General features: G+C 43.7%; 3 protein-coding genes across 6 annotated transcripts; all 3 read right to left on the reverse strand.

The window, feature by feature from the left end:
• Window positions 1-2,921: 2,921 nt before the first annotated feature.
• Window positions 2,922-15,769, reverse strand: TAGLN3 (transgelin 3). The gene is made up of 5 exons (XM_080377693.1): window positions 14,596-15,769; window positions 13,983-14,164; window positions 12,965-13,139; window positions 7,703-7,805; window positions 2,922-3,486 (listed from the first exon to the last, which is right to left on the reverse strand). Exons 2-5 carry the CDS (start codon window positions 14,160-14,162, stop codon window positions 3,345-3,347), a joined length of 600 nt encoding a protein of 199 aa, XP_080233819.1. The 5' UTR covers window positions 14,163-14,164; window positions 14,596-15,769; the 3' UTR covers window positions 2,922-3,344.
• Window positions 15,770-20,914: 5,145 nt separating this feature from the next.
• On the reverse strand, window positions 20,915-32,505 carry ABHD10 (abhydrolase domain containing 10, depalmitoylase). The gene is made up of 5 exons (XM_080377692.1): window positions 32,343-32,505; window positions 28,494-28,677; window positions 27,580-27,691; window positions 26,618-26,755; window positions 20,915-25,524 (listed from the first exon to the last, which is right to left on the reverse strand). Exons 1-5 carry the CDS (start codon window positions 32,470-32,472, stop codon window positions 25,183-25,185), a joined length of 906 nt encoding a protein of 301 aa, XP_080233818.1. The 5' UTR covers window positions 32,473-32,505; the 3' UTR covers window positions 20,915-25,182.
• Window positions 32,506-35,040: 2,535 nt separating this feature from the next.
• Window positions 35,041-105,569, reverse strand: PHLDB2 (pleckstrin homology like domain family B member 2). Of its 4 annotated transcripts, none has more exons than XM_080377688.1 (19): window positions 105,325-105,569; window positions 95,397-95,501; window positions 90,686-92,034; window positions 81,352-81,735; window positions 78,965-79,108; window positions 77,957-78,094; window positions 67,627-67,755; window positions 63,234-63,389; window positions 62,357-62,467; window positions 61,494-61,583; window positions 58,175-58,318; window positions 56,333-56,473; window positions 55,621-55,720; window positions 48,019-48,226; window positions 44,663-44,753; window positions 44,068-44,214; window positions 40,891-41,110; window positions 37,710-37,795; window positions 35,041-37,000 (listed from the first exon to the last, which is right to left on the reverse strand). In XM_080377688.1, exons 2-19 carry the CDS (start codon window positions 95,443-95,445, stop codon window positions 36,860-36,862), a joined length of 3,828 nt encoding a protein of 1,275 aa, XP_080233814.1. In that variant the 5' UTR covers window positions 95,446-95,501; window positions 105,325-105,569; the 3' UTR covers window positions 35,041-36,859. The 4 variants fall into 4 exon arrangements, with proteins under 4 accessions (XP_080233814.1, XP_080233815.1, XP_080233816.1 ...); XM_080377689.1 differs by lacking the exon at window positions 105,325-105,569 and adding an exon at window positions 96,865-98,538; XM_080377690.1 differs by lacking the exon at window positions 67,627-67,755.
• Between the last annotated feature and the right edge of the window lie 34,910 nt (window positions 105,570-140,479).

Consider the following 140,479-nt stretch of genomic DNA (forward strand, 5'->3'; position numbering starts at 1 on the left):
TAGGCCAGAGTGTTAATGTTTAATTAAAAATAACATTAATATTTCTATACCAATCCTACGGGAACAGGGAAGGGTAAGGTTAACCCACAGAATAAAGTATACTTTGCAGCATCTACTGCCAGATATGAACAGTTAGATTAGTTTGATGGTTTAAGGTAATGAAACAATGTGTTGTGAGCTTGGAAGAGGTTACCCAGAACAAGATCCTGGGGAATCGGTCTGTTTTGCTGTTGTTCCCACGCTGTGTGGAACCAGGTCCTGTGTCTGCAGCCACAGGGCATAGATTTTTCTTTCCTGGAGCACTTAGCTGTTGTGAATCCAGTTTGTTAAAATTATCATTTATTTTCTTTTTTGTTTGTTTGGGTTTTTTTCTGTGCAAGCACACAATGTTTTCTAGAACTTCAGTGAGGCTGTGAGTCAAACCTAATGAAAGCACATTTAATTAGGGAATTCTTCAATGAAAGAACACTTCACTGGGGCATGGGCTTTCTTCTGCTGGGACATACCCTATTGCCACAGTCACAGATGCTGATGGAGAAGGAAGGGCAGGGGCTGCAGAAAGCGGCTGGGCTCAAGGGGTCTCAGTAAAGTGGCCTCTTCTGCCGCTGCTGGAGGCCGAGTGCTGGGCTGGATGGAGCCCTGCTCCGACCGGCAGCTCTGCCTGCTCTCCCGCGTCCGCCGTGCGAATGGCTGGGACCTGAATTTTTCCCGGTCCCCACCACTGGCTGCAAGGTCAGGGAGAAAATTTGGCAGAGAAGGGGGGCAGGTGATGCCACCACATGGCATCAGGGATACAGAAAGTAACATACCCTGGGAACAAAATTGGCAGATGGCTCTTCAAAATGGTGTTTCCAGCGAGAAGGACATACAGAACGGGAATTCTGCAGCCAAAGGGATGGGGAGACCCAGGTGGCCAGGCTGAGGTCTGGCTCCTGCAGACTGTGTCCCCGTGCAGGGGGTGTGGGGTGACCTCTCAGACCTCTTACCTGCAAGGCAGCGCCTCCAGCTCCGCTCAGCCCACCGTGCTATCTGCTGGGGCTGGAGCTGTCTAATTTCTGTTGGGGAAGGCGTCTGCTGTTCACACTCACCACGGTGAAATTTCTGCTGGCAGTCATCTGTCTTCTCATCAGCCCTAATTGTCTTCATCAGCTTCTTTGCTTTTGGTAAGAAAAACTGCTGTTCTCTTCACATTGCACCTCGTGTAATATCTAGGGGGAAGTTATGTGTTATACTTTGCGCTGAGCTAACACCCCACCACGGCTGAAAGGTGAGCTCCTACCCCCGTGCGCCACCTGGGTGGTCGTCTGATCCTTTGCTAATTCACCTAAGTAATAGAAAAATAGCCCTGAACAGGTAGTAAACACCAAAAAAAGTGCTTGACAAGAGCCCAGTGGAGGAGCCAAGATGCCCTGGCAGGTAGAGGAGGAGGTACAAGTGGGGGCAGGACCTTGGCAGTGGCAGCTGCTATAGATCCCCTCAGCCCCAACCATGTGAAGTCACCTTGATGTCACTCCTCGCTTGCTGTGCTCCACGGTGTTTCAGCAGAGGCAGGGAGGTGTTCTTCCCATCCTTCCCCTGACAGGGAGGATGGAGCTTCATCCCAGCTGGGGGAACCAGCCCTCCTTCCATTTATTTACTGGAACTTAGAAACTTTTGAAGCCACATCAGTGTTTTGCTGTCTCCAGGGCTACTTAGTGGACAACTAGCTGCCACCATGTGTCACTGGGCTCCAATCTAGATAGAAGTCACCCCTACCTGCCCAGATATTACATTTTCAGGTCTTCTCTGGAGCCTGGCCTGAGTTGAAGACACCCCCCCACCCCCCACCCTGAGATCAATCACTGCGTTTCTCTTCCCACTTGCCCGTGGGGAAGAAGCGACTGGGCTTTGGGGGTGAAGCCGGCAGAGATACTTAACAGCATGAAAACCCTGCAAAGAAAACGGCACAAATCCCTCGAGCGTGCATGCCATGCAGCTGCAAGGCAACCTGCGCTCGGCTCTTCCACCGACCCTCCAGCGAAGCGTCCCAAAACTACCAGCCGCATTTACAGCCCGTCACAGGTGAGCATAACGCTATTTGAACCTGAACTGTGGGCGTTTCTCAGGTCAGAAGCAGCATTCTGGCCCTTCTCTAGTTCTTCTTTTGCATTTAAAACACACCTTGGTTGGCATTTCGTTTGATACAGCGTCGACGCTGACAAGGTAAAGCCTGTTCTCAGGTCTGTCTGACAGATTGTCCTTTTGCAGTGAGACACTCCCCGGGTCTGGAGACTTGAGTTTGGGATTTGTGACTGACAGTTGCCAAACGGTGCCCGCGCAGCGTCAGGCTCTTCCCCTTTCCTCCTTCTGCCCCCACAGCTGGGACAGCTGACCCCAAGGATATCCCAGACCATATGGCGACATGGGCAACAACAAAAGCTCAGAGAAAAGGAGGAGGAAGGGGATATGCCTGGGGCAACAAGTAACCACCACAGTGCTGAGGCCCCCGCTTTCTAGGAAGTGGCTAAACGGCTGCCTGCCACTGGGAAATAGGGAATTAATTCCTTATTTTCCTTTGTTTTTCACACACAGGTTCTGCTTTCCCTATTAAACTGATTTTAGCTCGATCCAAAAGTTTGCTGGCTGCAATCAAGCCAGCACACCAGGCCAAGGGAAATCTGAGCTAAATCGGGTGGGACTCCATGGATCAGTCAGCGGATAATATATCTTTTCTTGTTGGGAAAATACACTGGGCGTGCCTTTAGACAAACACTAAACTGGACACATAACACAGACTGTAAACACCACAGCAAGGAGCCACTCGGAGAGGGCTCTGGGCTAGAGACAGATCGACCTTTCAAAACATTTAACTCCTTGGCACTGTACCACGTGGTCGCTGGTTTTAATTGCTTTTACCTCTTTTAAATAACGAGTCTAAGAGGTGTCTTTTATTTCTCTTTATTCTTAGGTCAAACGATATCATCACTGAATCGAAGAACGAGGTTACTGGTTGAAATACAAGTGCAGCGTGAGACAAATACAGAAGATAACACTCTGCAAATAAATTAATACAGAATAATTGTCTTTGCATAGTTCAGAAGTGAAAAGTAGGAGGCAGCAGTGCGCACGTGCTGTGAACTGACACACACCACCACGAAAACCCAAGTTTCTAGATGAACTCTGGCAGCTGCAAATAAAACAAACCAAACCAAAAATACCCCAAAACCTTAGAGAGCGCTAACTATTAAAAACCAGGCAGAAAGGGAACTAATGAGCTTTTTTTTTTCTTTTTCTTTTTCTTATTTTTTCTTTTTTTAACAGACCATGCTGCAGAAGGAGTGCTTTCTCTACAGACAGAGATGCTTTTAGATAATCTGCCTTGGCATCCCATAGCCTGTCATACCCGACTGTGATGCTCCTTTGTTGCTGCCCATCTGAAGGCCTATTACGTTCTGTCCCTGACGAAGCTGCTCTTCTGAAAATCCTCGTCGATTCTGCTGTGCTTTCCTGTCCAGATGCACACAAAAAAAGCAATGTACACACATCCCATCATTCTGCGTACGCCCAGAAGATCATGAAAAGCAATCTGAAACTGGCTTATGTTAACAGACGTGCCCCCTGTAATGGAATATTTCATTTGCACCATCCCACAGGCTGGACAATACTGGCTGGGGTAATTCTTTCCTGCAGTTAGTTAGAAGTCACGCTTTAGTCAAACCTACAACACTTCAGGTTTTCACCGTACCGCTTCTTCCAGAACCCCAGGGGGCTTCCCCAGCAGCCCTAACAGGTAAAATATTTATGTAGTGCTGCATATGACACACATGATAGGGTTAATTTGTGTTAAGCCCTGTATCTCTTAATAGCTGTAGTTCATGGGATCTTATCAATGAGACACTTACCTGGGCTGTAATGCAAGTTGATGCCCATCTAGAGCAACAGTACAAATTGGTATAATTTAACTCAGTGGAGCAAATAAGAGCTGAAGGTACCCAGAGGAACAATGGGTCAGAGAAGTGACTTGCTCATTTTCCCAGGGCGAATGATGGTTGCCCGCAGCAAACAATTGCTCTGTTGCCACTTCTAGATGTCTCTCCTCTAAGCAATAGACTTTCCCTTTGCACCTGTGTCTTAACTGTCGGACAGTCCTTTATCTTCTGTCAAAACATACTGACCACTTTTGTTCGGTGTCCCTGGTCTCAAAAGCCCTTTGAATCAATGAACCTTTGTTGGAGTTTAAAAGGAGCCTCTTTTCCCTGAGAACAGCACTGAGGGCCAAAGCGGCGGTTAAGAAGCAGCACAAAAGTTTGTACCCTGCTGCCTTGCAAGAAACTGTTCACCCTGGATTAATCTTCACTTACACAAGGTGGGAAACCCAAGTAATTTACAAGGGAGAAGGATCAGCCTGTGGCCACCAAATAAGCTGTAAGAGCTGGCGGAGCCCCTTACTGGGGGAGGCTTTCAGTCCACCGGACTCAGCTCCCACCCAGTGCCCATCTTTCTCCCTGCTGCATCTGTTTGTCCTGGGATCAGGTTTCCCTGCGATATGGCATCAGTTTCAGTTCCCCTTTTTCTCCCCACCCCACCGCTAGATGAGAATGCTAGATTAGGTGCCTGCTGTGATTGAAAACCATCAACACGATCCTCTCGGTGAGGGTCTGATCCTGTACTGTGCTGAGCATCCTGGCTCAAGTCCAAAAGAGCACTTCAACTCTTCGCTAGGCTCAGGGTGTCCAGGACATCACAGAAGAACCCATGTTGGTATGAAAGCCCAGAAAAGCAGAAAAGTGAGAAAAATCCGCAGGAAACCAGTACCGACCTGTCATTTTTTTGGACGGGTCTCCAGGGTTAGTGTACAGACGAGCCGGGGGCTTACAGGAGCCCGTGGCAGCCTCTGAGGTGCCCCAGCGCTTGCCAGAAAGCACGAGGTTGGGAGGGGGCACGCAGAACCGGCGGGGGCTCAGACAGCAGCCCCCTCACACCGCTGCTTAATTTCTTCTCCAGAACACATACACAGGCACCCAACTACTGCCAGGATCTCCATCAGAGGATGTTTTCAGAACTACTCCTATTACCTAATTGAATCTCAGGTTCACTGTCTGCCTTTATTTTAATTAAAATCCCAGGAACACGGTCTATTATTTTGTTCTGTTTCCTGCTAGAATTTTCAGCTGTGTTGTGGAGTAATTCCACAGAAAGTTGAAAAGTAACTGAACAAAGGAAAAGGAAAAAAAAAGAGAGAGAGAGGGAAAAAAAAAGAAAGAAAAAAAGAGAACTGCAAAGAAGAAATAAAAAGAGAGACTAAAGGAAAGCCTGGGTATGCTAATACAAGTTGATTACATATACGGTTTGGATCACATGGTGTAATTTTTATCATTCTAAGGATGACATTTAGTACATGATGGTCAGACAGGCAGCACGCACTTACGTTTTGCTTTTAGACAGATGGAAATGGCCTTAACTGAGACTGCAGAAAAAGAGGTGAGGGCAAGTCTGTTCTCAGTATTCTCACTACATCAGGTTCTGTCTGGCCTGTCCGCCACCACCTGGCATCCCCCTGCCCACAAATCGAGCCCACCAGAGCTGTTAATTTTTTGTGCCGACTTTACAGCAGTGCTCACGGTTGCCAGCCCGCAAGGTAACAGCCATGGCCCCAGGAACCTCACCAGGGTGTGCAAGGAGCAGGGGGTCGGGCCTGGTGGGACCGGGCATGGGAGACACTGGCAATGGGAAGGTAAACATTTTGGCTCGAGTGTGGGGGTATCTCAAGCACTGTAGGTCCCTCCATGGACATCCCTGTTCCCTTTAACTTTGCCTTCTTTCAGGAATCAGCCTGAAAGCCCTGACTCATTAACACTGGGTGGCAATGAGAGGGCTTGGTCTGCCTGGAGGGATGGGTAAGCTACTGAGAAAACAGCTCCTGGTACACAAGATGGTATTTCCTTATAGAAATAACCGCAGTTTTCCTTAAGGCGTTGGCTATAAAATGGTATTTCAGGGGCTGCAATAATATGGACTGGCTATCCAAGCAGTACGGGCAGGACAAACAGCGAGAAAGGAGGTGATCACATCTTCATTTATGCCAACAAAAACTGTTCCCACCACAATTAAGGGTCCAGATGAAAATTAATTTTTCCATGTAGGCCTTTGTTTTCATTACATAAAACAAATAAGCCTGTCTGGGTCATAGTGACTTCATGTCTGGTTTAGATTAAAGCATGTAACTAGATTTGAACCCAACTTTAAACCCAATTGTATTCTGCAAATACAAATCTATTTGTGCACTATATTAAGTTAATTTAAATTAATTCTGTATAAAGAATGCATAGGAGTTTGCACTTATTCACCTAAAATTCAAGTCTCCCTTAGCCTCACTTAAACCAGCTCAAGGTTTAAGACAACCCAAGCAAAGTTGGCTTTACTTCTGCTGAGCCCCACCTAGAGCTCAGACAATTCAAGGAAAGCAAAGACAAGCAGCAGCACTCTCTTCGTTAACATGCCTCAGACATTTTGGCAGACGGATGGCAGAATCCATGTCAGATGGATGGCAGAATCTCATGTCAATAATATGCCTGTGGGGCAGGAGGGCTAACTTAGGAGGATTTCCCTTTCTTCCTGTCCCTGCTTCTCAGCCTCCCTAGCCAAAATAAATGGAGTTTTAGAGCACATAAACAGCTTTGCCAGGACAGAAAATTCTTCACAGATAACTGGTACTCCCCAAGAAAAAAGATGACTAGGAAATGAAATCATTTTTTGTTTGATGAACAATGGAAAGAGGCTCATGCCTCCTCTTTGCTCAGTAAAGGGGTCACTGTGCGGGGTTTTGCAGACACCCACGACGGGCTTGTCTTCATTAGTCTTTCTCTCTGTTATCTGACGTGAGGCAAAAGTACACTTCTCCTGCCAGCCACTCTTAGGACACACAAATCTGCATGGCTGCTGCCATTTTCGTTCCCTTTTCTTCATAAATGGATATAGAGGATTAGCCGAAGCTGCTAAACAGATCACTGTCATCAGAACTGAATTTCCTAAGTATTGTTGCTCTCCTTCTAGTGAATAAAAGTCAGGGATAACATCAGTGGGCAAGCAAATCATGCCTTTTCTTCGGTGATCAGCGTGGGCCCCTCACACAGCAAGACGGATATAGCACAAAGGTGCCTGGAGCAGGACGCTGCAGTCCTCCCTGGGTGCTCTGCTGAAAGCCACCCACCCAGCAGGGTGCCCCCACACAGACGTCCACACCAACAGAACCTCTAAGAGCCTTGTTCAAAAGGGATGCCTCCAGGAGGCAGTCAGGGCTGGAGCCAGGGGCAACGTGCTCCTTCGTCCTGGTACCAGCAGTGCTGTCCTGGCGCTGGGGCAGGCGGGACACGTAAGGGTGGTGTGATGGGGCTACATAAGGAAAGGCTGCGCTGCGCAGCTCCCACGGGGCTCCTCCCCAGCAGCCCGGGGGCTGTAACTTTAGGCTGACAGGATATCATAAGACGTGCGCCTAGCAGTAATGCTGGTAACTGGGAACCAGCGAAGGGTAGAAAATGTTGCTGCCTGATTAGGTCTTTGCTTCCCTGCTCTAGACTCTGTAGAGAAACCCCCTCCGTTACAAGGAAACTTTGGAAAGACTCTTCCCTTCCTTTTCCAATAAATTTCCTTAAAGCATAAAAGGCAGACGATATTACCAGTTTCCCGGGAAGACAGCTCTGAGCAGCTGTGCTTTGGACTTTACCTGTGAAACCAGGATGGGTCCCCTTTGTAGCAGCCATCATCCTTGGTGACTGCCAAACTGCCTAGAGCCATTAAGGTTCTCTGCACTGCTGCCATGTCCTTCCCTAGAAAGCCAGACAGTGAAATTAATATAAGAAATCCTTGCACAACAAATTGCTTGGCACATTGATAAACAGTCTTATCCAACGTATTAATAAAATCCCTCAGCTGCTCTGCAAAAGTGCATTAATAACATTATAAACACTATTTTACTGTTGCTGAAGTGGAGTTAACTGACATGCAAGATCTTATTAAAAGTCATCAAAGGGACAGCTTCAAATCAAAACTTAACAATTCAGACATTTCCAGGTTTCCAGGCCTCTGGCTATTTTAATGCCTTCCCCCGTACTATTTTAAATCCTTCTAGATAATCCTTTTGGCAAAATCCTCTCCTAAGAAGAGACGCTTTTTGTGTACAAAGAAGGGTAATATACTCAGTAAAACGTGGCTGGAGAAGAACGGTGTGTTAAATAACAGTGCTGTGTCTCTAGTTTCTTCAGCTGTAAACTGGTAAAAATGATCCCATCATTTAACTCCTGGCAATTCCAGACAGTCCGTGTGCTAACAGAGCTCACAGCAGTCCTGGAGAGCTCCTGTGCAGGTAACTCGTATCAGTCCTTCCCAGTTTAACCATCAAACCACCTCCCAGATCCTTCCTACCGGCTTCCTTTCTCAGGCTGCCAAAAATGGATGCTCTGCAGCTTCGTACCTTCAGTTCCTGCCATCCAGGCCAATGTTCTTCCACTTCTCCCCTATGCTACCTCGCTTCATCTCGCGTTTCAAAAAGTTAGGGCTCATCTCATCTTTGGCTAAGTCAAAGTTACATGTTCGGCCATCACTAATTGTTTAGGTTCCCTCCATAAACAACTGTGAGAGAAAAGCTTCTGAGGGGATGATTTATCCCACCTGCACTTGGTGAGGTCGCCTGTCACTTGCTCAGAGACACGCCTTCCACACTGCTGAAACCTCACCAGGTTTGCAAGAGTGCACCTTACACCTTCAAAATATAAGGCTCATTTTCAGTACTGCTTTGCATTTAAAAAATGGCATCCCCTCCTTCTGAAAGGAGGACAATAAATAAATTTTCCTTTTTGGACAATGTCTTTTGCTGCTTCCTTCAGTGAATTAAAAAAAAAAATAAAAAGAACCAAGCAACACACACCCATGAAAAAAAACTAACAAAGAAAACCCCATCAAAAAACCAAACAAGGAAGACATGGAGATTTTTAAAAAATTAAGGTAGCTCCTTTTTTTCTTGGTTCTTCCCTTGGCATTTTGTCACCTGGTGTAAAAAGGGCAGGGAACATAAAGACATCACAGTCAGACAGACTAACCCATTACCCAATCCAGACATATCAATTTTCGGAAAACTTTCTAGCAAAAATTAGTTGCAGCACGTATTTCCAATTGTGTAAGGTGGTAAGTTGCTGGAAATCTCTTTTTGCCTCTCCCTTTGTCTGAAATCCTTCCGTGTTTCTATGACTCCCCTCCTTTTCATTCTCTTCCAGTTCCTCCTCTTTCCTAAAATAATTTATCTAGTTAACAGATCTGATTTTGACTGTAAGTTTTTCACATGGGAAAATAAGTAATTCATAAAAACATGAGATACTAGAGACACGATGATGATGATAACAGATTTCAAAAATACCTCCAGTGGACCAATACTAATGAAAATCGCTGTAGGCCAGCTGAGTGTCGAGGGGAGCGAGCACCGCACATTCGGTGTTTATGTTTATGCATCACCCTGATTACAGGCAGATGCAGTTCAGGACTTTTGGTTCATACGAACCTAAACGTGTAACGCACCGGCCGAGGTGAGGAAGACACCCTAAAACTGAAAACATTTAGCAGCTTCCAACTGTAGCTGTCATACAGCCTATTAAAGCTTCTAGCAACCCTATCTGCAGGGGACCGTTTGCTCCGAAAACCAATTGTCAGCCATCCGGAATCCTCGTTTTCCTGTATTTGGTAACACAAACTGCATTAGATGGGGTCCTCGCTTAAGAGGGCAGCTGAAGACCCGACATCCCACACGCGCACGTACACAGGGGCACATGGAAGAGCGCGAGGCAGCAGCACTCCGAGCTCCCCAAAGCAGCAGATGTACCATATGCTGTAACAGATGCCACATACAACGTCCTTGGGATGCCTCCCATATAACGAGGAGCGCGGTGACTGCCTGGGATGAAGAGGGATGTGAAGAAGGATTTAAAAGCGAATGAGCTGAATAATGATGGCAAGCACAGAAAAAAAAAAAAAAAAAAAAAAGAAAAACGAAACAAAGGATGGGTAGCAAACTATGACGATCAGCCTCGCGGAGCCATCTGGCAGCTCCCCCCGCTCTGCACTCGGCTCTGCTTTATTTGTCAGTGGTGAGTGGGAGACGCTGGAGGGGAAAAACAGACCGAGTGGGAGCCAAGTGCCACGTGACAAAACAGCCACGGCTACGGCCCTGTGTCGCACAGCCTCCTCGCTGCGTATGAGGGGTGCTGCGGGTGGGAGAAGACCCCAAAGCCATGTGGTCTTATGGCATCTGCCCCCTCCCAGAGAAGGGTGCGAGGGGCTCGATGGTCAGCATAAAAAGGGCTGTGGAAAAATTTTACATTTCCAGGGAGAAAGTCACCTAACGCTGCGGCCAGGTGACAGAAGGGATCATACACACTCCCTGAAGCCAGGCTTGACTCTGGCATTGCAGAAAATTGCGGTCAGTGCCTCTCCTCAGCTCCTTCATTGACAGCTACGTGGGCTGCCTGCCCGGCCCCCAGCCTCAGCCTCCCTGAATCACGCTGCAGGGACCCACGCCGACAGCGCTTCTCCTGCATCTTCAGTATCCTCTGCAGCGTGCTTTGAATAGCACAGCCTCGTAGAGGATCTTGGCACTGCCTGACCAAGGAGGAAGGGACCTCTGCTCGCTCCTTGTGCTAAGCCTTTCTCTTTGGGGGAAACCTGGCTGGAAGGCTGCCTTCTCCAGGTCAAGAAAGGGGAAGGTTCAAACCCAAAGATGGAGAATTGATCTGCGTCATATTCCTGAAATGCCTTTCTGTAAAGGTTGAACAAGTACCCAGAGGTACAGCTGCCTCTTGCCTGCCTGGAAATATACAGGGGAGAGATTTGTAAAAACCACAGTGAACACAGTATCTTAGGCATGGATTAGGGAAAGCTGCTCAGCATTTATGTAAGAAAGGACCAAAAGAGAGGTGATACTTCTCCTGGACCAAGAAGTCACAGAGATGCAGAAAAATGCACCAGATGGACTGAGTGAGTTTGAAACAGCCAACAGCAGATTGCATCCTAAAACATTTTCATTAATCATTACTAAGAATTACAAAGCAAAAGCTCTCGGAAAACAATTAGTGGCAGAGAAAAGCTGTTTTTCAGTCACACATACTTTTCTTTCCCTATAAACATAGGTTGACATCTCTTTCTAAAGAGGTGACGGTGTGAAGTATAGGAGTGCTGTAATTAGGAAACAGTGAAAAAGAGACTGTCCTTTCTGTCCAGCTAATGCATCCAGGTTCAGACAATTCAGCCCTGAAGCAGCACGGACGCCAGAGGTCAGAGCTATGGTTAGACATAAAAAGCTTGCAGTGACTCACTGCTGGAGAGACATACTGTTTCATCTCAGCACTGAAATGAGCAGCAGGACGGATGAAAAGGGAGTGGGAAAGTGAGGAGACACAGATTAGTTTCGGGAAGTCCTAAAATAACAGCGGAGAAGAGTCTTGTATGTCTCCTTCCTAGGTTCTCGTCTTCTGGAAGTTACCAGCTTTTTTTCCTTACATCTGTTGAAAGAAAGTGATGAGTGAAAGGAAATGAGGAGAGAGCCACCATCATTAGGAGCTTTTTGTCTTCAAAGCAAGGCCTTTTCATCGTAAGGATCGTTGTACCATACTTGCATTTGCATGGTGTGAAGCCATTATGAAATGCAAAAGACTGCAAAGAACAGCATCTGCAACGAGCTATTACCATCCCTTACAAGATAGATGGAGCTTCTCTTTCAACAATCTGCTAGGCTGCCGGCGGGAGGGTGTTACTCCAGGGAAGCAAAAATCCCTTAAATTTAAGACATTTAAAGGGAGAGTGGATGAAACACTAAAGACTGGATGGGAAGAAAAAATCCTGCCCTTGTGCCCAAAGGCAGGACTTGTCAAGCAAATCCTGAAAACCCTCAGAACATTACAGATCCCAGCAACTCTGGCAGTCAGCGTACCCTTCCCTTCTAACCCACGCATGAAGAGCTCCCCAGTCTCCCCCTCCTCGAGCTGTCCTCCAAAGCAGTAAGCTCTTCCACGTATCCTGACGAACAGACGCCACTATTTTTGCTCCGTGTGTGGTCCCACACAAACTACGCTGACCAGTTTTCCCAGTGGCTTGTTCTCTTCTCTCCACTGTTTCATGCTCACGGCAGATTCTGACCCTTTCACTACCCTGCAGCTGTCCCCGCTCTGAGCCTCCACACAAAGCGTTCTGCATCACCTTGCCCGGAGAGACGCAGGGTATACAGTGCCTTTGGTTAGAGCACCGGGAAGGGGTGCATCACCACAGAAGTGGGCAAAACCAGCCACTCGAACGCACAAATGACTCAGCTCTTCAGGAACTAGAACGCTCAGTTTCCATTTTGAGCACGGGATGGAGATGGCCTTCACCCGGCTTAGTGCAAAACCCCAGGGGTACTCTGGATTTTTTTGCTGTTGCCATAGTGACCTTTCCTAAAAGACTGTATCCTTAGAGAGAGATGCTCAGCTAACATGGTGTTAGCAGTGAGTTTTGCTTCTTGCTAGTCATAAATGAGTCCTCATAAGCTTCACAGAGGCATAGATGCTCCTGGGAATGCATTTTATAGCTCTAATTTAAGCTTTGCTTATAATTTGAAAACAGCAATAAAATCTCCTCATCAGAAAATAAAGGGTTTCTATATTTGCTATTAGAAGCCATTTACTTGGAAATCATTAGCATTTCTTTTATTAGGTCTGTGGATTTCTATCAGAATGATGGGCTTTGGGGTAACACATGAGCCTGGAAAGGGCTCCGGCTGCCCTCAGGGTAGTATAAATCCCTCAGAGGAGATAACGCATCACCGGAAGAACATGGTAATGAGGTAAGGCAAACAGAAACAAAAGATGATTACATTAAGGAATATGCCATAGACAAAATGCACCGTTGCAATACGTCAAAGCAAAATAAAATGAAGACTGCAAGCTGTCTTCCAGTTTATTATTTTTACCTTCCCATAAATCCACTGTCTGGAAAATATCTGTTGTTCGTACTCCGTAGATTTCAGCAGCTTTTAAGAACTGAGAAATTTGCTCCATCTGCTTGAAAGCCATTTTTGATTCGGAGATCTTTGCAATGGGCTCATTTCCCTTTGGATGCAAACTGTTTATTAACTTGCATAACAGCTGAGAGAGAAATTAGAGAGAGAAACAAAATTACAAAGCAGTTACCAAACTGGAAGTCAATTTCCACACGTGAAATGATGCTGCAAAATGCTTTTGACCAGGTCAGTTTCTGTCAGGGACATAATTTCTTCAATTAAAAACAAAGAAGTGAACTGATAATAATAAAAGTGTATTATAAATGCATTAAAGCTTTCATTAACTGATGGCAATAGCCTGACCAGATAAATCCTAATCTGCTAGAAACAACAAAGCAATCACTGGTAAAGGTTATATAACAACTGACAGAGAAGAAGCCACATGCCTGAGCCAAAAAAATAAGCAATGTCAATTGAAATATTGTTAAAGTCACTTTGGCAGAGATTCAATGATTAGCGTATTCTTACAGCCCACTGCAAACAGCAGCATCTGCCTGTTGTTCAATAAACCAATGGAATATAATGTTTTAGCTACAGGATTATTCCCAAGAAGAAAACCGTTATGACATAATCCAACCCTTCAGATTTTCTGTCTCTCTTCGCCTTTCCCTGTAAAGACTGTTTGTTTCTTAAAGAGAAACGTATACTTCTGATTTTTAAACAGATCTCATTTAACTGTATCAGATGCTGAAGGAATGAGTCATACTCATATGTAACATGCATGACTCATAAGAATCAGAAGTACCGTGCACTCGTAAAATAATTATCTTCTGAGATTAGGACTCCTGGTCAAAGGGAAATAAATCAGATGCTGATATCTATTTCTGCACTGGCTATGAGTTCTGACCAGTTTAGCTGCATCAAGACAGAAAATAAGGACACTGTGCATATAGACACATGCAAGTATGTAACTGGACAAAACACTTACCGTTCCGTCCATCAACCAAGTCTGAAAATGTTGCCTTCCAGGAGGAGGGTGCTCTATCTGTTCTCCACACTGTACAACAATCCAGTTCACCAGCCTAGACTCTAATTCCGGGTCATATTTCTGTTCAATCTTTTCCTGAACTTCTCGGCTTAAGCCATAGCTTGGTCCTCTGTTAGCCATCTCTGGAACGAAAGCAGAACTTACTTGGTGGGTAGAGTCCTGATCTGCGGCTTTGAAGTACGCACCAGAGAATTAAATATTAAAAGAGTGAGCAGCCTGCCCTATACGTTAGGCAGTTGAACAGATGTTCATCAACACTGAAAGTAACTGTATGGCACCGGTTATAACTGTTATGCAGAACAGGGGAGGGATCAGCGAGGGAATATCCTTTTCCAAAAGCACAAATCAGCTACAACATTCTTTTTTTAAAAAAAAAGAAGGTAAAAAACAGCAGCCCCCCCCCCCAAAAAAAAACAAAAGCAGCAAAGCAAGATTTAAAACACAGCAGGTTTTAAAGAGAAGCTTCTGCTATGATGACAGAGAATACAATTAAGAGTTCTCAGATCAATGTTAAAGCTGCCTGCAAATCCAAAAGCACTTTAAATTTGCCTACCTAATACTTGCTAGTAAGGAGGAGGTTGTACATGGGCACTCGAGCAATCCGATTAAAGATGCAGTCAGGGTCTTCCTCAGCTGAGATGCAGGGATGGATATCCAGCGACCAGCAAACCGAAAAGCCTTGATGAATTTAAGAGACGGAGGCTGCCACAATGCCCTGCCGCTGCTGCAGCATCGTGGTTTGAAGAACAGTGTATTGATTTGATTTTCCTCACATATGAGGAGGGTCAAAGCAGGGGCGTTGCTAAGAGCCATTCAAGGGGCCTGCCTACTCAGTCACAGCCTGGGGATCCTGTTTATGTCACCCATCTGCAGTCTGTTTTCATGCATGTTTCCTCAGCCCCGTGCTGTTCACACTACAGCCTCAGTTTTACTCCACCTAGTCTGCATCAACCCAAACTGCAGCAAGCATCCCAGTGCCAGATAGTTAGAAACACAAACAGAGGCACTTCACCAGCTCTGTTAAAGGAAGGTAACAGAAATTACTACACGTCATTTATTTTTAATCACAAAGCAGGAGCAAAACCTTTTTCTCCCTGTTCTGCATCACAATGCTAACAGGCTTAGAGCGTGAAAAACAACGTCTCCTCTTCCCTGTTCAAGAGCTGATAAAAAGTTTCAACAAGGGGGCAACAGGAGAAAAAGTCAAGGAAGAGAAGGCCGGTAGCAGGATATTATTATCACCCTATCATTAGTATATATTAGGCTATCAAATAGCGCAACAGCGTCCCAGGAAAGCCACTCGCACCACTAAAACCAAGGGGAAATCACCAAAAACTAGCAAACCTACAATAAAAGCACAAGGATCGTATTTTCTGCTGGGATGAGTCAGCATACCTTCAGTGACAGCAAGGGAGCTATGCCCATGTACGGCAGCTTAAATTTTGATTATACCACTGCAGTGGTGGGAGGGGAGAGAAGGCAAGTTAAGACAAGAGACTCTTCTTCTGGTCTGACTTGTACAGATTTCTCCTTTATGAAATAAAATCATTTTGCTCCTCTCTGAGTTGCACCAGACTTTCTCAAACGTCTTTTGTCCGTGCTGTATTATCCACCCTGCTACGAAACAGTTGCCTTTTGGCAAATGATTCATGTTCAGCTTAATATGAAAGGAGGTTAATAAACCTGAGGTGGATTCACAATCAGCTTTGCCAGCAAAAGGCCTTCTGCTGCATTTAAAAGGAAAAGGAAGAGGGAAAGGAATACAGCTCCTTGTGTATTTACCTGGTAATGGTCTCTTCATCCATTACTTTCCCATTTTAAGACCATGAATTCTCAGATTTCTATTGCTTTGGATGCTGCTGGGCTTGAGCAGACTCAAGAGATGAAAAATTTAATAGATGACCTCATTTATTGTTGTCCTCCACAGACATTTCATTTAGTGCTTTCTCTTCTCTGCACTGGTAGTTTAAAAACCCTATGAAACATCAGATTACATAACTCGGAGCATGCTACGTGACAGGGCCACCACTCGAGCACTTTCCGTCCCAGCGAACGCGCTGTTGAAGGCACAGCAAACGCACAAGGCACCGAGACTGCGAGCCAGGCCTAGGGGTCAGGGGAGGACTACACTGCAGCTGCAACAGGGAAAGGCAGTACATGAGCTGGACGTCCTTTCCATTCAAGCAACTGTTACGGGCCAGGCCTTACACTCTTTGGCCAGTGCCACAAAGAATAAGAAGCTTTATTTTGCACTTTCAGATCTTTTTGCGTTCTTCTGTTTGGAAGGGAGCTACCTGGGTTGCTTGGCTGTTTCTGGTCACACCAGGGTGTGCAGTGCTCACCGGCGATGAGATTTCATGAAAGCCACTTACCTTTGCATCAGCCTCTGACCCCGTTTCCTAACTTGGGGGCAGGAACAGGTAATTTAACTCCCCTAAACCGCAGAGCAGAGGTCTTACCCTTCACAGATGTTGCCTACATGACCTGTTCTCCAGGGACCATTCCATACTGTGAAAGCTGAAAGGCAAAGCCTGTCCAATGGTATCAATTTTTAATAAGTCTTCGAAAACCAGGAAAGCTGCAGAGGATTGGAAAGATGCCAGCTCCCCACCAATATTTCCAAAGTACCCGTAATCAAATCATAAGCCTGCCTCTGTGCCATCAATCCTGGGAAAAACAATGGAATGATTTTTTTTTTTTTTAAAGTGATAGTGTTGATGCAATTTGCTAAAAGCTCTGTAATACTTAGAGTAGGCTACTGCACGACACGTTAACCAGGGAACGAAACTGATTCTGAAACAACATGACATATTAAAGAGAATAAAGCTGGCTAACTAGTAGGTCCTACAGCATGACTGTAACTGAAAAAAATCATTAATGATTGTACATATTTTTATTGTTTGTACACAAATGTGTTCCCAGCCCCAAACCATTTAATATGTTATTAGGAGTTACAAAGGAGATGTTCAGACTCCTAAGAAGACTCCAGCTCATGCAAGCTGTGATGAGTAAACAACAAAGAAAACTCCTTGAAAGCAGGCAAAAACGTGTCTCATGGCAGCCAAAGCTAGCCACAAACAGAAAAGTGCTTTTTAGAACGTAGCACTCTGTCCTACAGAAAAGCAGATGTTAAAAAAAACCCGAGAGTGTGATGGAAGATAAGCAGGTGGGCACAGATGCTGGGTAAAACACTGCGACTGGAAGGCTAGGCTAAGTAAAACGTGGGAGGTACAACAGCACTGGGACTATCATACCCAGTTCTGACAATCAGTCTCCAGAAAAAGTGGTGAAAGAATGATGGAAATTCAGATAGTTGCTCCAGTAACCGGAGGATTGAAAATGAGCCTTTACAGTAATCAATTCAGAAGAATTATCTGTTTAGCTCACCAAAACCAGAAGTTAAGAAATGGCAAGCCCGTGTGGCTACAAAGCCAAGAAGAACTGAAGAAACTCAAGCTTCTTCTGCTGGACACAAGCATATTAAAGCCTGATGGCTAGAAACGTGATGTGGGAGAAAGGGGCAGGTTTTCAGCAGCAAAGGTACTACCATTAGAACACTTTATCTACTTGCTTCCGAGGGGTTTTGTGCTCTTACTTTTCTTGATAACGCAAGATTGGAACTTATGACTAAAAATAAGAGATGAAGCTTGAATTCTTGAGGTAGGATTTCACGCTCGCAAGCACTATGGCTCATCTTAAGCTTTCAGATAACCACAACATTACCCTACAAATATAAAATTTTTGTAAATCTATAAACAAGTGCTGCTTACAACAACAAAACCGGTATTAATTACCTCACTACCCATTTAGAGCCAGGGTAACTCGACAGCTTTCAATGTCTTCCAACTGGAACAGAGAGGGAAAAGTAAAACTTATCCTGCTACGGAGCAACCCTTAACCTTTTCATTCGCTGTTTGGCAATTCACTCCTTAGAAAGAGCCTGGCGATTCAGCCACCCCAAAGCACCATTTTTCAAAGTACGCTGCGTCAACTCCCATCAGACAAAGCCATCCAGCAATTAGAATAACTGGGAAGTCCAGGCCCCATTTCCACGGTCCACCACAGGGCAATAATGGACCTTTCATAATTAAATTTTTAAAAAATTACAACATTTTCTAAAGCCATAAAACTGTTCACAGCACCTCCCTTCACAAGGAAACTTCCGAAGGGCTCCTGAAAGGTACTCCCTGCACACAGGCCTGTGTCATGATGTCACATTTTCTAGAGCTGCACAGAGGACGCCAAGGTTCAACACAAGCTCAGCGCAAGCACAGGGCCTTTTTCAGGGAGCGGCAAGGCCATGTCAGTGCTCTGCAGACCCTTGTTTTATTCACAGCCTTGCTCTGTCGTAAGATCCCTGGAGATGTTCTACGCAAGAGAACCAGTCAGACTAGGGGGAAAAAAGCACCCAGTGGAATACTGCCATCTTTTAACTCTGCAAACCAGAGATATCAGAACCAGGAGACAACATGCATTTGAAAAATTCTAACTTCCCCATCGATTTGAAATCTAAAATCTAAAAAGACAGAAAGTGCTAACTGAAGCAGGTATCTTCTCTTCAACCTGCAAAAGGGTTTCTTTGCCAGCTCTGAAGATGTTAAACCCCAAGCAAGCACGTGGTTTGAACACCTCAAAATTAGGATTAAAAGCAAAGTAATTCATGAAGGACCTTCCCATTTGTGGGACTGAACAGAATGCGCTGACACTGCGGTCTGCAGACCAAGGCAGCTCCTAAGGCTGCCATGACCAGAAGTGTTCCTGAGATGCCGAAGTCATTGACCACCTTCCAGGCAACCTGCCAGCAGAAACAGTTACCACTCACCACTGGAAACCAATTCCTGTGGATATAATTGCCAGCATTCCTGATATTCAAGATGACCTTTGAGGTAAATTGTGCATTTTAATTCTCAGGTTCTTTTAAGCCTTGCGCTGAATTGACAGACTCATTGAAAGCAAACCAATGCATGTCATCGTATCAGGTTTTTTTATCTGTCCCCAACAAAAACAATACCTTTTGAGAATTACTTTGGTTTGAAAACTATGCATTGCAATAGACATTTACCAGCAGAACAGAAAAGTAGTAACACCATTATTTCACCGAAACATACGTCAAAACAGATGGCAAGATTTACAAACAAACAAACAAGATCAAACCCCCTAACTAAATGCTGCTTCTTATGATTAGGAAATTAGTTTTGCTGTCAGGGACTTTTTTCAATAGCTACTGTCCTTCGGGACTAGCACACTCCGGCACACTTTCTGCCAGTAAACCATATTCAACACAGAACAAAATCTTCAACCGGGAAGATTCTCCTAAGGCCCAGACCCGATGCCAGGCAGCCCGTGTCCTTCAGGGATTGCTTTTCTAGGACCAAAGTCCAGGCAGGCCATTAACATCGCTCCAACCTTTAAGTGTGCTACTGTCGGCATACCTTTGCCACAGCTACGAGCACCTGCTTCCACCCTGACAGGCTGCAGTGACCTTCTCATGTTGCCACGTGGGAGGCAAGCGGACAACGTGGTACAGGTCAGAAGGCCCAAAAAGAACGCAACCTTTCACGTGCTAGCCTAAAAACATTTTAATTCTGTATTTCAGTTTCAGGACCAAGTCACTGGAAGTTTTAGCAGCTGTCATGTGCTTTTCATTCCAAATATAAATGCAGAGTGAGTTGCAGCTTCTTGCCAAAAACAAATCAAGACACTGCAGCCGGCTAAGAACATGTCCATTCCTCACCCGTGAGCAGATCACAAACTACAATTACTGTGTCATATGGAGGATGCCCATTTCTCTGTAATGGAATAGAAGCACTGGACCATACAGCGTACATACGCAGGACGTGAAAGACAGAGTACAAGGTCAAGTCTGCAACTAGACTGCAGCAGGTCCTGTAATTTCGATTTATGCGTAAGACGGCCAAGGCTGTAACTAACATTCTTCCGTTCAGGGCATATACATAATGAAGGGAGATGAGGTCCTACAGTTACAAAGTAAATCTGAGCTATAAAAACTGACCTACGAGCAGTGAATCTGTGCAGTGTATTTTTTGACTGTCATCTCTGTCTCCTCTTCCCAACCATTACAGTAATCTCTTCCCCCAGAAAACACCTGCCAGGAGAAAAGCAACAGTGGCATTAAAACCATGTGTGTAGCAAGTTGCCTGCTACCAAACAGAATAGCTGAGCAGCCCCTGCCTTTCCTGTTCCTGCTTGGCAAGGGTGGAAGGGCAAGCATGTGCAATCATTTTGGTATTTCTGTATGCATTCCTTATGCAGCTGTTGAATTTTCACCAAGCTTTAGTGAAATTCTACATTCTCACACATCTGACTGAATTTGCACATCAGCTCAAAGCAGAGATCGCTGATTTTAGAGACAGGTGAAACATGTAACTCTTCTAATTCCAGGGGAGCCTTTAACATAATTTTTTAGCATTATAAAAAAAGAAATAATATCTGAACGGGCCTCTCTAAAACAGCACAGCTGAGTAACTTAAAACCCAAGGAAGTTCAAATCTCATTATTCCCCAGGACATGATTTTCTCTGCCACCTCCCCCCACCCCCCAGAGAAGGGGATAGCAGTCAAGAAGAAACAAGCACAGACCTAATGCAGCGCTCTGACCAAGGCACTGCTTCAGAAAATGTTGTCACTTTGTACTGCAGTACTGACACACAGCTGCTTGAAAGTCTCTCTCTAAGCACGTTTTAATTTGGTATGAAAATATGGCACCATAAATCTTGTAGCCCCATTGAATAACAGTTTGTCCAAGAGAGCACGTAATCAAAATTAACATAAAAATGAAACAGCAGGAGGCAGTTCTTGTAAGGCCTCTCCAGCTACTTTTCTTTGTGAACACTGCTTTGTTTGCATGTAGTGTTGAGGCAAGACAAAATAAGTTAGCTAAACTGAACCTACATGAAACACTTAATAGCATTTAACAAAAAAAAAACCCAAAAAACCCAAAGCCACCCAATCCAGCTGAAATGTGTAATATAAAGCCAAACGAGAAGAGACAGAACAAATAGAATACTTGGCAAGATAAAAATACCTGCCTATAAAACCATCTATAAAGTACAGCTTAATATACACAGAATAAGAGCACTTGTTTGTTAGGAAACAAGTTGAATAAACTTTAGAGACTCTTTCAGCATATACTGGTCTATTGCAGAATTCAATCCCAAACACAGGAAAACATGCCTCATCATTTGCTTCCTTTTGAGAAGGCAAAATAGTTTGTTTCACAAGTTAAATCTCAAGTAGTTTGATTTCACAACAGATCTGAAATGAAAATGTTGGTAAGGACTAGTGACAGTCAAGGTCAGCTGGTAATGCTTTTGTTTCTTTTTAATGAAGACTATTATCTGCTTCTTTGGTATTATATGCTAATTAAGCTTCTTGCCTAGCTATAAACGTTTTTTGTTATTTACTTATGAAACTTGAATGACTAAAACTCCCCAGCAGGACGTTATGTATTTTAAGCATTACATGTAAGACAAATACCTTGAGGTGCTTATTCAACTAGTATTGTTTGATCAAAAATCAACAACGCAAGGAGCAGAGTTGCTTGGTTAGCATCCAGAACTTACTTGCCAGCCCCAACACGTCCCTACTACACTCAGTGACAGATGAGCCCAGAGGTGATTTGCAGACCTGCCAAAAGTGAAAGACAATGAGAACGCTAACAACTTAAGAGCTAAGGGTGCTACTGAAAATAATTAACTGTAAATTAAGGTATTCCGACAAAACCAACCCCCATAAGCAGCACAAGTAGAGCTGGTAAATTTGAAAGCATAAGAACACCAATCATTTCGTGTGAATCACGCTTACTGCTGAAGAAATGTACGTTATATATTCACAAAATACTTTGTATTTGGCAGCAAATTAGAAGTCCATAAAAAAAGGGGAAAAAAATCCAGAACATGAGAATTCATTACAAAGGATTTTAAGAATTTGCACCATGCAGACCTTTCCAAATGTGTCATACCCTAGTTTATTAATACAGTATTTCTAGAGAGGAAAGAAATACTTGGTTTTAATCACGACTAATACTGACATTAATTCACTACTTGGTTTTAATCATGACTAATACTGACATTAATTCACTATAAGGCATCTACTGGCAAAGATGAAAGAGATGCCACAGGCATTAACTCGGGGGACAAAACATAGTACCGAATCGAATGGCACCATAATATGTATTACATTATTCAAGACTGTCAAAACTTCCTGAGAGGTCAAGAGCTAGTCACGGGTAGGATGTAAATCTCTCCGGTTATCATCTATCCCTTCTTGCAGGCAACTGAACTTGCAGAGTTGACAGTAATCAAAATGTTGCTGATTTCCAGCATGGACATAAGGAAAAAGCTATGCTTGCAAAGAGAACTACCAATGGAAGTACTGGGGCAAAGTTAGAGGAAAAAGTCTGACTACATAATGCCTACCTCAGAGCCACCTCTTCATATTTAAGGAATATAGACTGAATTTAGAAAATGGTAAGCAAACACAGAGAGAAGGGCACTAGGATTCACTGAATCTCAAAACACTACCTGGAATACCGCTTCTATGAAGAAAGCATCATCTCTGCCTTTGCATTGACACTTTATGTAGCACATTTTGGGTACACCTGTAACATAAATGCCACCATTAATCTCCATTTACCAAGCAGAGAAGGAAAACAGAACTACAAAACAAGTGGCAAAAAACACCAAACCTCCCTGGGACAAAGTTTCAGTATGCTGTGGTAGGAGCAACTGACGATGCAGCTTTATATCCTCAACAATTGCATCAACCCTGCTGTGCTGCCTTTTCCCACCTAATGTTATTACAGTAGAATAATGGGGCGGGGGGGAAGCTCCCTCCCACGATAAAAAAAACAAACCACAACCCTGAAAACTACTTGCACAGCTGCTCCCCTTCACATTTATTTTCAGCTATCTTGCTCTACGGCATTGTAACAAAAAGACCTTACCCATAAAATATCAATTATCTAATAAAAGCTAAGGTGAAGCTCGCTAGTTTATGCAGGCATATAAAGACTTCTCCCTGTCTGAAGTATTACAGGTAAATCGAATGTTTATCAGTATAACTCCCAATTAAAAACAAAATAGCTCAAATCTTCTCCACTACTGAAATAACTTGAATAACCGTGAACAAAAAGTCTATCTATCGCAAGTGGTAGCTTTGGGCCTTAATTAAAATTAATGACTTTGGAATTACTGCAGCCTGCTGTTTTCAACTTTTCCTTCCATTAAAAGACAAAGCAATCTAAGACATGACAAAGGTGGATTAAAAAAAAATAATCACAGGTAAGCTAAGAGCAAAAAGTTTTGAAGTAACCTAATTTTGATTTGACTGTGTCTTTAAAAATCACAAAGTGTATTTTTTGGGTTTTATCAGATGTAAGTCACATGAATACGTAGAAAGATAACTGTTTAACATTACATAAACATGAACACAGCTCAACCTTCAAGAAGTGGCTGAGTAATTTCCATAAATTATCTGAACTAATTTTTCTCAAAAGGAAAAGCTTTAGGAAGTAGTGAGTTGCATATTCATAGACAGAGAAGAGTCTACTCCATAAACAGAAATACTTTGGAAACAAGATTTCATGGAATGTTGCAATTCCTCGAACAAGTATCCTGAGCAAGGCCGAGTTAGGGAACTGGTACACTTGAATTAGATGGTTTGCATTTAAACTAGAGCCACCTTTCTTTACTCTCATACCAGAATTCAAATTTTTGTGCATCACAGCTGCTTCTTTTTTTTGCTGTATCGAAGCCTAAATAAAATTGTACTTCACAGGAACTCATCTGAAATTTAAGGGCTTTTTGGTTTGTTGCTGGTTTTCGGGGGGGTTTTTTGGGTAGTAGTTCGTGTTGGGTTTTTTTTAATTAAAAAAACACTACCTCAGAGAAGCTCTATACAAGGTACTTCTACTGACAATGGTAACACTGAAAATTACAAACTCTGTAAATACTTTACCCCCAGGAGCTTTAGTCTTTTAAGGCAACACTCGTGATGCCATTTACTACTTAAAACAGTAAAGCCAGAAACAACTTTTGACTGATGCTTTCTATTAAGGCCAGCCTGAACTAATTCTAGCCTCTCCCCTAACTTCCACTCTCTCTTTCAACTGTATGAATGGCACCATAATTCTGGACAAACCCTAGGTAATTTTGCAATTAAATCATTTTACTATTAAATTCAATAGATCTACATTACAAGAATTATCCAACTATCAAGTTTCATTCACAAATTTTCAGAAATTTGTTCTTCAGTTACTAGGAACCGGAAGACACCGTTCCTAGTAATCTACAGTTCTCAAGCCATAGAAAAGAGGCCGTGACGCCCTGTGCTGCTGTAGTCCTCTCAATTTAAAGAAGTTCCTATAAAAGAGAGTCACTGTATTGATTCAGTTTCAGTTTCCACCAAGATTATATATTGTTCTCTAAATTGTACGCCCACAACTTATCTGTTACAAAAAGGTATCCTGCAGAAGAGGACATAAACCCTACGGATAAACATAGAAGAGCTCCCCTGCATCCTTCGAGGTTAAGTTCTTCTTTATGTAGTAACCCAAGCACACCATCAGGGTGTGCCTTTCACTTTTCAATTTTAACAGTACTTAGGAACAGTATAATAATTTATCTGAAATCTGTTTATTATGCTTCATGGTATTCACTATTTCTAAGAACAATAACTTCAGTAAACATTTGAGTTGTACTTTGCCTTGCACAGATTGTTTCAGACATAAGATACAAGAATGTTACAGCAAAATGACAATACTGAAAAGTTGTCAAAGACACGGGAAATTGAAGGTTTACTGTACAGGCCGATAGTAACGAAAACGAATCAACGTTTCAGTACAAAAGTGTAGGAAGCTTTGAAAAAAAGGTTTAAATGAGGAAGGAGAGGTTCTGAACACAACAGCAGCACTCCTTCACATTTTGGATCATCTGGGCAAATGCAGCATTAATAAAATACCTGTATTTACAAAACAGAGGTAAGGAAACAGTAGATAAAGCTCAGTTCCTACTGTGATAGTCACAGGCCTGGCATCTTGCTATTTCTGCTACTCATTGGTTTCTACTACTCATGGAAAAGAGTCAGGTGTAGAGTTCAAGCACTTAATGCTACTCTGCAGCTTATGTTAGTGTTGCCAGCTTGTCAATTAAATCATCAACAGTATTCACAAGAAGTTTTGTATCCTCCTTCTCACTCATCCGATGTTGTCCAGTTTTGCGGAGGATGACATCCACATCTTTGCTCAAAACACGCTCTGCAACTTGCATAGAGATCTGCCAAGGGACAACATCGTCCTTCATGCCATGAATAAGTCGTACAGGACAGGTTATAGGAATAGGACTATTTAGCACACAGTGATTTTCTGCTTCTCTGATAAAGTCATATGTCAAGGAGTAATATCCTTCCTCATTATGCTTGGTTGGAAACTTCCATTCACCTTTTTCTTCAATTTCTTTTTGTGCCTGTAAAAAAAAAAAAAAAAAAAAAAAAAGAGCAAAGAATAGACATGACCGATGTTAAAGAGTTTAGAATACCTCAACTTATTCCTGTTATAAATGCAGTAAAATTTCCCCAGGTGTAAAATTTCACTTTTTTCATTTTTATTAGCAGACAAGGTATATTCCGGTTTGCCTTCCAGCAGCTGAGAAGACAAATCCCCTACCATGTCACAAAAGCTATTCTGCACATCTCTCCTGCATATTAATCCAGTTACGATTCATCAGTGAAATTAAGTTTCTGAGCCAGAATCTATCAGAAAGAAAAAGATGTACAGCCACCAAGAACAGCAGGCCTTTTTGGCTTCAATCAGTTCACTGAACCTCAAACAAGGAGAATCCTAGGAAAAAGGAATTGTCCAGTGATCGGTCTTTTCTGACTTTGCCACAACAACTGCCTAAATGCTGTACTTCCAGAATCTTACCTTAGCCTTAAGTAGTAACTACTGACACTACGAAATGCTTTAGAAAAAAACACCAAAACAAACAAAAAGCAGGAAAATATTTTAATTATTCTAAAGTATGAGTTATTTATTGCCATATTCTTTTGTCACATTACAACACCTGATTTACTTTCCTGAAGACTGGATATTATCATCAAGGAAGTAACTCGGGAGAATTCCCACCACCTAAACCTTACAGTCTTTAAAATACACTGATCTTAGAATTCCCTTTCTTCTACACACACAACCTGCCTCAGATTCATCTCATCCAATGTCATCTCAATTACTTTAGCAGCTACTTCTCTGTTCTTGAAAGTGCAAGGACCCAATCTGAATGCAAATACAAGGTATTCAACACTGAAATCTAAGGGACTGCCAACAGCAGGGATCTGACTTCACATCCTATGTGCCACTAATATAAACACATTCTAGTTAGTGTGCACCCTAGCTTCACACTAGAAGCAGAGTATTTTGCAGAACTTTTAGACTGAGCTTACCTTCACCACAAACACAGAAAACTTACTAGAAGACGTGCAGGAAAAGTACAGCTTGAACAACAGTTTCTTAAACACTTGAGAGGTTTTCAGATGGCACAAAAGCCAGGCATCAACATTTACCTCAATGGAAAGCTTCTTAAAAGTTGCTACAAGATGGTCTGCTGCTACAGCTACTCCAACTAGAGCAGCTACTTTATCTGGGCGTGCTATTGCAGCGTGAAGCATCAGCCATCCACCCAAGCTAGAGCCAACCAGAATCTGAAAAGGACAGAAAATAAGATATTATTTTACAGGAAATGGCTACTTTTTTTTTTTTTTTTTTTTTTACAAAGTATCAGTTTTCATTTTGTTTAACTAAAACCTTGGGCATAATCCTGCTGTCCTTACCCAGGCAGAACTGCTGTCACCTCCAGTAGAAATTTTGCCTGAGTAAGCACCATAGGATCTGGTATTTTATTATTCTTTTTGTTTGGCATGGCTGGTTATTGCTGTCTGAGACTGAAACACTGTAAACAAAATGAGAGTTGAAACAATTCAGTATCATGTGTGTATTTTATGTTTCCTTCTTAAAATAAACGCACATGGTAGATGCTCAGTGCAGTCAGAGGTCAATACAAGCAATTCATAACGATTTTTTTTTTTTAAAGCCATTTTATCATCTAGAGTATCTTAACTTGTAACATTCCTGCAAATCCTTTAACTAATGCATCAGCACAGAACAGTGACACACTTTTTCAGGAAGATGGCTATGCTGCCCTCTAACAGTTCCCTGTTCCCTGTCAGGTGGACCCTCCACCATGAGGCTTTCTCAGATTCCCTGGGACGACAGACTTGCTCCGAGCAGGACACACTAACAAATGACCTCCAGGAGGTCCTATCAACCCATGTTTCCCAGATTTTGTGATCTACCAGCTTGCAAAAGTGGTCCTACGAATACAACCTCTCAAATGATTCAGTGCGAAAGTCAGCAGGTGTCAATTGTGAAATAAAAGCTACTGTTGGCCAGAGGTATTACGGCATACTTTTGATTAATGTTCTACCTTGAGACAAAAAGCATTCTATATGTAAAAATAAAATATAACCTGTGGTCCATCGGTAAGTTCATCCAGTATAGACAGAACATCTTTTCTCCACTTCCCAACTGTACACTCCTCAAATTTACCATCTGAACTTCCACATCCTGTATAGTCAAATCTGAAAAAGTAACCATCAGAATGAAAGTCACAGTACTGTCTACAGCAACACAGATGCTAACCACACAGTACCATTTAACTGAATTAAACAGGGGACAAGATAGCGTCCTGAGTAATTTCTTACTTGGTCCTGCACCAGAAATCACACGAGAAGAGGTTTAAGCACAACATATACAATTAAGTGATGCAGCCTTCTCTTATTATTTGATATAACAACGTCCAAATTTATCACCTTATTTCCCAGAAAAAGAATTTCCCTTACAGACAAAAAAAAAAATAAAATATCCAAATACTTTGGTTTTAAAGGTATTTTTCAAATGTACAAACACTCTTTCAAACACTAAACCCAAATACAAAGACTTAGAAAACTCAGCATTCAACCTAGTCTATCAAAGGAGATGATCACTAAGCATGCGCATGCTTTCCTAAAACCACAGAAGGCACTGGGTAACTTAAAAAGATTTGACAGTTAAGAAGCGCGCTTACAGTGGTAACTTAAAAAATTATAACTCCAGGTCCTTTCTTTCCTATTTTTGTGCCTGTTGCCTTAATGTGGCACTGGCTAGACTATAGCAATTTATTGGAGAATTTCCTGAATTACTTTCAGAATACCTTCTCCTCATTCACCTCAGTCTCGCCACAGACTGAAATCCTGCATCTGAAATGGAAGGACACTTCTTTGCTTGTGTACAGCACAGCATACATTCCAATCCAAATCTAAAGTTTACGTATTTCTGTTAAAGCCCCTCCCCCCAACCCCTGCCACTAGTTTCATTTTCTGAAGCATAATGCCCTGAATGTACCTGACGAAGGCATGACCTAGAGAGTTGCAGAAATCTTCAAGGGCAGTTGCTTTCTGACCATTCATATTTGAATTCAAGCCTGGAAGGAAAATAACCCCTGGATTCCTGCCTTTTAGCTTATGATAAGCAAGACTTGGTCGATCTGGTCGAGCAAGAAAGCTGACTGATGATTTCAGCCTGCAAACTAATAAAAAGAGCTATTTAGTATAATTATCACGATAAACTTGGCAGAAATACTAATATATTATAAAACTAGGATTCAGGAAACACGGGTATATTATGTGAAAAGAAGATACTCTGGCTCAAGAGAACAGATAAAAGTATCTCCTATATTCTTTACTTCTTTAACTAGTATTGATCAATCTAAAAGAGAAAGCTGATTGTGATTCATTCTCAAATCATTAAATGCCAACCTTGTAAGGAGTTCACTGAGCAGTTAGCAAAGTGGTTGACCGAAGCCAAATGCTAGCATTTCCTACACTTCATTTGATTTCACGTGTTACACCATCGTGAATATATGTGTACTCATTTCACAGAAATAGTTAAGATGTTTTTTTATCTGCTTAGTTTAACTTTTAATTCGTCCTTTTTGGGTTTTTTTCCAGACTGAATTGCAAAAAAATATGATTTGGGGACTAAAATACTCTGTGCAATGGTAAGTTTACAAGTATATAGGGTGACAAATTTTTGATGGAAATCAAAACCAAAGGAAAAACCCACATCTGCATCAAAACGCCAGATCCACAAGATCTATGATGATGTACAATGGGGAAGTTCAAAGTAGGAACAGAGAAAGAATCTTGTGACTATCTTTTTCAACATAATGAACATAAAACATTTGCATTGTTTAAACCCAAATGAAATAAATAACATCTAGCCTTTCTCATCATATTATCAACAGCTATTTCTGTTTAAGTTAAAGATTATTGCCAGGAACACTGAAAAAGAGGCTGATTTTAATACTGTGCAATCTTAACGTCTGTCTTTTTCTCGGGTATGAAGCACAGAAGGTAAAACACAAAATAAAGCTACATTTTCTGTAAAAACTGAGCAATACATTAAACACATCCCATTAGAAGAAACAGAGCTGACCACTGCAGAACTATGATTTTCTTACGCATCTTCAAAAAAGGCACAGATATGCCATTACATGGTTTGGTGTATTCTTGCTGCAGAGGTTACATTATTCCAGTACTCAGATGGTTTTGTTTATCTAGAATGAAAGAGCACTTAGCAAACCTAAATGTTCTACAAATACTGAAAAAATGAAAGATCATTTAGTGCAACACCTGTGAAAGTGACCTGCAACATACTACATGACAGAGAAGCTTCCCTACCAGCATAAAAAAATAATTTTTGTTTTGTTTTCATTCAAAATAACAAACCAGACATCTTTGGAAAGCAAAACTAGGTTGGAGTGTTATTCATATTAATAGCCTTAAAAAAATAAATCAGTTGGCTTCAAACAAGGGAAAAAGATTAACAAAGGAAATTCTAACTAATTAATAGCTATGCTGCATCTCAACAGCTGCTACAGAATTTCATCTAAGTTTAGCAACCAATTGTACCTCTGCTGTGGGTGAGGGCAAGTGATTTGTGGAGAAGTGTTAGGGAGACTTTAATCGACTCTATTATCCCACTCAGCAAGATAATCTGTTACATGAAAGCTTGGTTGAGACGACTAAGACTTTGATACTCTTAATTCTTAAATTAGAAGATGACTGTTCCTCAACAGAAGGGTACAAAACCTATGCAACCCTAAATAATACATCAGGGCCTCCTAGTGATGTAATAACTGGATCAACGCTGCAAGAACAGGCCATGACAGTATCACAGTACTTAACCGATCTGCTGCTATGAGTTCTCTCGAAGCTTTCTCGCTATCAGAGAGATTACATTAAAGGGGTTTGTTTGTTTTTACACTTGTATGTACATGAGTAAATACGGATGTGTAACAGATGCAGGATGCAGCCAGTATCCAGCACTTTCCTACAGTCCAACATAAATGACACCATTTAAACTACAGATTAAAACTATTAAATCTTTCCTGAAATAATGGGACAGTTCTTTTTCCTATTGATGCATCAATTATTATAAAGGAGAATAAGTGCCGCAGTAAAGATATATTTACTCAGATGTATCCACACGATGGCTTTTGGTTTGTGTGTGTCTCTCAGTAAGGCAGTCACTTCTTCACCTGCCAGTAACAGAGGACACGCACCAAGAAGTGCTATGCTTGACAGAAAAAGAATTAGGAGGATTATTCTTCCCCTTAGCCCTGATAACCATCTCCGAAGTCACTAGTTTTCCATCCTTCAGCACTCTAGAAGTGCCCTCAACTGGTTTGACACTGGGCAGGGTTTAAACTCCAGCTACTAGACACAAACATTAAGCTATTTCACAAATTAGCATTCCGCTTTTAACAAGTTACTGTAAGTGCACCAGCAGGAATCCTAACCCGAATCATGCAAAACCCTACAGCAGCCACGCCAGCCAAGCCAAAAACAAGCTTCACTGGAATCACGCTCGCAGGCTTCCCTTTAGGCAGACAAGATCAATAACTAAGCAGCTACCTCGTAACTTGTCATCTTTTTCTTTCAGTGAAAGACCTTGGCAAGAGCAGGGAAGCACTTCTGAAAGGTGTGAGCTGGTACTCAGTATTTATAAAAGTTACAGACAGAAGGAACTAGCTATAGGAAGACCACAGGACCCATGCTTGGTGCTATGGAATTCTCTTCATATCAGAATCACTGTGCAATTTTAATTGTGTTATGACCAAGCGAAACCGTGACTGAGCCCAGTGCTACATGTCAAAGCCAAAGAAATCAGCCAGCCAGCTTCGGGAATGCTCCCGCACTGTGACCTACCCGCTGTCAACAGTGGCAGATGAATGCAGCTCTGTTAGATCGTGGACTCAGTATTGTCCAAACCCCGTTTGACGCAGTCACCTACACTACAGCAGTAAGAAGGCCACCAGCTCCGCTGGGCTGGCTGCTTAGCCCAGTCTCACAGCACCTACCAGCACACTCAGTAACCAGCTATTCTGAGCGGAATATCACTCTAAACATAGAGAAAGAAAGAAAAAACATCAACAAACCCCCCCACTGTATTCATGGGTTTATGAAGACAAAAACCATGCACCCTTAACGGCAAGTTTTACTCACATCTACACCGAGCAGCCTCAGACAGAAGTTCATTACCTCAACAAGAACAGCTGTCTGGCAAATTTAATGCCATGAAAAACTCAACGAGTCAGACAAGCACTGCGTCTGAAATAGCAAGGGGGGGGACACGCTGTTTGGGCAGAGGATCATCTCACACAAAGGTGGATGCCAGCAAAGCTTCTCAGGTGCCTGGTGACGGAGCCTCCCACGCAGGCATGTCCCACACCGGGCCCGCCGCCTCCCGTTCCCTACGGCTCCTCCGAGAGCAGCGGCGGCGGCGGGAGCTTCCGGCGAGCCGGACACAGGCGGGCAGGCCGCTGCCCTGCGGACGGCACGGGCCTGGGCTGCCCCGGCACCGTGCCCAGGCGCCGCACCCCCGCCTGGCAGGGGAGGCAAAGCCTGTCACAAACCGCGTCCCCCGGGAGCAGCGTGGCGTAACACCCCCACCCCCGCCCCAGGGGACGCGCCCCGGCCCTGCCCCGCCGAGGCGGCGCTGAGGGGCGCCGCGGGGTGTCCCCCCGGGCGGCCGGCCCCGCCGACGGCAAACACGCGCCCCCACGGCCAGGACGCGCAGGGGTGTCCCGTGTCCCCTGCCCCCTGCCTGCCACCCCCTCATCCCCCGGGCTCGGCAGAGGAGGCGCGACGCCGAAGCGCCAGCAGACGTGACCCAGAACCATTCCCTTACCCGGCGGCCCCACAGCCGCCCTCAGCGGCGACAGCAATATCACCGTGGCCGAGGCGCGGCGGCGGCCGCCCCGCACCGAGCCCCGCACCGAGCCCCGCACCAAGCCCCGCAGCGCGCCCGCCGCCGCCATGGCCGCTGCCCCGCGCGCCCCCGCGGCGGCCGCTCTACCCGCGCACGCGCCGCGCGGCTTCCCGCCCCCGGCCGGGCGCGCAGGCGCCGCTGAGGGCGCGGCGGGAGGGGGCGGCGGGCGGCGGCGGCGGGCGGGGGGCGCTGGGGCCGCGCCCTGGGGGCGTTCGGTGGTGCGAGAAAATTCGGTGAAAACCCTAACACGCTGTAGGCAGGAGTTACACAGGTAACAGGGACCATCAACACAGGCGCGAGCCCCACGGTCCGCTGGAGCTGGCCCGCTCGGCACTCCAAAAGGGACAGTTGGTACAGATGGAGATGAGCTCCCCGAGAACGTAAATCAGTAGCTGATAGAAAGCTTAGAAATAACTAGATTAATAGAATATGGAAAAAGTAGAATAATTAAAACTCTCATTGTATGTACAAAGAGGAGCTTCACCGTGTAACTTTGTAAATGAGGCCGGGTCCTGGGGCCCTTGGCACTGCTAAGGTGAACCTGGGATGCTCTGTGCGCTGATCAGAAGACATCGGTATGCGAACGTCTGTGCCTTGAGATAGGAAAACTGGATCTGTCCTGTTTTTCGGTTTGGAAGAAACTCCAGACACGACTGAGTCTGCATGAAGAGTGAAGGTGAAAAGTTCAGAGCAAGGGAGACTACTAAGCCTTCATCCCCACATCCCCCATGACCACCACCAGGAGACAGTGGCCAAGCGGGAGGGAACTTATGTTAACGACTTCTCGGTAGACTAGTTATCCTAACCCAACCTATTCTCAGGCAGCTACTGAATATGTATGAATGTATACTTTAAATCACACATGCAGAAAGAAGTTGGGGCAGCAAGTGCTTTTGGAATTATCCACCCTGATGCCCACCAGTGAATTAAATATACCTGCTTTATAACCTATCCTGAGTTACAAAGTTTTAATTCCACACGTCATTGTGAGGTAGAAAACTAAAATTTTGTGAAAAACACTTAATGAGCTTTCCCTAGGTATGTGTATTCTGGGGAGGCCCTTCCTTGGAGGCTTCTTTGCCAGTCAAAAACCCCGTTCCTCAGGTTGCCTGTATGTATATGGGTATAAACTGCTGTGAAGCATACATTTTGTAATATATGTATTACCTAATATAATGCATGTAATTACCTGGCCCTTACAGACGGCCAGAAGGGACGTTTCAAAATGCACTGTCCTTCCTTCAGTCACCTCCCCAGCAGCGTCAGGCCTTGGCTGTTTGTGGCCTGCAGGCCCTTTGAACCGGCTCGCACCTCCTCCCCACCGCTGCTCGGCCTTGCTGTGGGTGCTGCAGCCCAAGCACGGCCATGGGCTGTGCCTTCTACGTACAGGCCGTGGCAGCCACCCAGAAAGGAAGGAAATAATGCTAAGAAAGGTCAGTGCCTGCAAAGGTTTTCCTTGGCAAGCGCCAGGCCAGCACCTCTGGGAGCTGTTGGTCAAGGGGCACAGTGGCTGAGGTTTTTAAGACACAGCTTGCGTGGTTTGCAGGTGCCCGAGATCCTCCAGGGTAAGCGGGTTCTTGACTCCCATGGGGATAAGCTTGGAGATGGTGATGTGAGAAAATATAGTGAAAAACCTAGAACTGCTGCAGACAGGAGCTGCACAGATAACAGAAACATCACCATGGGAGCAAAAGCCTCACTGTCTGCGAGAGAAGGTCGGGAGCTCGGCCACTCGGCACTGCAAGAAAGGACAGTTAGTACAGGTGTAGATGAGCTCAATGAGAATGTAAATAAGGAGCCTTCTGACAGCGATGTGCTAACTGCTAAAAGAAAACAAACTACTGAAGTGGTAAGACTCAAGGATACTTGGGTAAAGTAACTGTGGATCCCCCGCTTGGGGAGCGTGCGTAGTGAATTTAAAATGAACTGTAACTTTAAATTGAGGCGAGAAAGCAACTAACCAGTAATTAGTAGGTGTAGACTTTGGGCGGAACTAACCAACTTCATTGTATAAATACGTATTACGAGTAAAATTAAGTGTGTAAGTTAGGAGGAACGATCCCCCTTGCACCCAGCACAGCAATAAACATACCTGCTTTGTAACTCTCCTCAAGCCGTAGAGTACGATTCTGCACATCAACAGATTGTACAAGATGGGGCACACTGCCATGCTTCGTGATGATGACAGCAAACTTAGTGAAAAAAAAATCATAAAACTGCATGAGCTTCTACAATGAGCTAATGCTTCCTGCAGTTTAAGTCATGTCTAAGTCAACATTTGGGAAAACTGGGAAACCCTTAAACTTCAGCAATTTCTGTTTTGTAGGTAAACAAAAAACCTGTCTATATCCAAGGATGGTGATAGATTTTTCAAACAAGGTCATAAAAAATGAGAAACATGTTACATTACGTACATGCAGCAAACAGACTATGCTCCTAATTTCACTGCCATCTGAAAGATGATTTTCCATAGCTCTTTTATGCGGGAACACATGGAATGGTTAGATTAAGCGTTCCTAAGAAATACAAAATTGCTTGTACAACTGGATACGACTTGTTTAAAAGACAAGCAGAAACGTCTCAAGATGGAAGCAGCAAGTGAATATTTAAGCAAGTGTATTTTTAAAAATGTTTATTGAAATGCCTTCATTGCATCATGCAGGATACAAAAATCATTATTAGAAAACCTTTATAACCATACTTAGGAGTAAAATCAAGATACATCAGGGAAAGGTAATAATTATATAAACCAAAGCAATTTATTTCTGATAGTGTTTTAAATCATTAGATTACAAGCCGTGATCTGCACAGATGATAACAATTATCTTGCAATAACAGTCCGTTCTTTCATGCTTCAAGTTGAAACTGATGTTCATCATGCTGGAGCAACCGTATCATCTGTGCATACCACAAAAAAATTCAACCTGTTCATTACAGACACTGGGTTTCAAATGTATAACAAAAATATTCTGTCAGCATACTTCTGTTCTGCTTTCTGGTTTTTTATTTGTTCCACAAAAGCCGTTTCCATCAAGAAAAAAAAAATAAAGGCTAATGTGCCCTCTTCTATTACATGAACCACATAGCACATAAGTTTTGATTACTGTAGTAGAGCCTCTTTAAAGTCATCTTATAATAGACTTCCTTGAAGTTCAGTTCAATTAAATAATTTATTTTTTTGCAAGATTACTCAAGGACTTGGAAGTGATTTTAAAATGGGAGAATACCACACCCTCAGTATTTTTGTTGTTTTAGGAATCTCAATCTAACTTGAAATTTTTAGGGGGTTTTATTCATACACTTCTTTAGTGTAAACTCTGAGAACTTGCCTCTGTCTCTTTAGTCTATCTGACAGCATTATTCCGAGCAGATATGCATTTTGAAAAATAAACAACTCTGGGGCTGAAAACTTAGCTCCAAAGAATTTAGATAGGTAGAAATTTTGATGCTGGCTTCAAGGGGACCAGTGTTTGAGAGGTTTCAGTAGAGTGTTCACTTGGCACAGAGGAAGGTTAGAACCATGCTGGGATCTTACTATGTAGAAAAAAATTGCTGTAGGGTCTAGAATCAGCTCATCTTATTCAACGGGGAAGATTAAAAAAACCCTCCTTATGAGGAAGTTAATTTGTGTGTTTCCATTTGACATCCTTGTGGAAAAATGCTTCTTTATAAAGCTATCCTCTTTTTTTGTTGAGCTCCATAGATGCAGGCTTCAAACATAACAGCTGGTGTCACTGAGTGTTTGAACACACAGAATATCATAACAATTTAATTACACTAAAAGTCATCAAGAGTTTTGGCACTGTCCCCTTACAGAAGGTTAGGTATCAGTAACAATTATGAAAACATTATGATAAGGGAGTTGTGTAACTCTTTGGCTCTGTTGTAATAGTTAACAACTAAGGCAGAACTGCATGTACCTTAGGGTTGCTTTTTTTTTTTCTTCATATTTTTATAAAATACTTGACTAAAAGTTTTACAAAGTCGCCTAATCATCTACAAGTGTCAAATGCTGCATATTAAAATATATGCTTATTACTCCTTTTTGTTCCATTACTAGAATTCTTGCATACTGATGAGAAGACACACATTTGTAAACTGTTTAGTATGAGTTTATGAAGACATTCTCCATAGAAGAGAATTTGTAGGAAATTGTCATCGAGTCAAGATGCTGTAATTAAAATTGCCTGATTACCCATTTTGGAGCACTACGATTCTCTCAACAGCTTTAGCTCTTTCATTCCTATTAAGATGAACTAAAACAAGTAACAACTCCCCCCCCTTTTCAATGCATGTGTAAACCCCTCTCATTCTGAGGTTTCGGGTGCACATCATAAGGAGGATATTTCAGAGTATTCACTGGCTTTTCGGCTTTCACTACATATGGCTAACTTCATATGTTACGTTATTGCAGTATGCCCTATTGCCCTCTTTTACTATAACATGAAGTGGGTGTAGCCTTCTGCGCCGGTAACAATAACATCCATCCATATCCTCATGGCTTCTGGTGAAGGAGCAACCATATAGTATATCCGGTCATGTGTCTTAACACTGAAAGTGAGCAACGGGTTGGGACTCTACAATAAAACAGAAAGAAGGGTAGCAAACAATGAAATCCAAGCCATTTATTTATTTATTGGTGCCAGAAGTGAAATTACTTACAGGGGGATTTACAGGAGGGTTAAGGAGAAAGATAAAATGCAAAATGCTGTACCCACTGCATCCTACATTGCAAGTAGAGATGTGTTTAAAGAGTTTCTACCCACCATAAACATGTTTTACAACATCATTTCCACTAGACTATTACTCAGCAGTACAGGGGTCCGAACTGTTGTTTCACGACCAAATAACCAACTCCCCTCTCCAGCGGTCAAAGCTACCTTAGCTTTCACACGTCCAGGTGCCGAGGATATATTCAGCTTGTTCCCGGCTCATTTAAATTACAGGTGAGCGGCAGGGGCTGCCGGCACCGGTTCACTCCCTCCCCGTGGCATTCAGCCATCCCTTCGTTTGCCGAAGCCACTGATTTCGGTGGGCTCGTCACAAGACTAAGGAATTCCTCACAGACATCCCACCTGGCAGGTAGGCACTCTTACCTCTGCTGTCATCAGCATGAAAACAACCCCCAGTGCTAATTGCTGGTCTGGCTTCATCTTCCTTTCCCTCCACTTCAGTTTTTTTTCTTTCTTTCTTTCTAATAACATCAGCTCTCCCTTTGACTTTACAGCAGCTGCCACGCTTTGGGTGCTGCTATATGATATGCAAAAAAACAACATCAGAGTTTACCTTATATGCGTTCTTTAGGTGATCGTAATAGACTTCTTCAATAGCTTGAAAATATATTACACCTTTTAATTTAGTTTCGTGTTTGTCTAAAATGGAAAAGAGAGAATGACTTGAGAACTGAAACGAACACTACTTTGAGAAGGAAAAGCTTCATTTGCTCTTGCATACACGCTCAGCTGATAAGTAAATGGATTAACACTTCTGCTTGTCAAATCCCACAGAAACCTTCAAACTTCCTTACTAGTTGGTTTGTCTTCTCACTTAAGTTTTGGTCTGTCCAATGAAGACACAGCTAACGTAATCTCCCTTTCAAGGCAATGGTAAGAAGCAGACACTCGCAGAGGGTCAATTCTAAACTATTTTAGACATCTGTCTATATTATTCTATATATATATGTGTCTATATATATGTGTCATATATATATGTCTATTCAGTATTAGCTACTGAATCATCAGGGCAAGGAGGATACAGACTGTGAACTTAACATCTTAACAGTCACAACCATAATGTTTCGTAAGAAAAAGGAACAGGGCAGGTAGGTATCTACAGTACCTTCTGTTTTCCTGCAATGGAAGAGGAATGGGTCAATAATCCCGGAGGGTGTTAAGAAGCATCTGTCCTCATTTCAGCTGGGACAGAGTTAATTTTCTTCTTATTAGCTGGTGCAGTGCTGTGGTTTGGATTTAGTACGAGAACAATGTTGGTAACACGCTGATGTTTTAGTTGTTGCTAGGTAGGGCTTACTCTAAACCAAGGACTTTTCACATTTCCCAGCTCTGCCAGCGAGCAGGGGCACAAGAAGCTGGAGGGGACACAGCCAAGACAGCTGACATGAACCAGCCAAAGCGATGTTCCATACCATGGGACGGCATGGTCAGTGTGTAAACTGGGGGGTGACAGCCATGAGGGGCTGACTGCTGCTGGGGGGCTGGTTGGGTGGTGAGTGATTGTATTGTGCATCACTTGTTCCTTTTGGGTTTTATTCCTTTTTTGTTATCTGCCTTTTCATTACTATTATTATTTATTACGATTATTTATTATTATCCTTTATTTCAATTATTAAACTGTTCTTATCTCCACTCATGGCTTTTACCTTTTTCTGACTCTCCTCCTCATCCCACTAGCAGGGAGCAAGCAAGCGGCTGCGTGGTACTTAGTTGCTGGCTGGAGTTAAACCAGGAGAGCATCACGACTGCATGTGACACTGAAGGGCAAACTTCCTTCCACTCCCAGTACTTTTATTAGGGGAATATAATTCCTTTTGATGCCAAGTTAGTATCACCTTAATGTTGAACGGTCATGTGGAACATCTTCATCAGCCCCATCAGAGATCCTGCTATCATGTCGAACACTCACGAAACTTGGCTTACATCCTGTCAGTAGCTGCAGGCAGTTTAAAAAGCTTCATATGACGGCAAAAAGAAATCCCAGAGACCAAACAACACGGCACTGGGAATCTCCCTACCAGCCCTCAGGGGACCAGTAGAAGTACTGAGGTATAACATTACGACATTATAGCACGCATTATATGAAGCTAAATGCAATCTGCGAGGTGTACAGTCTGTGCAGTCCAAGCAAACAGGGATCCAGTCTCCTTTCAAGCCCCACCTGGGATCTTGGTTACTAGAGCATTTCAGGTACCCGCAAGCTCCCACCGCAATAGTCTTTGTAGAGTTCCCTGTATGCTTCAGGTCAGAAAGCGCAGATGCCTCACTTAAGTGCACTGCACTAAACTGTCAGACTTCAGGGTAAGTTCTTTGTTCAGTACACTTGCAGTGTATATACAATATACACATGTATTCACTTAAGAGTTCAATTACTCTGGATTTACAACATCAATATTTATTTTGGAAGTCTACTATATATTTAAAGATCTAGATGGATCCTTACTCATACAAGCAGCTGCATTTTTGTGCAGCTGGTACAAAATTCTCATCAAACTGTTTGTTGGCCAAACTTCTTGAGACATTATGAAAAGTTTTCTTTGGTAATTAAAATTGCATTACGGCAACTATGCTACACTCAAACCCAAAACTGTTAACTATTAACATAACTTCTAAAAAAACCCCAAAACCAACCAAGCCCCAAACCCAAAAAAATCAGTACCAGATGGGAACACTACTGTTTTCTACAGGCCTTGCTAACCAATAAGCCAGATGTGACAAACTTTTTTATTTTGTTCTTAACATCCTTCATAGTATTACTGCAAACGGGTGAGAAATATTCAGTGGGTCTGTAATGAATTAAAATATGTTTTTAAAAAAGATGGACTCAGCAATGTATAACCCTACCATCAATTTTAAGTTCCTTACAAGATGCTGGAAAGCAGTAGTGTCATAAAAAGAAATGGAACTGTTTGGGTGTTTTTTGTCCTTGATGTTTTCCTCTGCTTCTCAGCAACGACCATCCCACATATGCCCCTGTCTAGCCTCTCCTGACAATAAATATTCAGGACAGAAAGCCATTTTTCTGGCTTCCTCTGAAACTTTAAAGTCAAACCAGGCACAGCCACCAGAGAGACATACATGTTCCTAAATTCCAAATTTCTGGGTTTACTCCAAGATAACAAATTAGCATAATGCTTATAATGGATCCAGACATTGTATAACACAACTTAGGGTACAGAAACCTCTTTAGAGTATTGCATGTTGTTCATTTGAAATTCCTTAAGACTCTCAAAATATGGCAAACTCAAAAAGTCTACTGCTGCATATTTAATTTCCTGAAAGACTTTTCAGCACATCAAGCAACAGGACTGCAGAAGCATTCCATTTAATTTTCATGGTAAGTATACAATTTATATAAATAATTATATAATAAATCATATCCTTGTATGAAGGGTACACAAAATCATTCTGTCATTGGGTGAAGTGTATAATATTTAAATATAAATCATGTGGAGCCATTACTCTGTGTACCAGGAGCCTGGTCATCTTCCATTTTTTTCCTCCTGCCTATCCACATCTCTCCCTTTGTCTGTTACGCTCATTTCTCTCTTACCTGGCATTAGGACTGAACACAATAGGGAAGGGCCTGCACAAGCTCTAAGTGTACATGTAAAACACCTGATGAAATGGAAATATAAGTTTTATTCGGGACTCCCTACATGTTCATAACTCAGCTGAGGTTGACTGGGTAAACAGAGGGACAGATATAACCTAGTAGTGATCTTGCAACCTACCTGCATAATAAGTAAAAGTTCTCTTGTTTCTGTCAAAAACAAACCATCGTTTTTTCCATGTTTTAATTTTTCCTCCCATTTTAATCAGAAAGCCCCGGCAGGTCTTCTCCGTGAGGGAGACATGGTAACAGGTCTCGATGTTGTGACCAGCTGTTTCAATGTGGCTCCGTAGGTCAAAGTCTTCCTTTCTAATGGGCAAGTAGCGAGTCAAGGGGCGGGCCTGAAGTAAAGAAAAGAAAATCAGATTATTTTTAACACAAGTCTTAAACTTTTTCTTCAGTCTTGCCACTGCAAGGACCTAACTGCAAACTGCCCATACATTCTAAGAACGAATGTGAGAAAAATAAGAGCTTTTGCTGCAGCCCTGATTTTCTTTAAAAGAAAAACCCTTAAAACTTGTAACTTTACAAAGTGTTGAATAACTTTATAAAAGCCAGATTAGAGCATAGGAGTTTCTTGAAATCATCACTTGATAAGCTGGTAAAACAGGGGCCACAGCACAGAAAGGTTGTTTGAGAATTAAAATATTAATTAAATGTAACTGTGTGTTGCTGCTTTAGATGAAGTGTAAAAACTTCATTTGCCTGATGTTGCAAGGACATGGACCTGTTGGAGCGAGTCCAGAGGAGGCCACGAAGATGCTGAGGGGGCTGGAGCCCCCCTGCTGTGGGGACAGGCTGGGAGAGCTGGGGTTGCTCAGCCTGGAGAAGGCTCCGGGGAGACCTTAGAGCAGCTTCCAGCACCCAACGGGGCCGGCAGGAAAGCTGGGGAGAGGCTTATACAAGGGCATGTCGTGACAGGACAAAGGGGAATGGCTTTAAACTGACAGAGGGTACATTTACATTTGATATTAGGTAAAAATTCTTTACTTTGAGGGTGACAGGACACTGGCACAGGCTGCCCGGAGCAGCTGTGGGTGCCCCATCCCTGGCAGTGCCCAAGGCCAGGCTGGACGGGGCTGGAAGCAGCCGGGGCTGGGGGAAGGGGTCCCTGCCCCTGGCAGGGGTTGGAATGAGATGGGGTTTAAGGTCCCTCCCAACCCAAACCATTCTGTGACCCTATGTTAAGCAAACCCTTCACTTCTCTGGGCTACTCGCTACACATATCTCACCCATTAAGATTTTACTGCTACTGTTATTTTCATGCAAAGTATAATATAAATAGTAAAAGCATGCTACACAGACAGAGCTAATCATGAGAGTGAACTATAACTGCTAGTTAGCTTCATAGGAACTGCTCTGAACAGAACAGAATTCTAGTCTTCTGACCAAATCAAACGTGGTACCCAGCCCGCAGCCAGCCGCACAGCGCGCTGCAGCACACCCTCTGCACGGGGCAGCGAAGCGGCACAGCCAACAGCCCCTCGCCCCTGGGTGCGGAACCAGACTGCATCGAGCCTGGGTAGTGTCAGCTGGGAGACGGAGCAGGAGGCAGCGACTGGGGGCCTCTGCCAGCCGAGCGAGTGAGTATGCTTGTTCTCTGTGCCGGAGGGATCCACGCACATCCCTCACCCCCTCGTTTGAAGCACAGAAGACGAGTCTCCCAAGGCTCCTGCTGCAGTCGAAGGCTGCATCGCCGGGTGATTCAGAACAGCTGAATTTAGGTGCTTTGAATGACCCAGGAAAGGAGCATCTCCCTCTCCCCCTGCTGACTCCAGAGAAGTCAGTGACACGGAGAACCTCATCAACCCCTGCTCCATGCCTAAAGTTAGCCTGTGAAATCCCACTGGGAGTCACAAATCGAAGGGACTTTCCCTCACTGCATTCTCAGGAACCTCTTGGCACAGTGGGAGCTGTATTGCTCGCAAGAACTCTTAGCACCCTTCTAAAATTACGCAGTCCTGTATGATACAAGCTGGCACCAGCTTTGCCAAGTGCAGCTGTAGTTCCTTCCCCCAGTTTACATTTCTAAATGTCAGGAAGTGCTACAAACCAATTAAAAATTAGGTCTCACTATACAAAGGAAAGAAAAAAGTTCACCAAAAATTCATTATTTTTGACAGATACGTTTTGTCTTCTTGCCAATTCCATCTCTCTGCCAAATTTGCCAATTAGCAGTAACTGATAGGGCATTCTATTACAACACATGCAGCTCCAGTTTGTGATAAAGATATGAGCATTGTATCATTGCTTACAGCGTACTTGAGTTGTTATTAAAATTTCTTAGAAAAAATGAAAGCATTCAGGTAAAATACATGTAAAGTTTAACATTTGGTAATTACATTGTATATGTAAAAACAAAGGAATGGATACGTTTAACCAGAAACAGTTCAAACTTCCTCTGGCGTTGCCCTATTGTTCTGATTTGGTGTTATCAATTAGAAAGGTAAGTTTTTTAGGAATGTTCATAAAAACATATAATAGTAGCTCATGAAAAACTAGCAAAGGTAGCACAGATAAAAGCAGAAAGATATTCAAATATGATATGGAATCTTCTGCACTCAGATACATACATGAAGATGGAGACACTGTCTTGCTATACTATACTAACGATAAAATGACTGCCTAGTCTGTTTGCTGTACCATATAGATCTTACCTATTTATTCCACCACAAATACTAAGACCTCTAAGCCTAAAGAAAGCTCAAGATACATTTAAAACCTAACAAGAAGCAAGATGTAGTAGGTAACACTTTTAAATAAATCATGTTTCTCGTGTTGTCTAGTCCCAGTAACATTAGAAAAAATACTATTTCCTCTCTGCAGTAGACGTGGAAAAAAAACCTGGAAAAGCTTCTTAATCTGTTTGTTTTCAGTCAGATATTTGGAAGAGACAATTCACATTCCAAGATGTTTTATGTATTAAAAGAAAGAAAAAACCACAAACCACCAATGGTGTACAAAATTAACACACTTAGAAATTTCTGTTGTTTGGGCTAAAACATTCTGCTCTGCCCATACTAACAAACCTTTTAGGATTAATATTTGTAGCTGAGATATAAGATGTTAAATAGATACCTATGCTATTATTTAACTTTAAATGAATACCTGGGCATCTATCTAAGGCTCCAGGAGCCCAAACATACCTTTAGCAGCACAGTTACACCTCAGAAATATTAACTCCATCTATTCAACCAAAAGCAGGTCTGTTTACCATTGGCAGAAACACACTTAGTTGCTTCTGTATATCAAGGGAAAGTCTTGCACTTAAAAAACATTTCACATCAACATATCTCACCTGTGCTCTTTGTTTCTCACGTATTTTGACTTCCTTTTCAATTAATTTTTGCCTCTGGCTAGTTTCTTCTTCCAATCTTTTCTCCAGTTGCTCTCTGCGGCGCTTCTCTTCTTCCAGAGCTCGTTTTTTAGCTTCCATCTCCCGTTCCTAAATACCACAGCACATGCAGAACTTCAATTATATGTGAAACTAGAGTTGGTAATGTCATTTCTAAGCTAGTATTAAATCCCTTTTTGCCTCTTAAGCAGTCAGAAATATGTATCCAGCAAAGGGGACTGAGAATTGGAATCAGAATTGCAAACACTACCGCTCTACAACTAAAGAAGGTTCTTCCTAAGCAGCTCTCCCAGCAGGTGTAGGAGCAATGCTGACCTAGCTGCTGGTGGCAATTTGCTACCAGCTCACCCAGAGACAGCAGCTACTGCCTAGGGGGTCAAAGATACAGTGTGAGGGTGAAACCAGACTAAACTAAGGGGGCAGAGGTAATTTTTTAAGTGTCTACTAGGTGTAAACTATTTAGGGTCCAGAGTTGTGTTTAGGAGGGTATTACCTAACTAACAAGCCCACTCAATTTTACTCATAAGATTATGCTCACCCTGGTCTCGAGCAGCCTAGTCTTTTCAGCATGTGCTTGTTTCAGAAGTCTCTCCATCTCTTCTATTCTTGCAACATTTGAAGTGCTAGCACTGCACAAAAAAGGTCAAGAGTTATTTAAAAGAATATTTAGTATTTAAAGACGTATTTTACAGTCCAACATTAGACAGCTTAAGAATGGAGTTGATACTGTTCTATCCAATTCAGTACAGTAGGCACTAACAAAAAATGATGTATGAAGTATATGGTACACCCCCATGGTACACATTCCCCATGCATACTTAGGAAAAAATCCAGACTCAAGTGCCTAATAATGCATCTCATCAGCTCCCTGTGATCTGTCGTCATCTCCCAGATAACAAACGATGGATGGAGGTGGTCACCATGTCCCAACAACACACCATGGACCCTCAGAGCTGGCATTAGCAGCTATCTGAATATACCAGTGTTTCTGGCTGTAGACTGTCTCTAGTTTGTGTCGCACTGAGCTCACCATCAAAAAATGCTCGAAAAAAATAAGGAGGACTAAGAGATATGCATAAAGGCCATTCAGTGACGGTGTCAGGAAGGATCTACTATTTCAAGTAACCAGCATGCCAAAGAAACAAGGGTAATCACAAAGAGCACTAGCTCCTGGCCCAGCACAACGCAGCTGTCACCTCTGCCTGTCCTTTTTTCTGTTGTTCCTTTTCTCCAATACAATGTCTTTGTCACATCTCAATTTAACAGCCATTTCAACTGTGGCATTTCCACGGCATGCTCTCCATTTTATTTTTCATCTTATGCTGTTCGAGAAAAACAGCTGGCGTTAAATATTACTGCATTACCATTACTAAGGCCGTTAGACTAAAGCACAACACGAGGAAACAGAATGGATTTGGCTGTTTAGGGCAGAGAGAAACTTGACTTGGGATTGCACTGAAAACGCTACCTGACCACTCAAGTGGACGTGGGTGTCAAGCAGCAGATTTGTTCGTGCTACTTAACAGCATACAGACCAGTGTGAAGGGACACGGGTAGAATGGAATTAGGCCAGATATGAGTCATGGACAAGGAAAAGAAAAAAAGTAAGAACAACATCCTTTACTTTCTGAGCATACCTCTAACGCTCATGCCTGTAAGATGAGGGGGTTTGTCAGAAGTGTGACAGTCTTCAGAAGACATTTCTCTGATACTGGGGATATGTTTCATGACAGGATACAAGACAATATAAAAATAACGTATGTCATTTAACCCGAGCTTGCAGAAAAGGTATAATCCATCTGGAATTTGTTTGAGCTCTAAAAGCTTACTGGCTCTGAAAAAAATGAGGCCACTGACTTAGATGCCCAAGTCTAGTTTGGCCAAAGTTTGTTTGCTGGGCCAAAAGAATGTACATCAAATAACTTCAATAAAAGCAATGGGGCCATAAATTAAGTCATTTGAGCAACCTGGAAGACATTTAATTGCAGTAGGTTTTCCCACATTAAACTGGTTAACGCTTCAGCTTAGTTAAATTATTTCATCCTTCATTTGCTTATCCTGCTCCCAGAAATTAATGCACAGCAGGAGATCACAATCTCTGAAACCTCAGCCATGAAAAATAAGTTGGTAATGAACCTTGGAGCAGCTACTGTTTGGTGAATTGATGAATGACTACAGCAGTTCAGTCTCTTCTGTACTTTGAGCACAGACAGATTTTATGCATTTCCAGCAAACAAAAGTCTCTCTCACCTTATAAGAGGTAAAATATATATTTTAAATATGTCAGAACAAAGCATCATAAAATGTTTTCCTTTCAAGTCTGACATGGCTAGAAAAGATTCTCAAACATCTAAATCAACATGAATTTGTTTTGCCTAAGGAAAGTTTTATCAAGGAAAATTAACTGCCTATCTTCCAAGTTTTATCAACAAGATCAGTCGACACTTTTCTTCCCTCACTAAAGTTTGCCTTGTGAGAAACTGAAAGAGCTGTTGAAATGGGTCCTTTTCTGGTTTTTAGATTGGTTTGGGGTTTTTGTGTGTGGGTTGTGGGTTTTTTTTTTTTTCTTCCAGCATTGGCTGGAAGCTACAGAAGAGCCAGAGGGAGGCAGAAGGGCAAACAGCATCAGTGAAATTCAACAGCTGTCCTGGGCTGAAGACTCCACTTACTGGATAGCCCCAAGGTAGCTCAGACACTTGCCATCTTCCTCCAAAATCATCAGAGCAGCACGCCAAAGAGAAACAGATTTCATACCACTGCAATGTTAGATCACTGCACAGATAAAGTTAATTCACAGCCTGATGCCAGCTATCAGAAACTTGCCAACCGTGCATGTATTTAAAACAGAAATCCCCCAAAACCTGAGCCCTAATGTTTTTACTTCAAAAAAACAAAACTCAACCAACCAAAGGAAAAAAAAACAACCCAACACCCAAACAAAAACCAGCAAAAAAACCAGTCAGCAGAATGAGTGCCACTGGTATTTTCTGAAACCCCTAACACTGCAGTGATAACGACTACAAGAGACAAATCAGTGGGCTGGTACCCTGTTACAGGAATCAGATGCTTAATAAAGCACGACATGCTAGCCAAAAAAGCTGTCCTTGTGTTCACAAGGGATTCTTAATGCTGTGACAACGTTGTACTTAATTATCAGCCTCCACTTACGCTTGTGAAACTGCTGGGGCAGGGCTGCAAGGAGAAATGAAAGCGCTATCATTAAAACCAGGCTGTTGGAAGAAAATTGTTCGCACATGATTTTGAGCCTCTGCTGGACTTTTAACACAGATCACCGACGTTCCTTTTATCTGAGGAGTGGTGCATGAGCTGACAGCCTCTGAGGATGAGGAAAACATCCGAGGGATCGAAGCCCTTCGGTGTCATCTCTCTATTTTTACTGACCCAGAACAGGGAGAGGAAAAAAAGACTGCCAGAGGAACCCGAAGTGTTTCAACATAAGGCTCCGGTAAGTTAACACGCTGGACTTGCAGAGCAAGTGTACTTCATTGCTGGCAGATGTCTTCTGAGACATTTCCTATCACAGGAAATTCCTTCCCCAGAGCGACCAGGGAAGGAAGCTCAGGTATTACCCACTCTGAAAAGAGCATCGACGATGCATCATCATTTCAGTTCAGGACTGACACCGATTTCTCTGTGGCCTTCAAGCATTACCACTCAGCCTCTCCGTATTTTTATTTTCCATTTTTAAATAAACAGGCGAGACGATAGTGAAACCTGATCCCAAAGGGCTACACAAATATGCCTGTCTAATGATTTCAGATTTTTCTTAACCAGTTAGCAGCACCCATATTACCATAGCATCAACACGTACATATTCTCTTTTTTCATCATAACCCTGTGACCGTTACTACATCAAAAAGAAAGATGACTTACCTGGAAATGTTATCTGGTGAGCATGCCGATATGCTTGTCTCCATACTGTCAGAACTGTCTAAGCTTAATGTATCAAAGGCGTGGTCCTTGTAACTGCGGTCTGGGTAATGGAAACTATTCAGATACACATTTGATTCGGACGCTGTTCTGCTGTAGAACTCAGGGGACTTCTGCCTTTGGTTTTCGCAGATACGCTGATGGTTATACCCTACAGAGTACAGAGGAAACATTTGTTTTACACAGAACTTTTGTGACCCGAACATAACCTGTTAGCAGCACCAGCATGTTGAACATCACCACAGTCTTAACTGTGCTGTGACCAAGGTACTGCAATGTTATGGTTAATTTCACATGTTAATCATAACTGAAATGAAACCTTTAAATACTTGGTTTACCTTTGGCGGACACAAATAAATGCTGAACAGTATGGCTGATTTTTCAATATATATTCTTGTACGTGTATATATACTTAAATATGTTAAAAATTAATTTGCATTAGTGAAATTTTCATTTGAAAATGAAAATTAAGCCTAATCTGGAAAGTAATACAGCTAAACTCAGGGATCTAGAAAAACTAATAGTGATTAAAGAGGAAAAAAAAAAAAAAAGGTCCTGATATTTGACGGTCTTGAGTACTTGTTTGGTTGATGTTACTGAATGTGTATTTAATACACATTAAGGAACTTTGCTTTCTGGTAACTGCAAGTTGGGCTTTTAGTTTCAGCTGAAATTACACAGGCTACTTGTTGCATCATCAAAGTTACTAGTGTAGAGGTACTTTGCTGGAGCTCTGAAGCTGCAGTTCGCCCTACATGATTGAAACAGACCCCTATAGTGCAATTACTGTAAAGAAAAATATGGTTGATGCAACATTTAAGGTCTTCGCGCTGTTATTTTTCCACAAAATTATCCTTTCTGAAAGGTCATCCTTGAACACAGGGAACGTTGTTTGGCTACGTCTCCTTTAAAAATATTTCTTCAGAATTATTTTTATTTCATGTCTCCATTGCTCTTTATCAATAATGCAGCAGTATTTACACAGGCTTCCAGAGGTTGTTGAGCTTGCCTGATGAAGAGGAGAGTATAATGACAGTTGTCATTTCAGCTGCTGAAGTTATTTTACAGCGCCCTTTTATGGTTTGTTTAATCTATGTGATTACAAATGCAAGTGGACTGCTCGTCCTTTCCTTCAATGAATGCGAGAAGCGAGACTTTCTTACAGTTCTGATACTCACTGGCGTTTACAATGCTCTCTCTGCACATTCCTGACCCAAAATCTGAGCTGGTGGCAGAGCTGGGAGATTAGGAAGGGCTGTTAGACTACACAAAAACCTCCCATCCATACGGGAAGGCAGCCACAGACATCCCGCACATTTAAGGTAAACAGACATAGGAAAAATGCAGACAACCGGACAAATTGCTGCAAAGTCAAGATAAAAATTTTATACTAGACACCATTAAGACACTGATGGTTAGGGGAAACATGCTTAAAGTGGGAATATCTTCCTGCCTTATTCTTATCATGTAGCTGCACATACGAGGTTACTGCCTGGTACTTTTTGCCATGCTGGAGTGGGGAGAGTCCCAGTTCAGGGAGCCAACAACCACAGCTCTACCTTGGAAAGGCCAGAATATTCGCCAAAAGGTATCCGAAAAGCATGACTGAAGCAGAATAAATAAAGCCTATTATTAAGGTAATCATGCCCTACAAGCATTTCCAAGGTACATATGTTTCCTCCTCCCACCTCGCTTCCCTCTGTACTATACAAAGGTTTCTGGTAGACAATTAAAGCTGGTTTCCAAGGAACTAATAGGACTTTAATTGCCATTTGAAAGAACACTAAGTTTCAATAAAAGTTCAATTCCACTGATTAGTAAATGAGACAAAAGGGACACAAATCCACCCCGGCAGTCACAGGTAATAGCGTCACACAACACAGGTGTTACTGATTCACATGTGCAGTTTGGTTTATTCCCGTTGCTATGGCAAATGCTGCTGTTACTGCGGATAAGCAATTACCTTTCATACTCGAACCTTTGGAATGACTAATTGCTCCTGTGAAATGGTTATCAATTATTCATTATGGAAAGAGAGAAAAAAAACCAAACAAAAAAAAGCAAATTACTGAAAGAACTTTATTTAAATGCATGTTCTTCTATTGAGCCCTTGGCAAAAACCTTGCCTGCTCAGAAGTCTCAACTCCACCTCTTATATTTCACTGAAAAATCAACTCATCTAAAAGGCACAGAGAAACACAGCAATATTACAAATACTCTCCTAAAGGAAAGTCAACGTTCCATGAAAATAAAGAACCCATTTTCACCTAAAGCATATTATCAGTTACATTTACATAATCATGCAAACGTAACTAAACACTGCAAGAAATACACATCCGTTAGATGGCAAAATGAGACGCACTCACATGAACAGAGCAGAACTCGACATTCTCTTGTTCTCCTCATGCCATAAGCAACAGGCAGTTCAAAGCTCAGGATCAGCTGCATCCCGACACGGAGCAGCCTCGCCACCAGCCCCACGGACACTGCGCAGGCACAATCTGTTGCTTAGGAATTTTTAGCTGCTCAGGTGCCTATTTACAGAACATGCACTTAAAAAAATCGGACTCCTTGTAAGACCCAGCACTCCACTACAAGTTTCCCACAAGCCAAGACTTGTATCAGCCAAGTCTAAGCTGATACAAAAGCTAAAATGTTTCTTGTTGCGTTGCTTGCATTTTCTGTAGTAAAACAGTTGTTAACAGCCATACTGTTGAGTAAAATATTGCAAATATCCATAAAGCCGTATCATTAAAAAGATATCTCTATATATATTCCAAAGGAGTTATTGCAGAATCAGAAAAACCAGATATACCACCACAAGATTATGGTGAGGTCAGAACTATAGGTGAAAGCTGTTATTGAAAGCGGCACTGTCAAGTATGTTAAAAAAAAACCTCAGTATTTCAGATCACAGTATGGTTTGGGGTTGTTTTTTTTGTTGTTGTTGTTGTGTTGTTTTTTTGTTTTTTTCCCCCCTTCCCAAAGATCGACATTAACATGACATGAGACACTTTTTGTATGGAAACATGCCAAGGTAGGAAGCCCACGTCTGTCTACCTTGTCATTGTCACCCACAGATCTGCAAAAATTTCTGTATTTTCTGTTCTACTTGTGCGGCTATAAGCAAAGAAGCAAAAAATTAGGCCTGCACAAAGCTGTAGCTCTGCAGATATTAGCATTAATCAGAAGTTTTGTTGTGACAGGTTATTTGACAGCGTGAAAAAAAGAATTTTTGAAGTGCTATCATTATTTAGCAATTATTTAAAATTTGTCCAAGATTTTGGGAAATACTTGACAGTGCTAATGCAACCGGTACATTTGCCAGAACACGACAGTGATAGATACAGCCAGGTAAAGGGATGTTTTCATACCTTTTCTGGCTTTTCCTGAGTTTGATAAGAGAAAGAATATAAAAAATAAAGAAAAAATAAAGCAAACTGCTTTGAAAAGCTTATCATTTGTACATATATATATACACCTTGTCTTCAGTATATTGTTTTTCTGTAGATCTTAGAAAGAATACAAATAATCATCTTGCTGGTACCTAACTTCTCTGTCCCAACAGTTTGTTCTCAGTGCTGTGTCTGGTCCTACATCTTAAGCATTCCCTCTTCCCTTCTGGATTCCATCCTGCTCTCACAGGGACTGAGTTGACAACCCCCCGCTCCTCGCTCCTGCCTCTCCTTGTGCAGGTTTTTGGTCCCCAGCACCCCACGGGAGGTTCTGGGGTGCAGTTTCACATCTCTAGACTGTGCCAAATAGCAGCTTCTTCATTCTTTTTGGTTTTTTGCACATGGTTTGCTTGCAAAGGCATGTGCACGGGAGGTGAATTTATACAGTCCTTCAAAAAGACTTCATGAACGGCTGCTAAGAAATAGCTTTTTTCATTAATGATTTATATCAAAGATGCATCCTCTTAAACATTTTATAAGTTGTTCTTAACTCAGGCTATGCTTACTGACTGACTGTTTATTTCAAGAACAATTCTTGAACTACATGACTGACTAAACACAATTTTGGTAATCCTGGAATAAAGACTATTTAGTACTTTAAAATCTACAAAAATTTTCCTACTGAATCCAGACATTACTTGCTCCTGCACAAAAAAAATGAGATTGAAATCCATGTTCAAACTCAAGTGCCTGTTCTTCATTTCCTGACTGAATTTTCAACTTTTTCATCTCAAATTTTTACATTTGCCTTCTTGGACTGCAAGAAGAAAAGCTGGAAAAAGCTTATTAGAGAAAACTCATTTTAGACCATTAGTAGTTTAGTGATAATTGTCAGGTATTATCTTTAAACTACCTGAGCTGCCACTTCCTCCAGGCACCACTGAACGTACTTGTTCTCACATCTATACATACACGCTGAAACATCTGGTCTGGAAGTTTGCTCAATGTTTTTAAGCCCTAATGAACGCAGCAAGCTACTAATACCGCTTCAGAACCGCATCATCCTTTTTGCGTAGCAGTTTGTGGGACAGTGCATGACAGCCAGCGCTCCGAAGCGCGCAGATGAAGTGACGTTTATCATGTGAGACCCTAGCTTGCCACTGAGCTGGGCTACATCCAGCATCACCGCGCTCGGTGCAGGTGTATGCAAACCCCAGACCCCCGCACCATTTGCAATACATCACCTCGAACACAGAAAACTGGTGGAGTGAAAAACCTGCCAAGTGGGAAAAGAAACGCAAGGAAAGCAAGCAGTGGCTCAATACACTTGACAAGTCCAGAACATTTTTTATCTATACATCACCTATTTTAAATGAACAACTAATTTTTGGAGCAGGAAGAGAAGCAAGAGCATATTTGTCAGTATAAGCCATTATCTATACATTTGCAGAGTTCCACTCCTTTGGTAGAAAATCTTACCAAAGAAAATCTCCAAAATACTCGCTTAGGTCCAAGAAGGCAAACCTGATCTACCTCAAGAATGTTTTTTCTAAGAAATAAGTGTATTTATTATATAATAAACATTTATCACAGAGCGATGGAAAAAAAGATCATCACCAAGGATGTCCACTGACATGACATATGCCTTGGTTTTGGCTTGGTTCTCAATGATGTACTTCAAGATGCCTGCTGAAATCAGTCTTAGTTACACAGACTGAAGCCCCACTGATTTTAGTGGAAGTCACATAAGGTTTCAGAATTTTAATTGACAATAGTATTCCATTTCACTTGTACTGGGTGGTACGTTTAAATACTACGTCATGTTCAAAACATTTCCCAAATCTCACTGTCCCACAGAAACGAACTTTCTTTACTCGTGACTTTGAAGAAAAGCTTGGGTTTCCTCCGCGTGCTGCATGGGGGTAGGAGGTGCTAGGGGAAACCAGAAATCACACCGAGTGGAACTCGGTCCCTTCCCTGCTCATACGATGACATTCACTAAGGCTGCGGCTATAAGGCTGAATGAAAGGTGCCTGAAGACTGTTGCCCTGGCCCTTCTGTAGAGCTGGATAGAAATACCCCAGGATCTGACTCTAGCCACCTGACTCGGACGTCTCCATCCTTGCCGAGTTCTGCAGTGCAGCGCAGAAAGAGCCCTTGACAAATTTTTTAGTGTTGACAAGACAAAGGAGCCTTCCCCAACCTAGGAACACGGCACTTCAGAGCAAGAGAAAGCAGTTATACCCCTGAAGCTCCTCCAACAGCCATAAATTCAGGGAGCTTCACGTCAGACAACCCTTCGTTAACTACTAGGAGAGGCAGTCAAGCCACAAACAGTCCCTGCATTCCTGTATCCTTTGTGGTTTGACTCTGTCTCCTACTGTGCAAATCCTGTGACGGTTCAAGCAAAGCACCTGTCAGCAGCATTATTTCCCTTCGGCAGAGCTGATGCTTCAGAAAAGGACACGTAGAACCGTCCTCTTTCCCAGTAGAAATTAATCCCTTAAGACTCTCTTCGTAAGTTAGCATTTCCATTCAAACCAGCTCTTTCAAACAATAACGGTCAACTCGCATGGCAGGCAGTACAGCACACGATTCCTCGTGACATATGCCAAGTGCTGTGCCAAGTGCCTTAATGAATACATCTCTCTCACACTCTCCTACCTCTCTTCTTCGTCAGGCCACTGTTCGGTTTTGGTTTGTGAGCTTTCTTTCTTTCTCACCCTTCGGACAAGAAATCTGACACTACTCTTAAAATGATCTTCGTTGCATGGTGAGAAAAAAAAGAAGTGTTAAAACTGGTTGATTTATTTTTAAAACTCTTATCTTTGCCTGTATTAGGTTTGGTAACACTTCGTAATTGTGCTTTAGGTCACACACAAATTCCCTTTTGCAACCATTTTGCAGAAATATTTCTAATTTTAAACACTTGACCTCTTGTCAAAGTTTAGTCAAAACATCCTTAACTGATTTTCAAGCTGAAACAAAGTGTTTTCTGCACAACGGCACAAGGCCTGAACGTACTCGCAAGCCACTCCGCCCTTGCACACGCACTACATCGAAGCAGCTTTCCAAGCCGAGCACGAAGTGCCTTTTGTATCGCATCTGAAATACTTCAAGGTAAGTTAGCCAGACACGGCAGGCTCATGGAAGGCTCGCCGCAGATCTGAGGCTCAAAACCAACAAATCCCAACAGGATCAGCTTTATAAAGCAAATGTAGTAAGTCACGATCCCTCCTGTCTTTGTGTTGTGGCTCTGTCTTTGTGTTGAGCCACCTCGGTGCGTGTGGCTGACCTCAGCCGCCCTCTCTGGCCTTTCCCAGCTGGAAGCGCTGGAAGTCCCAGGGCAGCAGGATGGAGCCCACCTCAGCTCGGGCTTAGCGCAGCCCTGGGGAAGGGCCTCTGGCACTTCTACTGGTAACAATGATGCAGATGCTGGAAAGCAAATAAACTGACAGATGGCACTGAAGAGCAACTCCATCTGAAGATAGGACACATGAATAATGCATCTTGATAAAGCAGAAATTATGTGTATGGACTCAAGCTGACAAACAACAGACACCGAATCCCATAGCCTACAACACCACGTTTCAAAGATGTAACTTTCTTTTGGATCCAGAATTGCCGTGTCCCTATTACAAAAATGCAGCTATCTAGCCACGATAGAACACACCTTTCCTATTTTGTAGCCCAAATATTTAAAACCACTTAAAATACCGCAGCTACAGATTCTCAAAAGGTATCTTTGTCCAGGCAAAAACATATGCCCATGAAAAACAGTTTTTAAGATTACAACATGAAAAGATTTATAAAAGGAATAAAAAAAGAAAGCAATGCATAATATATTGCCCCAAAATCACTCACAGAAATTACCCAGTTAACCCAGTGTGTATTTTTTAATATGCTTTTCTTGTTTACTGGATTATATTTGGTGACCACATGCTTCAAAACTACATGTGCACCTACCTCATAAACTTAATATCTTATTTTGCCAGCATCTGAAAATTACATTTAAAGCTTGCTTTTTTCACCAAGAAGGGAACTTTTATTTTACAGCCCTGTTGATTACAGCAACACTGGTTTCAGGCTTAGTTCCTGCAAAACTGAACACTGACTTTGACCAGAAATGAACCAAATAAAAAGGTCTTACCTTTGTGCATTCTTCTTGACTCCGACTCTTTGGTCATGGTTGCCAGGCAGTGAGGAAGTACACTGCCACAGCTGTTGCTCTGTCCTAACGGTAAGTGCCCCTGCCGGAAATTTTGTAAATACATGCTTAAAACTACGCTTCAAGACGTTCTTTTGTATCAGCGACTAATGGCAAAATAAACTCGCTTTGTCATGGGTATTAGCATCACGTCAGATCAGTCAGCCACGGCTGTTTCTGTTGTGTGCAGCCTCTGTTAGGCCAAGATGTTCTCAAAGTAGTACCTCCACCCCCCTGCTGTTTGCTGATGTACCACATCACCAACAGAGAGTTATTTTCACTTCATACACAACCTTATCCTTACCATTTAGAGGTCTTAGGTAGGAAGGAAACCAACCTGTTGTGTCTCTAGAACCGATTTAAACTAGCTTGAAAATAAAGTCCTTGAAAGAATAATCGTGCATTTATGATTCATGTACTACAGCCCAGCATTTCCAGAGGTCAGAATAAAGGCTGGAAGTGCAGAGGGCTCCACATATATATATATATATATATATTCCCATATGTCAATAAACCTGAAGTCCTTTCACAGCCAATTTCAGATATGAATTTGCGGGATTACACATAGCTGACAGTGCTACCCATCCTCACCTCTAACATCATACAGGTTTTTGTATAGACACTGGAAAGCTGTTAGTAACATGCAACTACGTACTTTAGATGCGACACTTCGCCCAAGCGTAGAGCTGTTGAAGTGCGGTGATACAGATGGAGTCGTTTTCTTGCGAGGTAAAGTATCGCTCATGTACATGCATTCCCTGTGCTGCTTCTTGCGCTCTTCCAGATTTCTGAAATGCTTCAAATGTAATTTGTTACAGTTTTGACAAAATGAATTGACCTACTTGCTCAGTTATGCTCTACATGGCATATACTGCAGGTGGTAAGCTGGGAACTTCACTGGAAAGAACGAAATCTAAAATACAGAGTACCTCCTGCTTCCCAGTGCTTTCAAGGATTTCTACATTAAAATCATGCTGATTAAGAAAGCACCTTAAATGCATGTGCACATTTTGTGTACATGTCCTTGTACCTTGTATTTTTTTTATAAAACTCTAGTCTAGTGTACAAGTGGAACCCAATTACAAAGGAAAACATTTATTTACAAGTTACTGTAATGAATTGGTGGCTTAAAACCAATACAGCTTTTGAGAGGCATTGTTCAAATGTATATGCAAAATTCATTTAGGATTTCAAATGTAGCCACTTGTACTTTATTGCTGCAAATCTTCTAGCAGTTACAAAGGCTCCTAAGTATTAGTATTTGCCTCTGGACTGTTTATATAAGGAGAAATTTCGTTCAGTAACATTCAATAAATACATTGTGTTGATTTTTAAGTAGCAGTGCCTTTAAGTGCAACTTTCTACCAGCACAATCAACTTATGGTCTATCCTATCACTCTAAAAACTTCACACACAGATCAACTTCATGGCCACCATAACAAAACCAACCAACCAAAATAATCCCAAGTGATCAGCTTTGAATCTGTTACCTGTTGTTGTCTGCGGTGTTTCTTAGCTGGCAGAGGTGGAGGTGTATCAGTTAAAGGAATAGGATCTACATGAGTAGCCATGACCTCAGGCCAATGGACTGATGGAAGTTGAGCAATAGAGCGAGGAGAAAGAGAGTGAGGAAACACAAATCCAGAACAGAGAGGTGATCTTAGCTTTATAGAAAAAAGAGAAATTACACACAGAGTTTTCTTTTTGGAATTGCTCAAAAGATATGGCACATACAAGCTGCAGTTTTAGCACTGTGTTTGTTGGAGCATTTAGCAGGAAAGGAGACGAGTTGTATTGCAACTCTCAAGGCATATAGAACTACCAGAAGCAGCACAGAAACACCAAATTCTAAACCAGTTGCTGCCTTATTGCAACACAAAGGCATTACATTCATGAAGTTATTCCATTCCCTTAAAAGGGGATTTATTCAAAACTTGCTATGGTCACCACCAAAGGTAAAAAACATCACAAACAATGAGAAAAAGAGAGAGTAAGCTAGAAGACAGACTGGACAGACTCCGTGGAATAGCTAAGATAAGTAGAAGCTACCCATCTCCCACAAATAATCAAGACACATTTCTACCACTTCACAGGAAAAAAACCCAAAAGAGCAGCTACAGAACACATGAAATGAACACCTAAGCACCACTGATCAAGTCATCATTAATCATGTCCGCAGACCCTTCACCAAAGGTGCATTACACTGCAGTGTTTAACAGGCAAAGATTATCACTAATTGCTGCTTGGGTCATAAGCATTCGGGTTTTTTAGCCTTCAAAGTCCCACCTACATCATCAAAGACACTTTACAGCTGGAGCAGTCCTCCAGCTCTACTATTAAACTGTTACCTGACTCGGTAACTGGCAGGCAGCAGCTTGCCTTAGGGTCCATTTGTTACAGGTTGAATTATGAAAAGAAAAAAAACAATAATAAAAAAAAAAAAAAGGCAGCCATGAAAAGAACAGTGCAAACAAAGGGAAATGTCTCTCAAACAAACCTCTTTATTTTGTGGCTGGCTCGTCAGCACAGCCGTGGTAGGCTCAGTGGCAACTGCTTCAGCATCTGTGGGGGGCTGAGTGGAAGGGGATATATTCGTGGAATTGCCATACAGCTCACTAATTTCACTTACACTGATATAGCCCTAAAAGGAGGAATTCAGAAGTTAAAAGGAGCAAAAGCCAAAAGACGTGCAAGAGTATTAATGTATCCAGTACGATGAAAGTTAGTTTAGAGTGATACAGCCAAATATGTTATCATTGAAATACTTCATCATAAATAAAATTATCATCAAGCTTTTTCAAATATTGAGTATTTGGATTCCGAAAATTTTCTTCATTTGTTTAATCAAAAAGCAAATGTACATTAAGTGACCAAAAGACTTTACTAAAATGTAAATACCCTTTAGAAATTATGTGGTGCTTGCTCGGGAAAGCAGATTGGGGAAAAGGAAGAACAAATCTTATTCACCCATCTTTTTTTTTTTTTTTTTCCCACCCCATGTTTAAATAAAGTAACTTACACTAATTTATTGCTTGCCTAACTGTTAAGCTAGTTTGAGTAAACCAAATGACTATCAGAACTGGGAAGAACTTAGAAGCCACTGCTACTCTATAAATTATGCAGACACAACACCTTCCATTTGCATTTTCTAGAAGTTGTTTTTAACTTTTAGGTGTTACCAGGAGATCAGGTAAGATGCCGTTAGTGTTAGCCCCATATCTATTATAATTTGCCTTTATTATTATTATTATTATTATTAAACAATCATACAGGACATTACGGTCTGAGGAAGGGCACGGACATCAGTGCGCTTCTGCCTGCAGAGAAGATTCATGCAGGCAGATTTGAGATATAATGGCAGACCATAATTATTGCATGGTTTTGGTGTTAACTGAACAAATGTGGTTTAAAAACTAAAATACAGATTCTAATCCATGGTGTATAGGATGCCAGACTGTAAAAAGTCTAATGCCCTAACTTCTTATCCACAGAAAACAAAACTATGCAAAAGGAAGAATAAATCACTGTTGAAGCAATGTCATAAAAATGAGATAGAAATACGCTTATTTTTTAAATCAAGATGCTAAGCTGCTTTTAAATTAAGAAGGTTCGAAGGGGCTAGGTTTCTATTACATTCCAGCATGCAGACATGCCAGTATGTATACTTCAGCAATTCAGTAAAAGAAGCCACAGATGGCTATAGTATTTCTTCTTTTGAAAAAAGCATGAATTTAGCCATGATCATAGAAGACACATTGAAAAATATACCAACTCTACTATCTATTAGCATAATTTTCTATGCATTTTTTCAGTTATTTCAAGCAGATACACAGTAATGGAAAATTAAGTATCACACTGCAAACACAGCACTCTAGAAATAGTAGGCAAACCTTAACTGATATTATTTGATGAACTATTAAATGATTAGGAGACTGAGTAAGATACTAAAATTTACCTCTTGAAACATGTGGCCATACTACAGTAAAATAGATTCCAGTATGAACAAACAAAAAGCTTGCTTAAGCATCTTGTAGTGGCAGTGTATCAGTAACTGAAACTTGCCACGTCTATATTCAATAGAGGATAAAAGCACTTTCACCATTACATGGAAAACATCCAGTTCAGACTCAACACCCCAGTGGGGATTCACCATGGGGTTAAAAAAAAAAAAAGAAGCAAATAACAAATGACTGTGCTGAGCACGAGCTCATGCCCTTATTAAACTAAATAAATGGTTTCAAGTCAGGTTAGGCATCCAAGTCATTTTGTCAACACTGAATTTTTTTTAGGCATTGATTTTCCTCACTTAATTAAGTACTGGGGTAAGCATCTTGCCTCTTGATGTGAGGTCACGTCACGCTGTTACTGTGCATGCAGGGAGTGAGCTTCACGATGGATGGAAGCGAGTTAGAAATGTGTGCTCTGTGAAGGGGGGCTGGGAAACGCTGGACCACAGACGTGACTGATACATGAGCGACCGCAGGGTGAAATTAACTTCTGCGTGCAGGCAGCCTGCTTAAGCCTGGGTACCATTTGGTGCCTGGTTTTTAAAGGTGCCGGAACAGTCGGAGAAAAATTAAACTGGACTGAGACGAACATAACATCTGGCAAGGAAAGGCATTTCTTCTATAGGACAGAACCTATGGGGGCACGGAGCATGAAACAGGTAACCCATGCTGCTCCATCTCTCCTTTGCCGTGAAGGAAGTCCTGACTTCGCTGCAGCGAACAGAATGACACCGCTGAATAATCCATTTCAATAAAAAAAAAAAGTGTCAGGCTCACTTAATGTAGTTGCATTTTGAAACATCTGTGATTAAGCAAACCATTACACGGATACAAAGACAAAAATCAGCGACAGCACCCACTCTCTAGCGAGTGAATTAAACAGATCCATCTCAAGATGAAACAATGAAGCTTAGACTGGCCAGATATCTTGGTGGGAGGTCAGATGTCCAGGTCAGAACGCAGCCTAGGACACTGAAAGCCTAAGCAACTGCAACACGGCTCACGGTGAGGATGGGTGCTCAACCCCGCTGGCATGTGGGGCATCAGGAACTGGGGGGCCAAATAAGCAAAATCTCATTTCCCCGGTGCTGCAAGGACACGTGGTTGCTTTAGTCTTCAAAAGCCCAACTTCCCACGTCATTAGATGCAGCAGTCCTTTTTCAGGGCTTCGATATAAGCAGATCTAGCAAGTCCATCAGACCTCCTAAGCAGAAGTTACTGAAGTAGCCATAGATGCCTGTCGGTGTATTTTAAATGCTAGATTTTCTGCTTACTCTAGCTATTCAAAACAGTGAAATAAATAGCTCAATAGGTATCTTACGACCACAATATTGTGAAGTCTTCAATTCAATGTTGGTTTTTTTTTAAAAAAAAAAAAAAATCAACATGTACACTTGTCATGCTTTACTGCAGAGCCTTAGAATAAAGGGTGGGGATGCAATGATAAAATCTACAGTGCAAAAATAAGACCGAACTGTATTTGTACTTGAACAGAGTTATTCCTGGACCTCATTCTTCTTCCCTTCAATGAAGTTTAATTGTCTATTTTGAGAAAATTAGACACACACACACATTAAAACGTTCGTTTTTCCAGAGCGAGAGATTAAGGCTATACCAGTCACATCTGGGAAAATGTCAGAGAAGCTATTTTTGCTCACCCATGCATTTGGACTTTCATGAATAGCTTTACAAAGTAATTTCATCACATCTCAAAAAACCCCGTATGAATAGGACCTCACTAAAGTGCTTTTGTATGAATTGTCATTAAAAGTTACTTACGGCAAAGTCGAAAGCAGTGAATCTCCTTACCTCTTTTAGACTATTGGGACTGACAGGAAACCCCTTTCCTCCAGAAAGTGCGGAATATTTTTTTTCCAGATTACAGAGATTCTCTTTTTCCTGTTAAAAACAGACTTTTTATATTAAACAACAAAACAGTCAGGTAGTGAAAATAAATGCTAGCCATTTTCTTAACCGTGTAAAGAAACATGCTGGGGTAGAAGGCTAGAAACTGCACAGCAGTGCTTCGACTTCATCCCTTTACAGCAGAACTGAACAAAAGAAAATGGGGGTACAGAATGAAAAGCCAGTGAAAGATTTTATTTAATAAATATTAACAGCCAAAACCAAGTAGGTCTTACTGCAGCATTTTGAAAATGCTGATTCAGCTTAGTGAGTTAACTATGATTTCTCTCATGATTAAAAGCAAAACATGAAATGGATGCGAAGGGTTCACGCCAGCTGCTTATTAACCAGACGTTAGCTCATGTTCAGTAGCTCATCTCCTGGGCTAGTATGAGCCACCACAAGCCAAAAATCTGAGCCCTCTCTGCACAGTTCCAGCAGCCACACAGGGAGCATGGGCTTCGAGCCTCAGCACCCGGCTGGGTGCCTCTGGTTAAGTCCTCTGGAAGGGGGACACCTCTAAAACCCTCTCGATTACCAAATACCACTAGCATTTTCTCTTAGGAAATCTGATTAATTACAAAAGATCTCTTTTTTTTAAAAGAAAAAAAAAAAAGGTTTTAAGATACAAACAATGCCTATCACGTTATCACTTACTTGCTAGCTTCTGCAAAACTGGTGCTTTACTTGTGCTCTACGTTCTTTTATTCTGTGAAATGCTCTTCTATCACACACTAAAGCTATCTGAAAGACAATAAAATACTTACCCTTTGCAGCATCATTATTAAGTTGTTTTTCTCTTTTACAAAATGATCTTGTTCTCTTTGTGCTTGTTGGACAATATGATTGGCTTGTTTTTTGAGAGCAGAAATCTTTTCCTAATACAAAAAGAAAATAATCACAATTTACATGTTTTATTTTCATAGCACAAGACAACCTGCAACAATGATCCTATTCATGAGAGTTCACCCATTCACACGAGTGAAGCAGTAGGAAAAGAAGTTTTTACAAGACGGCTCACTGCTTAGAACCAGATAATTACATGAGATTTAGACAGTAAAGAGACAATTTGTTTAAGAGACAAAGCAAAAGAACAACTGCACATGTTCTTTGATGATATGGTGATTAGCATCCATGTACTGAACAGAACTGGTGTAGAGATGCAACTTCTGATCTCTGAAAAACTGGTATTTAATTGGATAAGACAGAACCTTTAGAACAGATTTTAAAAATTAAGGGATTTTATTAATTTGGTGCTCTGTTATTATTTTAACAGGATCGTTTCATATCAACATCAATTACAAGAACAAAATAACTATACTTTTCTCCAGAGCGTACAAATCTCCTTTCTTAAAGAAGAAAAAACAACATCTTGGTACTTTCTGTAGCAAAATTAAAGGATTTAATTTTCATATGCAAATATACAACGAGGACGCGGAATTTCATTGATTTGTTTCCTTCTGGAGAAGTGCATGATTCGATCTTTGTGAGATGTGACTGGGCCATCATCATTGCTCTTCCTCAAAAGCTTTTTCAAAGAGGAAAGTTGCATTACTTCTTACAGATGGGGCAGGCTGTAGATCCGTTTCATCTATTTTATGCTCAACAACAAAGGACAAATGAATCGCGTGTTGGTGGTTTTACCTTTCTACTGACAATGCTGCGCTGATATTCAGCTACTTCATGCAGGAGCTGTTGTGTCAGATTTTCTTTCTCCTCATCTAACCTGCTTTCGTGTTCAAGCTGCTGAAATTCCAAATCTTCAAAGTGTTTGCTTTCTATGTCCAAAAGATCAGCATCCTTAAATAGAATAAAAGGAGGGGGGGAATAAAAAAAAGCAATTATGCTTTCACTGACACCAGAGTAGAGATACAAACACGCACAAAAATCAGTCCAAAATGGTATTTCATACATTCAAACAGAAATCGATGCTTTTAATGACCTACCGTCATAATCGGAGAGCAAACAGGGCTAATCATTATTTTTATGTTGCTTTCTCCATGGGGAGGAAGCTGTTTCGCAGTGTTTGGAGCAAGCTGGAGCTTCCTAAGCACCGAGCACACCCTGGCTGGGCAGATCGCTCTGCTGTAGCCAAGCTGTGACACCACCAAAGCCTGAACCCATTTGGTGAGGTGAGATGCCAAACTGGGACAGCATCTGCTGACCAACCCAAAAGGAGAGAAGGTATTGTCCCTGTAGCATCGCATTAACGAACTATGGGAATACACACTCAAACGGAGGAGTCTGAACTGCAGTTGGAATTTCTTCAGGTCTAGCCCAAGTACCAGCACCGGTTTTATTAAGCAAACGTACAGTCAGACCGGACCAAAGACATTGGAGCTGCAACCAGCACGTTGCCATCACCTCAGCAGCGATGCCCAACCATGACGTGGCTCAGCCAGCAGCTGACCGTGGGCCACCGGACTGGAGGTGGCAACTGCTCCCTGCACAAACACAGAATTAAGGACTCTAGTCATCCACCCTAGCCAGCAGATGCCTTACTTCAGAAAAGCTTATCAGCCCACTTTTACACATTCCCCTGGGCCAGCAGCAGGTGTTGGCAGGAAAAAGAGGTTGAATGCTGCAGAAAAGGCTCAAGAAGTAAGAGCACGCCTGCCTTCCGCTGAGGGATGACAAGATACAACTGGTGGTGCCTTTCAGCACAAGGACTGAATGCTAATCTTTCTCCTGCAGCATCTGTGTATTCATAATACCAATTCCTACTTACAAGTTCCACAGTTCTGAAGAAAAGGGTGTTTTTACTAATCTCAGTATTATTAAACGCTAAGGATCTCTAAAACAGGCACATCGTGCATAACTTGGTAAGCAAGAAAACATACATCCTGTAAGCAATTTGTCATTCTAGGGGAATGCAAACTTACTCCTTTTCTTATTTTGACCTGAGGCAAAGGTCAGTGACTGGGAGAAGCAGGTAAGTCTCTATAAAGTCATTCAAAACCAGCCTCAATGTACCAGGGAAAGACATGGGATGCAGAAACTGAAGAATCCAAGTTGCTATATGAAATACCAGCATCTTCCCAATATTCTCCAAGGATGAGCCTTTCACTTGTAGCAGACAGTAAAGAGGTCAAAGGCAAAGGTGCAGGCTAAAAATTACAAGAACGCGGTTACCTGCGATACAGAAACACTTCATGCAAACCAGTCAGCCACCTTCAGCATTCCAAACAAACAGCAGGGCTTTGCCTGGGCCATGAAAGTCAGCAAATTCAGCCTATTTCAGACCACATTAATTGTGACTGAGGCAAAAGAACAGACTTCAGAGAAGGCAACCAATAGCCAGAAAGGCAACCGGTAGCCAGCTGAGCTCACAACGTGCTGTATCGTTTGTGAAACGTGCTATGGAACAAGAATTTACCCACATTCCACACCACTGTGTCCACTGGGGAAAAATAAACATACCTAATTTGAAACCAAGTCCATTTTCTAATTAAAGACCCGCCCAAGGGTAAGCGGCAGTAGCTTAGCTCTACCAGCGGTTGCAAGCACGCTGCAGTGAGAGCAGCAGCCATGCAGGCACATGGGGACCGAGACCCTGAGCAGCCCACACACAGCAGCAGGGCCACGAGATCTGGCTCCGAGATGTGTCCCCACAGTCCTTGCCACAACCTTCACAGGGATCCTCCTCGGCAGCGCAGGATTTGTAGGAGGAGAACTGTTCTTGCTGTAGGTAATGGCCTCCTGAGCCAAGCAGCAAATGTACTCTCTCTCTTTTATTAAAACAGTTGACATCAAAACATTGTAATTTATAATTATTAACAAATAACAGGCACAACATTTCCATCTTGGATTTCCAAACCATAAAATTTCTCCTGCATCTCTATTACTTCAGTAATGGCACTGGAGAAAATTCACTGGGAGGGAACCTGGCCCTTATTTCAGGATGTGGTGGGAGCTCCATGGGCCCAAATCTGTAAAAATTCGGAGAATTTTACCTGAAGAGTAAGGTATTTCCCAGCAACAGACACTGTCTTTTCAGACCTTTTCAGGTATCCAGGCTTATATTCCCATTCCCCATTTATGCATCTCTCTACAAACCCAGACACGTGAGAACAAATAAGCGTTGGTGCCTTCATACTAACAGTGAAGGATGAAGCATACCAATTAACATTAAATAAGCCATCAGGAAGATCGACGCTTTCCCTCAGTGCCTTCCACAAGCCCTCAGGTTTCACCGGTCTCTGATGGAAGTGTCCTACCTGCCCAACGGGGAGAGCATGTATGCATTACGGACACCGGGAAGCGTGCAGAGTGTGCCAGGTACCCACTGCCAACCCCAACCCCAACCCCAACCCCAGACCACGCTGCAGCCAGGTGACCCTGGGAAACTGGCTGCCTGCTCCTCTGGGCGCAGGTTATGAAGTTACTGAAGTCCCAGAGATGAAGCAAGAAGGGAATTCACCACCTTCACACCTTCCGCGTGGGCAGTAAAGCAGCACATCACCTGCTGCACTCTGATATTTAATCCTGTACCGGGCTTATTTTGTGGGAAGATGGTATTTTCTCTCTTTTGGGTATGATACTTACAGTAATTCTGTAACTGCTGTCATGCCCCACACCTGTTTGAGCGCTACCATGAACTAACTCAGTGATAACTGCTACTGCTTCGACCACAGGCAACTTCCCATACAGTTGGCCTGGAATAACGTGCAATAGGACTAACTGGACATTTAACCGAACCCCGCGTTTCAAGGATTGTCCCACCTGCAAATCTAAAATAGCTATTTAAGCCAACTTGGAAGGAAGAAAAAAAAAAAATTACAAAAATTTAACCAGCTTTCTAGAAGCCTCTTGGTGGTCCATAGTAAAAAAGGTTTTACTACCATCCCACAGCAACAACACCGCGACTTCTCATGAATTAATAACTTCAAGTATGTGACTGCATAGGAGAGGCTGCCTTTTCTTTTAATATGTATGAGATATTATATAATACTACCTTTTCTTTGGTTGTTTTAAAGGTAACTTACAATAAGCCTTAAGTGTCTCAAAACCAGCAAACCTCTCATTTACTACAGAAGAATTTAACATCTTTATCTCCAAAGATGGACTTTTTTACTTTTTGCTCTTTGAAAAAACAAAATAGAATTCTGCAAATAAACCATAACCTAAGGATTTTTGCCTACAAAGCAGAAAAACCCTTTTTGGTCACTGCTGTTACAGCCCTTATTTCTGATAGAAACGCTCAAGCCAGAAAAAAACCCAAAACCATTAAAAAAATCAAGTTTGACTTTCAGATGGCCTCTTGAGTTTGCCATACTGATGCTTTTAAAATTATTCCCCTCTCAAAAAAAGCTCTAGTTATATGTGCTGTAGAACCCACTTAAGATTAATGAATGCTAAAATCTTTCCACAGAAAATAACTGTACCTTCACAGGCAATACTGTAGCTTTTTTGGTTACAAATAACACAAAAATAAAATCAAAATGCAATTAGGCTTTATGCAAAGGCTATTATACTGATGTGCAACTGTTGAAAATGTAGGAAAAAATAAACCTGCTTTAATAAGTATTATCATCTTCAAAATGAATTTTTGAAGCACAGTTCAGGCTAACAGCTATGTTGTACACTGAAAAAAAAAAGAAATTATCCACGGCTTCCCTGAGACAGCCATTTACAGCACTGCAAAGGAGGAGTACGCAACGGGACCAGACAACAGCGGCAGGAAAATGCTGCTCAAACGGCTGATCCCACCGACTAAAGCTCAGTTCCCGTCTTTGCGATGCTCCACCATCTAAATGTCACAACAGCTTTCACACCACCCAGCAAGCCTAAGGTGCTAGTTACAGGCAAGTAGCCCAAAGCTTTAAAAACATTCAACACAAAATGATTTCCAATCCGCCCGTTTGCACTCTATGCCACTGTGGACATTACAGGCATTCCACAAAAACCCCATAACCCTCATGATTAGGAATCACAAATATGTTCAGACACTGGATACTTGAAACAGAATATGTTACACTTAACTCCAAAACAAAACAAAACAAAAAAAAATAGTGCAATCTTGAAACTTGCTACTGACCCTCTTCAGCTGCTGCTGTAATTGTTCCCTCATGGACTCAGGGCAATTATCAAGCTGCGTCTTCTGCTCGGAGTAAAGCTCCTGAAGCCTCTCTAGTTTTTCCCTCTCAGCATCAAGTTTTAATTTTTCCTGAAGCATGAACCAGAAAATAAACACAATTACCTTCAAACCCAAGCAGTTGTTAGTGATTATGACAGCGTGTGGCAAAACCTGAACGAACTGTTGAAGCACGTAGGGTCAAAGATGGAAAACTCTTGTTAGTTGAAATGCAACGGTGGGATGCCAATGATCAAACCAAAACATTAAGCATTTTAGTGCGGTGATTATTTCTCTCCCTCGTCACTGTGTTTTGTACCCGTGTCTGGATGATGCCGTTAAAGCCCACTGCCCAAACACTTGTCTCACCTAATTGAAAAAAAAAAATAAAAAAAGGAAAAATAAAGAAAACAAAAGAGGAAATGGTAGCCATGTTAGTGAGGCAATTGAGGAAGGAGAGAGAAAAGTGTAGCTTTTAGGAAGCAAAATGGATGGAAAATTACTGTAGTCTGGCAGTGAGGGGAAAATGGGTCCTCCCAGGAGAACGAATTACATGCCTACGTGCCTCTGTACAGATAACTACATTTAGCAAGCAGCGAAAAACCAGAACGAGACAGAGCTGTGTGAAGAAGTAACTCTGGGCCAGGAAATCCAGTTGCAGCAGAAACACCGAATGATTTTTGCTTCAGGATACAGGAATACCTGTTCTTGGGGATCAAAGGGGACTGCTCCAACTCCCCGGTCTCCTCCAACTAGTTCAGCTTTCCCCTCATCCACTTGAGTAGCAGCGCTTGGCACACTGCTTTCCATCCTCAAAAGCCTGTAACCTTGAAATATTTGCAATAAAATACTGAATGACTTAGTGTGCAGCACTGCTCCAAAGACTGGCTGCGGATCACTTAAAGCTACCTTGTACACTATTATTTATCCATGGACCAAAGTCTGAAAACCGATAAATCAGAGTACAAAGAATTTTTTCAATGCCTTTTACTTGCACCTACACTGGCCAATGTAGCAGGTGCATTTCCTTCGACTGAGCAATTAATAACTGGAATAACCAATATGCTTGATAAGCCAGGCAGAAATAATCAAGTCAGTCCCTGAAGCCCAGCTCTCTGCTACCTTCTAGTTCTCTTTTCCTCCTTGTTCTGTAGTTACACATCTCCCCTCAGATGGTCTCCAACTCTCCTTCATACTCAAAACAGTATCAGCCCCGAAATTCCAGCTTCTTCTTTTGGATGCTCCAAGAACAGCTGAATTCTGTCACAGCATCCACTCATGGTCCCAACTGTTATTTAAAATCAAATGCATGGCTCAGCAGGTGCTGTATGATCAGACACTCCACAGCACCCTTAGGCACATGCCATAGAGAAGGAACTTCTTTGGGCGTACCCTGCTTGCTATTTCAAACTGGGGGATGGTCTTTCCCCAAAACCTTCTCTTTGTGGATCCTGACAAGGTTCTCTAACCCTCACACATGGTGCAGGCACAACAACAACATCATGTATTAGCTGCCTGCTTTCTTTATGGTTTTATCTCTAAATCTGAGTGGGATCAGGGGCTGGGATTTCATTTTCCTAGTATTAAAAAAAAACAAAAAAAACAAAAAAACAAAAAAACCACAACAGGAAGCATTCGCATTCAAGCCCAACGTCAACCGAATTCGCAGCTTTGTTATTTTCATTTACACATTCAGCTTCTCAGCTCACACAATCTGACAAACAAAATGCTGAACACAGATTATTTTATTTTTTTCTAAGCTTGTGAAAATGAGCAACTGAGTCAGCATATTCAGTTACCTGGACCTGCTGTACTAGCTTACAACAGCAGCAGCAAGGCTGAGAAATACGGAGGATGTAGCACGTGCAAGCTGCGCCATGAGGGAGAAGCGTGCAGCTCTTGAGAGGTCACCTCTAGACCTCCGTCCTCAAGCAACCCCATTTGCTGAATCATCCTTACTTCCAACATGGAAGGAAATCTATGAATAAGGTGGTAGCTCCGCTCCTCGCAAACCCTGCTGGTTAACATTCAGCCTATGGTCTGCCACGTTGTTTCTCGCTTTCCTTTTCTGCCCACCTAGCAATCTAAAGCAGCAAGGACTTCTCCCAACTTTGCGGCAGTATCGTGCCTCCAAAGCTATTCATAGCTCTCTAAATATCTTATGTGCTGCAACAAGCATGCTCATTCATTAACAAGCAAGACAAATCTTGAGTGTGAGGAGACATCATCAGCGAGTACAAAACTCCCTGAGAATCCTGCCAGAGATACTGTTACTTCCCTCAAGAAATTAGAAACCTATTCCTTTGAGATTGAAAGTGATACTCATCTGGTCTATTTATAGCATAGGAAGTGATAACATCCCACCAGACCGGCTCCCTTCAAAATGTGCAGTCTTAACAGGAAATATCACTTCCAGCAATGAGGGCCATTATCTGTTTTGCAGCTGTGGAGTTCAGTTCGCTGACATCCCTGGCTGTGCATTGATGAAGTCCATCTAATTCACAAAAAGTAATTTGATAAAGAAATGAGTAATCAGAATTTTTTCATACAGTCTCTTCTATAAATGGATCAAGGCGAGTTCTTTAAGGGGAAAGATTAATAACTTTGCAAGCCGTGCGCAAGATGCAGCTGAGGCAGGCGGGCGGCTGACTCCGCGAGCTGTTTGCTCGGCAGCGGCCAGCAGCAGAGCTGTGAACAGAACCCACGTGCTCCAGACGCTTATCCTCATTTAACTGCAGGAGCTTGTACTTGTTAAACATTTCTCTGCAGTCAACCGCTTCCCAGCCCCAGCACGGACTCCGGAGCCGCGTTAACTCCACTCTGGCTCAATTCTTAACGTCCTGTTTCCAGAGAAATGAAGCACAGCTCAGTAAAGCGCAACATCTGGTCTTAGCCTACCGCCCGCCTCGCCCTATGGGCTGCCTTTAGGCAGCTGTTAAATGAACTTGGGGTCTGCCAGGACACAGGGCAGGACCGTCTTGGGTTTTGATGATGCTGGAGCACAGCCTGGATCAGTTTTGGAGGCCATCCGAACGTTGTGAAGGACAGCAGTAAAAAGAATTGATGCGTGACACTATCCCCCAAGTGTCACATCCTATGTATATGTGCCTGTACATATGGTATGAACACAGACCATAAGTGATCAACATGGATGACACAAGGAGATCAACCTATAGATCTGGTAGAGCTGATTTCTGGGCAAAGAGAGAGAAAAAAAGAATATATATCCAAAACATCTCATAGATGATGAGGACACGGAGGAGATAAAAGGTCAGTATTAAAGACAATCATCACCCCTAGAAGAACGGGAACAATGGAAGGAAAGAGAGAGACCAATTGCTTCCGTGTTGTCTGCTGCGGTTAAGGATGCCCTATGCCTGATCAATACCGCTACTTAAAACCCTAGCAGGTCCCCACACCCCTTCTGCAGAGAAGTTCTGCTTTTCGATTTGTCATTCATCACGTTCTGCTACTGCAGGCTAAAACTGTAGAGCAGCATGTGTCTGCATGTACTTGTGCCTTCGGAGCCAAGCTTCCTGCACAAACCGGTAGACTCTGCAGAAATGAGTCAGAGTAAACTGGGATGAAACAGAGAAAGCTTCTCAAAAATCCAGATAAAAATTGGAAAAAAACATAGCAAGAAATGTATAATTTTTACCAAGTTACTGTGCAATGATTGTACGGCTAAGTGAACCGGGCTCACTCTACAACCTTCCAACCCTACCTTCTCCCCTGCCCCAGCCAAAAACCCCCAACAAAAAAAAAATAATTGGGTGTGTGTTATTTTCAGAAAGAGAAACTGCAAAGAAACCTAGAAGCCATAAACAAAGAAAAAATAATAATAATGACTTGCCTTCCCATCCAACGGGCTCTTATACTGTACATGTTCCAGCCTGAAGTACTCCAGGACCTTCCTCAGTCCAACTCGCCTGCAAATCACCATGTTTTAAGGTAGCGAGACCCCATTACCCCCCCCCCCACGGTTCTGCCGTGCACTCCCCGTCTCTCAGTACGGAACCAGCTAGTTTTACAATCCTCACAGGTTTCTGAGAAATAAGAAGCACAGGCAGTTCTTTGTTGTGAAAAGCTCCTCCATCTCCATGCTTCCACCTCCAGCAAACTTTATTCTTTTACTCCAAAAGAACATTCCTCCTCTTCTCCAAAAGAACCTACTGCAAATGCTAGAAGTGGAGGAGAAAGAGCAGACTACAGAAACGATTCCCTTCTCCTTGGAAGTGGTGATGCTACAGTTTGCCTATTCAGTAAAACATTCTGGAGGGTAAGTGGAAGAGCAAGAAAAATTGACTTTAACAACTCACTGATGAAATTGGCCTGACCCCTGCCATGAATTTGTAAGAAAATAAACTAGCCCTAACAGAAAGCAGGCTAGGAAACGTGACCTGCTCTTCAGTGGTTAGCGGCTGAAAAGGGCAAACGGTATGTTTGGGCAAAGTGTTAAACCTGAGGTCTGCTGACTCTTCCAGCACTCTTGCAAACTGGAAGTATTTCCAGTGCTACGACTGATACAGATCAGACTGCACACCTCTCTGATTAAAAAAATATTGCTGAAATGAAACAGATACTCCTGTGCACAAACTACATGCTCCTTTTCTATATTGTTCAGACTACTCCTTCCTGCATTCCTTGATTGCTTCCAGGGCAGAAGCACAAAACTTGTCACAATTTTGTTGTTTGTCATTCAGTCCTGGTGGGTTTCATAAAAGAAACCGTTAAGGGGGGGGGGGGGGGGGAAGATGTCAGGCATATGAGGAGCATAATATGACAGAAGAAGGTATTTCACAACAGTTCTTTTCACTGCACAACTGGTAACTAATTTAATAACATGATAGACACTATACAGTGATGGCATCTGTATGAGAGATCTCCATGGTTTTGCTTCACATGCATGTACAAAGCCAACGGTAAAAAGCATTTTAAATCACAGTAAGCAATCTCGCTGCTGTAAGTAAAAACACAATAGTTGCACATATTAACTTGCTCCTAAGACAACTCAAGTTTTATGGAATTTCTCAGCTCATTCTCCAACCACTGCAATGCGTTGTCCTAGCAAACAGATGGGGAGGCAACAGAAAACCCCTGTTCCTTCATGAATGTAGAAGAGGGAATAATCATCTAAACGATAAAAAAAAATGTCAAGTGAGAAAATTAAAATTTTGTATAGTCTTTGTCATCTAGATGACAATAAGAGGATTTCCCTTAGTGGTATAAGCCATTCTGCTATTTCCCTCATGACTGTTTTAAAAGAAAGCTTCAGTTTTTCAGAGTTTTCTCCTCATTATCATCTTTTTCCTCATTAGTGTTCTCTCTAAAGGTTATCCTTACGTGGATAAATCCAGCGGATGCAAGTATTCCTCAAAATACTTGATCTTGTATGTTGTGTCTTAAGGAGGTTAATATGTTAAAGACATGATAACTCATTGATTTAAAACACTTGCTTACATCTTGCTGAACTGGAATCTGACCAGGAAAGATTTAAAAGGCTATGCTATGAGGCAGAAATTTTTCAGATTCGTCAGAATAAAAAACAACAGCAGGAATTTTGAAGCCAGAAGAGAAAGGATTCAGGAGAGACCACCAGTATATTTAACGCTGCATGGTGGTGGCTCATCGGCCAGCCACTCTTTCCTTGACTCGGTTCTTGCAAATCTCTGCAGTACTAACTCAGCAAAGAGGCTGAGCTTCCAATGATTTGGAATGTCTGGGATATTCTGCTAATGACTGAAAAATATTTCCACAAAAGCATGGGGACCAATTCAAATGTATTCCAAAAAAAGATGAGTTATCCGCTGCCAGCTGCTCCTGCTTTCTGCTCTTGAGAAGGGACAGGAAACCCGGGCTGATAACAGAGTCCTGGAGTACGTATTTCCACCATGACATAAGGCAAAGGTCCTCCAGAAGAGAGGGAATAACCTCCCTCCTTTAAAACACAGTCTAAACTTTTGCATAAACAATTATTTTGAAGCTCTCTTCCAAAACTCCCACTTAGCTATGATTACCTCCCACAGCACTTCTGCTAAATTCATTACTCATTTGCAGTTATTCCTGTTTATTCGGCCTTTCTTTCCCCGGCTGTGTCATTACTTTCAACCTCATGCTTTAACTCAGAGACATCAGGCATGGCAAATCATTAAGCATCTTTTTCCACATATACGGGACTGCACGTTTTAAAACTACACAGATTAAGGAAGCACTGTAGGAAAAGAAAGTACTTTGCAAATCTGGATAACATCCAATCGGGCAAAAATACAATTTTCTCCAGCTTCCTCACAGACAAACGTCAATACTGAACTAAGTCTCGCGAGCTAAGTCATCGGGAGGAAGCCGGAATTGTAAATAGCACCGTGGACCTGAGGTGATATTCCACAGGGAACAACAGCATCATTATTGTACACGCACAGTGCAGCACCATGAGTGACTGCCATGGGAATTACAGGGAGCCAGGCCCGGATGGCAGGGAGAAGGGAGACTGGCTCACCCGATGGCACCTTCCCGGGTACCGCCCAGCTCAGCCCTCTCCAGAGCAGGCTGTGCTCAAGGTGATTTTTGCTGCAGGTACTGTAGCAAAGCTTTCCTGGAGAGCTTCAAGCTGTATCTGTCAAATTGTGTTACTAGTGGCTTATCAGGGCTGTCTCTGCATAAGGAACTTGCAATGAATAGCTTAAACACTGCTATTCAAATACGTCGTTAGTCATTTTTTCTACAGATAAAACCAAATATTGCACTTTAAAAAAAAATATCAAATCTGATGACTGTAAAGCTGTGATCAAGCAGCATGGCCACGGAGGCAAAGAAAGACCTTCCTCCACACACCTGCACCATTTCCAGCATAGCTGAAAGCACAGGCCATGCCAGACAGCCCTGTGAGTAGCTGCCCCAGCTGGGAGAGCTGAGCCCTGTCAGCAGTGGTTCCTGGCAGAGCTGCACCACAGCCAGAGCTACACAGAGTCCTGCAACGCTGCTGAAAGGCTCTGTCACCTTCTCTTCAAAACAGCAAGCGCTCAGAGCTCTTATTTCTAAGACCTAAGCAAAGCAACAGTAATTGCTTCACTCCTTACAATGTGCGTGGTGGCACACTCACAAAAGCAAGGGAAATGCTTTCAACTTACCGCAGGGTGTGCGGTATGTTTTCCTCCCCACCAATTCATTCGTTCTTCCTCACAGTTAGTCCTGCCATGTGTTCAGGTAGGGCTGAGCGCAGGACTCAAACAAGATCAGGATGCAGCCTACCATATCACGCCCGAACCCACTTGCAAAATCCATTCCTGATTTGCAAGCAAGGAGCTGGGACACAGAGACGTTGCACCACGGCAAAGAGCACGCTGGCACAGCCCAAAACCGAACTCACAACTCTCCTGCCCCCGAGTATGTTTTCAACTCGACTCCCTTGCCTCCCAAGGGCTAGAAACTGTGGTTTTAGAACTGTGAAAAAATTGGCAAAACTTTGTGTCCTGATCTAAACAAATTGTGCACAGGGTGTTAAAAATAAATAAAATAAAATTAGGTCAAAAGTAGTACAACAGTTTCCACCTACAGTCTATTTCAAGTACCTAACACGGCCCAATAATTAGGTTGTAGTTTATGATCTCTCTTTTTAAGAATTTCACAGGTTTTTCAAACAGGTGCATGGGTAAGGATGAAACACAACCAGGCAGGGCTTTCCTGTCAAACAGGTGCCGAGATCAGTGGCAAATTCCCGGAGATGCTCGTCGCTCCAGAGACAAGTGCCATCATGTATGGCACTAACACCCCACCATCGTTTCGTGACTTTCCCTCCCACCTGCGGTATATTCAGGTATCACCCTGGCAGAAACATAACCACCGTCCAAGCGATGGGACCTGACAGCTCCTTGCCAGGAAGCCCCACCAAAACCAAGACCACTGGTATCATTAGGGGTGAAATATTCAGGCAACTAGAAGAAAAGTGTGACCACTTTGTGGACACTGGGACACTTGTTCTTGCAAGAAACATAAAAAATACCATCAGCAGGGTGACAACTACTGGCCAAAACCCAAGCATTCGTTCTGTTGAGGGAGTCATATGTTTGAAATTATTTGAGCCAAAAGGACCACCCTCCCATCTCTGCCCAAGTGCCCCTTTTTGGGGGTGCGTGTGACCCTGTACTACTACAGAGCCAAGATGTTGTCTGTCTTGTTGCGTAAAACCTGCAGGGCTGCAAGCTTAAACCTACAGACACGCAGATCAGGCTTTAAAAAATTGTTGTTGCTTCAAGTCAGCCAGAACTTTTATTTGTTGACATGATCAGTGCCATCTGTTTTGTTGGCTGACACTACTTTCTCCAGAACACTTCAGCTGTCACTTTCTATTTTGCCCATTTGCAGAAGCTTGTCTCCCATTTCTTTTTTAAACTTCCACTTTTACACAGTGCTTTCAGACATCTTCCAGAACAAAACCTGTGGGCTCTCTTAAAACTTCATTTTTACAAGGATAATTTCAGTATTAACTGAGCCATGGCTTTAAGTCCAGAGCACGCAGTCACCACTGGCTTTTTTGTTTGCTTGTTTCAAAGAAAAAGGACTACAAAAGAAAAGACAACTAAAATATTGTAACTGATCTGACTAGTGGCTTGCTGCATACTGAAAAAAACGTTTTGAGTGAACTTCCCTTTTAAATAACAAAAGTGTTTTTTCTAGGCTGTTTTTCATGTTTCAATTCAACAGAAAATCTAAACTAGACCTAGTGTTTTAATTTCCTGACTGCTACACGCTAACGCTCCATCACACAACTGCAAGGAAATTTAAACAACTTACATGTTTTAAAGTAATTTCCATTAGTTTCACTGAACTTTGAGGCTACTAGAGAAAAAATACTCTCGAATTTCTGGGTATGTTATTCGTTACCACTTACCGACCAAAACTTCTAGCAGCATCCTTTTGGAAGCATCTGCTTGCACCACCCTATCTGTCGTTACCAACCTTAAACTCATCTTTAATACTAAAAAGCAAATATGAAACACACTCCAACAGGCAGCACCGAAAGCTGAAGGATCGCTGAGGGGTACACAAGACCAAGGAAAAGCGGAGGCAGGCAAGTTCACAAAAGTTCAAGCTCAAAGAAGACGTGCAGAGAGGTAGGACACCGTTCTCCTCAGACACAGGCTGGATGAGCACAGCTGCAAAACAGCATCCAGGGTTGTGACAGGGTAGGCAGAAACAGAGGACAAAAAGCTCAGAATAAAACAATGCGAACTGTAAGGTGTGAATTAAATGGGGACTGCGAAAGAGCTAAAAATGCGCAGCTTGTCTAAACAAAAGCAAATAAAGCAGAAGACTTCCAGATATTTCTGGAAAGCTTAAAAAAAAAAAAAAAAAGAAAAAAAAAAAGAAAAAAAAAAAAGAGGGGGAGAGACTAGCTAGGGTATTTCCACAAGTGACAGGTTTAAATTATGAGGTAGAGGATGAAATTTAAAAAGGAAACATTACTGGCTGAAAGGCCTGGAAAACATCCTGACCTTGAGATATTATTGGCCCTGGAGAAGCGAACTGCCAGCCTGGAGGGAGCCTGCTGGGGGGAGCCACCGCTCCCTGCTTGGAGGGGCACAGCTTCATCTTGCAGGCCCTTTCCATTCCTTAATTGAAAATATTACTATCCTATTTTGCAAATATATACTTATATATATATTTGGTGCGCATTTGAGAGCAATTAAGTATCTGACTGTATAGCAGAACTAATTAATTCCTTGCGCTTAGTCACAGAGAGAATGCTCTACAGTACAAAAACTGCCCATCAGTCAGCAAGCAAAATAAACCAACATAATTGCTTTGAAATTACATACTTGACAGATGTCTTGCATATCGTTCTACATAATAATAGATAAAGCCATTTTCTGGAACTGCAGCCTTCTTTCATTCCATTCCTTTGCTGAGAAAGGATTATTTATTTTTTTTTAATGCAAAATCTATAATCGACAATGGAAGGCAATGGAACAGTTCAATTAATACTGTTCTTTTAAATGACAGATAACCCAAGTCCAAGCCCTATGTGGATTTTTTATTAATGAAAAATATCTTCACAGTAGGTCAGGTCTTTTTACTTAAACATACTAGATTTTGCTTGTCAAACATACCTTGGGAAACCGGATGGTTACAGGGAGATGATGGTGAGACAACCATTTTTTTTCTTCTATATTTATCAGCTAGATTTACTTACAGACAGTACTTCATAAAATAGCCCCCATCAATATGTTAATCATATAAATGTAGTTGGAAGATCAAGGGAAACAGAGCACACAGCTAGCCAAGATAACTCAGTTACCTTTGTCTTTTCACCAATAACATTTCTCTCGAGCTCAGCTATTTTTCTGTTAAGATGATCCAATATCTCCTTCTCTTTCAGCAGCTCTGTTGTTTCAGATTTCTGTTCCCCATCCAAAAGGGCACATTCCATATCCAACTAGGAACACAAAACATTTTTCAGAAGCAGTCCGGATTAAGAAGAAATCTTGACACACGTTATTTTCTGGGGGAAGGGGAGTGAGATGGTGATTATTCACAAGAGAGAAACATTTCAAAAAGTGAGGTGGGGGAGGGAAAAAAATTTTACTGCCACAAAAGTAAGATCACGAATCTGAAAAAAGTAAAACTGCAACATAAAATACTGCAAAATAAAAAAGTCCAAACCAAGTTCAGTTTGAAGATTCTTTTTTCCAAAAGTTTTTTCTTTTCTCTCTCTTCTCTGTGCTTTCTCCTGTTATGATACTGTACCGACCCTCTGTGCCCAGGCTCTGTAGGAAACCCTTCTGGAACAGCTGTTTCTTTCCTGTCACTGATAATTGGAGCAAGCACAACCCAAATGCCTGGCCAGCTTAGTCTGCAACCGTGAGATTCCAGAAGTCAAGAGGGTGCCAGCATGCCCCTGCCACCGCAAAGCCAAGGAGGTCTGAGAGGAAGTTGTCTCACTTCCTTTCTCTTTAAGCCGTCACAGGAGATACCACCATAAAACTCCCAAGTGACACAAGGTATTTAGATCAATTGAGTGGCCATTAAACAAGTAAGATTGTTCTAATTCCACTTAGGAGTATAATGGTTACAGCTGGGAAAGGTTAATCCGAGCATGACACACATCTCTCAGCTGGGGAAAAACACCCTTCATAATAGCAGGCTGCCAGGTCCGTGATTCTGTGCCTGATCCTGGTGAAAAAGCACAGAATATGAAGCCTACGAACACCGTGGGTTCCCTATGTACTTGCTGAACCCATCAAGTCTCATGCTACGTAGGCCTGCCTAACAAGCAAGACACTTAAAACCAAAACATAGTTCATACCTCTCTCGAGGATTCATCCATCTGGTCATTTAAATCTTTGATCTTCTGCTCAAGTTCTTCCAAGTTATTCAGTATTACTATGCGCTCCTCCTCCAGTCGACCAAGCTCCTGCCCTCTTTGCTCGTCACTTGTGCATTCTGGTATCTGCAGTTGCACGTTACAAGAGTTAGAAAGAGTTAAACCTTGCCTTTCCTCCACCTTTCATACTGTGTTCATTTTAGACAAGTATGGTACTGCTGGGTTTGAACCCGTTCCATATTTCATATGTACTATACTGCTATTTCTATATTTAGAAGGTGTACAAGAGAAACAAACATGATACTTTACTTCCAGGCATTGGAAGTAAATACTATACTTAACAGTAAATACTATTCATTCTGCAGGAATTATTAAAACCTAACCTTTGAGAATTACTTTACATGCTGTACTATTTAGGTTGTAAAAATCCAATTTTTCCCCTTATAAAAAACAACATGGAGAGCTGAAGTTGCTTTTTATGTAAATTTCAGCTGTTCATATAACAAAAGCCAGAAGGCAGAATAGGACATTTTTGTAACCAGCCACTGAGACGGGCAGCTTCTGTAGAATAAGGAGAAAAGTTGATTCTGTCTCCCCAATTAGCGCTGAGGAAGTAGGACCCTTAACACTGCTCTCCCCATTGCCATTTACTTACTAGGTAACTGTGCCAAGAATTAAACAGTGTTTTCAAGAAAATATCTGTGCTTTTATACCAGCAAAGGCTAGATCAAAGAGGATTGAGTTTCAAATGTATTCTTCATGTTGATTTGACCCCAGGGGCTTGTGATCCAATTACTCTGGTAAGGCTGCTCACTCATTGTCCCCAACCAGAATTAGAAGTGGGCTGCGTGCAGGGCTTCGTGTTAACCACTGGACCACACAGCCCTGCTCCAAGAGGCTCAGCTCAGCTACTGAACGGCTATTCTGAGAGCAGCCTTTTTATCCTGAACAAATCTGGTCTCGTATTTTAAAACAATGAGCTGTGTTTCATTAAAACAGTTGCTTGTTATTGCTTTTCTCTGGGCTTTCGCAGAACACCCTTCACAATGAATGAATGAATGAATGAATGAATGGTATTCCTTGATTAGCATTAGTAATCCTAGCAGGAAAGCCTCTTTTTGTCCGGTATCCTGTTTGGATAATGCTGACATAACATCTTCGATTTCAACTTCCTAATAAGGATCTGAAATAGGATCTCTGACTTGCACGAAGAAAGCAACAAATGGGAAAGAAATGGAAGACCACAGCAAATTTAAGTGAAATGTCTTATAACGTTGTCAACACGGAAAGATCAAGTAAATTGATAATTTCACGCTGAAAGACTCAGCAGACAGATTTCCTGAGAGATACCCCTTCATAAGATAAAATTTTTTCTATCACACCTCTCTCTTCTATGCATACACAGTTCTCTTGTGTGTAAGCTAGTCTAAGCAGAGGTCAACTACAATTCCTGTTAGTCATATAACCATGCTGAAGCTCATACAGTCTGTAAATAACAGTAAAAAGAAGACACAAAGGTGTGAATCTGTTAAATTGAAACTTGCTTTTATGGCTTTGCTTGGTCTTACTATTCTCCTGATTCTAACTCCTGAACAGTGTTATTTATCACACGGCCAGTCTCCAGGGGCTGCTGCACGGCTGGTCTGGCCCAGGATGACAAAAGGTCCCTGCCCCAGCCTGGAGGAGGCTGCTGGGGCTGCCCCTCCAGGAGCTAGGAGCCCTAGCTGAAGGAAATTGTTAGGAACGCTGTTAGCTCCTGTTGCTTAAAGGACGATTTCCCTTCAGGAGCAAAGCAGCAGTGTGAATTACACAGGAAAAGAGCTGCGGCTTTTTAAAGGCAGGAGCAGGAGGCAGGAGGCTGGCTGTCCCCGCGCTCCCCATCGGGGCAACGGCTGATTTGACAAGTGGCTCAGGACGGTAAATTCGGCTCAGGCAACTCCTCTTCACCTCCCACACGACCGTTCTGGTTTGCCCACATGAAAACATCCTCCACTTACAGAAGGCAGGAGCCTCAGGCCAGGGGAAGATAGCAGAGCTTGCCTTCCCTCCTACATCCCAGCATGGTGCTAAGCAGGGTTCCCGAAACCTTCCTTATTTAAGCAGCTATAACTGTTCAAGCAAATCCTTCTCCCTCAGAAAACCTTAATTTTTTTTCTGAACAGCACACCCCTCTGAAAAAAAACCAACACCAACAAAACAACAACTTCCAGTACCAATAGCTTCCACAGAAAATGAAATAATCATTTGCTGGCTAAGCTGTATGAGCTCCGAGATGAATTCTCACACCCCAGCCATCCTAGCTGCGGCCCCTGCCAGGACAGCAGACCCCTAGAGAAGGATTTCAAGCGGTCCAACCTGGATTGCGTTACCTTTGGTGTGATGCTTAGGTAGGATGATTCGGTGGCATCCTTCAGGAAGCCAGGAGCAGAGAAAGGTGGAGGCTTCGTGCTCTCATTGAAGTGCTCGTCGGCTCTTAACCCTCTAGAGGGGAGGAAAGCGGCAGTGCCGCGGCTGTGGCTGCTCAGCTCCGAGAAATCCGAATCACTTGCAGAAGATTTCAAGTGGCTTCTGAACCTTGTTTCCAGATTCATCTGGGAGTCCTCAAATACCGAATCCTCGTCAGAGAGCTGAAGTTTTTCGAGTTCTTTGTTAATTTTCTGAACATCAGCAACGGTTGTAGCTGCAGCGGGGTCACTGTCAGATTTGGAGTATTCTGCACACAGATTGAGGATTGTCTCCAACCGCTGCCGTTCCTAGTTTAAAAAAAGATAATAGCACTAAGTGTCACATGTGAGGTAAAGTAAAGATGAAGTTTAAAAATGTTTGCTGCTTGGGGTTTTTTGCCTTTTTTTTTTTTTTTTTTTTTTAGTGAGGGATTGATGTCCTCCAGCTCCATGTACATCTCTAGCACTTAAGAGATAATAAACAGATATACATAAAGACATTACAGTACAAGATGAAGAATCAAAGTTAACACGGAAGAAGAACTTAAAAAATTAAAAGTACACTTCACAGTAACGAATAACTACTTACAAGTAAGATGTCCTAAGCTTCCTTATCTTTCCAATGTAGAAAATTTTAATATTGTTTATTCAGGTTGTTGTAACCATACCCCGTTTGTATGTACACATATCCAGTGAGCTCACTGTATAAATCACTAATTGTGCCACTTAACACTTACACCATACTCCTACCAAGCTGCAAAACATCGCACAGATTTTCCATGAACTCACTCATTCCTGACTTATTTGCATTTTCTATTTTGTTAACTTTCATTCCCTTTTGGGGAGAGAATTAATCCGCATTTTGAAACACACAGTTTTAGGAACATTAACAGGAAAATGAGGCATCTCATCTAAAATACAACAGATGTCAAACACACAGAAGTGGGGGAAATCTTTATTTACCAGCTAACTCAAATTTCTTACAGATTCATACTAACATTTCAACCTTGAGCATCTGACTAGCTGTGCCAGTTTGACCTGATGTGCTTCAAGTTGCTATAAACATTTAATTCCCAAAGGATTTCCAGATCTCCATGATACTTTTTATAAAGTATTAGGAAGCTGTATTTGTTTTATTTGACTGTACGCATAACTTCCTGTAACTTCTACTTCAGACAAAACTTTACCTTTTCATTTTTAAGAGGTAATGCATTTATGTAATGTCATGTTTCTTTTCCTAATGAAGAAAAATAATGTAAATAATAAATTGCTTACCATAACCCTATTGAAAATTCTGCTGGAAAAAAGAGCACTGTGAGAGTTCCATGCTTGGCATCAATACTTGCACTACGATCTCATTTGTGATTTCTAGGAAACCCTTCTTATTTTTAGTAGGATTTAAAAAGAAAGCCAAAACCCCAAAATCCTCAGCCTCCTTCCCCAGGAACCACTGCAGACCTACTCACTTTCCAAGCTCTAGCCGGCATTACATTTGCAAACAGGATTTGCAAAGCAGCTATTTCTGACAGTCCTAACGCTGCCTGTGCCCAACAGCAAGTGATAACAAGGATCAAGCAAAGCAGTTCAGACCATGCATTGCCTGCCTTCTCGCTGCAGCAAGCCGCGGGAGTTCTCTGAACATTTAACACCGGTTTACAAACACCTAGCCTGTAGTACAGCTACCAAGAGGTTAGCCGGTTGTCTGCGCTACACGTCCACATCACCCCGCATCAGCTGCAGTTAAGAGCTGCAATTTCTGAGCTGGAGAACCCCTCTGAACCCACCCGTTTCCAAGGACTACCCAACCCAGAGCATGCCACGAGACAGAAATTTTGCCTTCAGGTAGCTTCTTCTCAGGTTCCCACTGCAGGTTCCCTCGGAAGCCTCCTGTAACAGCACCGGCAGAGACAAGCCGCTGAGATAATGGAGCCTGGGGTGGCTGTGGGGCGGCAATCGCAAGCTTGTATTTTCCCCAAAATGGGTCCAGCAGACATCCTTCAACCCCAAACGAACGACATAATTATAACTCCCCAAAGCCTTCTTCCCTCCAGGCAACCACTGCCAGACCCTAAGGCTGTTCCCTTACCCCTCCAACGCCGCTATCCTCCCTCTTACTAAGGCTTTTGGCCACGCAACCCAATTCCTAAAGCGCTGTGCAAGTGCTGGCTGGGATCGCCGGTAATTATGCAGCTCTCCTGGTGTGACGGCACTGGGCCTGGCCCTTTCATACAGCCCTCGGAACGGTTATAGTTGGGAAACACGGCAGCAGGAGACGAGGTCCCATCCTTCCCGGCACCAACAGCCTATATCAGGTTACCCAATGCCAACCCTCCATCCCTGTAATAACAACAACAACAATAGGAAACGGCCAATTTCAAAGCACAGCTGCTGCTCATCCCAGCCTAAGTGTGCAGGTAAGGGGTTCTCATGCAAACCTGCCCTTTGCTGAGCAGTCAGGAAAAAAAAAGACAACCACCAAAAAAACAGGATTCTTTTCCCCCCTCACGTCTCAGATGCTCAGAAAAGCTTAAAATTTGCAGGTAAACCTCTGCCAGTCTTCAAAAAATTCCTGATGAACTTCCACACACATTACAGAAATACTGGTATCTCTCACTTCTATTTTGACGTTGCCGGGAGGCTTACGGCCAGGAAGCTCTGGGGTTATTTTATACGCTCTATTCTCATCATTTCCTCTCGGCCAACTCATTCCAGCTCCAGCACACCTGCATTTAACTGTTTCCAACATAAATTTCTGAGTCAAGCAGCAAGCGAGGAAAGCACCCCTCCAGTGAAAAGCAGCACATGGAAAATCCAGTCAATAATTTTGCAAAAAATATCACAGAAGTTATTTGTGACGCTGATCACAACAGAGGGGGGAAAAAAAGGTATGTCAGAAGAAGGAAATTTATTTAAAATTGGCTCTGGTGGGAGGGAGGAGGAATCAAGCCTTGGGAGTCTTTCAGTGTATTTCCCCATAAAATGTCCTTTCCAACAGATTAAGACATCTCCGTGTGGTTTCTGTGGATCACTTACCTGCTCTGAAAAGGGTACACAGAGCTCTCGTGCAATTTCTGCCTGAGCAGTTTCACCACTCCTGGCTTTGACAAAGCCACACACCACCTATGGATGGCTGCAAACTTAAGTGCTGAAGAAGGGTGGGATAAGGGGATAACAACCTTCCTCTGTTATTGATTTACAATGGCATTAGGAGACATCCCTAGCACACTGTCAAGAAGAATATCCCAAAATAGCAGAGATAAATGCCTCCCACTTCTTCAACAGCAACCATGTCAGTGATTCCTGGATTTGTTCATCTGCTGCATATCATGTTTATCAATTTTACAAATGCGTAGAGGTGATGCTCGATCTAGATTATCAAGGCAACACTTGGTTAATCAGCTGTGGCAAGCAGGAAGCTTTTTAGCTAAGTGCCATTGGCAATTGGATAACCCTAGATTTCATTAAAAATACATGTGCAGTCTATCCTTTGTGACCAACGCTAATTATAATTATGGCCAGTCTGTGCAGCCAGGGCTCCCTTTGCCTGAAAAAAAGGCTGTTGCTCTTCTCAGCTACCAAAGAACAGCCCTTTTTTTACCGTTTCTCTCTAAAAACCTCATGGGCAGGCAAACAGCCAGCTCCACAGCAAAGCTTGGAGCAGCAGCTAGTCAAAAAGGATGGTGGGGAAAGAGAGCAGCAGAAACTCCCCAAACTTACTTTCTTACAAATACATTCAGTACGCCACAGACAAAAGGCAGGAAAAAGGTTTCTCTTTCCTTCCTGCATTTCTAAGGAGCTGGTGATTTCACACCTGTCAGATACGGAGAAGCTGATTTCAAAGCTGGACTTTAACCTGGTCTGAGAACAGCTCGCCAACCGTTCTTCCCCTCTCCTCCACTTCGCACCAGTTTCTCACTCCAGCTTCACTTATTTTCTCATTTTCAGTCCTTGCTTTGCTATGGTTAAGACTAACGTCTTTTGGCTCTGAGGTTACTGCCAGCAGCACATAATTCAGGAAAAGCACCCGTATTTCACGCCTGTCCCTCCCGGGCGATGCGCAGGCAGCCCTGCACAGCAGGGGCACCTGCAGAGACCACCTCGGCCGGGAGCAGAGGACCAGGGGCAGGGACCAGGCTGACACGCCTCGTCCTCACCTTCCCAGTACCGCCACTGAAGAAACAGACTGGTAAAAGCAGAAGAGCTTGGTGGCACGGAGCAGAGCCAGCCTCCAGGGAGGAACGGAGCAGACTACTTTCTGCAGAATTAGTTCCTGTATCTGCAGGCACATGCTTGGCTCCTGAGTAAAAGCTGTCAGCTTCCAAAATAACAGGGCTGTTCATACCAGTGCCCTTTTGCCCCTACAGCACCTATGCAGACGCTGCTTTTCAAATCATCCTGAGAGCAGGAGCCTGAAATTAGAGCTCCAGCACAGTACTTGATCTCTGTAAATGAGAACAGGTCTCCTCAAATCGATTTCTTCCTGGCCCATACTGTTCATCGGCATAAAACGTATAGCTTCAAAATTTAAATAATGTAAACCCACAAACGTTTTGGAACACAATTAAAATGGAACGTTCCTGAAAATTCACTGAGTCCTCAGTATCAGTTATATTCTGTGGTGGTTTTTATCCTATTATACGGCACTTGCTCATTTCCTAAACTAAACTGATGTTAAGAAGCTATTCTGTAACGCTACAGAGACTGTCAGTTACTAGTTGTGGGGAAAATGCCCTTGATCTAGACTTTGTCTACTTGGCTGGAGCTCCTGCAAAAGGTAAGTCACTTGCAGCTTGGTTACTTTATGTTTAAAGGTTCTATAAAAAGACACAGACCCCATATAAATTTATACAATGTATATATGAGGTTTTTCCAAGCTGTACGGGAGATAAGCTCTATTAACCATAATTTTAAATTTTAAATGAACCTTGAAAATTTCAAAATATTTTCATTTAATTTTTCACTCGTGAACACATCTTACTAAATTGTAATGTATCAATGCAAACTGGACACAGGGATATTCTGTATTATTTCCTACTTGCTGAACAAACTTAATGAAATTCAGAGCTCTTCTGACTGTGAAAAAGTGGACTATGGAATAAGCTCCTTAAATTTCACTATTGCTCATTCAGGCATTGGTCATACAAACTGAAATCTCTCCCAGCACACCTCCTGCAGCTAGTAAAACTTCATTAACAAGCATATACTTACAGACCCACACAGAGCCGAACTACGGAAGGTATGGAGCAGAGCCTGCGTATCTAATTTTTAAGTACCTACCACCATCTAGAGGAAATACATTGTACTGCCTAAAAAGCAGCAGTAGAAAAATCAAGTTCAGTGCTATTCAACTGAGCGGGTATCAAATAAAACAGATGGCCTTGCTATCTATCTGACTATGCTGCCTGTGCTGTCCCACCCCTGACCTCCTCACAGGCTGAAGAGGAAGACTGCCTTTGAGTTCCAGTGGCTATCATAGTTCAGCTTTTATCTCAGATAGGGGGGAAAAAAAAAAAGTTTAAAAAAAAAGTGAGATTTTTTCTTTAAAAAAAACCCCAAAGATTCAATAGCTAACTGAATCTCACTGAATATTCTTAGATCACAGTGATAATTTTTTTCCTTATCAGACTCCTGGGCTAGCTGTAGCAATACTTAACTCTGAGTTGACTTCTACTTGTGCAAAGCTTGTATAAACATCCCCACAGCCAGACGCAATGTCTGGTTAGCTGGGCTGGAGAGGAAGCAGAAGCAGATTGAGACCCCCCAGCCCCCTTCAAGCTCCAGGAGCAACCTTGTGTAGTGCCACCAGTCCCGGGATGGCAGAAATGGGAACTCCAGGTTCTCCTGCTCCTCGAGTCACAGAGGGACAGGCTGGCAAGACAGAATTGGCACCAGCCGCCAGCTCTCGGGTGAACCCAGCCCTAAAAGGCGAAGCTAAAGAGAGTGGGAGAAACACCAAATCCTACGCAAGTACATACATGTCTTTTCTGCTTGGTGCACAGGAACGAATTAAAACTCAGACATTCGATATTCCAAATAAAACCCTGCAATACATATTTTCATTATTTGTACCATTAAAAAAAAAAGAAATTCGTTGTTTATTTCTGCAGGCAATGAGAGCAGATCATTTGGTTTCACACACAGGCTGTGGCAGCAGCTCAAAATGCAAATTTCCAGAAGAGCTTCTGCCACTTAAAAAGCAAACTAAGCACAAGTAAAACTCATAGAATAATTCATGCAGAAAAGAAAAAGGAAAAAAGTGAAAGTAAATAGAGGAGACCAAGGGCAGATACTAGATCAGATTACAATGCGTGCATACATTTTACTAAAAAAATAATAAGCCAGATGTGAATAGCAGCTATCAAACACAACACCCCAAACCGCTCTGTGCCAGCAGGATAGCTACAGGGCTGTGCCGGTGCAAAAAAAGGTATTTTCTGCTTCGTATCTGGGCCACAGAGCAGCCTAATTCTCTAAGAAGGAGGCTTATGTATCTGATGAAGTTCTCCGAGTAGTCCCTGTTTTTTCTGCCTACCTTGCTTCAAAAACACAGCATGGAAGAGTCTGACCCTTGAGCACAGAGGCATGTTTTCCCTGCCACTTACCTACCAGCTACTCAATCTGAACTTTTTACTCAGCACCGAAAACCGAAAGCACACAGTTTTGCTATCTCCGGGTGCTTGTTTAGTTGGGGTTTTTTACTCACACCTCCCCCCCAACCCCAGAAAGAGGACGCTGAGCAGAGCTGGATCTCTAACCTGCGTCCATCTCCCAGTACACGAGGTCAGACGGAGCTGCTCTTCGGAAGCTCAGGCTGGATATACAAACCCCCTCTTTGGACAGACCCATGGCTAGATTGACACAGGACAAAACCAAAACCAAACCCTAACACAGGACAGGTCCTAATATGCAAACAGCTGATGTGTGGATTTTGGAATTTAAAAAAAAAAAGAAAAATGTGTGGATTTTTAATTTTTCCTATAAAATTTATTCCTTCTTCTGAGAGATCCAAAAACCTGTTTATGGCATTTTTCAGACTTTCAAACCACTGGAAGGAGGCACTCTCGATACTGTCCTCTTCCACCAGATAGCTCTATCAAGGAGATAAAAAATACTGAGCAGGGTCCCGAACAGAAGATGAACTCAAGAAGGAGGCAGTTCCTTCACTTTCAAATTACATGCAACACACAAAGCATCATCTTTTTTCAAAAACTTTTAACATGCTTGGAAAAGCAGTAGGCCAATTCCTCTTTGTAAAGAATCAGGACTTGAAGCAAGTATTGTCCAGCAAAAAAAGAAATAGTTTGGGCTTGAGGGAACAGAAGTCATTACCTTCAATAATAAAACCAGAACAGTTTTTAGCGTTATCGCATACTGAAAACAACCTATCTTCCATCCCTCACAAAGGGAAAAGAAAAAAAGAAGAAAAAAAAAAAAAAGAACCGTTCTCTTTAAAACACAAATATGCTCTATCATGTTGTCTTTTCTGACCAATTATCTCAGGTTTACCAGCTTGCCTGTCAGGAAAACCCTTTGATTGGAAGCGAACACCACTTTGCACACACAAAACCCCAGGCCTAGGGAGAAGAGCGATTTCCAAAAGGAGTGGTGGCACGGCCGGGAGAAGGCAGCAAGAGGAGAGAGAAACAACCCACCAGCATTTCTGCTGATGCTTCCCACTTCTACGTGCCCATGTGTAACAACCCTTCCTAAGCCACCAGTCATCTCCACTCGCCGCTGGCCCTCCTCGCCCCTGGGAGCCCGGCCCCTGCTCCCCAGAAACCGCGGCTTCAAGGGGAGCTGGCAGAGCTATCAGGGGGCAAAGGGGGCAAGAGGGGGCAGAGACACCTCAATTCTACAGCCCTGGCTCTAAGCAGGCCAAGATTAATATTTTCACATCTTGCAAACCAACAGTGTGTACCTTACAGACCACAGCACTGCGTGCATTAGGGATGAAAAGGCAGCTCCAACAGGTTCCTCACCAGCTGGTGTCAAGGACATAGGTGAGATGGGAGGGAGACACCTGGACAGGTTACAATCCTTCAGCTCAACCTGCTCACGGGTGCAGCTTGGAATGGCAGCGGTGGCCCTGCACAGGCACCGGGCCATTGCTAGTGGTCCCTCATGGGCAGCCCCTACTCCCGCATCCCGCTTGTCCTGCCACCCCTGCTGCTCCTGCATCCCTGCTGCTCCTGCATCCCACCTCGCCACAGCTTTTCCCCCCAGCCTGCCCAGGAAGAGAACCCCCCTGCAGGCTCGCCGTCTGTGCGCACACTAGACAGGTTGAAGAGTATCCTATGTCCATTTTCCTCAAATCCATAAAGATCTGAATTCAAGCACAAAAATGTAAAGTTAATGCCTCAAATCTAAGACTTGGTAATACAAATTGGCCCATCTAACAACCTCCGTTTCTATGTGGATGATAAAAATCAGTACAGTATGAGTGTATCTTAATAGGCTCAGTGACTCTTGTAGAGACCAATAGAACTTTTTTCAAAGAAGTATTAGGCATCCTTTCAGAGACAGTTTCAATAAGAAACTGTTTCCACCATCTCTGTGTTCTGAAGACCTTTTTTTTGGTTTTTTTTCCTACCCAAAAGTTGTTTCAATAATACGTAAATTACATTTTACTACCAAGTTGAATCCCAAGCTGAAGCAGTATGTACTGCTTTATGTTGACTTGAGACAGAGCGAGAAACTCTGCCCCTCTCTGCTACTCTCCGTTTCAAGAGGGGGAGAACAAGGAAGGCTATATTTTAATGAAAATACTCAAAAGGAAAAACCACAATTCAGCAGAGAAAGCTCTGACGATGGATTTTGAACCCACACCAATGTATACCTGACTCCACAGCACGCACAGCTGAGTGGCTTATAGCAGAGCCATTTTTTTTTTACCCGCTTACCACAAAACAGTGCCATCATCTAGAACAAAAAAGCGCTGGATCCCTGCAGTGTAATTTGTGGGTTTTACGTACATAGACATTTTAAGAGCCCGCAGGATGACTGAACGCAATTTACGTGGGTTCCAACATGTTTTTAAGATGGCTGCATCGTACCGCCCGTCCGAGCTGTTCAGCAGCACGCTATTTAAGCATTAGCTTCATAGAGTGCAATAATAAACAAGGCATGTGAAGCAGGCAACACTTGAATTTCAAACCATGGCAGCTTATGCTTTGCTGTACCCTCCTGATGGCTAGATCTGGGATGGACATTCTGCACACGCTGACTGCCACAAAAAAAGAAGAGGAAGAGAAAAAATTACCAGCCGTTCCATCTCCTGCTCCCGAAGCCGCTCTTCCCTCTGCCTTCTGTGATAGTCCATGAGGTCTTCTCTTCCCGAAATGGAGCTGATGCTGTTCTTCCGCTCTTGCATGGATGTTTGCAGCGAGTTCGGTGTCTGTCTGTAACTTTCCAGATCTGGGTCGTCAAGTTCCACGGAACTGGTGGAAAGGTTTCTTCGGACAGAGAACGACCTGTCAAAATCCACTGGGGAGAAAGAACTACTGGGACTTGTTCCTGAGAGTCCAAGTCTATCGAAATCATCAGAAAGATATGGGGAAGAAGGTGCTAAAAGCATTTTTTTAGCAATTCGGGGGCTTGCAGGAACACTAAGAGTTGAACTGACATAAGGATTATTCCCAGAGACAGAGTTTGCATGTGGTGAAACCCCTGAGCTGCAAGAAGAAAAATTCAGATAATTATCAGCATCTAAAGCATTCTGAGGTAGATCTTTTTCTCCAAGTTTTTTCCTTTTAGTGTTACCCAGAGAACTTCTGGGGGGCAAACTTAATGGCACCAGCTGGCTTTCTGTTGATTTATAAAGTCTGGGTAGGGAACGACTGTACATTCCCATATGACTTAGAGATCCACCAGAGTATTTCCTAGGCCGTGAACCCAGAGTCTCCATCATCACATCCCTGTGCTTAACTGGTTTCATGTGAAGGGCCAGACTGTCTTCAACATTCATCCTCCTGCCTTGCTTTGGGCTAGAAGGCATGCTGGCTGCCCCTGAATTGCTACCAGGTGAAAGCATCAGCTCATTCCCCGAGCTTCCATTCCACATGGTCAGAAGAGAGCCCGAGATCTTCTTCGTCTCCAGCATTCCTGGGAAGTAGACATTGTCATACGATTTGTTTTTCTGACTGTACTTTGAGTAGTGAAACTTATCCATGTGTCCAAGGGATTTTTCATTTTCTCTGCTGGCGTGAATATCAAAGTCTGTCCTTCCTAAACTGTACCCGCTGAGGGATGAAGACGTGCCTGATACGGAACCCAAATGCTTTACAGAGATGCTTTTATCTGGAAGATACGGGCTTTCACAGGGGAACTGCTTGCCCCCTTGAATTTTAGTGATAGAGTGTGTATTTTTAACACTGGAAGAAGGATTAGGTTTAACCGGCACAGGTTGTGAAAGGGTTAAATAAGAGCCAGCATAGTCCCCGTTTGTTTTAAATTTCAGACTTGATGAATATTTCTTTGGGTTGAGGTTTTCCATAATATCCTGGAGACCATTTTCAAGGGAATTCGCCACAGAACCCTTTCCCAAACTAGCATTTTGTAATTCCATCTGGTTTTGTGTGTGGCTATACTCTGCCATAATCTTACTGGAATCTGTAAGGAAGAGAAAACAAGAAAAAAAAAATTTAGCAAGTAAGTAGCCTCTTGTATGTGCATGCCTGCACATGCCTTGAAAAGAACACTTTTTGTAATAATTACTGCGCTTGTAATAAATGTGTCTCAGACCATTAAGTAAAGCAGGGGATGCACAACTTTCCCATCTCTGTTTTTGCAGAAGATGGAGACTACAAAAGAAGGGGTAGAGCGACATCACCAAATTCATACCACAGATCAGCAACACAGTTGGAAAGATGCTAGACTCTTTCTTTGGTGCTCTATCCACTGCAGGAGCCTGTGGCTCAGCCTTTATAATCCTGAGCCTCCTCAGTTGCCCATGAAGTAAGGAAGCATTACAGTCCTGCTGGTTTACAGCTGAGGAACTGAGGTGCAGGGAGAAAACACAAAGCAGACAGCAGAGTACAGAACTGAACGCAGGTCTCCCAGGGCTCGGGATGCAGAACATAAGATACTGCTCTGGATTACCTCTTCTTTTAGCCTGCGCAGCTAGCGCATCCGAGCCCCAATACACTAATGAGCTCACCTCAAAGCTCAGTAGGCGTTTTGTCACCTTTCTGCTTACTCTGTGGATTGTCGTGCAAAGCTTCACGGAAAAGTACAAAACCGAGGTCTGTTTTTCAAGGTTTCAGCTCAATCTGTTAAAATACAAAGCTGTACCTACATCTGCGAAGAGCCCGCTTCAGTTTAAAGATAGCCTTAAGGAAGTGTAACGCTGAGCTCCATGACTTCATTCAAAACAACAAAAACGCATGACCATCAAAAACACTGCGAGCAGTTTAAGGTTCCAGGTCCTAATGCTTGTTAAGAATTGTAATTTATATTCTGGAAGAGGACACCGACCAAAAAAGCCTTTGCTGTGTTCAACCATGTGTCAACGATGTGTCAAGCTCCAGCCTGCAGTTCTGAGCCCCACTTTGCCAAAAGCAAAGAAAGAAATGCAGTTCCTGACAGTGTCAGTCACTGCAGGAGATAAACAGGACCCCCAGCAGGCTTCCACTTAGACCTCAGCTGACGTAGAAGTGGCACCATTAACATTTACAGCAGTTCTTGGGACGTCAGGCTGTGCTTCGAACTTACAACACAGTCTGTGGTGTCAGTTCCCGCAGTGCCAGTGAGTATTGCTTCTGAAAATAAGGGTCAAATCTGGGATTTACTCTTGGCTCAGACACATTTCACCTGTGACTTCAGCCACCTCATGAGAAACCTGATTCAGCTTGTCACTCAGCAGGAAAACCTAACTTCTAAATGCATAAAGTGCCTTTAAAATCCTCAGAGGCAACACTTTAATCCTCTTCCAAGTACCACTTCAGATAATTATCTGAACCTAGACACAAAACTTGGATTCCTGCCCCCCTCAGAGCTGATATGATCTGGTTTCACCAAGGGTAGCTAGGTTCAGATATCTAGTGAAGGTGGCAACGCATTCTTTGAGTGGGTCCTTGCTTCTGGGACCTTCCTCACTAACAAGGCAAAAAAACCTGGAATTCATTACTGTCCAGGGCATCATTCAATAGGCCTCTGTTGCCCAGGCTTCCTCTAGGCAAGCTGTGCCAAGTCTGAGTGCGTAACACTGTCTCCTCAATTCTTAAGGAATAAACCCATAAGCTGAAGAACAAAAGGTAACCATCATTAATAATGGAATTGAATAGGCTGAAGATAAAAGGAATCGGCATCGTGGGGTGGGGGGAATAAAAATCAAACACCTTCTTGAGCAAAGTGGACCTGGCTAAGCATGTGCTAATTACAAGCTCTGGTAGTGGCCAAAGACATTAACTTTCAGCTTTAAAACCAAGCCTCAGGTTTACTACTACACAGAATTTAATATTTTTATGCTGACTGTGATTTTATTTGCTGTAATTTTAACACATTTGTTACAATGATACAACTATCTAAGTTGCCTTTGAACCAGTAAATTCACAGAGCTCTCCATCAGACCATCACCGCTGTGAGCGGTGAAACTGCAATTTCTTACAATTCGACATTTTACTTGACATTTCTTAGCTGTTTTCACAACTTTTGATCAACAGTAATGATGAAATTCAATTGAAAAAAAGGAGGAACGTGACCCATGTTCAACAGAACTCTTGTCAGGACAAGACAAAAGCATCTGAAAATGATCAAGCTTTTATCATATTAGCGGTGTTATGAGGAAGAACGAGATGTAAAAGTTATTGAAGAGCACAGATATAAAGCACGATGCATATGCCTTCTATACTTAGCCTTCCGTTGTGAAACAGAACCTAATTTCCATCATCTCTCTCTTTCCTCCTTCCAAATCTCTTTTAAAATTGAAAGCCAATCTTGCATCAAAACTGTACTGTCCAAACCTCGACTTGAACACAGCAGAAGTTCAAGTGTTTTTGCATAAATTCCACTGGCTCCTACATTAATAGCTTAGCAGACATATTAATGGGACACTAATAATTGTTTATAACTCCCTTGCAACACCAGTAGGGCACATCTAATCCTACAAAGACTGGATGCTTTTGCCAAAAAACAAGTTAGCTCATGGAAACTTTCAGGCCTGTTCACCACAGCAATGAAGGGCTCATTGTACTTGAAATCCAAACAAGTACAGTAAGAAAAGGTCACGATACCTTCGTGCAGCCACTCGGCTTCAGCTTTTCTCTGCTATACCTTATGCCAGTTCTCCTGCATTTTTGGTTCCAGCACCACAGTGCCCGCAATCATACGGTTAAATCCCAAGTGGACGACAGCGCATGTTTAGCTCAACCATCGCTGCTTCCCACAAACCAGATCTTGTTTGTTTTGTTTATTTTTAGGGTAATGTTTGGGATGAGACTTTATGAATATGACAGGACGCGTTACACATGCTGGCTGCCACTGCCTTTGCATGCAGCTATAGGGACTGAGGCCAGGAGCTGCGGCACACGGCGTGCCCCGAACCCATCCTGCATCCAGGTCAGCCCCAGCTCTCGCGTGGTAACCTTCAGCGCACAGCGCAAGGCTCCTCTGGTTACCAAAGTATTCGCTGCCCGCAGCTATACAGAAGGAAATTCTTCCCTTTTTTTTCTCTCATTTTCTTTTTTTTTTTTTTTCTCCCCTTTCCCCTCATTCCTTTTCTTCCTTTCCAGAGTTATTTAGCTGGGGGTCACTGATATCTATTCCAGGCAGGCATTAAACTGATGGGGGAGGGCGGGCTGGCTGCAGCGTATCCAGCTGTGGCCTTGTTCTGGCTGGTAAATGGAGTCAGACATGGAATAAGAACAGAGCACTGTTATCCGTGTGTCAGGAGAATTAAAGGACCAAAATCAATGACAAATTCTGAAAGATCTCAGTACATTTACAAACAAACTTCATTTTTATTAATTGATTACCTGATCCAACATTCTGGAAGGAGGAGTGGTTACTTCTGTTTGGCATCATATTTGTCTTCTCAGGATGGTTAAAACAACGCTAATTTGAGTGAATCAAATTTTGACCTGCAAATAAAGTAACGAAAAAAACGTTAAGAGGTGTATTTCGAGAACATTTTTCAAGTATGTAATATAGACCAAAACTGGCTGTTTTTACAGTGAGATTTCCAGAGATGACTCAAAAAGAAACACGTTAAAAGAATACATTAAAAGGCATTTGGAAAGGGCAACCCATGTTCAATGTGGAGACAGCGGAAAAAACCCAAACCTGTCTGCAGTTGTTTTATCGGTTTAGAAGTCCATATATTTTGATTTGATAATCAGCTGTCATCTGTGACCCCGACTCTGTGCAGGCAGTTACTAGTCACAGCTCCCGAGTTTTGTTTGCGATCCTGTGGCTTCCTTAAGAAATCATTAACACGGTTGGACTTTTCTGCTGAAGATTTTATTTTTGAAAGCCCAGAGCCCAGTTTCAGCCTACACAACACCAGCATCCTGCAATCACGAAGAAACCTAAGCAAAAACAGGTATGTGATCCAAAACACAGAAAGTGTTTTGGCATGCAACGATTTCTGAGGTTCCAAAGAAGCCAGACTGGGAATGCAAATAGATTCTGCAAAGTTTATTAAAAAAAATACAAAAAAAATGATATGGCTACAAGACAGACTTGGCTTAAAAGAAACGCCAAAATTAAATCCCAGTCACTAACGACTAAAATTAAATCTAAGTCCAAACAGAAGAGCTCTAGTGAGTTGCTCTATTAAAAGATTTTTTTTTTAAAACACACATCTGTTTTTAAAAGGTCGACAAAAAGCTTTAAAAAAAATTGCATCAAGTGACAAAATTAATGGTGACCATCTGTAGGTCCTCTGGGCTTTAACTCTGGACAAGCAAATAGAAACGCAGCAGAAAAACAAGTGAAGAATAGAGACAGATGTCTGGGGCTGTCTAGAGACAAGCCACCTATTTAATTAACCGCAGTCGTCACAGCCGCAGTGTTTCAGGTCTCTGTTGCACAGACTTTTTGTGCTATGCTTTTTCACATTATTCTCCCTAGAGGATGGCCCTGGCAGAGGGGAGCTGGCTGCTAATCCCTGCGGAGGGAGGCTCCTTCACCGTGACCTCTGGCTTCTCCCTCCCCTGGTCCCCCCAAGGTGCTCTTCCCCGGGGGACCTGGCCCTATCCCTCGCCACTGCTCCCCCAGGAATCCCCCCGGCCTCACTTCACAAGGCTTTTTCTCTCTCTGCAGAGGTCATTTCTCACCCCTAAAGAAAGAGTTTGCACCCCACCAGGCACGTGTTCCCTCCCCTCGCCGCAAGAGCACACACCCCAGCTTCACCCCAACAGCCTCTTCCAAGAGCACGCAATCTACCGTCCCCCCAAAACAGTGCTGCTCGCCAAGGAACCAGGGCGAGGAAGGAGACCATACCTCCTGGAGGGACTCAGCCACCATGTCTGCCCCCTCCAGCAGCACAGGAATGAAGCTCTTCAGACAGGATGGTGGCAAACAGCCTGGACAGCAGATCGCTTTTATACCCAAGTTTCATGCTCAACAGGTTATCTTGTTGACACGGAACATTTACCAGCCTTTTCACCCCACCTGGTCTTCCATCCCACGGAGAGATTCCCTCCCTAGTTCCTTCCAGCTTGCCTTGCATCTTCCAAACTCAAAGCCTGCATAGCACCCCAAGCGCCTTCCTTGCCAGGAGCGGGGCTGGGGGGCTTCATGCCTGCGACCCCCCCGGCAGGGCTGCAGCCGACAGGCAGCTCACCCCAACAAGAGGTTCCCCCATTTGGCCAGTCGGCTCTCTGCCCTTTGCCTGCCTCCCAAACGGGAAGGACTGGGACACAAAACCCGTTCCAACTGCTGCTGTGTTGCCATCTTGGCATATTGCTTGTGTCATCTCTGTTTAAAATACAGCACGTCAAGCCCAGAGCTCCCCAGAAAAGAACCAAAAATTTAACTTCTCAGGGCATGTTCAACTTGACACAGAAAACTAGTGGCTCTCAACATTTCACACTGTTCTGTAACAAAAGTATAATTATATCATTGAACAGACACCCAAAGTATGGACAACTCTGAATTAAAAGACAGAAGAAAGGGTTGGTTTAAAAGAAAGGAAAAAACGTAACTAGATTTCTCATGTCTCTAACATTGCTGCTATATGGTTAAAATCATCGGTAAGAACACCAAAAATCCCATCCTTCCTATCTCATAAGATGATGGCTACCACTTAATCAATGTGACAGGCATTAAGGCGAGAACAGCTGAGAGGGAAGGGTTTCTGTGTAATTGAAAATTCAATCTTCAGTTTAGTGAATACCTGGGTTTGCTAATAGCTGAAAGGAAAAATGTCTTTAAGGTTAAATATTTATATGGTTTCAGTTCAAGTTTGAGAACTCATTACACATCTCTCTTCTTAGAGGATGGGAAAAATCAGAGAGGTCATCACCTAGCAGTAATTGAAATTTTGGGGGGAAGAATTTTCTAAAACTCTCCACTATGAGCATGAACAAGAAACAATTAATGCATTAATAAGCTAAGCAAATGAACAGCTCAAAATCCACATTTATCTGCTCTCATGAAATCATATTCTTTCAGATGAAGGTTATGCAGGGCCTCATAAAACAACCAGAGAGGCCGACTCTCGTTACAGAGCACATGCTGCGCTCTGGCTTGGCTGAAATGAAGCAAAATGATTTCATCTGGGATTTATAAAGTCATCTGAAGTGAATGTATACAGCATTACCAACCATGTTTCATCTCTACAGTACCCAGGCCAAATTAAGTTTTGTTTCACTAACGACCAAAAGAAACAGTGATTCATGACTCAAACAGGCGGCGAGTCAAACAAAAGATTCCAATTTTAAAATATTATAACACAGGGTGGCTTTACAGTAAAAACTTCTTTCCCTTGTATCATGGTTTAACCCCAGCTGGCAGCTCAGCCCGCCTGGTGGGAGGGGGGAGAGAATCAAGAGAGTAAAAGTGAGAAAATTTGTGGGTTGAGATAAAGACAGTTTAATAGGTAAAGCAAAAGCTGCACATGTGAGCAAAACAAAACAAGGAATTAATTCCGCACTCCCCATGGGCAGGCAGGCATTCAGCAGGGCTCCAGCGCGCGGAACAGGGACTCGGTGTTCTGGTTTTGTCTGGGATAGAGTTAATTTTCTTTTCAGTGGCTGGTACAATACTGTGTTTTGGATTTAGTCTGAGAACAATGCTGATAGCAACAACTCAAAACATCAGTGTGTTAAGTAACTTTTTATATTAAGTCAAGGACTTTTTCTCTAGGCCTTCCCTGCCAGCGAGAGGGCTGGGGGGGGACACAAGAAGCCAGGAGGGGACACAGCCGGGAGAGCTGACCCGAACCAGCCAAAGGGATGTTCCACCATGGAATGGCATGGTCAGCATGTAAACTGGGGGGAGATGGCTGGGGCTGCCCAGTGCTGCTGGGGCACCGGCTGGGCATCGCCCAGTGGGCGGTGAGCAATTGTAATCACTTGTTCAGTTGGGTTTTTTTTCCTTTTGGATTTTATTCCTCTCTCCCCCTCTCCCCTTTTTATTACAATTTTTGTTGTTATTATAACATTTCATTTTATTTCCATTATCAAATTGTTCTTTTTTCAACCCATGAGTTTTACCTTTTTCCCTGATCCTCCTCCCCATCCCACTGCGGGGGGGGGGGGGGGGGGGATGGTGTGAGCAAGGGGCTGCCTGGTGCTTAGCTGCCAGCTGGGGTTAATCCACAACACTTGGGAAGACAAACACTGTAACTCCAACCATCCCCCCCCCCCCCCCCCCCATCTTCCTTCTTCCCCCAGCTCTATATGCTGAGCGTGACATCGTATGGTGTGGAACATCTCTTTGGTCAGTTGGGGCCAGCTGTCCCAGCTGTGTCCCCTCCCAGTTTCTTGTGCCCCTCCAGCCTGCTCACTGGCAGGGCCTCAGAAGCTCAAAAGTCCTTGACTTAGTAGAAGCACTACTTAGCAACAACTAAAACATCAGCGTGTTATCAACATTATTCTCATACTAAATCCAAAACACAGCGCTGCACCAGCCACTGAGGAGAAAATTAACCCAGCCCAGCCCAAAGCAGCACGCCTTGGCATAGGAGCCCAGAGCTGCTGCTCAGCCAAGCTGCAGGAACAGCTCTAGCCAGCATTTCGTCCATAGATTTAGGGTGACGTTTTCTCAGCACATAGCTTCTCGCCCCTTCCTTCTGCCTGGGCTGATACCCACCTTCCTTTAGCAGTCTGCTATGGCACCCACTTTGCTCTTACATCGCCAACCGAGTGGGTTGCGATGCCTGAGGCACTGCTAAAGTGCTTCTCTGACTGAAAATAAAGTCAATTTTAAATAAAGCTCTCAAATTTGGCCATCTCTCCTTTAAGGCTGTTTTGCTGTTCATTGTTTCTTCATTTTCAGTTTCTCACAAAATGTTACCAGTGGTTCCTGGCAGCTCCTGACCCCTCCTCCTTGACGCTTCCCTTCAGAAATTCCTACAGCTGTGCACAGCCACCCATGGGAACAGACGAAACCCCAAGTGATGGAGGGTGAGGACAAAACCCCATCATTGCCACCATCCACACAACGTCATCAGAGTTTAACTCATTCTGCAACAAGAAGGTTTTCAAATTATTAGGGTCAGTTTCAACTGATCCAATAGAACACACGCTGTTTTGGAAACAAGAACGCCCCTTAAATTTTTACACCCTGAACATAACTTGGTGAATGAGCGCTGATGGCTTTGGTGCCTGGAGGTCTAACTTTCCCATGGTATAGCACTCCTATGTGCCAGAACTGACTGTTCCATTACCAAGTTGATTTACTTTTTTCCTGCATAAACTGAGGACAACGTACTTGCTCCTGATGAAATCAAGCCTGTCTCCCACCCCCCGGATTTACAAGTCTTGTTAGCCTCAATCTGATAGGAAAGTAAAACTCACTGGGATCTACAGTTTACCTCCAAAAACACTTAAGTGTAAATCCATCTTGCCCCCAGCTCCTTAAAGCCTGCTGTCAGACTAAAACAATACGTTCATAGAAAAGCACCTGCATAGTTTGGTGGAGATTTGGTACCCAACCAGCAAATGGACACATCCTTAACAGCGAGCACAGACATCTCTGCCAAAAACTGGGCAGTTCAGCAAGGCTTGTTATCTAAAGGTCGCCTTCAACGTCCTTCTTCATTTCCTCCTCCTCCTCCCCCACAACACAATACACCAGACCTTAAGCTACAGCTAATTTCCTACCAGCATAGCCCTGAACTCTGCTCAGTCCCTGGCTCTTCATGATACAGGTCCTGCTACACACTGATCCCCACGGTGCAAGCGAGCACTAAGTCTGGTTACAGGCATAGGGTGGCTTAGTTCCCAAAGCTCCCAGCCTGGCACCTTCACCAGCAGTAAATAAATTAAAAATCAAATATCTGTGAATCAGGTTTGACTAAGTCACTCCCTCGCAACCCTGCAGGTTTCCGATGTGGAAAAGGGAGCGGCAGAGGAAGTCACTCTTACAGCTTATCTCTTCCTCTGAGAAATTATCATGTTGGATACTGGAGAAGGAGCAGAAAAAGGGCAAGGCAACAACAGAAAACACCCTAAATAACTTTATTCCCCTCATAAACCACACCTATTTTACTGGAATCACTCCTCCAACTACTCCAAAAAATTGCACCTAAATACGACATTTTCAGTTAATTCTGTCCTACTGTATAGGCAGGATTCTCTCCTACTTGATAAGGATTGATGTTGTAGGCATTGCCAAATCAATTCTCTTTCCAGTAGACAGGCGTAATCATTTTAATCAGGTCATGACAACTGACAATTCTAAATGTGCATAAAAAATGAAAACATCCATTACCATGTAAATACTATAGTTTGGTGGCTACAAACTGAGATTTAAACCATTGACAGAAGAGACACTGACTGCAGAGTGTGTCCAAACAAAAACGACAGTGAAAATGCTGAAGCTTTATAACTCTTGTGCCATAATAGCTACCTTTACCTGAAAGCAAAACTGCTAAAAGTACACATTTCAATGAATTTAATAGTATTCCTATGCATTTGGTAGGACAAGAGAGTAGCCCACCTACTCGAACTGCATTATTTTAGTAGGTATCACTGCCTTCTCCTTATTTTGCAGTCACACAGATCACTCTTTCATCTGGACCAGCTCAATGGGATAAGCTGAAGTGAAAAGGAGAGTTAATTCTTCTCTGTTCAAACAAAAAAGTCACTGACAGGTAGAAACGTATTAGCAGAGATTTCTGTTAAAACAATGAACTCCTTTCTTCATGCAGAAAAACAGGGCAGCAGAGGACAAGCCAATCTCAAGTCGTGTTCCTCTCCTCTGCGTTGGTACCTCCCTGGCAGTTAAGCTTAAGAGTCAGTTATCTGACCTACGACTGATTCATCTCACACCAGTAACTACCAGCTCCCTGGTATTACTCTGACCCTATTTCATTAACTCCTTTCCTACTGAAAATCTGAGCATGCTCAAAAGATTTGCAAATCAAGACTTAAAAAATTCGCACAGACATGGCAAATAGAAAACTCTGCTGGTGGCTGGTAGACTGTGATTGCTTATACATCTCATTGTACACACTAACAAAACCCAAAACAAACAGCATAGCTGGTGTAGTAATAAGCGTACATAAACATTCTAGACCAATACAATTCTCACTCCTGAATCCCAGGAAATACAGGCTTTCTTCAACTAAAATTTCAGGAACGGGGTTGAGTGAAGAAACAATTATGAACCCAAATTCATGCTGTACAGGAGCAGAAATTCTCACTGTACAGGAGCAGAAAGATCCTAAATAAAAGTTTCTCCTTTACATCCTACCTGACATGATAAACTTGCTTTTAGGATGCCCCTAACAAATTCAATGGAAGCTTGCCATATACAGCAGATAGGTATGTCCCAGAAAATCTAAGCAGCTAGAAAAACTAATCAGAACAGCTTCAAAGATCATTTACTCCCCTTTTTTTTTTTTCTTTTTTGTCTCCTTGGATGTCTCTACCATTTTTCTTCCTGTCTATTGCATTGTGTCTCTCTCTCAGGCAACCATTGCCCACGATCCACTTTCCTCTGTGCTGATTTCTTTCACTGCCACTTTGTGCCTGTCACTTCCTTCCGTTAATCAGTTCCCTACAGCGCCCACTTATTCTGACAGTTTCTGTCTCTCTTACTTCGTTTGTCCATTTCTCCTCAATTTGTCTCCTTCCCGAGATGCTTGCCCCATATTTCCAAACGTCCCCTCTAGCTCTTTAGAGCTTCTTCATTTCCCAGCACTCTGAGGGCGGTGAGCATGCCCCCAGACTAAATGCTTCTCATCACACTTGCTTGGCAAACCACATCGTGACAGCGACAGCTCAAGTGGCGCCCGCCGTGGCTGCTGTGCTACCAAGCCATGGCTCTGCCCGCAGAAACACAGGGCAGCATTTATCAGCGAGTCCCTGGACCACATTCCCTCAAGAGAGGGATACAGGTACGATACCTGCAGTTACACCACCACTTAAGGTAATTCAGGAAGTTAAATGAAATGGTTCACTTAAAAACTGATCCCACCTGCGTGAGATTTGAGTAGAGAAAAAAACCAAGCCTGGTCACATTTATGGAGTTCACTCCTATACTGCAGCCTCTGGAGGACCTTCTAGAGGGGAAAACTGCCCCTGGATTTCTGTGGCATCTTGGATGTGCCCCACTGGTCTAAACCAAAACCCAGATGAACCGCATCTGCCCTGAACACCCAAAACAGGGCATCGCCTCATAACTGGTTATTTCAGTGGGAAGCACTGTTTGCTACACTGGCAGTTACTACACATCAGAATTAACTGTTTAACAAATGAAAATGGAGAGAATACACTCCACGTGCAGCCAGCATAGCATTAATTCCTTCACAAACGATCACCAGCACTTCCCCCTCCCCACCTTCATTATTTCAGGTTTTCTCTAGATCTTCAAGTGGAAAACAAACAAGACCTTCCCATCCAAACCCCTTCAAGTCCTTCTGATCCAACCCCACCCTCAGCCAAGGTGGACCTGCAATCTTTACCTCACCCATCCTCCGCTTCCTATCTAAGAACAAAATACTCCAAATTTTTCATGATGGACTTTGTTCCTTCCCAACAAGGGTCACCTGGCATCTTTGCATACTTTCAAGGAGCTGGTTGCTAATTTTATCTGATAAGCACAGACAGTAACTGATATGGAAAAAATGGAAAAAATTACTGTTCTTCCTGTCCTGGTTGCTGCCCAAGATTTCCATTCCCTCAGTAAAAACATGGACCCACAAAAGAGTCAATTTAGCATTTGTCAAAATTTCTGGTGTGGAAAGGGAATTGCACAAAACAAATAAAAATGGTACTATCGGCTCTGGAAAAGATTCGGCGTTAGTATTTGACTGCCCTAAAAGTATCTTTCTGTCACTCTCTTCGTTCAGCCCACCGCTCACCTTGCCAGCCAAGGTGGGCACTCACTCTCCCCATCTCTCGATTACTTCATCTCCTTTCTCTCCTACTGCTTCCTTCTGCTGTGGGAAAGCAAGCCCATCCTCGCCCTTCGCGATTCCGTGTGCCGGTGCCATGCCTCACCTCCTCCCACCTCTCTTCCTTTCCCACCTGAATACCTTATTCCCGGGGGACCTTAACTAGGAGAATATAGAGAAAGGAAAAAATCGAGTTCACCCAACACGCGGACTTGCAGAACTGGCTCTCTCGCCTGCCTCGTCCCCCCAAAGAGAGGGAGCAGGCAGCACAAAGATGAAATAATTCACCATGTTCCGACTGGCAACACGTCCACCCAGCTGCCCCGGAGATGCAGACATGGAGGACTCGGGCAGGGGCAGAGTCAAAGCACACAGACAAGATGACACGCTGACACGATGAGCACTTGGGGGGGAAGAAGGAACTGGTGACAAAAGCCATGTGTTTGAGCTCGCAGCAGCGCTCGGTGGCAGGAGCAGAATGCCCATCTCTCCAGCCTTTATGCAAGCGCCGCCGGTCTATTTGCACTTCTGCACATGGGGAAATTCCTCCGGCGGCTCTGGGGCAGGAGGAGCGGGGTCTGCTCCCAGCCCGTGCCTCCTCTGGCCGGCGGGCAGCAGGTACGGGGCGGCCCCGCGCCCCCCGCTGCCCCCGGGGCCGCGCACCGGGGCTGCACGGGAGGGGGAAAGCGGGGTGACCTCCGGGCTCCCAACCCGTCAGGGGACCCCCAACCCAAACCCCTCCGTGTCACTGAACCGCTCCGACGGAATACCGGATTCCTATCGCTCAACTCCAGCGATGCCGAGGCGGTATCCATCACCGGGCTCAGCCCCGGCAGAAGCCCATCTCCAGCCGCGGGAGCCTTGAAAAGCCACCGGGCTAACAAAGAACGGGCGGACAAAGAGCCCCCTCCTCCCGTTACCCCCGCCACCAGGTAGATGGCTGGCGACGGACCCCCGAACCGGAGCAAGGCGAGCCCCGCCGGCCACCCCCGCCTCCCCCGCCCACGGACACGCGGGGCGGACGCCCCCGCCGGGGCCGGGCAGAGGCTTTGTTCAGCGGTGGGGCCGCGGCGGCGCCCGCCAGCACCGGGGCGGGGGGGGCACCGGGACAAAGGGCTCGAGGCGACTTGCGCCCAAAGGGACGCGGGGGGAGCCCCGTTCCTTTTTGCTGTGTCTGCCAAGAGGGGGGGGGGGCGAACCGCGAGGGGAGAGGGGTGGCACAAACTCCCCTCAAAGTAACCACAAACCGGAGCGCGGCTGAGCCGCCGTCAGGGAGGGACCCGCTCCCCATCCCCGCAGCGCTCCGCCACCGGGAGCGGAGCCGGCCGCGTCCCGGGAGGGCCGCCCCCACCCCCGACCCCGCGGGACGGCGCTTCCCCCGGCCCCGCACTCACCGCCGCCTCCGGCCGCCGCTGCCCCCCGCGCATCCCGCTGCCCGCCCGGCCGCCGCTGCCAGCGCCGCCGCCGCCGCCCGCCTTCCCCCGCCCGCCGCCACCTCCCGCTGGAGCCGCCCCCGACCGGCAGCCAGCGCCGCCCCGCGCAGGGGCGCTGCCCGCCCCCCCGTGGGGCACCCCCGCCGGCGGAATGGTTCGCTCCCCTCAGGCCGGGGTCGCGGGAGCGGGGCGGCCGAAGGACAGGCGGAATGGGGGGGGGGTGGGACACGCAACGACGCGCACAGAGATACCTACAGCGGGGGCTGGCGGGGCCGCCCCGGGGGACAGCCGGCGGCCGCTTCGCGATCTTAAATATGAATCGCCAGGCAATTTCCTGTCCGCCAGATTAGCTGAGCAAACAGGGCGGCTCTGCGAGGGCGCGGGCTCGGTTTTCCTTGCCTGGGGCTGGGGGTGCGTTTACCTGCTCCCTCCTGCTGGGGAGGGGGCTGCCCGCGCCCTGCCAGCCCCGCAGGGGCGCCGCGTTGCCTCCATGCCCGGTGGGGTGGCCCTGCCGCCCGCCTCAGCCCGGGGGTCACGGCCCGGTGCAGCTCACCAGAGGCCTGCCCACAGCTGACCTGAACAGAACACATGGGCATGTATGTGTATACATAGACGTATGTGCCTACACACACCGGGCCTCCAAGGCCCCTGCGCAGGCCTCAGGCATCAGCGAAGGACGCGCCGGTGGCAGCAGCCGCCGTTTTGCTGTCCCAGAGTGGGGAGCAGGCCGCTGAGGCCAGCCGGGCCTCCATGGCTGGGCTTCCAAAGCAAACCAAGCGTACAAACCAGCACCGGCCTGGCGTGTCTGCCCAAGCTGTGCCTCACCTGCCCCGTGTTCGGTGAGGGGCTGGGGGCACCGACGCCACCCCCTTCAGAGGTCCCCGCTCAGGAGGCTGTGAGGCGATGGAGGCAGTGAGGCGAACCGCTGGGTTGCAGCTGTCACCGAGGAAAACAAAAAGAGTGAAGATACCTCTGGGGAGGGTCGTGCCACCCCCAGGATCGGCGGGTGCTGGGAGCCAGGAGCATATAACAAACCTTCCCTTCCCGAGCGCACGTACAGCATCCTTGGTAAGGAAAACTCCACGGATGAGAGACGTGAGCCAGCCTGGAGGACTGTGCTCAAGGCGGGGGATCCTGCATAGGGACCTTGTTTCGTACTGTGTGGCCTCGTCACTACCTCTCCCCATTTATTTCTCCAAAGGGGACATTTGGGGAGCGTACCTGCTGGGCGGGGGTCCTGGGGGGAGCGGAGGCTCACACGGCTGCCACGATTGCCAACTGTTCCCATCTGCCGTGGGGACGTGGGGTTCATTGTGATCCGGTTCCTGCCTCGCATGTTCCAGAGGATATTTTACTTGGCTAAAACTGTTACTTTACCACAATATAAACTTTGTAGTAACTCATGAAAATCTGGAATCCGTATAGTAACATGCACAATACCAGAGGATATTAAAAGAAAAAAAAAGAAGGAAAAGAAAGTGGCCTTGGCTGTCCTAGTGTCTTTTGTAGTTTACATATAAAAAGACAAGCTTTTGAGATTAATTAGTAGGCCAGAACCCAGATAAGCTCTTCTGTGATGCCTCTGCTAAGGTCTGAGTGCTTCATTTACTACTAGTGTTGAACCTGGATCTTCTTTTTTGTTCACTGAACAAGCAAGAAAGAGTACACTCAGTTAAAAAAATAAAGGCATATACGTGTAAGGCATGCAGAGTTAAGGACATGCTCACAGCTGGAAGAGGCGAGTACGAATTTTAACCCTGCCACGGCCGGAGCCAAAGGCAGCCAGCCTTCCCTTCGTCTTAAGTGATCTTCTTTTTCCTTTTAAGTGGGAAAACTGGAAGCAACAGTTTGCAAAAGTCTCCCCAGGGAAAATGATGCCTAGTAGCTCAGAAAGGAGTAACTGCTCTTGTGGTTAAACTGTAACTCTGAAGGACTTTTGATATGCTGGCTGAAATGTTCCTTTAGTTAGCTCCTACACAGTAGGTGACGTGACATCAAAGCTGGATCAGGCAGAGCACGTGTTTCCCCTCATATATGTATGCCGGGAAAATTTTATTCGAGTCAGTGTCATCTGTTTCTTGGCAGCAAAGGAGAGAAAAATAAGGAATAGAGCTTATTTCTAAAATAACAAGAGGTACTCAAAACCAGCCATAGCTGAGGCCCTAAAATAACTTGATAAGTTGGAATGTCTAACAGGAAAGCGTCTGGCAATTTAAGACAAAAGAAAATACTCTCTTGGACATTTTATGAGTAGGAAATACTTAAAAATTAGCAAACAAGCAAAACTCCAAAAATCTAAAGAGCTGAAAACTCTCATTGGAACAAAAGCAATGCTACTACTATTAAAGAAAGTCAGGAAAAAGGGTATGGAAACTTGCACGAGAGCTACAAGTTGTAGATGGGTTCAGCAGTCCACATAGCTGGCTTTAACTGTTTTCATGGCAGTTGCACAGCTACATCAACTGTACTGTATATCACAGAGGCTTTTAAAATTCTCCGCCCCTGAGTATGCAAACATGCCCAATAAAAGTTTAGTTTCCATGGCAATTCATATAAGTAGAAATCAAATGTTGGAATGTTTGCAAAAAGCATGCTTTAATCATGAGCATTGAAAATGGTAATAAAACACTTCAGCTCCTGTAACTGGGAGGGAGAGCGTTATTCAGCCACTTCAGAACCAAAGTCACCTCTGAGCAGGCACCGCAGCCACAACCTTTGCATTACCTGGTCCTTACCCTTACAGATTTTATCCACATCAGGTGTGGACATGACTGCATTTCTGTCAAATGAGCCAGAGCCCACAGCTGGGAGTCAGTTCAGGCTTTATGCTATCTGCAGGAGCAGAGACAACACCTAGCCTGACAGAATCAGTCCGAGATAAAGCTACTCATTGATGACTGGTGTAGTTACACCCAGTCTTTTCTTTGGTGGCAAAACTGGTCTGGTTTCTTCCCTTTCCTGCCTTAACTATTCATTTGGGTTCACAATCTATAGTTTGTGACCTTCTTGCGTGGGCTGATGCAGTTATTTGTGAAAACCAGACCAAGAAGGTGATCCAGATGAAAACTCTTCCTTCCCCTTCCTGAAAAAGGTCCAACAAGTACTTGCATTAGGGTGACTGATAAGAAGAGGAGCAACATAGATCTGAGCAGCTGTGCTTGAGACCAAGCCTCTGTTTCTTGAACCAGTGGCACCAATACATTGATGGATTATTAAATCCCACCTTTTTTGAACAAACGTGTTGCAACAAATGAAGTCAAAAGGATTCAGCACTTCCCAGCATGTAGCCAGAGCATTTTGAACCACTGCCTCAGTGAAGAAACCCAGCTGTTGCTTGCCGTTGCAGAATAAATCTACACAATTGTTTATAGCTTGAAAATAACAACGGCCACAACCAGAACTTCTGGTGAAACTTCAAAGCAAGCAGTGATTCTTCTGTTGTAACTTCCTCAAAGACATTTTGAGGCAGTGTAGAAGGCTGGACTCCAGGTACCGAAAGAAACTTGATTTTTAAGGCTCATCAGAAAACTCTGCAAAATAAAAAGGCAACCTGGAGCATGACTGCATTCATCAGTACCATTCAGCTGAAAAACTCATGCCCAATAGTTACATTGCTTGTCTGAGTTAAAAATCTAAACATCTGTTAATGCAGCACACCGTAGAGAGGTATATAAAGCAAAAATAAGATAATGTAAGCTGAGGTTCAACCAGTGGAGTGTTCTTGTGACTTGGCCCAAAACTTCTAAGTTGTCACACAAGAGCTATCCAGAAGAAACTGCCTGTTGAAAATAAGTTACAGGAGTAATCAAATCTTATGCTCCAGGGCACAAGTCAATTAGCTGGAAGGGTCAGGAAAGGAATTTCCTCACTCTCTTCCTTTGCACAGTTGTACACAATTAACTAGGTTGTAATTGCAAGGCAAGAAAGCAGTTAGGTTTTACATTCCTCTGAATCATCAAGTGCTGGCTGCTTTTGCAGCGCAGTTCAGAGCTTAAGGGACAGGTCTGGGAGGTGGGTTTTGTTGCACTTCTGTGCAACAACTCTAGGCTTTGCCTAGATTTGCAGCGCAGTTTTGAAGTCTGCTCTTGCTTTGATGCTGACTGACTAGCTCAGAGTGTGGCTGCGCTGCAGAGCTACCATTAAAGTGAGGACTTGGCTAATTCAGGCAGTTAGCTTTCTGTTAATAAGTAGTTACCTTATGTCTCTATTGATAATTGCACAACTCATAGTGACTCATTTAAGTAGTAGCAATGTTGTAGCCATAATGGCCTAAAGATATAAACAAGGCAAGATTTGCTGGAAAGGTAACCATTTTTATTGAAGCAACTTGGACATTTAGTGCAATAAAAGATCATGCTATTTCTTCTTTAAATAGAACATTTTAGTAATCAAAAGGATTTTTGCCAGCACAGGCCAGACATTACTCTGCTTCAAATCATAAGAGCAGTACCCTATTAGCTTGTGTATGGCTGTCTTTGCCGCTGATTAATTGCTTCCCCTTGCTAGAATCAGCGTGCTTCTGTGAGTGGGGGTGGCTTAGGGCTTAATTAGCCAACTCTGTTACTGCAGCTAAGCTCACGACAGTGTTACTGGAGTTCCTCTGTACACAAGTATATTTTTGATGTATGATCTGTGAGCAAACATCTTGAAAACTGCAAGCTGTGGTCTGCTGGCAAAACCTTGGTCCGTGCTCCTCTCATAGATGTGATGTCAGTAGGCATAGGGTTGGCAGAAGACACGGTGCAAATGCCACAGCTACACTGGTTTACGCTTATAGTCACAGATTACAGCAGCTAATACTTTTGTACTCTGTAGTTGGATACAAGGGTGTCTTCATCCTACAGTTGCCCCTTTGAGACTTACCTTTTTCCCAGCGAGCAATAAAGCGATTCATAGGTTCCTATATAAACCTTAGTCTGGGGCCTTATGATTTGCCTCTGATGCCAAGCCAGGAAAGTTTTCCGTTCTCCTTTCGTCTCTATCAAATCTGGATGCAAAAATATTTAATAATGTGGTGGGTCGTGTCAGTGAGAGAATAGTTTCTTTAGTAGGAAATGAGAAGAAATCTAAAAGCATTTAAGCCACTTGTCCAAGGTTACCCAAGAAATCTCAGTGGGAGCAAGGTGTGGAACGCAAGAACCCAAGATACTACTTTAATGTCACAGTTAAATCTGTGCAAAGATAGATCTCTCTGTGTTAAATTAAGTACTTGTTTGGTTTCTTCCTCCTGCAAAAAATATTCTTCCCCTTCAGGTGAAACTAGATTAATTAGTACAGAGTCAAAAGAGGTAAAACAATGCATTTCTACCAAAAAAGGAAAGATGGTTGCCAAAACTTACTTCATTCTCTTCAGTCATTTGGGCTGGAATTGATGTAGTGACTTTCATAAAGGAAAAAGCTCTGTCTAACACAATTTAGATAAAATATATCCTCACAACTGATTCATGAAGCTGCCTTTGCTGGCAAGTTTTTATATCTGCGTTGAGAAGGGTGGTAGAGTGTTTTTCTCAGCAGATGGCCCCCAAATGTGGAATTAAGTCCCATTAGCAGCACAAAGGATGACACAGTATCGCTACTACTTTCCTGCACTAATAGGAGCAGAGTAAGATGTAGAGATATATTTTAGCCTCAGATTTCTGGGATTTTTCTCGAAACAGAGGCGGGATTAAAAGCAACGGAAAAATATAAATTCTAACCATTTTCTCCCTATGTAGTCGCCCTTACTTAAAACTGCCTTACACACTTAGACAAAAATACACACAACACAAAGAGGTAAACCTACTGAAGATGCACTGATGCCCAAGGCAAAAGCAACCTGAACCAAAATAGTAGCCAGGTGACAAGCTACCATCTAACCTCCTCACTGCACTTGTACCCTCCTCAACAAAACCCCAAAAATACAGCAGGGTGGTGGAGAGTGTCGCAGAATACACTCAGCTCCTGTCAGAATGTGCAGGGGAAGGGGGAGGATGGACCAGTGTTTTATTTCCCCACAGGTTGTTAATTGATGGGTGCTGTAGGAATCCAGCTCCTGAGGCCAGGCCAGCTTCTATCCTAGGCAGCTTGCTGGCATGCAAGGCATGACACAGCACATACCCCTCGCATGTGCCCCGTGCCAGATCAATCCCTATCCCGTTCATCCCTTTCCTCGTGTCAGGCCCATTTTGGGTTACCCTGGGGAATAACGGGGGTCCGTGTCCAGCCATCCTACAGGCAATTCTGTTTCTCTGTGCCCACTGTTGGTTGTGCCACCTTCCTCGCCGGGTCTGTCGTCGTGCCAGTTACAGGACTGGGCTCCGGCCGGCAGGACTGGAACCATGGGAGGGCTGCGGATGACCTCACCTTCCACACAGGCTGCACACTGCTGCAAGAGCTTTTGGCACCGTGAGCTTAGTGTAAAGTAAAGCACTTGGGTCCTTCAGACTGAAAGCTCCGCATCTCTCCACCTGCCCAGCCCCTCTCCACCTGCCCAGCCTGCAGTGGCTAGGACCTCTGCGCTTGAACTTGAAGCCGAAGCTTTACGGGGCAGCTCCTTAGCTATGATGGTAAACTGAAAAGCAAACGCAGATATTTGGGGAATACGAGTCGTTTGGAAATGCCATTTTACAGGAGCTAGACCGTGTGGACCCTGCTGATCTATGCATGTATCCTTGCCTACGCTGCTCACCTGAGGGCATCCATCCCCGTCCCGCAGCGCTGCTCCCGGCCGCCTGGGAAGGGTGTTTGCCATCATGCCCGATACACGCTCTCCGCCTGGGCCTGCACCGCTGTGGCCACGACACCACATGCCTCCCATGAAATTCCCACTGACTGATGTAGGATTAGACCCACAGGAAGCAATAAAATATGCTTGCTGATCCCACAGTATCACAGGAAATTAACATATGACAATCTTTAACACATTGTTTTAATAAATTAGAATTTTGTACTGTAGTTTAAAGACCACTGTGAAATCCGAGATAGCATGCTGGGGGTGGTCTCGCTTCTTTTGCATAATGCCTTGTTTGCACGTTGCATTTTTTTTTACCCCCTTACTCTTTGCACTACTGAAACCTTAAAACAGTCAGGGAGGCATCCCAGCGTTCATCAGCAACAACACTCATTTTGGTTGCAAGCTCTCTGGACTGTCCCGTAAACTACAAACCCATTCTAACCAAGAAGAGAAATGCACTTAGTGATACACTTTGCTGGTGGGACATAAATTAGGCAGCAATATGCAATGGGGACACAAAAGTAGCCCACAGGAGCTGGGCAGTTAATGCATAAAGAGGGGAAAGGGCTGACAGCGGATCCTCATTAGACTTAGGAACAGCTTGCCATTAGCGTGCTTTTTTAAACCTCAGAAGTTTAACAGGAGAAAAATGTTTCTTTATGCCTCAGATCTCCTCTTCAGTTAACGGAGGTTTCAGGTTCCCCCTCCCCCCTTCATTTCTAGAGAGGCTGCCAAGTTTTCCCAGAGCTAAAAGCAACAACTTTCTGTTAAACGTTACTTCATGCTTCTGGTATTAATCTAATAGGAGGCTAGATGGGGAGGAGGGGGAGGCAGCAATGAAAGCCGATTTCCTGCCATGCAGTGGGAAATCCATAGAAAATTCAGATCTAGCACTAATTTTAACAGCTGGACGACTGCTTTGGCTTTTACTTGCCATAGGAACATGCAACTGCACGCTTTTTTTTTGTAATAAAAAGAAAATAGACGTCATGCAAAAGGCAAAATAAAAAGAAGGCTTGCAATTGTAAATACCCTGATTAAACCATCCTATTCAACTATGCGAGAAATATCAACACATTTTGCAAATTGCCTCTCATTTCTGTTAACATTTCTAATAAGAATGTTCATGGAAACAGAAAATATACAAGGAAATCGTCTTGCTAATAAGCACTTCGACAAATATTTACTTGGGAAGTGCTCCAGCAACCACTTTGAAAGGAGTCTTAGCGGGTTTGAGAATCACGCAATTGGGACGTTGAAATAAAACTCCCTGGTGGAAGTGAAAAAATTGTAGTGAAAAGAGCAGATTGCAAACACACAACACACAAGCCAGAGACACCAGCCTTGTAGCAGGTCGTGGCCATACGTAACATACACCGAAGCACTATTAGCAGCACCTCTCTCAAGCGTGCAGCATGCCAATGAGTAACTTCTTATATTAAGCCTCCATTCTCTGGATAAGTTCTTTATTAGGAAGGGCTTGGCTGTTTATCCTGATAATAATTGTTCGGAGGGTGATGGCCGCAAGTGTAGTCCTTTATCTTGACTATTAAAAATGTGGTTTTTTCCTCCTTTCGTGCTTTTTGCTCAGCCTTTGCTCCACCTGTTTCTCACATGCCATATGGCTCAAATCACGACATATTGCAGAAGATTTTTTTACATGGATGCAAAGAAAGCTTAATACAGTACACATGCTGAAATTGAACCCTGTTTTGTAGATAAAGCAGAGCTCTAGCTTGTTTGTGGGTGCTGTGTATACTAGGAAGAATCCTTACCACAGATTATCTTAATTTTAAGGCTTTACCTGCCCCCTGATGCGTGCGCTCAACGCATCACGGCAGCTGGTTTTTATGTCACTAGCTGCAGCCAGCTGTTAGACTGAAAGTGTTAATAACCATTTTCATCAGTCCCAGGCTTGCATTAACTCAAAGACTCTCAAGGGTAGTGATGGCAGAAAAACCCCAGAAGCTGACACCCAAAACACAAAGCAGAAGCTACGCTATGTGAGCTGGGAGGCTTCTCACGGGGCAGATAAACACAAGGCTGGAACATTTGATAGCTTAAAGTACTGATGGGCAGGAGAGACGAAAAATAAAAGCCTTGAAAACAAGGGAGAGAATGAGAAAAGTTGCTGCGGTTATTGCATTAGAAAGAAGTTTAAAGAGATGGAGCTTCTTAAGCGTGCAGTACTGCTGAAAAGGCAGAGACATCTAAAAAGAAAACTATTTCCAGTTTCTTTATTCTGTGTTTCTACAAAACAGGACGTTATGCACAGTTTTTAAGTCAACAGGACCATTGCCATCACTCCCTCTGTACTCCAAAAATTCCAGCTGGTATCAGGTTTTCCTTGTAATGGAAACAAGCTGGCAGAACTTCAAAGACTTGATAACAGCTTACACCGAGAAAGGACAGCAAGAGTTAGTTATACTTCACTATTTAAAATGTTGGTTTCATGTTGGTTTCAACTTTCCCTTTCTTCTTCTTTTTTTTTTTTTTTTTTTTTTTTTTTTTTAGAAAAGTTGGATAGAATTTGGCAATGCTTGGTGCCACTCGTATCTGGTCGCAGCTCAGGAAGAGAATGTGAAAAAGTAGCTGTACTGGAATTTGTTCAGGAAAGGCTATCTTACAGCTCAACTTTCACCAAATGTACCGTGGCCAGGGGCTACGAGCGCCATGAAATCACTGAGCTCAGTCAGACAGCTTTTAAATGACTAAAAATTGAAATGGTGGTTTTGAACAATAGGGCTATATGAGTACCCTATTTATTTCTTTATTTGAAGGCACAGACATAGGCGGACCCCGATAAACATTGTCTTAAGAGCACAAACATTCTGAAGAACCTAGGATACTGAGTGAAAAATTGTTGAGTAAGTGGAAATACGCCTTTGATTTATAATGTTATATATCAAATTCACCTTTGATAGACAACTCTGGTTCAAGCAATTCCCCTTTTAGTCTTACTCGTGCATCTTTCTTTTCTAATTTTGGCCACAGTAGGATTGTAGGTTCAGTTTCAAGATTGTCCTAACTTTCCATGTAGTGCCAAATGGCAGCTGTACTGCATTAAAGTGATGTGATCATGCCACTTTGCAGAACCACTTTTAAGAATCATGCTGGAACTTACAGAAACCAGAGGCTGAGTATCTATATAAATAAGACATTTTTTCTCCTGTGGAAAAAATGTTTCTCTTTTAAAAATATTACAGTCCCTCATTTGTTTTCTTCCCCCTCTGCTTCTTCCCTGATCATATGCAACTGAAGAAATGGCCTTTGTTAGCTTTTTCTGGCCTGGCAAGAAGCCCAAAGATCCAGCTGACAAAAACCTCAAGTCAGCAAATCCAGTGAGAGGAACGTCCTTTTCAGAGCCCCCGTTTCACAGTCTCCCTGTCACGGAACATCTCAGTAGTGCCGCACAGAAGAGCCTTTCGAAGCCCTTCCTTGTGAATCATCCTTACTCTGTTCCTTGTGCTTAAGTAATTAGCTCTCATTACCCACCCGTTGCTGCCCAGCATTTGCAGGCTGAGCGCTGGGGGAGGCTGATGGAACAGCATCGGTCCAAAAGGAAGCTCCCATCAGAGATGCTCCAGGGATGACTGCAAGGCGCCGTGGATGGGCTCCCGTCTCTCCCACCCCTCGCTACACCTGTATCGCGGCATGCCGAACTCGGAGGGCAGCCGCTCGAGAGGGCTGCGTTAACCTAGACAATGGATGGTCAGCGAAAAGTCCTCGAGGTAAATACTCGTGTGCTGCTCTAAGTCCTAGCCCACCACCGAATCACTGAGTTCGCACCAAAATTTCTAACGTGTAAGAGTCAGGGACTTACTCCTTGAACAGAAGCTGCCGGTTCACAGTGGTCGTAGTCAGAAAAAAAGGTGCTGCAAACAAACTTCAAGGGTCTATCTCATGCATGAGTTGGATAAGATGAATTTTGAAAATTTTTTCCCCAAAGGAATCCAGTGCTTTTTAAAGAGAGAAAGAACACAGTAAATAAAGAGTTCACCAGGCAGCAGAGCAATCTGCACCACGGCTCCACATCACGGAAGTGTTTCATCCTGCAATCAGAGCACTTCATGTAATGTCAAAATAAGCATTTATTTCTCACGCAGCTTTCTTTCCTAGCCTTTCCTTAGCTGACACAGCAGGCAAACACTGTTCTTTCAGCTCTTTCTCCTCCCCTTTCCTCAGCGGCCCTTTGGTATTTACCTCCTCTCATTTTGGATTTCCTGCCTGCACCCTAGGGAAAGGATTTTCCTGTGAGAAACAAGTGTGTCACACTGCTGATCTGCTTGGATGCCAGTAGATCAAGTCTATCCACCATGTGAAGCAAAGCTCTCATCTACCTCCTATCAGAATAGTACTGCCTTCAGGTTATTTTTTTTTCTCCTTATCTTGACCCATTTTATTTGGAACTAGTTTTAGTAAATTGGCTTTCTGGTCCCTACCAAAGCTGCTGCCTCCGTGTATTAAATTAAGATGGGACGCAACTGCTTTGGGCAAATGAAGATCTAAACTACACTAAATCTCAAAATTAAAACCAAATGTCAAACATTTTGAACACACACCTACTTTTTCTAGGGTCCTGCATAGCACATATCTTTTTGGTGACTGTATTTGTCGTTTTACTCTGAGAGGGGGAGAAAAGCAAGCAAGAATACCCTGTATCTCTGCACATGTACAGAGAGCAGGGCACAGCAACTCTGCCAGGAGCATCCAGATATGGTGACACTAAACACAGGCAGCTCTTTCTGAAATTACAGAAGGTGGTTTTTCATAAGGGGGGAAATCTTCCTGGCAATTCACACCTAATTATTCATGGAAATGAAAGCCACCAGCAGGACACAGGAGGAAAAAAAGCTCTGCATCTGAGCAGTGAAAGTCCCAGGAGGTATGTCATCTCAGATGGCTGGAGCCCCAAACTTGCTTCACCTCAAACACAGATTAGAGCTTTTGTCTTTCCCCAGTGACCAAAGAGACCAGGAAACCTTTAGCCTCTGGGCTGGGTCACGGCCAAGGCTGCCGAGCCCTCGGGCAGCTTGCTGGCAGGCTTTGGAAGTGCTTGGGAAGGGGACAGAGGTGCCACCTTCTCTGTTCTGGCTCTGCAGAGGCCAGAAGACACAACATAATTGTGCTTTAAAGACAGAATAGTCCTTTCTGGAAGGTCACTGGGGGATGTGTTTACGCACATGCATGCTCCAGTACAAGGTGTGCATGCTATACTGAGCATATGTAATGCCAGCAGAGTAAAAAATCTGGCTAAAGAATGTGGTAGGATATATCGCTTAGTATGTTTTCATTTAGAGGTCTTCAGGGTGTTTTGTGCTTAGGATGTTGAAAGTGCCTTAGATCTCTTTGCTATCCTCTTGTGGTACCTTACAAGAGATGCTAGATCACCACAATTGCAATAGCCCGGACTGTGGCAAACAACAGCCTGTGGCTTTCAATTGGTTGTACTATAGATCCTCAAACTATTATAGAGCATCAGGGAGTGTTTTGTGGCTTGTGGTATATGTCTAATGGGTGATTTGCAGACCTTTTGGGTCTAACCAGCTATTACCCCTGTGTTTGTGAGGCACGGGATTGGGTGACCCTGGTGGCTTATTCCATGGACAATGTGTGGTATCTCACACTGCTCGCTATTTTGTGAGAAATAAGTACTGGCCTTCGTTGTATTTTCACTTTGAAAGTTGACTGAAAAGTTCTTTATCACATACAAAAAGATTTTTGCATAAAGAAGTCTAGAGGCTGAGCTCTGGGTGATGCATTCTGGAAAGCTCCAGAAAAGGCAGTTCTCTGGCCAGTGCACCGCCAGAGCGCTAGCTGGGGTTCACAGAGTGTGGCAGAATTATGTACAGCCTTGCTTCAGCTTCACCCCAAGCCCATGCACTTTGCATTTTCTGCAATGCAAGCTTAAGAAGAACCTAAATCTACACTTGGTGATCATTCATGGGACTAATGAAAGTCAGATTCAGACAGTGTTTTAATAAAAGTCAGACTCACTTGTACGGGAAATTATGCGGAGCCTGCAGACACTTGAAAACCAGAGGAACTGTCTGTGGAAGGCACTGTTTAGGTGGTCTTGAACTTTGTCTCAGTTGCAGCCCAAACTCATAATGCTAGAAATCTCTTAATGTCATGCTTATAAATAGACTGTCAAAAGTATTTTTCAAATAAAGACGTAAGGGACAACCTTTCTGTCACAGCCAGATAACGCATTCACATACTAAATCTAGTGAACAAAGCAAATATTGTGCAAAAAAAATGTTTTTTTCTAAGCGATGAGATAGGTGAATAATGAAGTTAAAGCTCATTCAAGAGAGAGAGCATGTGCGACACTGCAGTAATCAGAAAGATCAGTAAAGGTTAACTGTGATCAAGTTGATCATACAATATAGAGAAAAAGCAAACCTCCAAAACCAAGTGCAAGTCTCACTTAGGCAAATTTGACTCTGTAGCAAGTAAATATTCCTGCGTGGAAAGCTCCAGTAGATCCTACTTAGGCCAGTTTGTGTTTTATTCTGACCTGGCCTTTCCCTTCTAATTAATATTCATTTATATTTTCCACACTTAAATCTGACATTGCATTCCCTATAAAAAGTTCACTTGCTTAACTACAGCTAGAAGCATAGATATCTGCTTATTTGCCAATGCAATGAGATCCATCAGAGTGTTACCACATCCTGAGCTGGTCGGTACTTCTGCATCACTTCTCTCTGGCAGGCGGACAGATGTTGGAACCTGCTGCTGCATTTTTCTGATACAAACCATTCTGATTTCAGGGCAACTCCTTAAACGCATGTTCTCACATTACCAGTGAGAACTTTAGAGCAGGCAACACCTTGCTTGCTTGGAGCTGCAGGTGCCTGACTTCTGAAAACTCAGCTTTTATTCAGTCAGTCAGCAAGTATTTATTTTGCTGGGACTTTCTTGATGCCTTCTCTGCATGCTGCCCTGATGTCTTTCTGGTTTCTCTTCCACATGAACAATATTCAGCCACCTGCACGTTAACTCAGCCTGTTTATCAAACCCTCCACCTACACTACATATTCTTAAACAGCTTTGTATGTGCCCTCGTTTTTTGGGTGGTGGCTCCTATTGTTTCAGCTATCCATTCCGTAAAGCTTAATTGCCCTTTGCAGTTGACTGAAACGAAGGGTGGTTGTTACACCCACTACCTTCAGCAAGACTTCATGCAACTGCCAGCATCACAAGATGTGCGTTTTTAGTACCCAGGCAAACCATTGCATTTATGTCCCTCAGGACTCCCCAACAGGATGCTGACCACTGACAAGTTTTCTCAGACACACAAATATCTTCCTGTAAAACTTCTGGAACTGCAGACCACCTTCTTCTATCTTCCTGCAGTAAAGCAGCCCTGTATTTAAATGCAGCAGCTCTCTATTCCTTGACAAATGTAGAATCTGAGTGCTAAGGAAAACAGCCTTTTCCACGCTTCCTCCTGCCCTTTAAATCGCTCCTCTCCCCAGCTAATTCACTTTTCCAATTAAATCTGCCAACGGGCTGTTCTCTTTGCTGCAAGAGCTGGATTTTCCCTTACTATAGATTCAGAACTTTGTGAAACAGAACTCTACACATTTCAAAATTAACCTGTATTGTCAGCTAGCCTCAACATGGTAAGACGCAGCATAGTCAGAATATCCTGGGCGGGGGGGGGGAGAGGAAAGCTGGCTTTTTTGGCAATGAGTAAAAGCTGTTTTCATACTCTGGAGAGCTCTTGATAACGGGACACTCATATTCAAGTTCCTGCTGTGTTCATCTGACAAGGTCTGGAGTTAAATTAAAAACCTCTGCTCCACGTGAGGCAGAGCTACCACTTCCAAGCAGGCTGCATCCAGTGCCAGGTCAGTGCCTGATACCACAAAACAAATGTTCACAAATTAAAACATCCCATTAGCATCCAAAATCAGACATGAACACAACTGAGTTAACAAGAAGTAAAAAAAATATATATGTATATATAAAATAACATTTCAAACAGTCCTCCTTTCACTCCAGCATGGAATAAACACATTTCAAACCCCCAGCGCTGCTGAGGAGTGAGCATCATAGTCCAGCAGTAACAGAACTGCAGCGCTGGTAGCAATGGAGTTTCCGGCAGAAACCTTTAGGCTTCCACTGTTCATACAGTATTTCCAGACTTTTGGATGGAGCTTCAGAGATGAGTCTCCTAGGAGCTGACCTGTGCCAACTTGGCACTCCCCAGCTGGTTCAGGATTTTTTTCCTGCCTTTGCTTCCTGGGCAGAGGCCGACGGGTGATGGAATGAGGATTGCTGCCCCTTGCAGAGCTTTGCAGAGGGCAGGATGGTGCTCTGTGCCCAGCAGCAAGCTCTCCTCCCTGGGCCACGGGCCCTTCTAGCATGGCTGATCCCCCGCCCGGATCCTGCCCTCCCTCAGCACAGCTTCCGAATGCTCGTGTCTACAGCAGGTCAGTTCCCAGGCCGAGGAACGATCCCCGATTACCTAACGACACCATCCTGGCCTAGAACAGGGATGTCCTTTCTCTGACATTTCAGGAAATTTATTAGCTTTTGGAGCTTTTCCACTTAAAACACAGAGACTGGCGTGAATGCGCTTGCCAAGACCTGCTGCAGGGAGCACACAAAGGAGCACAGTGTCATGGAAATCAGTGAGCCAGTCCCTGCACAAGCGCGGTGGTATCCTTCAGCCTGGCTGTCATGCCCTGGCAGGAACCTCACCTGGCACCTATTTTTGTCAACCAACAGGTCACAACCTGGAGGCAACATGCTGCTGAGAACAGACACAAGCTGTTCACAGGAACAAAGACAACCAAATGCATGGGCAGGCTTTGGAAATCCCATGAAGTTTTATCTGATAAGTGATGAACAGATTGCGAAAAACGCTTAAGGACTTCTGGGAAGTACCAGATCCCATAACTGCTCCATCCCAGGAAATTGCCTCATCATTAGGCAAAACAATCGTGCTACCTCTTGCTTTTTTTCTGTGTGCCTTGATGAGTCTTCCTTCCTTCCCTGGCCAGCTCATGACTCCACATCCACAGGTGAGGTGGAGAGTGTCTCTGTGCCAACCTGTTCATTGGAAAAGCCAATTAGCCTGCACACAAGGTGGAAATTTGAGCTGCCTCGGGCAGGGGAGGAAGCTCATGCTGGACTGATACCCCTCACATCCCAGATGAGAGGTGGACCCTGCCACAACTCACAAGAGAACAGCAAATCCCCCGTGCATAAAGAGACAACGCAGGTGCCTAAGACCAAAGCCACAAATCCCGATTTCAAATAATCCCTTATTTCGAAGCTGCGAGCATGCACTCAGCCTGGGAGAGCACAGGAAGTCTTGTCACATTTTTGCCCCTGTCAACAGCCTTTCCTTGGCCTTTTGCTCTCTCCAGTGGGCTGTGAAGCTCCTTTTTAGGCACTTGGACCAGGATTAGGAATTGCCCTGGGTTTTTAAGTCAGGCATGTCACAACTCAGCATTCCCATGCCCGAGCTGCTGCTGTCTGGAACGGCTTGCGCTGCAGTGCAGACCCGCAAAGGAGTCACACAGGTGACTGCCAGCTAGGCATTTCCTAACTTTCAAGTGCTCAGTTCTCTCTTAACAAGGTTTTAAACCCACACCTTGATAGGTTTCTAAAAGAAAGTTTAAAAAGTAGGGAAACGGTATCACATAGAAACTTCAGAACATAGCATGGACCTGTAATCCCTGGGGTTAATGGTAAAACACACTTGTGAGCCAATGTCACATCTTTGCTTTAAAGCATGAGGTATTAATACTTCCCTCTGAAGAATTTGTATCACAAGCATGTGCATTTCCCAGCCTAAGTCCCGTAGCCTTCAGTGAAACATTCCACAAAACTCAGCGTGAGGCATGCATCCATGTACTGAATAGGTCATCCTCGGCTTTTAAAATTCATAACATCCTCAACAATCAAATGGAGCCTTCAATGTATATATCTTAAAGTAGCCTCGAATGCATGTATTTGTACCTGCTTATTCTATAACAATACAGGGCTCCGGAAGGGACGGCTGACAAAGCATGGATCCTTACCAGGCTTTAAAAATGGGCAGTCTAGAGGAGAGCGAGCTTTTGCCACCAGTCACGCACAAGCTGGCAGAGGAGAGGAGGCAACAAAACCGGCTGTTTTACCTAGCTGTCTCATCAACACGTCGTCCCCATCATTAGCTGTGCCCTCTGCAACCTCTCGTTAGGCCAGCTGGCCTAAGGAATACCAGCATCACCTCAATGTGGAGCATCCCAGTCAAGAAATGGCTTGAGCTCACCTTCGCAGCGCTGCGGTAATCCTCGGTGCGAGTGACCCGTGCTCCTCCCATTTCATCATCACTCTCTGAGAGCTGGGGTCAGGACGTAGGGCTTCATTGATGGAGACATACTAAACCCCGTGGGGCTCACAGCGCACACACCGAGGCTGCTGGAAGGCAGAATAACCATACAGCCGCTGCCAAGTCACACTGATATTGTATGGAGTCTATTTGGAGGCTTGGCCTCAATTAGCATATAAATGAAGTGATACACGCAGTCGCAGCTTGCCAGAAAATGAGACAGAATAATCTCCCCAATTTGGCAGCTCTCTAGAGCGTTTAGTTTGTGAATGAAGAGCCAGGCGCGCTTTGAAGCCAAGCTGGGTCCACAGCTTACAGCCAATTGACTTTACATGGCGAAAACGGGTCTCGAGAAGTCGCGAAGGAGACCAGCACTTCTGCTTCCAAACCAAGTTTCTATTATAGGAAAATGACTTTAAAGATACTCATTGCCGTTCCAGTAGACCGATAGCATTTCACGTATCGCATCCACAGGCCCAGATGAGCGGTGGTACAGCCCTCCGGCTGCAGGCTCCTGGCTATTAACAGAGTGCTTGATTTTATTCCAAGTAAAGCAGAAGGAACTGAAAGTTCACAGGAAAAGTGATACGGAGGAGATGTGACCACGTAGCTGCTAAGCTTAGACACAGACAGAAATTGTACTTACGGATCTTTATTAGGGCAAATAATGAGACAAAAATAGAAACAAAAACCTTAGAAACTGGCACACAAGAGCGCAGAGGGAATAAGTATATTTATTTGTATAGCCTACACAAGCCTTTTAAGGTATTTCAGTTAAGACAGAGGGGAGAAGGCTTGTGTTTTTGTGCAAATGCCTTTCACATTCATTAGGGTTTAAGTTTTCCTTCTTTAAAGTATTTTCAATTGTCAGGGGCTCAGCTCAGACGCAAAAGCATGGAAATCTAAGCACAAAGGCATGCGGATTTTTCCAAGAGCAGTGCAGTCTTGCTTCTACAGCTACATAGTCTACTTTGGGGAGGATCGCATTGCTCAGGGAGAATGCAAAACGGATTTAAACATAGGTAGAATGTAAAAGGAAAAACCAGTGCTAGGCAAGAATGGTCTTTTTTCTTCAGACATTTCAACTCTGGGTTAAATACACTGCCTTGAAAAAAACAATTCATACTCCATTTACAGGAGCAACCATAGTCAAGCCCAGCTTGACTATACATGTAGCTATATCTTGTTTGCCACCCTGGGATGAATGCTTCTCTTCATTAAAGCATTGGAGCTACAAGAAAATCTTACAGGTCTCTCTTGACAGCCTCTCTGCATCCTTCAGCTAGCTTGTAGTATCCTTCTGCGCTGAGCTTGTCCCTTCCCCTCGTTTTTAAGCTCCCATTTAGTGCTTTCCTATGATGCTGTAGCAGCTGCAGTCTGGAACTGCACAGATGACTCATTTTTTGCAGATGCCCTGGGCCTCCTCCTCAGCTGGGGTGAGGTAGGTGCTGTGCTTCTGCACTCCTGCCCATTTTGCCCCGTAGGCATCGGAACACGTGGGTTCCTGTAAAAATCCACAGAGTCACTTCCCGGTCCTGGACTTGCTCTAGCAGTCAGGTAGATACGATCCCATCTGCTGCTTGTAACTAGGAAAGCTATGATCCAAATAGCTACTTCTTCTGTGACATGAAATAGTCACACAACATTAATGAAAAGCAGGAATGACAGTCTGCTTGAGCAAGAGCTGGGAATTTTAACAACTTGGATCAAAGAAATGCGTGACATCCAACTTGATTTGGTGCAAAAAAAATTCAAGTCACAAGACAAGGAATGTTGAAACATAAATGCTCCTTGAAAAATCTCCCCCTTGCCTGTTTCATCAATGTTACCCACCCCTCGGCGATCTGCTTTCCTGGTAAGCCATTTCTGGCACAGCTATTGCGTGAAGGGTGGTTTCTGATCTTGCACTCTGGAAAATATCCCATTCAAGTTTCAACAAGGGAGAAGTATTTCATTGAGGAATTAGCATTTGTTTAACCCACCCTCATAAAAAAAAAAAAAAAAAAAAGAGCAAAGAGTTCATCAAAACTGAATATAGCAGAACAAAATAATCCCATGACTCAGGGTTGAACCAGAGTTATGATGCAAAGCTACTAGCGATTCCAACTTGCATCTGTTCAAATTAAAGGGCAAAACTGCTCTAATCTTGTTAGGTCTTGCATATTCCGACACCACCACCTGAACTGGAACAGCAACATGATTTTCCAGTTGTCTCCACACTTCGCTTTCTTGTGGTCAGGACCCGAGTGTAGCTCTGACAAAAAGAGAGGGCTGCTTCCCAAAATTTTTGCTTTGTAAATACATTTCTTATCTGTGCTTCTAGGCGCATAACAACACCTCCAGGATCATGAACCTTTTATGACCATGACCTGTAGCTTGGAAATTACAGTTTATTATGAAATGAAAGGTGAAATGAAGATGCCAGCTTTGGCCTGAACTCACCCACAAAAAGTCCTGCACACATCACTTCATTAAATCCTGTCTCTGTGTCTCTTCCTCTGCCTCAAAAACACAAAAAGCAAAGCAACATATCTTAGGAGAGCAGGAATAATGACAATTATGTGGAGGTTCTCCTTGGTTTGTATTATCTCTGGACTCCGCAGCCCCAGCTCCGTTCACAGGTGAGGACCATTCAGGGCACCAGGTCCATGTGGCTGAACCCTTCTGCACGCTCCGTAGGAAAATGAGACCACGCGAGTATGGTTGTATGGGCTTGAGCTACTTGTCTCAAATGAGTTCAGCAAGAAGCTGCAGAGGAATTCTGGTGCTGAGCTATTGATGCTCCTTACGGGCTCCACTCCTGAGCACATGACTAATGACCTTCACTGCAGGAGACACAGCCTGGGGACACGTGCACCTCCTCGGCGTTACGCCACGGACCGGTGCCACATGCGTGTCTCTTGTCTGACGCGATTTCCAACCTCTGGCTCACCCCAGTTTTAATGGCTCCCTTTGCTGGCCAAGGGCAGGGAAGCAGCAGAGGCAGGCTGGCGGGACTCGCAGCGCCTTTCTGGGGACACCATGGGCACAGCCTGCCATGCAGTCATGTTGGTCATCACCTTCCCCTGCTCCCCTCAACGGCTGTCAGAGCTGCATCCAGCCCTGACACCACCTCCTGCCTCCACCTGTACGTGGGAAATGGTTTGCAAGCCTTCACAAAGCCCCAGCTATTTTTATTGAGCCTTCCCATACCTGCTGCCTGTAGAAATGAGCATTAAGAAAAGTCAGGAACGCGGCTGATTTCTCGTCCAAAAGGGACTGATGTGCAAAAGAAAGATCTCAGAGAAGCTAACAGCTTTCTGTGAGGTTCAGCTTCAACTACACAGACCAGCTGCAAAATAACAGTTGGATTTCAGCTATAAACAGACCAAGTTTTACAGGGGATTTATATATCTATTTTGGTGAAGTTATTTATTCTACAGGAAAAATGCTATTTGTAAGGCCCCGGGAAGGCAGGGAGATGAGAGGAGAAAAGGAAGTCCTGCTTGTGTTGTTAGAAGCTTCACTTCTAGACTCGGAAAAGGATTCTAAAATAAACATTTCACAAAGCCATGAGAGCGGAGAGTCTTCAAGAAAATCATGCTGCTTTTGTTTTTGTTTTGAGTTTTTATAATGAAAAAACAAGGTCTCATAGCTCTTCCATCAGGATATTTAAAGCTAATTTCCTGCCTTTAAAAGCACACCCTGCTTTTGGTTTCCTGGCTGGGGGTGGGGAAAAAAAGTCCACAGAGATACAGAAATTACAGCCAAAGATAAATAACAATAGTATGTGGTTTAGTATCTGCGTGAGGCAGTGAGGTAAATGGAATGAAAACTGGATTGAATATAAAGGAGGAGAAGAAAGAGATAGACTGCCCAGGTCAAAGACTCTTTGAAGATTCTGATTAAAAACTGTTTAGACAGGAAAATCTACTGAAGATGTAAATTCTGTGCAGCCTTAATACAAACCGTATATTTAAAATGAATCAATTTCAGACTGTAACTCGCTGTCTAAGGGTGAAGTCCATACCGAAACAAGGGTGGCTCTCACTGAAAGAAGCTTTTAAGCGAAAACAAGTGGTGTCCGTCATCTTTATCTAGTGTAAAACAAACAAATACTAAAATATGCCATTTCTCATGCTATCCTATTTTGTCCCTCAGAGGAGTCCAGCTTCTTCCATCGCTAAAAATAAAAAACAGGCTCTTTTGGTTTCTGTAAAAACATTTCAACTAAAAAACAAAATATGAGGTATTTGGGTTTTAGTCTCAGATTTCCCCAAAACACAAATGATGACAAAGTGGTCTGGAAACCTAATCACAAGTAACAGACACCCAAACAGGACCAAGATGGGAAACATTTCCAGGGGAAACCAGCACAGCTTCACTGAAAGACCTTACTTGTTCCTTCCAAAGATGAGTTTTGGGCCTTCAGGAGCCATAGGTCATAAGTCTTAGGACTATGCCAGCCACCGATTTGTCAGTTACTTGGTTTCCTCTCCCACCATGATCTATTCCACACTTTTGCCATTATTTTTTTTTTAAACTTTTAATCAGATTCAACAGTGACACAATAGCAGCAAAGTCAGAATAATGAAAAAATCAGAGCATCCTTCACTCAACGCATCCTAAGAAGATGCTGTCACCTCAGCCACTCAAAAAAGCCAGCCTTCTATTCACAATGCAAGATGCACATGCCAACAAATGTGCATTCCTCCCTCTGAAAGTCATTATGAACCACCGCATTATTAACATATGTTGCCCCCAGGTGAAATTATACCAAAATTAAAACTATCAGCATATCTTAGAGTTCACCCTACATGATACCAGGCATTCTGCTCATCTTGCTGCAGATAGTTACCTGGCCCTTACTGGAAAAGGCTAATATGTATTTCTTCCTCACGTCAGAGTTTTGCATCGTAATTGTGGAATTTAATTTGCAGTGCATTCATTTACAGTTTTAAGTAGCGTATTTTTGCTTAAGATCCCATGACAGCCAGTGACCAGTACAAGTGCTATTAGCTTTTTGCTTTCAGATCCCAGTTTTAACAAAGGCCCCATTATCCTGGCTGCAGCGAACAGCAGCAGAAGAGCCTCTGCCAAGGCAGGAACGCTCACAGCAAACCAGGCTCGCAGAAGTTCTCCACTTCCCACATTCCCAGACTCTGCGCCGCAAGAAGAGGTCAAAACACAAAATCACAGAAGTCCTGTGATTTTGAAACGAAGGTGTATTGAGCTTCAGTGGCCAATAAAAACATTTCTCTTTATTCAGCACTGTAATTTCTTCTGCACGATTACATTACTTTTTACTCAAAGTAGGCTGTGATGCGTTTTCTGCCTTTAAAGTGCCCATGCAAAGACGGCTTGGTCAGAAGAGCTCTACACCTTGTGCCTTGCAAGATAAGGTTTTATTGTTGAATTTTTCCCTTTGATTTTGTTGGGGACACACACAGACACAATTTAGGAGATAGCACTTGCATTTAGAGAATCTAATATTCCTATAACATTAATTTAAACTCATATTTAAATATCTAATCTTGTGTCCTTTTTTCCTTCTCATTCTTGATTTTATTCTCTCTCCTGTATTAATCATGATTGAAGTCTTTTTTTCTTGTTCAATAGACAATAAATACCATATATAAATTGCTTCACCCTGCTATTTCTGTCATTTGTATTATACACTATATTTAATAATTTAACCCTGGGCCATGCTCTGCACTCCTGCTTCATGAAATTTGATGCACAAAGATAGTTCTTTTCTTACTCGGTGTTAGAAATAAGTACTAGTGTCATATAGTGACAAAATTTATTTGCAGAAATACACAGATCTGTGGGAACTAAAAGCCCAAATTCAGATCAAATTTGATAAACCATTTTAGGCTAAATACAAAAGAGCCCAAGGACCCACAAGTTAGTTTTGTGTGCTCCTCTTGATGGACTCTGCATGCATGCTATTAGAAAGAAAGGCAAACCATGGAAATATTTAAGATTCACTTTCTAGAAGGCAAATGAATAACATTTTAACACTGCCTAGCTCATTCGGAGTCCGCTAGAGTGACACTTCAAAAGGATGCAGCTCCAGATGAGTATTTCCAGCAGCAAACCTCTCTGATTTTTATTACCTTCAAGCACAAACGGCATCGACCAATGCCACCAAACAGCTGCGCTGCTGCTCAGGAAGGGGCCATCCACCAAGCAGGAATTCCGCCACCAAGGACTGGCCCCAGACGTTACCATTGACGGGGTACCTTCAGCTTGCACCCGCTGACATCCCACCTGCTTTAGGTGAATTTCAAATTTTATCTTTTATGGCGGCACGTCAGCTCACAGTGTATCCTGCCAGGTCTGGGAAATTCAGTAAAGTGCTAACAGGCCAATTCGGGGACTTCAAGTAAATAATTCCATTTTCTACATTTTCTAGGAACCCCTGAAAGGATTGTAATGGGAGAAACATTGAGTATTTTTACCTGTCTTGGCTTCTGGTTTCTTTCCTTTTTCTTTTCTTTTTTTAGTAAAAGAATAGCACATTTTCTATTTGTTTTTAACTAGTAGGTTGTCCTTTTAGAGTTTAGTCCAAAATGAAACTTCACTATTACCATTTTATTTTGAAGTCTTCCTTCTCGCTGGTTAGCACTTCTAGTGCTCCATGCCTGCCACTAAGCGGTTAAAACAAATCTAATTAACGGTATATTATACATCCACCTATCTCCAAATAAGCAGCTTTTTTTTTTTTTCTTTTTCTTAAATGTAGGTTCCCACTTACAGCTAAATTTCAGAAAATATTTTAGCTGGATGTAACCACTACCAATTAAAACATGGCTTTTTTTTTTTTTTCCCACAGACTGCTCTGTACCTCCCTTCCATTTGAAATGATGAAGCCATAAACATACATTTTAAGACTAATGTAAACCTTTTAAAAGCTTAATCTGAGGTGATTCATCTGAGAGAACAGGAATCTTTTATCAAAGTTGCAGAAAGTACCCGAGCAATATTCAGATCACTTGCCTGAGCAGCAGTGTAAATATGGGTTGGGTATTGATTTTGGAAGGATTATTGCAAATCTGCATCAGTCTGAGTAGGGAATTTAGACCTTATCGTCAGTGTAATGGAAAGGAGTCAGAAAAAATTTATATCACTGCACAGAATGTGTTTCTTTTTCTCATTAAGTCTTTGGCAATTAACAAAATTTATTTTAATTCATCCCGAATGTCTTTGACATCTTGCTAGAAAGCCAAAAGCCTTTTCTTTGAACGTATCGTGTTCAAGTGTCACATCTGGAAAAGCTAATATTTTCAAGTCTTGCTACATACACTTTGTTTCTTGAATATTGCAAATCAAAAACTATCTACATTTCCAGACAAAGATTGCCAAAAGTCACCATTTAACCAACCTTCAAATTATGATACCCAACCCAAATAAAGGCAAAGCCTAGGGTTTTCTGAGAATTCAGTCAGAGCAAAACGTCTTTTAAAAAAGGCTGGGGTTTTCTTTGCATTGGAAGAGTTGGAAGTATACAGTGCTCCCATCGCTATGGTACCTACAGCGGCGGTAACAAAATGGAAAAACTGACACTATGTCAGTGCTGATGCCAGCAGAATCATTCCTGGAAATTAAAAGATAAAGAATTCATTTTGAGTAGTGCATATTTTCTAAAGTAACGGTGAGTTTGGATCTCTCTGATTTGGCATACGCCACACACGGAGCAGCTCAGGCAGCCCTGGTTTTCAAACAGCACTGGAGGCTTCCCCTCTGAAAACCCAGATCCTACAACACGGCGGCTTTTAAGAAGACACCACCGGGAAGACAATGCCCATAGTCACTTTAGAAAACCACACTGTGCCATTTCAGCCTGTGCCTCCAGCAGGAACATCGTCATGGATCACCATGCTCCACATGCAAGTTTTGATCACAATACTCAAATTTTAAACAGCTCTTTTCATCACCTGGGGAAGGATGGGGTAGTTGCACCACCTGAGGGACTTACCATGGGAGGTTACATTACAGGACCAGTCTCCTCATGCACCCTCTTTCATCTTAGATCTTTCACATCAGAGACAGAGAAGCAAATGGTGACAGCAATAAGGACACAAAAAGGGACAACAGAGTTTTTGGGAGCTGTGCCATGAGAATAATCCTTTTTGCTTCCTTCGTGAGCTGTCAGATCCCCATCCAACCGCCTCATGCCATGGCAGGGGGGCAGCTCTGGTCCAAGGGGAATTTTAATTCACTGGGGGAAGCAACAGCATGAGGTGGCCACCTCTGCAGGTCATCCATGGCGCAGGTTGCCTGGGGCAGCAACAGCATGAACCCTACCCTGGCTGCGTCAAGAGCACTCACCCCTAGCCAGCTGCCACAATTACTGACTGCCCATCCCTTCTAGGATGTAGGGAATGGCCAAGTCCTTCAACAAAGCAATGCTCCTGCTCTGAGCTGCCTGAGGAAAGGCTTTACCAGCCATACCCCACTATTTAGGTGGGCTGAGTGCTCTTAGTACTCAGGTAGACGATATAAAACCCCTGCAGACATCCAGCCCAAGTCCCGGATTTTCTGGCCAGCTGTTCACCTTCAGGAATGTAGTCATTGACCTTCAAAGCATCCAACGTGCACAGGGATTTACCAGGTGCCTCAGCCTCTCCCACACCTGTTCTACCTTCCTGTCCTTGCAGACAACTCTTGCGTGCCCGCATCCTTCAAAGGGACCGAGGAGCTGTAGAGAAGCCAGGCATGGACACAGATGTGCACGTGTCTGTGATATCTTCTCCCAGCTCCAGGCCATCCCTGCCACGTAAGCCAGGGTGAGAGGGGGCATTCTGCCACCTCCCTTTCTATTTCCCCCAGATGCCAGGGCTCCCCATGTTCACTGACATCAACTGGTAGCCCAAGTAATATGGTCAGACATGTTGAAAAGATCAGGAATATCTTCTAGAGGCACAGAGAAGGAAAGGAGGTAGAGTGAGAAGATTCAGATTAAGAAAATAAGTGTATAAGGAGTGTCAGTGTTTAAAGCTGGCTAAAATAATGAGATTGAAAACTGATCTCGTATAAGCTAAGAACGGTTCCTATATAAAAATCATCTGTCAGCAGAAACAGCCTAAGGAACGTTCCTATCAGTTCAAACCTTAAGTTGGCTGCAGGCTTTATGCAGGTAGAACTTAAGTTCATGTAAAACTGAAAGACTGCTTTTCTGATTGTCTCTTTAATCACAACTAACAAATACATTTTTTAATTGACCAGAAGCAGCCACCCCTAGAGGCTGGGAGGCACCGTGCAGAGGTTCTGCTCACACACGCTGGGGATCTCAACTTTTGAGGAGTAGTCACAGGGAAGCCCAAGCAAGGCAGTGTGAGCAGGCCATACCTTGCAGTATCAGACTGAACTCAGCTATACTAGAGTCCACCCTCACTCTTTCCTTTAGATTTTGCTTTGTTAACGAAGAATGATGACAGATTTAACGTCCTCCTCCAGTCCGCTTACTCCCCATGCCAGTCGCAGGGCTGTTTAAGCTCACAAACCAAATGGTCTCAGGAAACGATCATCAAATACTATCTAACAAAGCAAAACAACCACGTACCTATGCCGAATGAGTCAGCAAACACACAAAATCCTTTTCAAGAAGAAGTAATGGCTTGCCAAAAAGACATACTCTGTTTTAAGTAAGCTCTACTACAACTTACAGACAGCCACATATTACCAAACCTGATGATACTGGAGGTCTGAGACAGTGATGTAATTATTTCTGGATACCAGTGACTCTGTGAGTGACAGAAGATTATTTTTTTCCCTAGTGCTAACATTTTTTCCTTCAACCACATCATATACCTTAATGGAAAGATTGCTGCCGTCTGTACATCCCTGTGCCTTATTTACCACCTGGGGCTGCAGCAGCGTTCAGCACGAGACTGGAGCACTTGAACCCGTGCGCTCAATGGATCATCAGAATTTCTTTGCAAAATGATCCATTAAGACAAAGCGTCACTTCACGAGATGAAGAATCACAAGCTTAATTGCCTCCTCTGAACAAGCAGAGGTAATTGCGAAGTATCTCGTATTGATGACTCCTCTACACGTAGGCCCAAGAGGAGAAAGGAGTCCACGATGTATTCAGCATGGGACTACGGAAAGCAGTGACTCTGCAATCAGAGCTGTTTTTCTTGCATGAAAAAAAAGATTACTCAACCAGTGCTGACTGTTTAACAAGCGAAAAAGAACTTCAAAGAGCAAATGAGCAACACATTCAGCTGAATATTGTTGCACTCCAGTGGAGAAGAGCAAAGTTTTTACTATTAATTGCCTGATCATACAATTTGCCCCTCAAGTATAGCAAAGCATTTGCATGGATCATTCAGAGACGGAGCCATTTGCCTACAGCTGAGGCACAGCAGGAGATTTATCACGCTCGTGTACATCACACATTCCCAAAACATCGTACGAAGTTGTACAAATATCCAAAGATGTCTCAGCTAGGGTAAAGTTTCATTATATTGCCTGGTATTATAAAGCTGTATTTTTCTCCCCAGGTTTGCAAGACTCAACAGCAAAATCATTTTGATTTTCAATGTCTACTAAGGGACTCATATAATTACATATCCTGCTTAGCTTGTATTTAAAATAAACCTAAATTTTAAAAGCTACACAAATGAAACATCCCAAGAAGCCACACAGTAAAAATCCCTGCAAAGTTTTGAGCCTGTGCATCTCTGTTGACTGTTTTACCCTTAAAGTCTCCTTTGGTGCTCAGTAGACCCATTATTTGCATGCCAAGAAAGGATGTGCAAGACCTATCACTTGTTTCTTTTTTCAAGTTTCAAGAAAAGCAGAAAATATTTGGAGTCCTGGCACCAAGAGTGAGAGCTCGCAGCTGAGCCTCTACAGGCAGGTCCATGGCATCTCCTCACCTCTCTACAACCAGCCACAGCTGACCAATGCTGCAGATCTGCATGGTCTTAATTAGGGTTTCCCAGACAAGCTACACGCCAGATACTTCACATGTTACTGAAACTCTGCTGAACACACGCCTGTCTGTCTCTACTCACGCACAGAGCCCAGAGCCTCTGCTGTTACCGGTGGCAATACTGGTGTAAATTAATTTTGGGAACCATGCTTCTAAGTGAAGATCTAGCATCACTGATGAATGGTTAGGAGATGGTGGAGGGCAGAGGGAGTTCAAGCAGGAAGATAAAGCACTTATGTGGGAAGACGGCGCTTGCTGATACCAGGCGAGAGCTGCTGGGAGGCACAGGAACTTCCTCCACTTCGTGCACCAGGCAGTGGGCACGAGGGCCGTAAAGGCAACTGCCAATGCCAGAAAATACGTTTCCAGCACTGAGCTTATGCAGTGGGTTGGACCCCATGTGCCCACCCAGCTGCTCCATCACTGCCCTCCTCAGCTGGGCGGGCGGGGGAAGGGGTACGGAACAGCTCGTGGGTCGGGATGGGGGCAGGGAGGTCACTCGGTGGTTACCGGCACGGTCAAACAGACTCAACCTGGGGAGTTTAATTTATTACCAGTAAAACCCCTTCCCCCCACCCCCCCCCTCCCGTCTCCCCAGGCCCACCCTCACCCCCGGTGTCTCTCCCCCTCCGCACAGCGGCGCAGGGCCGGGGCCGGGGTCAGTCCCTCACAGCTGTCCCTGCCGCCCCTGCCCCCCATGGGGGGCTCCTCGCCCCCTGCCCCAGCCCGCCTGGCCGGGGGCTCCCCAGGGCTGCCGGGGGGGCTCTGCTCCGCGCCTGGAGCCCCCTGGCCTCCCCCTGCCCCGCCTGGTGCCCGGGGGCTGGGGCTCTCGCACGGCCTCCCCCCGCGCTCCGGCCGGGGCAGGGGGATTTTATTTCCCCCCTCACACCCGCCGCCCCCGAGGCGCTGCCACCGCGGCTGCTGGGCTCGGCCCTGGCCAGCGCTGGGCCCGGCTGGGCTGGCACCGGTGACATCGGGCACGGGGGAAGCTTCCGGCACCTTCTGGCAGAGCCGCCCGGTAGCCCCCCGGCACTAACACCTTCCCGCAGACCCAGCGCAGTGGAGTTTGTGTAACGGCAACAGACAAGAAACCGCCAAAGCCCCTGGGAGCACGGCCTCGCTCATGGCAGGGGCCGCCAGAGCCAAGTGCATTGCCAAGAGCTCCCTGCATCACGGACCCAAAGGCTTTTAATTTCCCGCGGAAAATGAAGCTCCGAGACAAACTCCGGCCCCTGTGGCTAGCGGCAACTCCATCAAATACAGTAGCACGGAAGCAGAAAAGAAAGCTGAAAAGAAAGCACAGCTTTACAAAAAAATTAAACCCATAGCTTAACTTGTGTTCGTTTACCAGACTAGAATATTAATTGCTTGAAAATATTTAGAGATTGCTCAATATTTGTGGCTCCTAAAACATGGATCAATATTAACAAGATTATGAAACTGAGAATGCCCAAGCGCATTTTCCTTCTTCCCCTCATGCTCTCTCCAGCATGTTTCAGTCATGTAATGGGGGAATGGAAATAGCATCATCAGGATTACTAAACCAAGCCCAGAGTAAGAATAGCAAATAATATAAAAAAAAATATTACGCAGACTATATATACCATACAAAAATGACTAATGCCACATACATCTGGAGGAAGTTAGAGTTAATTTGAAATAATGAACTAACCAAGCAGGGCCAGCTTCACAGTCACTACTATTTGTGGTGGCCAGCACTAGCAACAGCCTAAAGATACATCCATATTTGTATGTTCCATTTTTTAGCTGTCACTCACTGCAGCTCTACATAATTAATTCTATCACATCCCCCATCATCCAGACATATTGCCTAATATGTAAATATAAATTGCTACATTTCTCCTCTCTCTCCCATCCAAACCACAGATCTCTCCTGTATGCAGCGTATTATTAAAACTTCCACGAAGGCAAAAGTTAATAGCTAGCTTCTCCATAGGTAAACATTTGAGGCTACAGAAAGGATTTATTATCTGAAGTCAGGCAGGCTGCAAAGTTTGCTGATGAGAAACAACCCCTCTGCCGTATTCAACTGTTTTGACAACTGTTAAATACAAGCGATGACACACTTGAAATACCTAGTCTGAAACAAGATAAGATGAATGCTTCATATTAAAAGCTTTCTTGTACTAACGCCTGTTTTCGCATGTATTAGCGCCAATAGCAGAACAGCACTTGATACAGATGAAAGTAGAATTGGACGTGTAACCTTTAACGTGAGTCAGACGTGATTCATAGCTCAAGCTATGTCATTCCTATCTGTACTTGCTTATTTTATAATAAATAATGGACCTTTTAAATACTGCCTAAACGGCATGGGATCCACCGCTTTGCAGTTACGTGCTGGCGGTTCAAGCCTAGGACAGGGCATGAATGAAAAAAGCTGTGGCTGCTGACTAGGGGGGCATCGCTACAGGTACTGCAGGACCCCAGCCAAACCCAGTGAGCCAAACACAGGGACCTCAACACCTTCTCCTGGCTTCCAGCCTGAAGCCGCCGCGTTTCCTCCACTGTCTTTTCTTTTTGAGCAGGAAATCTGCTGAATTGGGTCAAGGAGGCAGGTCAGAGGCTTCAGCTCACGAGTGAAAATCCCTGTGCTCAATGGTGAGACTCACCCGGCGTGATGACAGCTCCCCAGCATCCCTCCGGAATTTCCTCAAGGACACAGCAGACTAAGAAAAAAAACCCTGAAACATCTCAGTGCACAGACTTATGCTTGAAAAGATATTAATACATCAATAATGTGATAGAAAAGGGTGACGCGCAACCAGAATGGAATCTCTTTGCAGGTAGCTTGCCAATAGTCTACACAAAAGCTTGCACATGAAGAGAATATTGAAAAGATAAAAATAAGTTTGCTTTCCAAGGCCAGGGGAAAGTCTCCATGAAAGAATAAAAGTAGAGACTGTTCGTCTTTACTAATCTAATGTATTTCTTCTTCTTTCTAAAATTGCATTTTATAGGCAGGTAGAGAACACCATTCTGTCCTCAGACAGACCAGCTGCACGTTAGCAGCCCAACAGACTAAAGCAGAGATTTTTTTGTGTGTGTGCACTGTGCAGATTTCTTTAAGTCTAGCTTCCAGGCTTGGCTAGCAAAATGGACTTTTTTTTTTTTTTCCTTTGATATAGACCATCAATATCTCATCAATATTATAACATGTCCAAGCCCAAGCAACTACAAGCAGAGTCAAGTGCTTGCAAGCAGTCGATTACAGCAAACAGAGCTGTGAGTGCTGGTATTTATGGGATCCGTCTTTCTAAAGGCTGTCGCAGGATGCCAGTGCACTAAGATGAAACCACGCTGTTAAAATCATAACGTTTCACACGCAGCTGCTTCCAGAGCCAGGCAGCGACTCTTCTGACTCTAGAAGGCTACCATAGCCAGTTAGATAACCATGGAAATTCAGTCTAGAAGAGCAAAGCAAGTGAAGAAGTAATTGGAAACTTCACTCGGTGTTTCGACGGCAAATGCCACTAGTTTTCAGCTGTTGTCATTGACACATTCTAGCCTGGCATACGCAGTGTAGTGAATATCGTGGCTTCTCTGTGAAGCTAACAGCTGAAATGGCAACACAGACTCAAAAGTAAAGTTATCCAACCCCGAAGCAAATTTCCCAGCCTTATGGTGTGAAAAGCACCAGCGGTGTCAGATCAACAGCAAAGCACAGCAGGTTTTCTATTAAATAGCACTAGAAACCTCTGGGGGCAAGGTAGGGGAAGGGGCTTCAAGCCAGCGCCCTGCAAACTGAAGCCCACAGTCAGCACGATTTTCTGTACTCTTGTGGACGCACCCGTATCTGTTTCATTTAGACATGGTGTAAAATGCTTTTTGGGGCAAAACTGGCACCTACTTGCCAGTTCAAAGCATTGCCATAAGGCATCCCCAATTCTGCTGCAGAGCAGGCAGAAGTGGCAGCGTTTCCACACCACTGCTCCTGCTCAGACACAGCAGTGTCACAACTGTGCCAAAGCAGACACGGTACCTCGTCAAGTGTTGAAAACCGAAACAAAGGTTCCCATCATCTTCTATCCTAATATAACCAGCGACCCACTCAAAGTGGATGAGGTTACCTGGGGGGAGGGAAAAATAATCTGCAAATGCAGGTTGACAGGCAGCTGTACTCTGACTTTTGTGCCAACAAACAGATGTTCGGGTAAAGCAAAGATAAGACGGTGACCACATCGACGGCAGAAGTGGTTACGATCTGCACGAAGCCTGACACTAGCTAAATGTTCTTTTTCAAGTGTCTTGTTTTTCCCCAAGAACTGATTTCCAGTTTCTGGAGAAAGGCTAAGACATCATTCGTCATCCGTAGTAGCTATTGTCCATACCAAAAAATCCGTATTAAATCCCTCCTGAGAGGATTTTAACGCTTCCAGTTCATCACACTTAAATCTCAGCAAGTATGTGGAAGAGGGCTATCCCTGCCCCGCCTCAGAGACACGCAGAAGCGGCTCTCGGTCTTTGTGCCCGTTTTCCTTCCCTCGTGCAAGCCAAAGCAATGAGCCTTTCCTTACAGCCCCCTAATTCAAACACTGGACAAGGGTAATCCCATTTCACACTTCATGGTTTAAACCGATCACCGTATGGATTAGGGAAGAAACTGTGTCTCACTGCATATGAAGCTATCATGCAAGTTCATAGCTCTGTTAGGAGTTTCTTTGCTGTAGTCTCAAGAATTGGGTATTTGCCATGGCTGGAGACGTGGATGCTGGACGCGCACATCTTCTTGCTGCTTTATTTTGCTAGCTCTGTATTTTTGAAACTTGTCCAGAGCAGAAATCAAGACAACAGTTTCATCGCTCTGAGCTGAGCATACTTGGTAGCTATTTAACACATTGCACTTTCACATACTAATAATGACATGCTAGGAAATTCCCTTGCTGTGCTAGTTGAAATGCACTGGAAGAGCCGCTTTGATCATCTTCAGAGCTGTTCTCCTGTATTTAGGCTTTGGGGAAGATTTATCGTTTCAAATTAAGGCTTAACACAGGCCCCGTGAAGGCCTTTAGCCGTTGTGGGGGGGTGGGGGCTGGTGGCTGGTGGTTGGGTTTTTTGTTGTTTTTTTTAAGCACAAATTTTGCATTTCAAAACTAGTTTTAGAGAAGCCCAAATTTTTGTTTTAAGAATTTTTTTGCACAGTGCATCTGCCCTTAACAGCTCAGAGAGGCCCATCAGGTAAAAAGGCCAGGGACCTCTGCAATCCCCACAATTTTGGTGAGGAACATCACCGCCATTTCCAGAGCCTGAATCCCCCATTCAAGAGATGCTGCACCTCCAGCTGCTGCCAGGCTGCAGCAGCAACAGCAGCAAAGCTGCCTGAAACAGGGCAGATAACATGAATCATTATGCCCTGTTTCTTTGCGCCAACCAAAAAGCAAGCAGGATTTGGCAGGAACGTTCGGAGGCACACAGGAGCAGAGCAGAGAAATGGAAGAAAGGGGCTCTTGGCCCGTTTCAGGCAGCCGTGTATTCCTCAGTCCTTCGTTTAACCAAGCGCTCAGGCAACGGCACTGCCACCCCTTTGCAGAACACCTCCGAAGGGAGTCACTCGGCTTCGCACCCTGCGTCTTTGGCCCCTACATCTGCCTCCCTCCCCAGCAATTATTGCTCGTGTCACCTCACTTTAGAGACTCCAAAGACGCTCTCTCTGGCTTCATCGCCCCTTTCTTCCCCGACAGACGGGCTCCCTCAGCCCTCTCCTTTCCCATGGCTGGAGTCCGTGCTGCCTTGCGGAAGGCGGCACATGCATTTCACACAATAGGTGCCATCTCCATGACACTGGGTGCTGTCTGCACAAGGAGGAACGGCAAGTTTGCCACATAAATCCTACCGTGTAATCGATTTTCATGCCAACATTTCTGGGTCACAGCAAGCACTCCCACTCTGGGGAGCCTTTCATAACCAAATGACTTCAGATTGCTCGGCTCTGAATAATCTCCTCTGACAATGGTTATTGTTTATGCTTGAAGCTCCAGTCAAGACTGGAGCCCCACCGATGCCAGATAAACAGGCAGGTAAACACAGCCCCTGCCTGAAAGGACTTGCTGCATAATTTATGTCAACAAGCAGGCAGAGCAAAGACAAGGAATTGGAAGCACGCGGTTGAAGGAAGCACCAGCCAAAACGCGGCATCACCACAAGTTAAGGGTTGCCCCCCTTGCCCCCCACTTGGTCGCAGAAGCACAGGATCGAGGGGGACCCCATGGATCCACCATGTGGCCATGCCCCCAGGCAGGACCAGCCACCCCAGGCCATGCCCGCAGGTGCCACGGGTGCGGTTGGCACAGGGCTTCTGCGGGTGGCCTGTCCCAAATGCTGTTACTGTTAGCAAAGTCACCTCGATGGCTGTTCTGGCCACTGCGGCTCAGAGAACAGATCACTGCTTTTGTCTTTGCAAACAACCGACTCATCGATGTGAAAACTCTGATTTCTCTCAGCCTTATCTTCCCTAAATTACACGACCCCGACACCTTTCTCTTCACACTGTAGGACCCTGCTCTGTCTTTTTATTCCTTTCAAGCCCCTCCCGTTGCTTTTGCCAAGGAATTTGCACTATGACGGCATGGAATAGGGCCCCTTTGCACGCCCTGTCACCTCTGTCTGTCTAACCTTGGGGAATAACTGACTTTTTTGCTATAATATATTGTCCCAGTCACTGTCATTTTTGGATCTTTTTCTGCAGAAGCACAACCTATCAGTTTGTTTCCCACCTTGTAACCAAATGACCCGCTATTTCTTGTTACAATGTAGAAGTTGACAGTTGTCTTCCACAGACGACAACCTATTTTCAAATATTTTTTCCAGTTTCAGTTATTTTGAAACAGAAGCTTGCCACCTCAAACTCCCGAGCCCCACACCCAGCCCAAATGTTCCATCATTAAATCTATTTAATCATGAATCACTGCTCCATCATCCAGGTCATCAGGGAAAATACCGACTGACTTCAGGCCTCTCTGATGCATTCCTTCATTCGGATGATGATCCCCTGGCTGCTACTTGAAAAGCACTTTTCTGATCCACTGTTTTATTATATCATATTTCCCTAGATTTATCATGCAAGACAATTCCAATGTTTAGTTAGAAGGTCTGGTTAATAAAGGACACATTCTGAAGACTG

The sequence above is a fragment of the Falco punctatus genome, assembly GCF_963210335.1.
Source record: "Falco punctatus genome assembly, chromosome: 2".
NCBI classification, from domain to species: domain Eukaryota; kingdom Metazoa; phylum Chordata; class Aves; order Falconiformes; family Falconidae; genus Falco; species Falco punctatus.

What these genes read in the sequence shown, in the direction of transcription:
- TAGLN3 (XM_080377693.1), bottom strand. Translation starts at nt 14,162, where the DNA reads ATGGCTAACAGAGGACCAAGCTATGGCTTAAGCCGAGAAGTTCAGGAA. An exon ending in GACAGTGGATTTATGGGAAG is followed by an intron (nt 7,806 to 12,964) that starts GTAAAAATAATA and finishes CTGGCTTTCTAG; the next exon opens with GGAAGGACATGGCAGCAGTG. An exon ending in GACCCATCCTGGTTTCACAG is followed by an intron (nt 3,487 to 7,702) that starts GTAAAGTCCAAA and finishes GCATCTGGACAG; the next exon opens with GAAAGCACAGCAGAATCGAC.
- ABHD10 (XM_080377692.1), bottom strand. Translation starts at nt 32,472, where the DNA reads ATGGCGGCGGCGGGCGCGCTGCGGGGCTTGGTGCGGGGCTCGGTGCGG. An exon ending in GGCGGCTGTGGGGCCGCCGG is followed by an intron (nt 28,678 to 32,342) that starts GTAAGGGAATGG and finishes TCTTTTTATTAG; the next exon opens with TTTGCAGGCTGAAATCATCA. An exon ending in AACTTACCGATGGACCACAG is followed by an intron (nt 26,756 to 27,579) that starts GTTATATTTTAT and finishes TGTCCTTTTCAG; the next exon opens with ATTCTGGTTGGCTCTAGCTT.
- PHLDB2 (XM_080377688.1), bottom strand. Translation starts at nt 95,445, where the DNA reads ATGATGCCAAACAGAAGTAACCACTCCTCCTTCCAGAATGTTGGATCA. An exon ending in ACCTAAGCATCACACCAAAG is followed by an intron (nt 79,109 to 81,351) that starts GTAACGCAATCC and finishes GTGCAACTGCAG; the next exon opens with ATACCAGAATGCACAAGTGA. An exon ending in TTATTGGTGAAAAGACAAAG is followed by an intron (nt 67,756 to 77,956) that starts GTAACTGAGTTA and finishes TTCATGCTTCAG; the next exon opens with GAAAAATTAAAACTTGATGC.